Here is a 144179-nt window from a genome sequence, read left to right as displayed (position 1 = left end):
TTCCTTCTTTTGATCCATGAGGTCAAGGATCTTTTGTATGGGGGGGAGTACTATTACATGAAAAAGAGATTTCATATATTAGTTAGTGATGGAAGTAGTTACAGTTAGTTAGTTAGTTAGTTAGGCACAGAAATCGAAATAACAGAGTTAGTTAGAATTGAATCCATTTCAGTTGTATTTCAATTCTATATAAAGTGTAATACAGTTCCATACAAGATATGAAATATACAGTTCATTCTTCTCTCTTATTCTCTCTACTTCTATGCATCTCCATTAATTGTATTCTCGAGTTCTCTCCTGAACAATCTGTCGATCCTTGAATCCTTGAGATTCCTGCAATCGAATCACTATCTAGTAACACAGGAGTCACCCTATTAGCTGCCTTCTTTGCCTATAAAACCCAAAAAAAGACCTACATTATACTTCATAGAACTCGGCGTTCTAGATAATAAATCAAACACAGGAGATTTGTGTTGAGACACAATATAATTAAGTAATTAAAAGTAAGTTATCCTTAACAGTTTAAACTTTTAGATGAGTTGATAACACAATTCAAGAATCCGCCTGAGTTACCAAAGAGTTCAAGAGAAATTTACCTCTTTTTCCCAATTTGTCCGAAGAGTAACTATTAAAAGAAGTAGTGCTTGTGCAAAAAGGGCAAGAGTGATTCCCAACCATAGTCCCTGAAAATCATATCTTCCGAAGATTTTTTCATGGTTCGAAAGACAGAAATGCTAAAAAAATGAGAAGCTTGAAGGAGTACGTACCTTTCCACCTAAATGGTAGACAAAAGCTAATATAACACCAGCAGGTATTCCGAAAAGGTAATAAGCTCCCAAGTTGACAAGTGCCCCAATCTTTTGCCATCCGCACCCTCGCGCAGTACCTGGATTGTGATAGGTGATAAGATCATCTAGTCATTTAATTTTAGTGGCAAATCCAATCATGGGTTTGCGGATTCAGCAGAACTCAGTGTTTCAAGGTCTAATCATATATGTATGTCTGTGAAAAAAACAAGTATAGAATGGGTTCGTGAGCTCGTAGAACTCAGAGTTCCAGGGGAACATATATATGTGTGCGTGTGTGAAAAACAAGTGTAGATAGCGATAGATATACGCTTCAGAACCCACTCTCTCGATTAGCTAATCAAACTGCTGCATTCAGCTATTCCAAATTTGCTTGGACTCTTCAAAAGTGTTGCCAGGTGCGTGTCAGAACCTCCATAAGTAGTACAATTTTGGGGTATCCGACAACATTTTTGGAGAGTACGGGCAACATACCCGTCTAGCCTCCTCAAGCCTTGTTTTAGACAAATCAAGAATTGTAGTCAAGAGTCTTGAAATATAGAAGCAGGAAACTCATATTGTAAAAATTTGGACGAACCTGAAAGTACAGATTGAATGCCATCTAAGAAGTGGGATCCTGCTAGCAAGACTAGCATCTGTGCTACATATGACACTACTTCTTCCTCAGTGCTATAACAGTAGCCCCACAGTTTACGAACGAAAATCAACACTATTGCTGCAATAACTCCTTCTGTAGCCACCAAGAATACTGCAGTACTAGCTGCTAAACGAGCTGCTTGAGGTCGTCCTGCACCTAGTTCATTTGAGACTCTTACACTGAGGAGAAAACCAATTAATTATACAAACTAATGAAGAACCATATAAAGGAAAAATTAACGATGTTGGAAATTCACCTCGTGGCACCACTTAGTCCTAGAGGTATCATATACACCATGGAACATGTATTAAGGCTGAAATAATTCAAAATTAGCAACCCTTTGAAATGTCAACTTGAGATTTGTATTAGTGTGTCTAAGAAGTCCAACCTGATTGAAAGAACCGACGTTTCTAGCTTTGGATTTGGAAGAAGTCCGGACAACAGAACCATCATTTCAAATGACCAAATCTCTAAGCTGTTGTCAAGAAAAGCAAAGATATTTTGTTTCATTCGTTCATTTTGAAAGGGCGATCGAATAAATGGTTCACATAGATTAAGAACACTACCAGAGCATAACAGCAGAAGGAATGGCAAGCCTCATATATGTCCATATATCATGAAATGCCTCTTTCGAAAATCCAGTCCAAGTGCTTTTGCAGGAAGGCGATATTCTAACATATGCCGCTAGCAACAAGAGATTAATCCAGTAGGAAATAGAATTAGCCAGAGCAGCCCCCTTGTTGCCTAGCCCAGATTTAAAGACCAGAATCCAACAAGTGAATATATGCAGTAAAGTAGTGATTCCGGCGCTGAACATCATGGGGATCACATTTTTTTGGGATTGTAGAAATCTAATATGACACTGAAGAAGTGCATAGGCGAAAATAGTTGGAATCATATAGCGCGCATAACTTCCTGCTTCAGCTGCTATTTCTTGATCTTGTCCCAATAATACAAGAATATGTTCTGCATTAGCCCAAATACAGGCAAGAGGAACACTGGCCAGTAGAAGAACAAGCATTGCCCTTTGCATATGGATACCGAGCATATGATACTGCTTTGCTCCATATGATTGCCCACATAAAGTGTCCAATGCACTTGCCAATCCCAGCTGCTCTAGCAAGATGCAGTATGATATTTAGAGATGCTAAAACACCATTTAAGTTGGTACCAATAACTAAAAAGATAAATTTCTATATACTCAGTTATAGGTTATACAATAACCTACAAAATGAACTTGGTTCCACATGTATCAATTAGTGGATGTGAGTAAAATTCTACTAAATGAAACACTCAGTAAACAAGTCCGACATGGTAAAATTCCATTTAGCATTTATCAGTACAACCATTTTAGCTTACTATTGGGAGTAGATTCTGAAAATTTATCTTCAAATATCTGTTTGGCCATAAAATTTGATCAGATTTTGGAATTCCAATCTTCAACTATTATTCAGTTCCCAAAACCGGCTCAGACCAGCATTTGAGACTTCCAGTCACATAACTTCAAATATTTTTCAAGTAAAATGCACGTCCAAACACAACTTCGAATTCCAAAAATCACAACTTTAAACACTCAAACTTTTCTAGGTTTCAAAATGTATGACCAAATAATAGCTTAATAACAAATATTAACATGAGAGCTTGTTGAAAATATTATTAAATAATAAAAATGTGCTCCCCTCCTTCTAATAGCTTAAACTTTTAGATGAGATGGTCACACACTTCAACATGATATCAGAGAGCAGACAAAGGTCCTGAGATTAAATCTCACCGCCACCCAAATAAAAAAGAATTTTCACGTGTTTGGCTCAAGAAAGAAAATCAGGCCCGCACGTGAAGGGGCGTGTTGAAAATATTATTAAATAATAAAAGTGTGTTCCCTCTAATAGCTTAAATTTTTAGATGAGATGGTCACACACTTCAACAGAGTTTTAACTAATGGAACAGACATTTCTTCAAACACCAAGAGCACAATAAGTAAATACTACTGTGATATTGTCCATTTTGGACCAAACCTGCATGTATTTTTTTCTCAAAAGGGCTCAATCTTTTCAGCTATCAATACGAGACTTTTATTTGCACGCCTACCAATAAGTTTAAAAAATAGACTAACCAACAAACTGAGACCAGATACAGAGGCAAATGAAGTAGCCATTGAAGCACCAGAAAGAGATAACTCTCCAAGATGACCAACAAACATTATAGATATAACCTGTAAACAAGAAAGTAAAAAATTAACAGACATTAAAGGCCCTGCTAATACCAATAACCTCTTTACTTCTCCCAAAATCTCATTTTTCTTTGCACTTTCTTCAATCAATGAACACTCAATGTCTTCTCTATCCATTTTTTTTTGTCAATCTTCACTCTACAAACCAATTTTTTTTTTTAACAGAGTATATATAGTAGTCTATGGTCAAAAGACATCAATGGGAAAATTTTAAAAAAGACTTTTGCTTTTGAGGCCAACAACAACCAACAACGTATGGAGCAAGTCTTCCATTTATGCAATCAAATTATTTTTTTTGGGAGTGAGGCGAGCAAGATAGTTAAAAGATGAATAGTGTTTTAAACTGTACAAGTATGAGGCAAGACGTTTTATGCAGCACGAGACGAGACATAAATCTCAATTCACAAGACATCTGACGGGGCATATATTTCATGTATATTCAATATTTGTAAGAAAATAAGTAAAGTAAAACTTTCAATAATTTTGTAAATTTTTTTATATTAATATAAGAAAGGAAGGTTTCAATATGTTAGTTTTTTTATATTTAATCAGGGGCGGGTTAACGTAATTGGAGGTCTAAAGTAAAATTTTAATTAGAGACTTAAAATATTAACAGATTTTATATATATTTATTTAAATTTATTTTTATATATTTTTTTTAGATGCAAATTGTTACTTTTAAATTTTTTTTATAAATGATTTCTTCAAACTTTTTCCTTCGGTTATTAGATTTAGGTAAAATTTTATCAATTTAATGTTGAAAAACATTCTTTTTACTGAGGCAAACATTATATGAATTTTTAACATAATTCTATAAGTAAGACGTTTACAAATTTTAAATAAAGATAAGGGTTAGAACCATAATTTGATTCAAGAAATTGGGTCCACACTTTAATATACTTGTTGTAATGCTAGAAAAATTTAGAAGAAATAAGAAAAGCATTTGCACTTCACTTTGTTCAAATCTTTTTGACTATTAATTCATAATTTTGACAAAGTAATTCTCTAACTTATCAAAAATTTCAAGAAGAAGAAGAAGAGTACAAATGAGCTAAAAAGAATAAAATAATATAAGTATTAACGGAGAAAATATAAAGAGGCAGAACAATATTTACTTGACTTCTTCTCATTGAATGGAGTTAAAGAGAATAAATATATACCTTTTATCTAAATAATCAATTTTTAATTAAAAATTTAACACACAATTTATTTTTGGTAAAAAATTGAGAACCCCAAAATTGGCGGTCTAGGGCATATGCCTTATCTCTTAAAATATTAAGTCGGCGATTCAATGAAAAGTTAAATACTCTTATGCACCTACGTCATTCGGCTCGCGTGACTGCGAGGCCTGCTCTGGGGGCTTAAGAATATAATAATATTTTACGAGATAAGTTTGATTAGTAAGATTGTCTTTTGTGTTTGGCTATTTGGACCAAATCAACAACTTAAGTTTGATTAGTAAGATTGTCTTTTGTGTTTGGCTATTTGGACCATATCAACAACTTCAACGGTTCATGTTTTCCTATAAAATTACATAATATGCCATTGGAAGATATCAATGAATATGATGGGATGAATTGAACTATTGACACATATGTACAGTGGTTGGCTGAGATCTCAAATTTTGCCAATGTTTATTACTTTATTTGTTTGTTTTTATTTGTCATATTTGAATTTAGCATATTTATTAAGAAAAATAATAATTGACATAATTATTTTGTCAAATCATTCTTATTACTTGATGTTTAGTGTTAGATTTTGAAAAATGATTATAATTAATATTAGGATTGTGTCACAACTAATGAAGAGTTTTATGAGCTAAGAACACATCCATCGAATATTCAAATTGAATTTAAGAAAGAAGAATTATACTCGATGAATAATTCTCTTAACTGGAGAGCTTTGCATAAAAAATGAATAAATAAAATAGTATATAATATAAGAATAAGGATCGAACACGTGTTGAAGAAAAATTCAGTTGTTTTTAATAATTAGGATTTAGGATGTCGTTATGAAAATAAGGAGCAAAATCACAAAATAAATAAAAAATAAATTCATATAGTGTAGTTTAACTATAGGTTTCAATGTAGAAGATATTGATAAAATAAGATATTTAACATCAAATTATTTTTTAGAAAAATAATAATGATTTAAAAAAAAAAGATAAATGAATATAATGATAAATTGAACTTTTTTTCAATGAGGGTTTGGGCCTTTACTCTGGGTAGGGAATTAATTAGGGGAACTAAGTAAATATTCCATAAAAGCAAAATAATTATAAACATATACCCCTTTACATCATTAACTAATTTTGTTTAACTAATATTAAATCAGTATCATATATTGTATTGACAATTTCGCTTAATCGATACTAAATCATTATATATATATATATATATATATATATATATATTGTATCAGTATAAGGTTTATGTATTATGCCTATAACTTATACATGTATTAGTTATAGATGTAGGTCTCTAAATTGCAAATCAAATATCATATTAATTTTATACATAGTTTAAACCAACTACCAAACATGATATTATTTATGCAGGATCTAATACATGTACTAACCAACTACCAAATGACCCCTATGCAAGTATTAATATAATATAAGGATTAGCTATGAGGGATTCTGTATATGATTTTATGCATGAATTAGTTATTCATGTAGTTATACGTGTATTAGTTATTCCACCTATATCCACATAAAATAATACATAAATTCTCTCATATATAACTTATGCATGCATTAATTATATTGGGTTTAAATAGCAAACCAAACACAATATTAATTTTATACATGAATAATTTACTTTCTAATTAGCTACCGAACGTGATATTATTTAAGTAGAATTTAATACATGCATAACTCACCTTCAAACCGCGTACCAAATGACCCCTAACTGTTTTGAATCCCTTGTGAACCATTTAATTAAAAAAAACGTTACAAAAAGAAACTATTGGTGGGAAATTAGACGTTTACCCTTTTTATTATTATTATTATTATTTTCAATATATAGGTTTAAATTTTAAGTATGTTGTTAGCACACATGTTGTAAAGCTCCGTCCGCTAACTATTAATTTTTTGCTTAGGCTAAGTTGAAGGGAAAAAAATGACTGACCTAACTTCAATGGATTATATATATCTCCATATATACAATGAATTATATTATGAGTTGTATACCAAATGAAAGTCCTTGTAATTTAAAACCAAGAAAGAAAGGACACATGACCATCGATATTATATGGTGCATGTAAAGACCTTTCTAAGTGGTGCAGGCAAGTCATCCTTGGCTACCAAATAAAACTCCTCTCATCATGCTAGGCCTCTCTACTATTCGAAGGTCGATAAAGTTATGATCGATAAAAATAATAAATCTTTCGAGATCGATGTTCTTACAAAAAAATTAGTGAAAGTCTTGCATGAAAGAAAAGAACATGTCAAGGTAGCCAAGGAGACTGCCTGAAACCAACCATTAAAGGTAGCCATTGTATTAATGGTATGTTAATTAAAAACCTTTTAAGTAATGGAGCAAGCAAGTCATCCTTGGCTACTAAACAAATTATGACTCTTTTCTTCATGTAAGACTATACTTTTCTTTAATTTTTGTTTGTGATGAGTACTATATGGTATGTAAGACATGTATTTACAGTCACAATAAATTATTGAGACGATGTTACTAATTGCCAAGTTATCCATAGCAAAATAGTACTCCAATGGAGAACTAAAGCATCTATGGCAAAGTTACTTTATTGTCTTTGACTTTATTGGTCTTTTGATTTCTCAAATAGGAATAAGTTCTATTCATTTGTAAAGACACTTGCCCTCACCTTATCTTCAAGCAATTCTAATTAGAAGGAATGTATATCAACCACATTGACCATGGAATAATTATATATGTATGGGAAGTTTTTATTTCCATTTCTTAGAAAGTACAAATTACTCAAAAAAAATTTTTTTATAACATTTGGTGTTTCAAATTTTATTGACTCGACTAATTCAGATTTTGTTACATAAGCCTATTGAAGGGGCAATTCTTATCAAGAGTACTATCTTTCTGCATTCTCAAGGCTCAAATTCGAAACTGTTATTCTCTTGGCTCCTTCATTAGTTAATAATTAGTCCGCCACTCCATTCTGTTCCCTTTAGCCTCTAGTTATGACTTATTTGTTCTTACAGAATCTGATAAATTCGAATCAAATCTTTGGAATAGCTAGAAAGAAATCAAAGTCCATGCCACTAAAAAAGGCATGAGTAATGTCACAATTATTTGATGTTTCCTCTATTTTATATATATTCATCTTGAAGGCATGCACATATCATATGATTTTAATCCAAAATTAATTGGGCTCGATTTTATAGTGTACATAAATTGCACGTTTTGTCCTTTAATAGGGTTGATTTTTAATTATTACCCTGTTGATTTTTTTTCTTGTAGTAATTGAACGTATGCTTGCATAAGTTCTTTAGAAATTAAAGTTGTGCCTCAACATAATCTATGAATATTATGGAACGAAAATATAAATTTATACTCTACGAAAAAAGTAACTTATTGTGAGAAGTATATAAATTAAAGAGGAACACAAAATAGGGCAGAAGTGCAAATGACCTTTTAATTTATCAGTAGTATTTAGTATGCTCCATTTAATCATATTTATTCAATGGATATATACTAACCTAATTATAAAAATAAAAAAAGATTAACAAAATTGGTGGAATTACTGGGAATTTATGCACTAGTGAAGGGTACAATAGCTTAATTAATTTTCACCTGTTAAACAATAGCTTAATAGTTTCTTGGAGGTTATTTTAGTTTGTACATTCTCAAAAATGGAAATAGAAGTTTCCTATCTAGGGATGGGATGGTCGTGTCATTTGGATTGGATATGAAAATTTTGATTTGGATATTTGGTTTTATTACAATTTAAATAGAATTCAAATAAACTTTTAAGTTTGATTTGGATAATCAGTTTGAATATTTCGGATTTTCTATTATGACTTTTGTGCCTCTATGTCTGGCGATAACAATTAACAATATCAATTCACTTAATAGTTTGCTCCTTAAAATGTAAAACTTTCTAGTGTTAATAAGGATTTAGACTACCCTATCACGTATGTCGTGTAATTGAATATGGTCATAGGGTACTAATATATTGAATCTTTGATATGAATAAGGTTGTATATAAGATAACAATTTTTTGAATAATCAAAAAATTGTAGTATTTAATCCCATATCCAATCCAAAGTCTATAAAATTTAAAAATAAAATTGTCAAAAATTCGAATTACGATTGGCCCAAACTATGCCCGCCCATATTCCTATCCACATAATTACCCCATGGTCAATTTGCTTGATATACTTTAGATCATTGGGCATATATATGGTGTTGGGAAACAATTAAATATCACAATAATAATATTAAAAATTAAATAAATCTTTCAGTATGGTTCTATGGTATTGGGATGCAATACATTCCCACTAAGGATAAGAACTTATTCCAATGTGGGAAATTAGATAATGTAGCTAAGAAACCAAAAGTCAAAGCAATAAAGGAAAACATAAAGCTACTATATTTTTGAAAAAGATGCTTATTTCTCCATTTTTACTAATTTGTTGTGACTATAAATAGATGACTAACTTGCCTTATAGAAATCATCTCAATATATATATATATATATATATATATATATATATATATGAAAGAAGAGAGATCTTACATGAAGAGGAGAGCCATATTATTGTTTAGTAGCCAAGGATGACTTGCCTGCTTCAATATTTTAACCTTTTTTCATGTATTTTGCATGTATTGATACGTGAGCCACATACAACTTTTTTCTTGAGCGTGTTTTTTTTTGGAATTTAAAGTTATGTTTGCTTGTTTGAGTATATGCTTCATTTTTTTAAAATTTAAAAAAAAAGGAAAATTAAATGATTTGTTGATTAAAATAAGTATATTACTTGACTTAACATGTAGTTTGAGAAAATCATAATGTTATAATGAAATATTGTTATAGCAATATTTGATCATATATTTATAATTTATTCTTCAACTAAAGACTTCTAAGTTGGATCGTTAAAAATTAATTAATTTGGTTTAAAATTTTTCAACACCGCAAATTCATTCTTACAAAAACAAGAAAAGTATGTGATGGGCCGACAATCGATCTTCACATTAGCCAATTATACGACATTGATAATAAGTGATCTTTATTTTTTAGTTTCCGCTTGCTTTACTTGCATACTTTTAAATTCAAAGGAGAAAACTTGTTAGATTTGAAATTTTATATACGAGATAAGCAAGGTAAAAAATTTAAGATCATCCATATCAACCGTTATTCTTATAAATCACCCAATTTTGCATGTATTATTTAAGATGTATTCAATTTTTCTAAAGTATTTAACTTAACTCAATACTAAAAGTTTCTTATAAATCCACCTCAATCGTATTCAATTCAAGATCATCCACCTCAACCGTTAATGATACACACTCGTTGTCTCTCAGTTTGGGACTCATGGGGGACATATATGTCCATGCATTCCTTGCAGTGTGCGATACGACCCTCGATATATAGTATCTTTCTCGGCGCACGATACATCCCTCGAAATATAGTATCCATCGCGGCGCACGATACGTCCCTCAAAATAGTACATCCTATTATCACATAACACTTATCACAATCATGTCTCAGAATCAATGCAAATGACATGTTCACACAAATAATGATGAGATGACCATTTTAATATCAATGCACGATTCACCACAATACAACCGTGATACAACATCAACAATTAAACAATAAGCCTCTCAAACCATTCTCAAACATCACACACCAACAATTAATCATATTACCTTTTTATTACCCTTTTTTCCATCATTAGAATTATTCAACATGGACAAATCAACCCATCACCAATTCTCATTACTCCCAAACATATACCACAAGGATATACATGAATTCCATACACTTAACAAGGGTTTAGAAATCCACTTACCTCAGATAACCGAACAATCACTCCAGGACTTGAGCCTTCACTTTTCGTTGAGCTTCCAAACCAATGCAATCTATTCAAGTACATATTCACAATAAGATTTTGAAACTAACAACACCCATATTACTATAGGTTTAGCCTAGACCCAAAAGATCACTCAAATCTACAATCAAGTTCCTAAGTTTCAAGCTCTGGGTTAAGTTCCAATTTTATCGGATGTCATAATTCGAATGGTATTTATATAATACGATAAATATAATATTTAATTATCTATCTCAATATGTCAAAACTCAACTCATAATGTAATAATAATAGGAAATTAAACCAAATTACCAAGGAAAGAACACCACCTCCAAACCTAAGAATACATATGTCCTCACTGTATCTCCAATTCTAATTCCTAATTGCTAACCACACATATTGTAGCAATCATTACCTATCAATTTTTTCATTAAAGTTAGTCACACAATTTTTCAGGACCCACGTTGAACAACTACCAATTTATGACAAATATTTTGTCTTTTCTCTTTTTCAATATTCAACAATACACATCAAATTATCTATAATCAAATCACCCAACTAGTCACAATTATTCACTGATTACCCACTAACAAACTGATTCCAAAATTATCCTAATTTACAACCAATCACGTGATTTGTTATTTAACTTTAAAGAACCAAATTGGCAATCATTACTTATCATTATACATATATCCAACTACATACTCCATATAATATTGTTATATAAATACATATGTGTGCAGCAATTAAGGAAAGCCTAGAGCAATTAATTCAGGCAGAAATTGAATAAATATAGGCTAAATGGCATAGGAACTTAAATAAATTATCATTTTAGCCCATTAACTATCGATTAAGTCATTTATCTACAAATATCCATTAATTAATTAACTCACGTTAAACGAATAGTTCAAAATTTCCAAAAATGACCTCCCGGGTCATTACATACTAGTTTATGATACACTCTGTTTGGATGGTTGTTACTTATTGTTTCATAATGTATCGTATTGTATTGTACTGTGTTGTATTGTATCATTCTGTATGTTCTAATGAATACAATGTTTGGATAAATTATATCGTTCTCCATCGTTACATAATGTCACATATTCAGATTTTGAATGATAAACCTATAAGAAAAATAGTGTACGGGATAGAATTATTATGAAAAAGGTAAGGTAATGATAAAATAGAAATACTAAATAATAAGTAAAGAAAAAATGAACAGAAAATATTAAGGTAACGACGCGATCACATCAAATCGGTCGTTACATAAAATCAGTCTTTTCATTGTTGTCTAACAATGAATTTTAAACGAAACGATACGATACAATATAATTAAAACACAATCAAAACAAACATTGTATTTAAACTAACAATACAATACTATAGGTAACAACATCCAAACAAGGTGTAAAACAGTGAAAAATTTCATAAAATATTTCGAGAAACATCGTTATTTATTTCATCCCGCCTACAGAACTACCCCTTTGTAGTTTACTTGCCCCAACAAAACGATACTAACAAATACAATACTATGGGTAACAACCCTCTAAACAACTACAGGTAACAACCATCCAAACAAGGTGTAAGACGGTGAAAAATCTCATAAAATATTTCGAGAAACATCCTTATTTATCTCATTCCGCCTACAGTATTACCTCTTTGTATTTTACTTGCCCCAAACCAAGGGCGGTTCACATAATCGGGGGCCTAAAGCGAAGTTTCAATTTGAGGCCTTAAATATAAACAAACTTCGTATACGTATTTATTCAAATTTTACTTTTCTTACACTATTTAGATGAAATTTAATATTGTTTTTTCAGTTATTAGTTTTAGGTAAGATTTTATCACTTCAACATTGAAATACATCATTTTAGTAAGACAATTATTATATGAATTGTTAACATAATTCTATAAGTAATAAGTTGACAAATATTAAATAAAGATAGAGAGTAGAATCATAGAATCTCAAGAAGTTGATGATTTGGTATACCCCATTTTAATATGCTTGTTGTAATGCTTGAAACTAAAATTTAAAAACAAATAAAAAAGAATTCGTAATACACTTTATTCAATACTTTTCACTATTAATTCTTATTTAACAAAGTACAAAAGATGTTAAAGTGGGTGAAATAATATATTTTTTAAAATATTGTACTTTTTATCATAAATAATCAATTTTTTCTATAAAAATTTAACGCATAATTTATTCTTAAAAATAAAATTGAGGCTCCCAAAATTTGGGGGCCTCAATGCATCTCCAACCCTACACTCTATTTTACTCTCCAAATATAGAGTTCTCTATTTTTTCAGACAACCAACTCCAACCCAATTCTCTATTTTACTCTCTAAAAATGAATCTTTTTTTCTCTTCTCAATATTATATTATTATTTCTATTTCATTGTTATTTTCTTATTTCATAGTATAAATCCTTTATTTCTTTTTTCCAATAATTACTTTATATAATTTTCATGTGATATAAAATTTTATTTTTTTATTTAATATAAAATTATATTTTATTCTAAATTTTAAATAACATAAATTGCAAGAAAATATTATATAATATACAAATTAATGGACAAATTCAAATAAAAGTGAAATACAATTATATAAACACTCAATTTTTAAAATTATTACGTTGGTCCCATAAATTCTCTATTAATGCATTACAGAGTTCAAAATGAGCATTTTTGTCCTTAATTTTTTTTATGTCTAGCTAGAAGTTGTTTAAATCGGAGATTTTCATCTACCACCATTTATGTCGTTGGAGTAGGAGCCTCTACGACATCTTGAATTGGTGCATTAAGATCATGTTGATCCTCAATTATCATGTTGTGCAGTATAATGCATGTAGTCATTATATCATGTAGCACTTTCTTTCTCCAAAAACGTGACGGTCCTGTAAAAATTGCAAAACGTGATTGTAAAACTCCGAATGCACGTTTAACATCTTTTCGGCATGATTCTTGTTTCATCGCGAATTAATTATTATGTTATGTATTGTATTTTATCTTGCATTTAAAATTTTATGTTATGTATTGTATTGTTATCTTGTATTTTAAGTATCATATTATGTGTTGTATTTTTAAATTAAATTTTTCATCTTATCATTTTAATTTTGTGTATTCTTTATAGTGAAAATTAATAATAAAATCAAATTATATTATCGATGAAAATAAAACAAAATAAAATACTATTAATTCGGGATGAAAGTAGTTTATATTAAATAATATATTTTTTAAAATATTATATTACATTTAAAAGAAGTATGAATAGTAGATATTTAATTAATGACATTATATGTAAAATAATATGTTAATTAGAAAGTAATAGAAATAATAATAAAATATTTAAAAAGTGAAATAGAGAGTGTGAATAGTAATTCTCCAAATTTGGAGAACTACTATTCACCTCTCTAAATATGAAGAATAGAGGGTAATATAGAGTTGGGTTTGAGTGCCCATTCTCTATTTTACTCTCCAAATATAGAGAATGGAGAGTAAAATAGAGGTGAATTGGAGATTGTCTAAGACATAAGCCTTATTTTACAAAGCGTAAAGCCGCCCCAAAGAAAACGACAAAATTTGTAACCTCCCCCCCCGCCCCAAACCCCCAAACAAAAACCCTCCTATTTTCCCCAAGTTTTCTTTTTTCCTTCTCCAACCCACCCCCCACCCCCTCCAAAAAAAACACCCCACCCCCCCTAATGTGGGGACAGTACACTCAAAGCCAACCCTAACCCAGAAAACTCTCTCCTCATCTCTCTTCCAAATCTTTCAACTTAACTCTTTTCAAAATTGTTTTTGTTTCACTTTAACTCTCTTTCTTGTTTTTCTTTTTCTTGAAAAAAAAGGAAATTTTGGGGTTTTTTTTTTTAGGGGAAATAGAGGTGAAAAGTTTCAGCTCTGAAGTAGCAGCTTTTGGGAAAATAGTGGTGAACTCTGTTCTTGAAGCTGTTGTTGTTGAGACCTTTTTGGTTACTCAGAGATCTGTTGCTTCTCTGCTCATGGTGGTATAAATAAAACACTTTTCCCCTTTTGTTTTCTTGTAAAGTTTTGATTTTTATGTTGTAGGGTTTAGTTTTCTTGCTCTTTTTTTGCTTCTGTTGTGTGTGGTTTTGTATTCGAGTCCAACCCCACTGACGAAAATATGTTCTTGTTATTTGGGGTTAGTTTTTTTTTTGTTCTTTATAGAGTAATTGAGGTTTTATAGTTGATAATTTAGCTGTTTCATTTGAATTTCTAGTTTTATGTGTTTGTTATTGTGTTCTTGAAGTTGTGTATATGGACTGTGTTCTTTTTTTAAGTAACTGTTTACTGGAGAATTCAGTTTGTTTCTTCATTGTTAATGTTTGTTATGCTACTGTGTTATTTTTCATTGTTTTTAGCATGGATTCTTTGTTACTGTATTTGCTTTACTTGTCTTTTTCTGTTGATATGTTTTACATGAAGGGAGGATCTATTACAAATAGTGTCTCTACCTTCACGAGGTAGTAATGATTAGGCTATTACACTGTGGTTTTCAGACCTTTACCTTCTAGAGTTAGTTAATTAGTTTTAGATAACTTTTACTTATACACTTAGTATAATCAGATCTTGTCGAGGGTCTATTGGAGGCCGTCTCTCTACCTCCAAGGTGCAAGGGTAAGGTCTGTGTACAGTTTACCCTTCACAGACCTTACAATGTGGGATTACACTAGGTATGTTGTTGTTGTACTTAATCGTCAGATCTTCTAACCTTTTTGACTCAGTGTTGTGAAAGGCGGTCGCCAATGGTGAGAGGCGAGGCGACCCTTCATCGCCTATTAAGCTTTGTGGCACTGCCATCTTCAAAAGGCGACAAAGGCGTGGCCTTTTGTATTTTCTTAAAAAAAGAATGCGACCAATTTAGGATTTCTAGAGTTAAAAGGGTAATTTTAGGGTTTTCTTTCCAAATTTTCACAATTGCACTTTTAGACTGCGATTGTGACTCCAACTAGTCCACTCGACTAGATTTCTTCAGTGACTCCAAAGTCCAACTAATACACATTTCCTCTTCAGATTTTTTCTTCCTATGTTTCTTTTTCCTTCTTCACACTTCAGAGTTATATCTATCTCTGTTTTTTTTTTCTCACTATTTTGACTTTTGTTATTTTTTTTCTCATTCAAGTTCTAGACTTTTAGTATCTACAATCCATTTTCAGTTGAATTGAAATATTTGCTAATATGTTATTGCTATTGAAATTTTCATTATTTATATATGCAGTTAAATATCTTAATTTTTTGGTTTATTTGGTGATGGCCGCACTTCAAAAAGGCGAGTGCCTTGCCGCTCATCTCGCCTTGTGGTGAGGCAGACCGTCGTCGCCTTTTGCGTCCAAAACATTGGTTCTGACTCTTACTAACAAAAGACCAACCTGTAAAACCATAATTTATTCGAATACATGAATGTTGAAACTGTTTCATTAACAAAGCTGTTACTTGTATTTCATTTAGTAGACTAATAAATGTTTCAAACATAAAGTAACCTATTCCTAAACCAGCATTGAATGTCAATGCCAAATTCAAGTAATTGTAACTACTCTCCCCTCTTGTTATGTGAATCTTCTATATTTAAGCCCCAATGAGAAAAGTTCTCTTCACTAGTTCTATTAGTGAAAATGGTATTGAGATATGCCATGTCCCTCCACGTATTATTCTCCTTCATGATGACATGTATGGTCATGTCACTACAAGGAGAGCTTACGAAAGTTCCATTAAGGCCTTATCTTAGAGGAAATCCAGGGCTATTACCACAAGCAATTTCACATCGTCATGATATTTCAGTGGTCAAAAGAGTAGAGGATTGTGAAGGACAGGTACGTAAAGCTATTAACAAAGGGCTAATCCCATGTTAAATCCTGTAAACCTTGCTTATTGTGAGGCTGTTAATGTTACGAAAACTTCTAACCTTGCTGGCCTACAATGTTTGGAGATGAAAATTTAAACGTGGGTTGTGTTTGATTTGTAATTGACTACTGCCACTGTCCAGTAGCGTCTCTCCCTGTCCCCCATCTGCCTAAACTTTAGTGGGAGTTACCTAGTGGGGAGGATGCAGGTACAATACGTCGAGGTGCAAGTAAGCTGCCCCAAACACTACAGTTATTAAAAAAAAGAAGAGAAAGTCTAGTAGCGTCTTAAAGCTGATTTACATTATTCACATCCTAACCATACAAAGCTTCTTGAGATGAAATCATCTCCTTGTCAACGCAGTATATATAAGTGTTTTGTGTTTTCTTTTTCCTATAATTCAGACGCCTCTGTGTGGTATTCTCTAATAGATGTTCTCTGTTCTACTTCCCTATAATTCATACACCGCTGTTTGTTATGCTCAGATTTAAGGATTATAATTGTAGAAGTTGGTTGAAACAATGGTTTTAACCTACCTTATCAAAAAGAAAGTTGAAGAAACAAGAGTTCTTTAAAGTAAACTATCATGAGTCATGAATTTTAGGAAGATTATGGAAGAAGTAGCATAGAGAATATTTGTGCAATAATTGTTGCTCATATATTTGAAATTATGCACAGATCAGACTAACATTTTGAACATCGATATGTGCTGTCAAATATGGTTTTCTAGTTCAATTTTCTGCTATTTGTGACATTTTTTATTGGATCTTGCTGTTCTACTGGTCATAATTATTCTGGCTTGGTACTATTTCTTTGAACAGAGCTTCATGTTTGATTGTGATGAGTCATCTTCTTTCCATGACATTTGTCACCGCTGTAAATGCTAATGCTAAAGAATTTTTATGTATGTAGGCATTTCGTATGTTTAGTGCCTTCTTGAAGCATATTTGTACTCACAAGCCTTGAAGATTTAATTTACTTTTGGCTTTTACCTTGAATTCTGGTTGTTCTGCCCCGTTAAACATAACAGCATTTGTGTCATTTGATACTGTGAAACTTCATGTTCACTGCTACATGTCATTAAGCTTACGGTGCACTGATTGGGGACTTGATGTTCCTCAAATTTTTGCCTAAATCCCCTTAAGGAAGTTTTTGGATTTCAGGTGGGATGTTTGCTGAAGGATGGTGCTCCATTGCCAGAGTTGGCAACCATTGCTCCATCGTCAGAGTTTGTAAGCATTGCTCCATCGTCGGAGTTTGTAAGCATTGCTCCATTGTCGGAGTTGATAAGCCCCGGCAGAAGGTAATATTTGTCTCACCTGCATTCTTGGTATCACTGAACTGGAAGCTCCATGTTACAAGCTTCAACGAGTCTAATGATGTCAATTCTAGGTTTCCCTTTGAGGCGCTTAGTCAAAAGAACCAAGCATGTACCCAGAACAAAGATGGCAGTGATACAGAGGATGATAATGATGACGACGATGGAGATGCTGAGGATCAGGATGATGACGATGATGCAAACGACGAAGATTTCTCAGGTGAAGAAGGGGAAGATGACGACGACGAAGAAGGAGATCCTGAGGAGGATCATGCAGCTAATGGCAACGAAGGGAGTGATGACGATGATGACGATGGTGATGACGACGATGATGATGGTGATGGTGATGGTGATGAGGAAGAAGACGAGGAGGAAGACGAGGAGGAGGACGAGGATCAACCACCTGCCAAAAAGAGAAAGTGAAGTGTTTGTTAGATGTTTATATTCTGCTTCTCTATCATGGTTGAGGAGAGTATGTAGTGGAAAGAGAAGGGGAGGTTTAGCTTTTCTGTCTCTGACAGTGTAGGAAATTAACCATCCTTGTTCAAAACAAATGAAGTGTTGGATTGTTACTTATGCTACATGTTACATTTAATTGGACTAATATTCTGCATACTTGGTTAAATATCTGTCAGTCTATTGGAAACCACCTCTCTTTCGTACATCTTACCTTTCCCACACCTCACTTGTGGGATTTTTCGAAAACGACATCTCTATCTGACAAAGATAGGGGTAAGATTTGCATATATCTTACCTTTTTTAGATCTTACTTGTGGGATTATATTGGGTATGTTGTTGGTATCGATTATAGTAGGTATGTTGTTGTTGGTAAGGTATCTATCAATCTATCGGAAACAACCTCTCTATGTCACAAAGGTAGAGGTGAGGTTTGCATACATTTTATCCTCCTTTGGATCTCATCTACGGAATGTCTTTTTTAGATCTCACTTGTGGGATTACACTTGGTATGTTATTGTTGTTGGTAAAGTATCTACCAATCTATAGGAAACACACTCTCTATCTCACTAAGATAAGAGATAAGGTTTGTATACACCCTATCTTCCCTCGGATTTTACTTGTAAAATTATACTCAATATGTTATTGTTGGTAAAGTATCATCTATTAGTTGCCTTATATCTAGAAAAGCTATCATACAAGAAAGGTAAAGTTCAAATTTTATGAATCTTTGGAATTGATGCATTGGGATTTGAATACCATTGTTTATACCATTTCTTTGGGAACACTCCACTTTGCTCTTTGTGTCACAACTTCTACTAGCAACTGGCTTCAGGTTCTCCTTGAAGCACCATGTTGAGTAGAGATTTGAATACTTTTCTCTTATATAAATGAGAGTTTTTCTACTTTCAATATGACTGTTTTTTGCCATATTTAGGAAAGCTTAAGGGCAATTTGGTCCAATTTTTAATATTTTTCGAACGAATAATATTGTACTTCACTTTTTTGTAGTTGTACTTATAAAAATTTGGGACATAAAAACCCTTCCACATTTTACTTTTCAGCCGCAAAAAAGATTTGCCTAGTTTCCATGCATGTGGGCCATTCTTTTTCTCCACTTTCCTTCTACTCCCTCCATCCCTATTTACTTGTCCATATTTCCTTTTTTAGTTGTCCCTATTTAGTTGTTCATTTTGACATATCAAGAAAGGACAACAAATTTTTTCCTATTGTACCCTTATTTACACTTCTTGAAAATTGTAAAAGTGTATGTTGTTTCCCTCCAATTTATTTCACTTGAATTCAAATAAGTGGTTGTAATTTTGAAGTGAAAAGTTGTCATAAGGGTAAAATTGTAACTTCACTGTGCTAATCATTGTTGCCTTAATCTGTGTGCCATTTCTAAAGTGGACAACTAAAAAGGGACGGAGGGAGTATTAATTAAGATTAATTAATGCATACTATAATATAGGTCCCACTTCTTATTTCCTTTTCTTTATTTATATCTCATAACTTCTTTCATTTTATTTTTTATGGCAAAATCATTTTTTTAAAATGCTAATTACTTTATTTGTTTACCAAATATGGAAAAATTATGTCTTTTTTTTAGTTTGTTATATATCTAAAAATTGTATAAATATAAATAACACTATAAATCATAATAATTAACAACTTAAATATTTAAAAGTTATATAAAAAAATTTAATTGACTCTCGAAATTCCATTGATATCAATTTATAAATCACAATAATTAACAATTTAAAAAGTATAAAATATATATAAAAAATCACTTGACTTTAAAAAAATCTTATCAGTGCTACATAAATTGGGACAGGAGAAGTAACATAGATGATCTGAAAATTACGTTAAATTTTTAAAAGACATATAAAAAATGATTAATTTTTGAAATTCTATATATGCCACGTAAATTGAAACAAAGAGAGTAATAGATATTATTTTTAAAATTATATAAAAAGTACTAACAACTTAAAATCATATAAAAATTTGGCTAACTTTTCAAGTTCTATGACACTTCCTTCGTCCCATATTAATTGACTATTATTCTAAAAATAGTTGTCTCATATTAGTTGATATCTTACTAAATCAACAAAATATTATTTAAAATTTTCTTATATTACCCTTGCCGTTAATTCCTTTTGAAAGTGTCACATTTGTTTGTAAAATTCTCACAAAGTTTTTTAAGGGTTGAATTAGTAAAGTTATTTTCTTATTTATAATTTCTTCAGTACCGTGCAAAATAAAAAATAATCAATTAATATGAGACGAACAGATTCCAGCACGGGGCCATGTATCTAGTTCAGTTTAGAAGCGGTAGCTTTCTGCCTCCCTTGGGGTGAGTAGTTTCCTTCCCTTTTTAAGAATGTCTTAAGTAATCTGCTTAGCAAATTATGAATCTCTTAATATTTGGAGGTGGAGTGGAGGTACATGGTCCAAATGGAAACTCAATCAATTAAATACCTAAAAAAACTATACTATATATGCAAATGTGATGAAAATAAATTATTTTTTCTCAACATATAAATTATTGAATTCGCTTAAAAGACGAGAAGCTTCTAGTTTCGTGACAAGTGGATTCAATATCCTATTATATATACAAAATAAAATTTTAATCCTAGATCCACTCAGAGGGTATGAAGCTAAAAAAAAAAATGAAAATGCAGACAGTCAAAAATAGTGGAAGTATAGATAGTCCAAATCACTTTGATAGGTAGGTTTAGTCGTTGTAGAAAATAAACTTTATTGAATTTTCTATTATAATAAAAATAAAATGTGTATATTAAAACTATTAATGAAGGATGTAAGTATATATAATCAATGAATTAACTGATCTCAATATCTTCGATATAAAGTATAGTAAGGGGAAACAATTAAAGTTAAAATTTTAAAAACGAAATAAATTTAAATAATAAATTTTTAAATGTTGAACCGATCAAATTTAACGAAAAGATATTGAATTATTAAAAGTTGAATATTTGATGTTTGTTGATCAGGCAAAGTCAAAGCAATTAGTTGTATCATACATTAACCTATAAACTATATATAGCATTGACTTTTAAGTTGCATATTAAATTCCATTTGAGGAATCAATAAAATAAAAGAATATCAAAAGGAAACTTTCTCTACAAGCTCAATTTTACAGCAAAACACAAAAAAAAAAAAAAAAAAAAACAGCTTTAAAATGGCCATTTCAAGTTCCAATATTCTACACTAGATTCAACATAACCAAGAGTCTATCACAAACAGTCTCTCTATACCATGCAGGTAGAGGTAAGACTTGCATACATCCTACCCTCCTCAGACTCCACTCGTGGAATTACACTGCGCGTACAGATACAAAATGTCAAAAAGCAAAAAGAAGATCATAACATTTTCTGCAATTTCTAATGAAGAACTATTGACAGAGATCCTCCTTCATCTCCCTGTAAAATCACTCGTTCGTTGCAAATGCGTATCGCGAAAATGGCTTTGTTTAATAACTAGCCCTCAGTTTACGCGCCTCAGAGTCCCCTGTTTTCGCCCTGCAAGTGGCGTTTTTTTGTACCACTCTTCATTTTTAACCAACCCGTATCACAAGTTTGTGCCATTTAGCCTGGAAAACCCAATTCCAACACCATTACAAAAGTTCCCTTTTCTACAACATGATCATCACAATCCTAAAATCATGATATCGCAATCTTGCAATGGACTTTTGCTCTGTCATACAGTTCATAATCCGTTCACGTTTGATGAAAACTACTACATATTCAACCCGACTACTCAACAATTTGTCACACTTCCTAGACCATTATCAGGGGATGTTATCGGAATGAGTTTAGCCTTTGATCCATGGAAATCATCTCATTACAAAGTTATCTCCCTCCAAATTTCTAAACTTGAACCTGCAAATCACCAGATAGAGATTTACTCATCTGAACATAAGAAATGGAGAGTTTCTGGACAACCTTTTCCTAGACATTACGATATATGTTTCAAAAACAGACTAGTTTACTGGAATGGAGCCATTTATGTGTCATGTATCAAACGTTTCAACGTAGAACAAGAAAAGTTTGAAGAGGTTGCCATACCTGAAGTCCAAGATCATGAAGAGGATGATTACATGATCGTCTACTTTGGGGAGTCTTATGGCCATTTGCACCTCATACAAGTGAATCGCCAGAACTTAGCTTTGTACAATGTCTACGAGATGAAACATGATGGTACAGGGTGGTTCTTGAAGTACGAGGTGAATTTTGAAGACGTTGTGTTGGCATTTCCTCACATAATTCGAGGTTTTCTCGAGACAACAGATTTTCATTACTATGGCATGGCTGTGCTAGATGTTGTAAGGGGAGATAAAGAAGAGGATTCATTCTTGATTTTGCATATTCCTGGAATGGTTATACTACGTTACAACTTGGTGGATAAGTCATTCTACAAGCTCTGGGATTTTGACAATGGAGTTCATGATGCATTTGCTTGGTGTCTGCATTTTGATAGATCAAACACTTACCAGTACATTGAATCTACCTATTGTTGGTAAGTAAGTACACAAGCACCTCACACCGTTGTTGTTGCTCATTCCTTTAACTTCGGGGAATACTAACAACAGATTGTTTCGATGGTTGTTAGTTTAAATATAATGTTTGGTTTGATTGTTACTTAAATTTTATGATATGTTACATCAATAATTTATTTTAAATCTTGTCAAAAAATCTATAGCGTAATGATCAAAGGAACCAGAACTAACAAAGCTAACATTGAAAGATGACGAATCAGCCAACAACATACCCAATATAATCCCACAAGTGGGGTCTAGGGAGGGTAGAGTGTACGAAGACCTTACCTCTACTGCATAGAGATAGAGAGGTTGATAGACCATCGGTTTCAAATAAAGCATTTCCAAACAGATTGAAAAAGAGATAGGTGAGAAACATAAAGTCCAAATTAAGCTTCATACTCCATTTCCACAAATAGAAGTTGATGTTCAAAATAGTACTCCAAAAATAAAATAAGAAACTAATATTCGAGAGGTTTAGTGAAACTCTTATCAGCAGGAGGGTAAGTGATTAGGAAACCACAATATTATTTCATGTCTGTCAAGTCTTCTCAAACATATGCCAGATGGTAAGCCTTAAACTGCAAAAATATTGAGGCAATGAACACTTCAAGCCTTCGAGATATGGTACCATCTAGAAGGTAAACCTGCAGTGTAATAGAAATGTAGCGGGTTATAGTCACCTAAATTGACATCACCACAAGAAATCAAGTGATATGAATTGATGCCCGACATAATGTCGTGGTGTTCAGATTTCACTTTGTTCACAAAACATGGAAAGCGCCAAAAGAAATGCAGGAAATCCAGTACAATTGGAGAAACTAATCATGCTGAACGTTAAAATATCACAACACTTGGTACAATTGCAATTTCCATAGGTTTTTGTAAAACCATTGGCAATTGAGAAGTGCATCGCAAGCCTGTTACTATCATTTTACCATATTGCACAAACAAAACCTCCAAGAGCTCAATCACAAGTAATCGCTAGCACTCTATAATGTTCACTCATGTATCAAAATTTGTCCTTGAACTAATCCAAATTGAGGCATTTTTGAGTCACGACATAACGGAGGGTAATGCTAACCTGTTTCAAATAGATCAGGTATGTTTTTGGCTCTTTTCCCTCTTTTCATTTCAATTCTAATATTGCCACTACACTTGCCCTTATAATTGAGAGGGTATTAAACTAAATTATAGAATGAACTAGGCTTAATCAACTCCACAGTTTTTTAATCATCATGTATTAAACTATTGCAATGATTTTTCAGTTGCATATCAAATTGCATTTAAGGAATCAAATAAAAATCCAACAACCAAAAAAGAGGAAACTTTCTCTGCAAGATCAATCTTTTGCAGAAAAAAAATTGAGCTTTAAAATGGCCATTTCGATTCCAAAATACTACAACAGATACAAAATGCCAAAGAGCAAAAAGAAGATCATAACCTTTTTTGCAAATGTAGTGTTTTCTATTGAAGGACTATTGACAGAGATTCTCCTTCATCTGCCTGTACAATCACTTAGCCAATGCAAATGTATATAAAAAGAAATGGTGTTCATTAATCTCTAACTCTCACTTCACGCGTGTCAGAATTCCCTATTTTAGCCCGGCAAGTAGCATCGTTTTGTAACATTATTCATATTTAACCAACCCTTTTTAGACTTTTTGAGCTCATTACACAGTTGTAATGAAGCTCTCTATGTAAATAGATTGCAGCAGTTTTCTACTCTTTTATATAATAACTTTACCAATGAAATACTTCCTAACACTAATCATAGACAAACTTTACGAATTTCATTCCATCCGCCAATTTATCAAGCATAACATCAGATCATGTGTATCCAAGATTACTTCACACAAATGCACACATACACCATTCAAATACATGTAAATCACAACAGACACATAGAAGATGCAACAATATTGGATAATTAATCAAGTACTACAAGATTCACTTACTAAGGCAACTTTCCGGCCCGGAAAGTAGCAAACTTTGACACTTGTGAATAGCTGTAATCAATGTCATTGTCCTTCAAAAATGCCTCAATCATTGCTTTAACTTTCTCTGGCTCCAAGCTTTCACATTCAATCTCATAACAAGTCCCAAAGTCATACATAGTCTCATCTACCTCCAATTCCACACCACACCACTCAAACACATTCCTCACATTCTTAAACTCACCCAATCCAATAAACCCTTCCTCCCCAACGTGAAATTCCTCTCTTGCCCTTTTCAAAACCCTAGAATCTACCTCCATCAGTTTTCTAGGGTTAGAAACACATTCATATCCAATTTTCGGATCTAATTCCTCTTCATCCTCTTCCACTCGGCTAACACCGTCGATAATTACAGCTTTAGCCTTGAGACACACCATGCATTTCACGTTCTCCGAATTCTCATAGAATCGGAGCCGGAGAACAGCCCGGCTCGAGCTCAACTCCCCGGCAGCGCCATCGAAGAAAGTGTTACGCTGGTGGTGTGTTTTTTTGTGGTACGATGAGAAAAGTGAGACAACCTTCTGATGTGCTGCTGAATCCGGCAATCGGAGCTTCACTTCAACCTCCATTAATTGAGGCCGATGCGGTTGTTTTTGGAGGAGGGATCGACTGTTGAGCGGTCGAAGTGTTGGAGGAGAGAGGAGGCACCGGCTGTGGCAGCGCCGCCGGTAGCGGTGGTGGTACTGGTGGAGGAAGAGGCGGCGATGAGGGCGGCGCGTTTGCGAGCTTCTTCGAGTTCTTCTTTGTCTTCGATTTTGACTTCGATTTTGCTGGGTTTTCTTCTCAGCATTTCTGTTTCGTATATCTCAAGCGAAAGTTCAGTTTTTTTTAATTATTACTACTTATTAGAAGTGAGAGTTGAGGTGTACCAACACTGCACTATTAAATTGTACAAAAGGGATCATGAATTGTACTATATATGTTTGGCCTACTTTATTGTTGAATCAACATGTAGATTGCATGTGTTTTAATATTTTAGATACAAATAATTCCCTACAATTTTCAATGTCTTCACTATTTCAATTCTCTCTTTTTTTTATTTTACTCCTTTTTAGAAATGGGAGTTTGGGAGGACCAACATTGCACTAAAAAGTTGGACTAAAAGCTATAGAAATTGTACATTGAGGCCCACCAAAAAGATGAACTATTCTTTTTTTCTACTTTCCATTCTCCCCTTTTACTCTCTTTAGTTTATCTTTCATCTTAAATTTTTCATACATCTTTAAAATATTTTGAATTATTAATTATTATGAATTATAATGTTTTGATTTTTACGTAGTTTACAAATATATAAATTTCATTTTTTAAAAAATTGAAGATATCATACGCAAATTTATGGTCAAACTTGAATTATTTGATTCTTGAGAAATAAAAAGTGTCACATAAAATGGGACAGACGAAGGATAACTCTCAATTAAATTTATTTCACTTTTTAGTTTCCATTTTTAACATAATTTTTGAAGTTGGATTTGTAGGAATTGTATAGTAGACCCATTTAAATTTTACTTTTTTGTTTTAAATTAGAGAATTTGGCCGCACTTCGCACGATCATTAAAATTAAATATTTTTGATTAATTTTATATTTACTCTGTTGTTTAATCGTAATATTATTATTTGTTTTAATAATATGAAGATTGTGAAAAAAATAAAGCTTCACAAATTTTACATCTATTAAATGAGGAAGAATATATTTTTTATCAAATAAGTTAAAATATATTTGCTAATAACAAATTCTTCCATTGCATGAAGTTGATCCTTTAATATATAATATATATTCCGGTGTATCATTCTCCTTAAATGTCTAAGAAATATCTCATAATGTCAAATAACATTGTAATACTCCCTCTGTCCCTAATTACTTGTCCACTTTTAAATTGACACATTTATTAAGAAATCAATTAATGACATAGTGAGTTTATCATTTTACCCCTATTAATTATGAAGTAGATGAAAAGTTCTGCAATTTTCAAAGTAATTAGTCATTTAATTGAGGGTATAATAGGTAAAAAAATTGTTCTTTCTTGATTTGTCAAAATGGACAAGTAATTCGAGACAACTATAAAAGGAAAAGTGAACAAGTAAGTAGGGATAGAGGGAGTACTAAACAAATGCATCAGCAAATGAAATTTATATTAAAAATATACTGAATGATGACGTAATGATACCTTAATAAAATTTCCTATCCATTTAAAAAAAATAAAAAATTCACCCTTTCAATTTCGTTATATCTTCTTATTTAGTAGAAGAATCATCATTTATTATATTCTACTCCACCTTAATTGTACCATCAGAGTTTTAAGAATAAACATTAAATTTTAAATCGAAATAAAAAATCATTGAAAAATGACAGAAAAAATAATAATAGTATATGAAAATTAAAATAAGGTGCAAGAAAAGCCTTTTCACGATAATTTTTTAAATATATTGATAACAATTAAAATGAAGCTGTTATTTTATCTTTAAAATTAAGTTTGATTGAATTGAATTAGTACAATGAGAAAAAATATTAAACTAATAACTTTTTAATGTTATTAAATGCATTTTCTTTTTAATTGAGTAGTAGATTAAAAGTTTCGAATTAGGATATTAAAATAATATCTTACTCTCTCCTTAATTATTATGGTATTGCAAACATTTATTTTCCTTAAATGCTGATTCATTTTTCATTTACAGTTATATCCAATTAATTTCTAATGTATTGAATGTGGTTATGGGATATTGAAATAATATCTTTATCTTTTCTTAATCATAATAAAATTATAATTTAATATTTTTTTCTGAAATGATAATTTTTTTTTAATCCTAGAACATATTGTTTACTATATTGAATGTAATTATAATAAAACATATTGTATTTAGTATGACAAAAGAACTCAAAAATTAGAGAAATTAGATAAATAGTAATCTTAGCTTCTAAGAAATGTCACATCATCATTTACATATCCAATTTTATATATATAAAAGAGTTAAAAAAGAAAAAATAAGTGATTTAAGAAAATTATATAAATAACATTAGTGATCAGATGAAGATTAAGAAAAAACGTCAAATAAATTAGTAGTATTGATGATGATAAAAGTTAAATAAATCATTTTTTCTATTATTTAAATATTTAACATAAAAATTCCAATCTTTTAAAATTAAAAATTAAAAAAAAATCGAGGCAATAATTATTATAAAGAAAAATATAACCAAAATTGTCAGAAAAAATTGATAAAAATAAATAAGTATCTATTACTAAAAATGGTGTCACTACATTTTCTATTTTAACTTTATTGTTACATATGGATAGAAACTTTTAGAAGAAGAAATGATTCAAAAATTTAAAAATAATGATTCCTTAAATGGTGATTCCTTTTCCATTTACAGATTTTCAATTAATTTTTAATGTATTATATATGGTTATGGATATTGGAATAATAATTTTAGCTTTCCTTAATCATAATAAATTATATTTTAACCTTTGTTTTTGTGAAATGATAATTTTCTTTTCATTCGTACAACATATTCATTAATATATTAAATGTAATTATAATAAAACATGTTGTATTTAGTATGACAAAAGAGTTCAAAATTTTAAAAAATTAAATAAATAATAATCCTAACTTCTAAGAAATGTCACAAATATATATATATATATATATATATCTAAGAAAATGATATAAATTACATTAATGATGAAATGAAGATTAAGAAAAGAAGTAAAACAAATTAATAATAATATTGATGATGATAGGAGTTAAATAAATCATTTTTTATTTTTTGTAAATTTTCAATATAAATTTTTCAGTCTTTTAAAATTAGAAAATGCTAAAAAAAAAACTAAAACTAAAAATCGAGGCAACAATTATTTTAAGGAAAAATAACAAAAAATGTCAGAAACATTGATAAGAATAAATAAGCATCTATTGCTAAGAAGGTGTCATCCCACATTTTCTATTTTAGCTTTATTATTACATATAGATAGAAACTTTAAGATGAAGAATAATCCAAAAAAATTAAAATAACAAATCAATTATGTAAAAATACATGTGTAATTCTTATAAAGTTATAATAACTAATTTCTTCAAATGAATAATTAAATGAAAGAAAAAAAAGTAATTAAGAAAATAATATAAATAACACTAATTATGAGATTAATAGCATTGATGAGGAAAGGAACTAAACTATGATCATCTTTTTAAATTCTTTTTTAAGAAAATATATATAAACTTTAATTAAAGATAAATAAGAAAAAAAAACTTTAAAGATACAAAAAATCAAGACAAAATAAAAGAAGAAAGAAATTAGAAGAATAATGAGGTTGAAAGAAATAATATCTAATTTTCTCTCTTTTCAAATCACAAAATAAATTTTTGCTTGTTCTCCTCCTAATTTGATACGAATTCCATAAATATAATGATTTTTTCTCCAAATAACTTTTCTTACCCTTTGAAACACTAATCAGCCTTCTTATAAATTTGTCAACCACAATAAATTTTCTCTCCTTGTAGGAGGAATAAACATTTTTTCAAAAAGTCTTTTATTTTGAAAAGAACTTTTTGTTACATAATCTCTTTCTTTACATCAATGTCTTCACAAGAATCATGAGATATTCTCTCTTTCTTTTTTGTTAAAAAAGTCACATGACCTAGAAATTTGATGGACATCTTAGCCACAGAAGTTGATACCATATATTGATCATCATCATCGTCAGAAAAAGAAGAGCCAAAGTGAAGAAATTTGTTCTTATTTGTTACAAATGGTCAACTATTTTTTTTATTTTATAGGCTAAATAATTATAAACAGTTATGAAAAATGAATAGTTTTTATCTTTTCATCTTCCATTTTCATTTACTTAAATTTATATTAGTGTATTGGATGTTATAAAGGGCATAATTAATCGGGTATAATATAAATACTTTTTAAAAAAAATACAAATAAGAAATACAAAACAAAGATAAAATGTCAAAAAAAGAGAAAAAAGATGAATAGAAATACTGGTCATAGAGAGATGCCACATCAGATTGTCTATATTCAGCTTTATATATACATATATAGGTTCATGCCCTTATATGTTATTTTATTACTTTAGCTGGCATCGATATTTTTGTAAATCTGATATCTACTTTGGAACATTTTATAATGTGGCATAGGCTGACAATTGAGATCATAAATTTAAAAATAATAAAATTTAATTTAATATAATACTAATATCAATATCATAAAGATATATATATATATATATATATATATATATCATTTAAAAAATATATAAAAATATTATAAATTGTAATAATTAACCGCTTTATTTTTTTAAAATCATATAACTAATTTAATTTACACTCCAAAATTCATAGGTGTCACATAATTTAGACATTAATTCTTCATTACTCAATATATGTAATTATATCAATGACATATAAATGAAATAAAAAAATTACATATTTTATTTGAAAATCACGTAATAGTACTATAAGGTATAATAATTAACAACTTAACATATTTTAAAATTTTAGTTGACTCTCCAAATTTCATATGTCTCATGTAATTGAGACAGAGAAAAACATATATTGGTTTAAAATAAATAAAAATATTATAAATTATAATAATTAACAACTTAATTTATTAAAAAAATCCTTTAAAAAAATTTAGTTGGCTCTACAAATTCAATCGTATTACAATAATTAAAACATAGAAATTAAAATAGATTGGACTCCTGCTAACATTTATGTTTGCTTTTTAAAAAAAATTTCTTTTATACTTTATATAAATAAATTTTTTATGTAAAAAGTATTATAAATTATAATAATTAATAGCTTAAAATATTTGAAAACATATAAAAAGTTTTTGTTAACTTTCAAAATTTCATCTATACTACATAAATTGGGAGAAATATATATATATAGATATTTTAAGTGCTAATGATTGTGAGTTATAGTACGTTTTATGTCATTTTCATATATATTACTCGCTTTGTCCTGATTTATGTGATACAAATGAAATTTCAAAAGTCAATGAATTTTTATAAGTTTTTTTAAAAATTAACTTGTTATTTATTGTGATTTATAATATATTTACGTAAAACATACTCTAAATAAAAATAATTAGCAACTTAAAATATATAAAAACATACTAAAAAATTGATTAACTTCAAAGTTCATATGTACCACATAAATTAAAATAGAAACAGTAACAGTAACATATATTGGCCCCCGTGCTGGCACGGGGTCCCATATCTAGTATGAAGAAAAGTGGAAGTTTTAATTTTCATAATGACACCTTTGGGTATCTTATAATTGTGGAAATACTCCAAATTTTGCTTCGGAGTGACTTTCGTGATGGAAAAAATTTGAGAATGAGGTTGAATTAGTTCGGACAAGTGATGAAAAGATTCACTGATTGGCTAAAGTGGATGTTACGAGTCGTACAAGTATATCAAAGAAGTTTTGTGAAGAGGGGATTAGATTGAACATAGTTCATGTGTAGTTTACTGAAGACATCTTCTTAACACTACAAGATATGGAGATTGAATACAATATTTGTTTTAATTGTTACTTAAATTTTATTGTATCGTATTGTTTAAATTCATTCTTAGGTAATGATGAAAACACTCATTTTATGTAACGGTCGATTTGGTGTGATCACGTCATTACCTTAATATTTTCTTCTCATTTGTCTTTATTTATTATTTTATAAGTATGTTTCATGTTTTACTCTACATTTTCATAGTAGCTCTACCTCATACCTTACTTTTCTTGTAGGTTTATCATTCAAATTGGGCATGTAATGACGAAGAACGATACAATCTATCCAAACATTGTATTCATTAAAACAATACAATACAATATAATATATTATGAAACGATACTGACAGCTATCCAAACTAAGTGTGAGGGATAGGGTAGAAGTTTAGTAGGTGTTCAATCTTGATTGTCACTAGAGTGATAAAATTAGCTTATAAAAACACGACTCATTAAATTTGCACAAGTTAAGATAGGTTATTAACCCGTTTATTTATTCGCTCAATCAATTTTACTTGTTTAATTCAGTCTATTTAATTAAAAATTGAGTGAGTATGTAACTCAAATTCACTAATGATAAACCTTTCAAACTTTTATCAAAAAGATTTTTTTTAAAATTTTATTTACAGGAGTATATAGCCATAATAATTTTAAAAATTAACAAATAAAGAAATTTAAACTTAATAAGAATTATATTGGACAATTTGTGTTATAACCCGGTTTTAGCCCATCTTAGCCAACCAATTACTAATTTTCTATTTCAAGAATCATTTCTTGCTAATTTTATTGCTTTGGATATTATTGTAATATCTTCGTTCATTTTTATTTGTTCATAATATTAAAATAATTTTCTTTTTTACTTGTCTATTGTAACATATTAAGAGAAAAATAATTTTTTTCCTATTTTATTCTCAATATTAACTACTAATTTTCCAAAGTTATATCTCTTTTTTTTTTTAAATTCTAATAGTCATGAAGATTAAAGTAAAATATTCACTTTATTTATTATTTTTAAAGTAAAAGAAAAGTTCATTGTCAATAAGTAAAATTTTTTTTTTTTTCAGAATTCATTGCGGACAAGTAAAAATAAAGAAAGGATATTAATTTGGAGTCTGTTTAATAGGGTAGTATTTCTTTTATTTTCCATTATATTAGGACCTCAATAGTCAAAACCAAACCAAATACAATTTTTTGTGTTTAATAAATATAAACATAATTTATTTATTATATTCTCAAAATTGTAACTTAATTGTAGAACCACAATTAATACCAGTACTGAAACTGTTTTCATTAACAAGGCTGTTAATCTTCTTATTGCATTTAGTAGATATAGTAAATGCTTTACATACATGAACATTGTATAAATCACAAGTCCAAAATTCCAAGCAAATATAACTATAAAAATTCCAAATTTCCAAGCAAAAGTTAATTTTTCATTACACTTTTTGTATAGCAAAATGGTGCAAAAATTCTTCATTTCCCTCCTCATTTTCTTCATAATAACATGTGGAGCAATTTTAGTACGATCCGAACTTACAAGAATTCCGGAAAGACCTTATCTTAGAGGTAATCCTGGACTATTACCACGAGGTGTGACATTTCATAAAGCTATTAGTCCAAGAATTTCTGAAAATTATGTTGTTAGTCATCCCATTAGCAAGAATTATAATACTAATTCGATAGTACCGAAGAGACCTTACCTTAGAGGTAATCATGGACTATCAACACGAGGTGTTACATTTCATACACCTATTAGCCCAAGAGTTTCTGAAAATCATGTTGATAGTCCTCCGGTTAGCAAGAATTCTAATACTAATTCGATTGTACCGAAGAGACCTTACCTTAGAGGTAATCCTGGACTATTACCACGAGGTGTTACATTTCATAAAGCTATTAGCCCAAGATTTTCTGAAAATCATGTTGTTAGTCCTTTCGTTAGCAAGAATTCTAATACTAATTCGGTAGTACCAAAGAGACCTTACCTTAAAGGTAATCCTGGATTATTACCACGAGGTATTACATTTTATAAAGCTATTAGCCCAAGAGTTTCTGAAAATCATGTTGTTAGTCCTTCCGTTAGCAAAAATTTTAATTCTAATTTGATAATACCAAAGAGACCTTACCTTAGAGGTAATCCTGGATTATTACCACAAGGTATTACATTTCATAAAGCTATTAGCCCAAGAGTTTCTAAAAATCATGTTGTTAGTCCTCCAGTTAGCAAGAACTCTAATACTAATTCGATAGTACCGAAGAGACCTTATCTTAGAGGTAATCCTAGACTACTACCACGAGGTATTATATTTCATAAAGCTATTAGCCCAAGAGTTTCTGAAAATCAGGTTGTTAGTCCTCTCATTACTAGAATTTCTAATATTAATTCAATAGTACCAAAAAAAACCTTATCTTAAAAGTAATTATGGACTATTACCATAAAATGTTTCATTTCATAAAGCTATTAGCTCAAAGACTTTCAGAAAATAATCATGATTAACACGTTGTTAGTCCTGCCACTAGCTAGACTTCTAATACTAATTTTGTAGAACAATATGTATCGTGATAGAAAAATGTTAATTCAATAAAACATTCCACTTGAATCTTAGTTCATCGTTTTAAAAAAAAATTATGTTCTCTTCTCTTAATTATTTAGCATACGTTTTTACTATTGTATTTACTTTTCATACTTGTTTATGATATGTGTTACTTAAATCTCTGATTAAAAACAACCACTTTACATTCACAATATATGAATAAGGCTTCGTACACACTACATACTATCCTCCACAAGTCCCCTTAAGTCCCCTTGTGAAATTACGTTATTGGTATGTTGATGTTGTTATTGTTAATTAAACAAAGCAAAAAATGGTGCATATTTTTTCATTTTGTTCTCTTTCAAACGACTTAATAAACAATAATCGCTATCATTTTAATTCTAAAGGTCAATTTTTCTTTTTAAAAAAATAATAAACTATAAATAAATACCTAATTTTAAAATATTGAAAATCTAAATTTGAAAAGCAATAGTATTGGTTAAGCTACTTCTAAATTATCTTCCCAATACCCAAATGGCCAAATGAGTTTGGTGATCGTAGAAATAGTGTTAATTGGCCATTTTTCGATCTTCTTTTTAAAACAGTATTCTTTGTTTTTAATTTGATTGTCTGAATTTTAACTTAATTCGTAAATTAATGAGTTGTCAAAAAAATAAAAGAAATATTTTTTTAAACAGAATAAAAAAATAAAACAAATAAATTAAAATAGAAAAAGAATGTAATTATCGTCATAAATTTTTAATGTAACTATGACGAAAAATTTATATATTTTAAATGTTAATCAAAGCTCAGTAGCTCGAATAATTTAAATCATAAAAGAGGGAAGTGCCACATAAATTATGATATAAAAAGTAATTTAGATTTAATGATAATAAATCCATAAGAGTAAAAATCAATGTAATGTAAGTGTGAATGAGTTTCTATGGTCAAAGGTCACATAAATTTAAATCTTTTTTAAAAAAAATATCACATAAACTATGATAGAAAAAAGTAATTTATATTTAATGATAATTCATATAATTCAATGTAATGCAAGTGTGAATGAGTTTGTTTTGACTATTTGTATTTTAAAATTTGACTGAAATTTGAAAACTATTATCATTAATTAAATGTAATTGTCACAATAATAATCACGTGTCTTGTAAAACTAATCACAACATAAATAATGTGACATGTAAAAACAATTTGACAGTCAATTTATGCTCATCCTTTAGTACCTAAACTTCATAAATAGAATTTATTAGATACTACACCTAAGTTTTATAAATTCCTATTTAAGGAGAATGTTAATCACAACTTCATAATCTAATTCATACATTACCACCCTTTCTTCTCACTAAATTTTCAAGAATCCAATTCACTAGACAATTTCCCTTACACACACACAAAAAAAAATGGTTTCAATATTATCTTCATTTCCATGCCTAATTTTGATTCTGATATTATCTTTTTCGATGTTAATCCAACCGGGGCTTCTATGGCATGCTCCATCTGGTGACTTGTCTGAATTTTACGCGATGCCACAATGTTGGATGGCCATGGAAGAAACAATGGTGTGTGGTTATAAGGTCTCCGCGATTCTTGGAGGAAACTTAGGGGATGGTTCTATGGACCTTGTTGCCATTGGTAATAAGTGTTGCAAGGCTATCAATGATGTTTCAAGTAAATGTACCTTTGAGGGTGTTAATCCACTAAACACGTTTATTCCTCAATTTGTTAAGGATATGTGTGTTGGAATTAATAAGGAAAATCTTTTTAAACTTAATTATCCCTTTGCATATGATCAATTTCGCCGCCCTTTGAAAAACCCTCTACTCAAGAACAACCATGTGTTACATCGCAAGCTTACCTTGCCTATCCGTTCTCGGACTATTTATACCTAGTTACAATCAATTGTCTTAATAGTCTCTTGTGTTTTGGGAGTCTATTTTTCTTCAATTTCAATTATGGGATTGAGATTGACTTATGGTATTGCGAAGAGTGATGGTTTATATAGTCAATCTCAACTTTTTTTAGAATTTAGACTTAGTTGTTGGTATTGTTAGAGTCAAGTTATGTTTGTTTATCTTCATAATATTTTCCGCTTGGTTGTTGTGGGATTTATATGAGGATATGTTATTCCTTAGAGTTGTTGGAGAAATGTATTGTCGATTTTAAGGTGGATCAAATTTTAAATAAGTGAAACTTTTAAATTAGTGTTTTAACTATATTTTCTTAAATTAAACTTGTTAATGTTAGTAGTTTTCATCAGAAATTATAAAATCCGACTAAGATGGCCATTAAATTGAACTAATTTTGGAAGACAAAAAAAAATAGATGATTTTAATGATCAATTATTATGAATTGAATAATATATATTGGACAATCTAACTTAGTATTTTTTTTCCCTGAAATTGTTTTCTTTAGTACAATATTCAAAACATGTCTGAATCAACAATGTGCAATGATGACCTTCCAGTATACTTTCTCAATCGAGCTCATTATACAGTGGTTGTCTAGTACGATTTGTCTCTTCTGTATGATTTGTGAACTATTATATTGAAGCGAGATTTATCATGTGCGTACCTAAAGAGTAGCAGTCTTGGATCTCTTATCCTAAAATTAAAAAAGATACAAAGTGTAAATGTAAAAACTGCTTATGCAATAAACTCTCTTTACTATTAAATTAAATATTTATACTCTGAACATATAGCAAGTTTAATTTGAATGTACGTATTATAAAAATGTTTAATTACATTTAATATCATTACACTAATTATATTAAATATGTTATTATAAAATATTTTGTAGACAAAAATCTCCTGCGTCCATACATATAAATACCAAACTCCCACATCCAAATATATTCCACCAAAGCCCTATTCTAAGAATACGACTAACAAAAACCAGTCCTCATACTTCTCTATATTACAATGGCTAATCTTAAATTTTAATTATCAAGAAATTACATTCCCTCCGCCATTAATTTGAGCCTTCAAAAACTTGTCATATTAGTCAAGTCGATAAATTTTAAATGTTATATATTTAAAATGATGGTAAAAGGTTGCTATATTAACATGATTGTGAAGTGATATGTTTTAATATGAAATATTATTACTGATCCAAAATATTCTTACAATATGTTTTACTAAGTGTCAAAACAATGAAAAAAATTGTTTCTATGCATGTCTTGAACGATCCTCATAGAACTAACTTTTAGATTAAATTTGTCCAAAATATATGTCTCATCATATCAAAGTTGCATGTTGGGAATGGGGTTCAAGTTTATCATGATTAGAACTGTGTCGAGGGATTGTGAATATACTCCAAATTCATGATTGTGCGCTCTCCAGTTCGTATAATAGTGTTTGGGCATTATATCATGGTGTCATGATCAGATACGTTGGATTCGATATTCAATCTCAAACTGTGTCGAGAGATTGTGAATATATTCTCAATTCATGATTGTGTGCGCTCTCCAATCCGTATTTGGGCATGCACTAGGTGATGAAATAAATGTCCACATGAGATCAAGATCACAAGATCTGGACTTCTTATGCAACTTGGACAATAGTCTTAAAGAAATAATACTTAGTTCTTTATTATAAGAATATAGTTAAAAACAATTACTAATTATTATTTTGAATTCCTAAAATAACTCTTTTAAATATCGACATAGCTTATGAAAAACTATACGTACATTATTATCTTTTAATTGAGGTATTTGTAGCATTACTACACCCCATGCTTTTCCTACACGTATCTAATTTTAATTAATAATGGGAGATTTAAATCTTAGACAAAGTTTAGACTTTACAATTAAAAATTGTTGAATAGTTTTTTACTTTTAATGAATACTAGCACATATGTGTTATATGAAATATTAAAAGGAAATGAAAAATTATATTGCTTAGATGTAAATGCATCATTTAGTGAAAACCAATAAATTTCAATTACATATTCAAATTACTATTTATTGGAATTGAACATTTGAACGTATAATAAAGTATTCATATTAATTAGGCACTTCAATTCAAATTATGGGGAAAAAATATTGATATGTATTCTCAAGTGCTCATTACGTAAATAGTCATTTAAAATATGTCACAACATTCTTTAATTACTCGCATTAGCCTTAAAAAAGGGTAAAACATCATGTCTCTTTAGTTGAGGTTGATATATATAATTAAAGGAGATTAACGAGTGTGATTAGTTTATATGAAGGAAAATATTTTCTAGAATAATAAGTGGGTTTCTTACTTATTTTCTTGTGTTCAGTATGTATGCAAAAAATATTATATATCCTGAAATTATTTATATATAATCTAGACATATATTATGAGCGGTAAGAATTAGGTGGTTGGGATGGACGCTACATGGGTGGAGGTAAAGATCGGGTGGGTTGGAGCCTTGGAGGGTAGGGAGGACACAATTAATTGTGGAATGCCATTTGTAAATTTGTTTTTACTACTTCCATTATGGCCCTTGATTATTCAAATAATATATTTCACATTGATTGGAGTAACGGTGAATTGAACAAATTAAATATATGTATGGGTTGTTTCACTTGATTAAATTTATGAAAACAGTTGAAAATATTTGATGTAATTAGAACACTTAATTAAATATGTCATTAACTTTCTTAAATTAAACTGCAATCTTAAAAGCGTTAGGCAAATTAATGAAAGCTAATTGTAACGTTATTTTCACATAATAAAAAGAGAAATTAAACCAAGATCGCTAGAGGCAAAAATAGTCCCAAAAAAATGTCTCTAGTTTTTTCTTTAATAAACATGAAAATAATATTCGTTCTGTGCTTATTAATCGCGATTGAACCTAGACTCCGGCACGTTGTTGGCGTCCAAGGTTTCGGGCCGGGCTTCTTGGGTGGTTTGGGTGTCCAAGGAAATGGGCGGGCCTTCTCATTTGGTTCGAACGGACAAGGTTCCGGACGGGCCTTCTCGTTTGGTTCGGGTACCCCAGGTTCTGGGCCGGGCTTCTCATCTGGGCTGAATAGTGGTGGGCCATTTTTTTGGAGTTTTAATGGGCCTGAGGCTGATAAGTGTCTAGCAACTCTTAGAAATACTCCAAATTGTGTCCAAGAAATATTTGGGTCTTTGTTCAAAATACCATTTCAGTTTATTGGGGCTCCATTTCACTCTATTGGGCCTCAATGTTGCAAAGTTGTTATAGATATTGAAGATAATTGTTGGCCCAAGATTTTTCCGATAAGCCCGCTTTTTCCTCTCACACTCAAAAATCTTTGTAACTCACAAGGTCAGGGTCAAGGTCAGGGTCAGGCTCCAACTGAACAACAACCATCATCTCCTCCGTCTCCACCTCAACCAGATGTGTATCCAAATTCACTTCCATCAACTTCAACTTCATCGCCGCCTCCACCTCAACCATACTCATACTCATTTTCATTTGCAAATAAAGGAGATTAAGAATGGGCTTGTTGGAGAATAGGCCCAAATTTGAGGTTTGGGCCTATCGAACACGAGTCCTTGAAATAAGCTATTGGGCCTTGGATCCATGAAGAATTGAAGATTTCAACAAGGAAGTGTTTTTTCACCATTTATTTCTTATGTAATTAACAAGAAAATAAGATCCTATTGTTGTTAAACAATTCTTCGAGATAATCGATTTTTGTTCCAATTTATGGAATTTTTTTATAGGACATCCAAAAAAGAAAAAGAAAAAAAAAACAATGTTCTCCTTTTTCCTAAATGTTTGACAATTTCTGTCGTAACTAAGTGAATTCTGACTAACATTTCAACGAATTGCATGTTAAGCAGGTATGCGAGCTCAAATGACATATTTATTTAGCCTTGACATATGCAACAACAAAAAAAGATATTAGCATACATACGTATGATAAGATTACACTCAATATGAGTTCAATGACTTTAAAATCCCAAATTCGCTTATGATATAGCCATATAGGAGAATCTTGAAATTACAATAAAGTTATATCTGTGTGACCTACGTATAGGCCACGATTCGAATAGTAGAAGCAATCAATAATACTTGCATTATGGTTAACTGTTCACATGTAATCCAAAGTGTGCAGACCTTCTTCGAAACCCTACTAACATAAGATGTCTTCTGTATTGAACTGTCAACGATACGTGAATTCAAAAATCAAAGTCCTTTTATCTTGGAGAATTCTTTTTTTTTTTATAAAAAAGGATGAATATGTAAGCAAAAGTTAAACAACAAGAAGGACAAAGTAGGTGCAACAAATAAAATAAAATACTATATAATAACAAATGCAAATTGACAATAAAGTCAATAAGCAACCAGCTACGTATCAAATAATATGCCTAATACACCAAAAAAAAAGAAAATCTTCATAATTGAAACACCCAATTTGTCTTTCCTAATGTTTTCTCTCGTGAAGCATTTAAAAAGAGAAAAAAAACCATATTATGGAGACTTTCCACTTGCTCCTTAATCTATCATCGTGTTCAGCTTATATATATTGATAGTATAAAAAAATATCATTACGTTTTTCTAGCACAAATATAACACGTAGAGATCTTTTCAGATAACTTGACAAACTTCTATTTTTAGATCGCTAGTGTATATAAGTTAAATACTTCATCCTTAGTGTATATAAGTCAAACACTTTGCGATAAAATTAGTAAACTTCTTTCTTCCAATTATAACAGACAAATATTTGCATGCACACGCAAACATATATGGAGATAAACAAATAAGAATAAAGTTAATGATATAAGTTCAATTTTGACCAAAAGGATGAAGTCATGGCATCCCCTCAATATTTCCATCTCATCCATTTGAGTTAATTTTTTTAGACGTTATTTCAAAATTAAAGTCGCGTTTTTATTGAAGAAAATTGAAATAAAAAAATGATTTTCAAAGATTATAAGTTTATAACCATCAGTTGAGTGATCATATTTTTGCGAAATCAACCCTTCTTCCCTATAAAAAAATCACTATTTTTTTAATTAAAATTTGCCACTAAGTTTAGTAGTTATTAATTCTCATTGATATTATTTTGATTGAATAAGTGAGAAGAAAAAAGGGACAAAGCACAAGTACCTCCTAGACTATGATCAAAATCTCAGAGACACATCTTAACTAAACTAAGGTCTTATTACCCCTGAATTAATTTTATTGTAATTTTGTACACCTTTTGGCTTACGTGGCACACTCCGTGACTCCACGCGCATGAGAGATATTTGGATGCCACGTAAACCAAAAAAGTGTACAAAATTTAAAAAAAATGGATTTAGGGGGTAATAGAACCTTAATTTAGTTAAGTTGTATGTCTTTGAATTTCGGTCATAGTCTAGAGGGTAATTGTACCTTGTCTCAAAAAAAAGTTTAAAGAAGCTTTACAGTATTTCAATGAGAATCTTTTTTCATTACGTATTATCCAATCAAGCTGGTTCAATAGAAAAAATTATATTTTACCACATAATTTTTTTATTGATTCGTAATAGAAAATACTTACTCCTTTTAATAGTGCATAATTCTAAGATTAAGCCAAGTAAAACAATGTGGCATGTGGGGAGAATTAAAACACGGTTACCCACATCATTATTGGTCATATTTTTAAATCAAAGAAAGGATAAGAGGATAACTAGATTATATTTTAAGTTACTTCAGAAAAAATTTAATGAGACATGTGACATTGGTCAAAAACACAGGCAATTTTCAATGATATTAATTTGACCTAATAAAGTATATATATACAATTGTGGTCCTCAAGGAGTAAAGAACAATGGAGTTGGTTTTTAGTAGTTATTTTTTGGTGAGAATTCAACTACTTTATTATAAATATATCAAGATAGGGTTGTTAAGTTTGCTAAAGAAAAAAAAAACAGAAAAAATTAAATAAGAATATTGCACCTTAGGAGAAAGATATTAATTATACTTTTATATTCTTAATATATCATACTCAATTCATATATTGAGTAAACTCCAAGTGTGAAACATCACTTAATTATTACTCTTTTCGTCCACTTTTATTTGTCATAATTTACTTCTCGAAAGTTAAACTATATGAATTTTGATCAATATTTTAAAATGTATTTTTTATTAGAATAATATGAAGAGGATTGTAGCTTATAATATTTTTCAAACTTTTAAAATTTTATTAAACTAATTTAAATTCAATTGAGTTCGAAAGGTAAAAATGAACAGAGGGATGAGTAATTGGCCTTTAAGTTGCATGCATTAACAATATTGTAAAAAAAATAAAAAAAAATATATATATATATACACACACCATCAGGTCACTTAAAGTTATTTTTTCTGTCTCAATTTATGTAACAATCTTTTTATTTATAAGTTTATCCACAAAAGAATAACATATTTATATATTTAAAATCATTTAGATATATCCTTTTTATTTTATCCTCAATAAAATCATTATTAACCACATAAATTTCTTAGGCTTATTTTAGACTACAAATATCTTTCTTTCCATTAAATTTTGTGTGCGGTCAAACTATGTCACGTAAATTATGACAAAGAGAGTTAATTATATAATTTGTTTCAAATACAACTTTCAAAAAAAAATCTCTCTTTTTTTCCCTTTCTAAATTTTTTTCCAATCAAATATTGCCATGCATATGTATCATATCATATATTATTATAAGTGGGAAGCTCCTAACCTCAAAGTTGGATTATCATTTTACCCTTATCTTACCCCTAAAATAAATTAAATATTAATATCTATTTAATCAATTAAATATTAAATAATAGTTATATTTAAATTCATGCATCAACCAAGATCTTAATGCAATCATATATTCATATACCTCGACTTAATGCAAGATCTTAAATGTGTGGGTGAAGAGTCTAATAACCTTTAATTTTAATTTGTAAGATACGTGAGGGTAATGAAGAGTCTATCAAAGACACTCACACAACATTATTTATATTTCCTTCTTTCATCTGAATTTGTGATCATCTTGCATTCTACAATGGTTAGTCTACAAAATTTGTAAAATTTTCATTATGAATTCTTATTGATTCATATATTTGTATTCTTTAAAATTTCATGCATATTTATTTTCTTTTTGTTACAAGATGAATATTCTTCACTATGAAGTTGTAAGTGAATTTTTATTTTTCATATTTCCATCTTTTTGAGTTTTTAAATATAACTTCGTAATTGATTACAATATTTTATATTCTTCATTTCTTCTATCTTTAGGATATAAATATAATCAAGCTAATCCCAATTTATATTTATAATTAATTGTTTTGAGGATAAGCATGTTAAATCCCGCATAATATTTTCACAACTAGACCCGTAAAAGAGCAAGTCTTTGATAAAGATTTGTAGTTACGTCTTTTTCGTTGTTCGATAATCATTTATCTTTTTAAAACAACATGTTTATACTTTTTCCTTTTTATATGTAATCTCAAATGTTTATAAAATCCATGTACTTAACTATTACAGAGAGGTACAAAAATTAGTGCACAAGTAAAAATAAAATAAAAAATAATGTAAATTAAAAATTAGTACAAATGTTACATTGAATTTTATTGTATTAGAATTCATATTTAATTTTTTATATACAGATCCTTTAATATATATATAGTTCAATAAATAGGATGTATCTGTATTTTTAACATAGTTATGCTTTCTTTTCTGTTTATTTTTTTATGATTTTAGTTTTTTATACATATGAAACATTTTGTCTATAGTAAGTTGACTTCTAATAAAATGTAATTCAATTAATATGACAATATTATTGTCTATATATTTTAATGTGATGTCTTTTATTATGGATGTCACGTCTTTATTTACTTTTCTTTCTTTTCGTTTGAACTTGTAATTTTTTCTATAAATTTAATGTTACACCACCTAGACATTTTGTAATATTTTTCTTTATACGTATCTTCTTATAGCCAATTTCTTTTTTGATTATTAAAATTTACATATAGTAAATAAAATATATTAATTCCTCTTATATAATAATAATAAAAAAATCATGAAGCTTTAAAAATATCAAACCTCCAACATCTGACATAAGATTTTCATACTATATTTTGTGAAGAGTTATATTCTTATGTCAAACTTACATACAAAAGGACTTAGCGATAAATATATGTACGCTCCACTATGATATATTTACTTATATAAATTAATTTTTCTAAAGTCAATTAGAGGACAAATGCGCAACGGCACGTTCTGAGGACTAGTATATGTATCATATAGAGTAAAACTTGAAACTAATCAAATGCAAAGAAAGAAATTTGACTTTCCAATTAAGTAAATAAAAATAAACAAACATGGGAATCAGTGAGAAACAACAATTAAATAGGATCAGAAGTTCACAAAATTTCAAGAAAAGATAATTAGGTTAATTTCCCAGCTACTGTTCTTTGAATTTTTTTCAAAAAATAATCTAGTTAGGTAAAGTATCATAAATGCACAGAGTTATTTTAATTAAGAAAAAGTTATAAGATATGCAATTTGATAACATGGTTCACTACTTTTATTACTATCTCCATTTTAAAATGAGTGGTCTTAACAAAAACAAAAAATATATTTCAAAATGACATAAATCATAATATATAAATATATTTTTTATCTTAGCGTTTACTGATATTTATGTTTTCAATTTTGAACATGCACAAATAGACACTTAAATTTGTATAAAGTTGAACAAGTAGACACACACGTCCTATATGGCATAATATACCTAGAATGACATGTAATGGATGTGAATTGCCTCGTAAACGTCAAGTGGACGCACTACAACAAAAACAGATTTTAGTGGCAAGTGGCAACAAATAGTGTTAAGACTTTTACCAAATTAGTTAATTGTCATCAGATCCAATGTCATTGTAGGCTTTAGCTAGAGACATTTATAAAGAATGCTAATGCCACTAAAAATACATATTTAGCAGCAATTAAACTATTACCGTTAATTAGTTTCCACTAAAGATAATTTTTAATGTAGTGTCTCTACTTATTTAATTCTATATAAGTTTATATGTTTACTTATGCATACCCAAAATTAAAGGGCATAAACATCAACTAAATTCAACCTAAAAACAACATTTATGTATTTATGCCTCTCAAAACTAATATTGCTTTAGAAATTCAAGATAAATAATAATATCAGACAAAGAAATTGAAACAGATAAAATATTAATTATAAGTCAATGGTTAAATAAATGTCCCATTAACTTTAAAATAGGTAGTTTGTTATACCTATTACCTGTTTGAAAATGACCTTTTTGCCCCTCACCAGAAAAATATCACCAACTTTTTTTTCTTTTACTAAATAATCATATAATTCCTGCATTTGCAAGATTTTTATACTATAAGATATTTTTCTCTTTGGTCTAGCCAGGCTTTATTCAGTTCAAAATCAAATGTTCACCAAAACCCTCCACCATTTCCCTTCTTCCCTAGTAGAATTTGGATCTTGCTTCGTTACTACACCAAAAATAATTTTTTTAACGATAATTAATCAATGATAATAGTTTAATTATCGTTAAATATGTATATTTAGAGTCAATTGACGTTCTTTGTAAATGTCTCTAAAGTCTATAGTAACATTAGATACAATGACAATTAACTTATGTCGATAAAGGCTTTAGCATTTTTTGTTACTGTATATATTTATTGCTACTAAAAATCGTTTTTGTTACGTGCGTGAAGAATTTTTATCGAAGGATTCAACATCTACTATATATTACATTAGAATATATATATAGCCTTATAATAGTGTGTGTGTGTGAGAGAGATTTTTTGGCAAAATATGTTTGAGTGATATTCATCTTGTTCTTTAATCATTTGATATTTGTATTGTTCATCGTTGATCTAATTAATTCAGATTCACATTGTATAGACAGTAACACGTTTAAAACATAATCTACATGTTCAATGGAATCTAGTAGCTTTTAATTAAATTTTACAAAAGTACTAAAAATTTATTAAATACTTATAAATACTTTATAATTGCGAGTTCAATTATTATTATATCTTTACTTAAAAATTGAAATTATTATAATAATCTAATAAATTTTAAATTTCGAATATACCTAATTATTTATAATTATAATGAAATGATCTAGGTTGGAATCACAAAGATGATTTTCTTTAATATAATTCAATATAATAAATCCTCAATATATTTAGACCACATACTTTTTTGATATAGTAATTTTCTTTTGGTGATAGCCTAATAGTTGTCTTCATCATGACTCTATCATAAGTACAACCAAATTACTAATCATAGTCATACAATTTTTCAAACATCACATATGCCCAACCCTAAATCTAGTCATCATACCAATTTCTCAAACATCTCATGATGTGTGGCTAGAAAAAGGTTGAACAAATTCATTCATAACTCATTTATCACTTTGAATCGTGTTATTCGATATTCATGTTGATACATAAATAATAACAAGTACTTAATAAATGTTCAAATATATGTAAAATTAATCAGAATACGAGCGTTTAAAAAAAAACATAATTAGAATGTAACCTTCATTACCTACTAATTCTATAGAATCAATACCTTACCACTTTCATAATCATCCTCATTTTATTAAAAAAATAGGCTTCACAACTCTTCCACCTTTCATACAATAACAATAATTATAACAACAATTATTACACATTACGCTTTAATCTTAAACATATTGAAATCGATTATATATTTATTTATACTTTATTTTTAAAATAAGTGGTGTTTCAGATAATTAAGAATTAATAATATTCTTTCAATTTTAGCCTTATGTAAATAAACATAATTTTACATAACCAAAGAAACTACTAAAGAGTTATATCTTTATAAAAATATTAACTTATTTTACGCAGACTATCTACCTATCGTAACTCTAACTTTTTTTGAGTTTGAAATCAATAATGTGAACAAGCTCACCCCACCACCTCCCCCACTAGTTTTTTCTTTTATCATAAAAAGGAAACCTATCTCACAAAAGTTTTAAAGTACACTTTCTCCATAACAAGAAATTACATTACTTATTTTTTAATACAACTATATTATTTTCACCCAATAGACACATTGGTTTGAGAGCAATGGTCCCACAAGACATTACTTATCTTTTTCCTTTGTAGTTGAGCAATCTTTTTTTTTTTTCACTTTCATTAAGCAAAGAATCCCAAAAAAAAAATGGCCCATTGACAACTTGATGTTTACATTATTCTCTTATCCATATTTATAGAATGATTTCTATTATATTGTTAAGATATATATATATATATATTTTTTATTTTTATTTTTTATTTTTATTTTTTTTTATTTTTTTTTAACTACTTATAAAATTATCATGAGGAACCTCCAATTTTCACATATCAATTTTCACTTTGACTACAAAAATGACTTTTTCAAATACTCACTATTTTTAGGGCCAAACGCCCCTTTACTATCCTTACCGAATGTATATCAGAAAAACCTCTCTAATCAATGGCCGAGATAAAAAAAAATTCAAAAGAGTTTAATATATGAAGAAGTAAACACACGAAGAAACTAAATGACATTCGATATCTAGTATATATACATAAAACTTTTTAACCATATATAATTGAAGTTTAGATGAATAAGTTTGATCATACCTCACTCTGCCACTATCTTCAATCCATAAGATTGAAATAAGATTTGCGTATATATTATACTCTTAAGACTACACTAATGCGATTACAATGGAGTTGCTTATGGGTATGTTGTTCCTAAATACAACATTACACACCAAATCTTTAAATTTCTTTTTTCAAACTTTACATTAAAAAATCATTTCTTGATCCAATCTTGAACCATAATGGCTGATTATGAATAAAGCCTACTTTTTTGTCCTGTCACCCTTACTCTTACCTTTATAAACTCTCGTGAACAAGCCTCCAATGGGGAGTTCTACAGCGACCCATTTCATATTTTCTTGTAATCTTGAGCTGCTGCTATGCTAGATCTTGATATTATTTAGCTAAAGTTTTTATCTTTTTTCAATTTTGATAAAAATGGGTTCTTTATTTTTGCAAAAGGGAGTGTTGGTGTGGCTTTTTTTGTTTAGTTTGAGATTTATTTGTGGAACAACAGCTCAAGGTACTGTGTTTATAGATGGGAAAATTGCTATTGGAAGAATAGATAAGCATTTTATTTGTGCTACTTTGGATTGGTGGCCACCTGAGAAGTGTGATTATGGAACTTGTGCTTGGGACCATTCTTCTTTCTTGAATCTGGTAAAATAGTTTTCTTGAATGCATGTTCACTTTTCAGCTAGCTGTTTTTTTTTTTTTTTGCAGTTTTATTGTGTAGAAATGAACTTATGGTGTAGTTTTCTTGTATGTATTTGCCTTTTCTGCTAGCTTGTTTTGAGTTTTATTGTGTAGAAATGAACTATGGTGTTAGTTTTCTTGAATGTATTTGCCTTATCTGTTAGTTTTTTTTTTTTTTTTGAGTTTTGTTGTGTAGAAATGAACTTATAGTGTTCGTTTTCTTGAATGTATTTGCCTTTTCTGTTAGCTTTTTTTTTTGAGTTTTATTGTGTAGAAATGAACTTATAGTGTTAGTTTTCTTGAATGTATTTGCCTTTTCTGTTAGCTTTTTTTTTGAGTTTTATTGTGTAGAAATGAACTTATAATGTTAGTTTGTTTGAATGTATTTGCCTTTTGTTTTTTTGAGTTTATTGTGTGGAAATGGACTTATGGTGTAGTTTTGTTGAATGTAATTTCCCTTTTCTGCTAGTTTTGTTTACACTTTTTTGAGCCGAGGGTCTATCGGAAACAAGCTACATCCTACCCTTCCCACACCCCACATGTGAGATTACATTGAGTATGTTGTTGTTGTTGGATTGTGTAGAAATGCTCTTATGGTATAGTTTTCTTGAATGTATTTCTCTTTTATGCTAGTTTTTCTTTTTTTCAGTTTTATTAGGTAGAAATGGTCTTATTGTGTAAGTTCTGTTAATTTATAATACTATAGTGTTAGTTGTTAATCCTCTGTTTTAAGTACATGGATCGTTAAATGTTGATATCTTTGCTAGAGGCGGAGCTAAGATTTTGAGTTTATGGGTTCTGGATTCTAGAAAAGATAGTTCTGGATAAATTTTTCATACTCAAGTATAGAGTCTAGGCCAATGTTATTGGGTTCTGCCAAACCGGTAGACAGACTTATAGCTCCGCCCCTTCAGTTTTATTGTGTATAAATGCAATTATGATGCTATAGTTGTAGTTGTTAATCCTCTGTTTTAAATACATGGGATTGTTTAATAACGATATCTTTGGTAGGGGCGGAGCTAAGTTTTTAGGTTATGGGTTCTGGATTCTAGAAAAGACAGCTTACCGTGTTCTAGATAAAATTTTAATACATATTAAGTGAATTTTCAAACACACAAACACAGTTTGTTACTAGGCTCTACCGGAACGTAGACAGGCTTGTTGCTCTGCCCCTGCTTTGCCACCCATGAATATATGAATATGAATTTCACCTTTGCATTTCTTCTTGAATTTGTACTAGATAGAGTATAAATGCAATTTGTTGTTGGAGTTAGTTTGTTCTGCTTTCTACTTTTCTACTCTTGTTGTTTGTTTGGTATGATTTCATTTATTAAAAAAAAAGAACCAACTCCTAGAAAGAGCCAAAATAGAAAGGAAAAAGAAAACAAGAATGACTTGATTCACTCTGGGCAACAAGATGTCAAATTAAACATAGAAACAAAAAGGTGGTTAATTTGGTTTTTGCATTTGACATTACTCAAAGTAGTTCTCTTGATTCACAGTGAACATAACTTGACAACTTGTACTACTCTCCATTTCCCATTATTCCGTTGTTGTTACTGCTCTAATTTTTGGATTCCCTTTTTCAAACTACTTGGAAATGCTTTAGTTTAAGCCGAGGGTCTATCAGAAACAACCTCTCTATCTACCCTCCCTAGACCCCACTTGTGGGATTACACTGGGTATGTTGTTGGTAAAGTATCTATCAATTGCCTTAAATCTTGAAAAGCTATCATACAAGAAAGGTCTTGTTATGTGTTACTTGAGCCTAGGGTCTTTTAGTAACAACCTCTATATTTCCATGAGGTAGGAGTAAGGTCTGCATACACTCTACCCTTCACAGACTCCAATTGTGGGGTTGTACTGGGTATGTTGTTGTTGTGATGCCTTACTAAGTAGTTTCCATCTAATCATCTCGTCTATGTGCAGGATCTTAACAACATTATTTTTCTCAATGCAATAAAAGGTATGGTGATATAGCTTAGCTCCTATAACTTAAGAGCTTTCACATATTTGTATGTTTCTGTAACAAACTAGAGGCCCTTAGTGTTCTTTGTTATAATATGTTGCAGCGTTCTCACCATTAAAGATTCGTTTGGGCGGAACTTTGCAAGACAAAGTCATATACCAAACTGAAGATCATAAACAGCCCTGTGTCTCATTTGTTAGAAACACAACAGAGATGTTTAGTTTTACTCCAGGGTGCCTTCCCTTGTCTAGATGGGATGAACTCAATGCATTCTTTAATAAATCTGGGTAAAAATCGCGTCTTTTATTTCCTTTTGTTTGGACTTCTGTCATTTTCTTTATAAGACTGAAAAAAGTTTATCAACAACTTGTGTTTCATTCAGGGCTAGTATAATTTTTGGATTAAATGCTCTTTATGGAAGATCGGTACACCCTGATGGTTTATCTGTCGGAGCTTGGGATCCAAGCAATGCTGAATCGCTTATACGTTATACTGTCAAAAAGGGATATGATATCCATGGTTGGGAACTCGGTAAGGACTATAGTATAAGTTTCATGCAAAAACATGTCTATAAAACCATGCTACTCCCTCTATCCCAATTTATGTGACTCTTTCTTTTTTAGTTAGTCCCAATAGACCACAAGTTTCAAAAATCTTCCTTTTTTATGCTCCTTGCCCATCAAACATCGTCACATAAATTTAGACAGAGGGAGTATAACATATTGTTACAGCTTAAGCAGAACTGTTCAACATATGTTGTCGATTTTCTTTCTAGGGAACGAATTAAGTGGTAGCGGAGTAGGAACCAGAGTTGCAGCAGATCAATATGCATCTGATACTATTGCCTTGGACAAAATAGTGCAAGATGCGTACAAGAATTCTGAAACCAAACCGTTGGTCCTGGCACCGGGAGGTTTCTTTGATGAAGGCTGGTTCAGGGAAGTAGTAAATAAAGCCGGGGCATCATTTGATGTGGCAACTCACCACATATATAATCTTGGTCCAGGTATGTTATAGCAAAACCTGAATATGATCTGGTTCTGTAATTTTAACATCATATCAACGACGTTATATGGGATCTTGCTCTTGTTTCTTAGGAAGAGATGAACACCTTCTTGAAAAAATCCTCGATCCATCTTATCTCGACGGAGAAGCTGATACATTTAACAAACTTCAGAATATCCTCAAGACATCTGATAGTTCAGTGGTTGCGTGGGTTGGTGAGGCTGGAGGGGCTTACAACAGTGGCCGCAACCATGTCACAAATGCCTTTGCTTTTAGCTTCTGGTAATAAAACTCAACTATAATGTCCCACTCTGTTGGTTGTATGGTTGTATATACTTTATCCTGAGTAGTGATGTGTTCGGAATTTGGAAACAATTATAGGTATTTGGACCAGCTTGGTATGTCAGCTGCCTATGATACCAAGACATACTGTCGACAGACATTGATTGGTGGAAACTACGGTTTACTCAATACGACTACCTTTGTACCAAATCCAGATTACTACAGGTAAATCAGTACTCCTCATGTTTCATTTTATATGCCAGCGTTTGACTAGACACAAAGTTAAAAAAAAAGAAAAGAGACTTTTGACACGTACCCAAACTACCCTTAGATTTGTCTTCTTAAACACGCAATGACATTTTATATGGTTATAAGAGCATGTCATTATAGGTAAAATAGAAAGTTTAAAGTTAAAGCATTCCAACTAAAGAAAGGTGTCTTCGTCTTGGAACTCCCGATAGATAAGAGAAAATCGAAAAACCTCTTACCTCATACTACTATCTCCATACAACTCTAATGTTTTGAAAAAGAAAACAATAATCTACCCCTCACTGAAAAGGGGAAAACGTCATATAAAATGGAACAAATGGAGTAACTCTTATTGTTACATGGCATTAGCAGATAAGATTATCTCTTATCATCTTTAGTTATCGTTTAATGAATACAACGTTCCTTACTGCAGTGCTCTTCTTTGGCACCGATTGATGGGAAGAAACGTTTTGGCAACGAGTTTCCCAGGGACAAAGAAAATACGTGCATACACTCATTGTGCAAAACAATCTGTAAGTTGAAACAAGTATATTCTTTATCTGCATAGTGTCACACTAGCTATATTTATTGTACATTTGACCTGTAAAGAACAACTTCCATTTGCAGCAAGGTATCACATTACTGTTGATCAACCTTGATGGCAACACCACCATTCATGCCAGAGTTGATTTTAACGGTACTATGTTACATCGACGAAAACACAGACATCATCATAACCACAGAAAGAGTTCAATCAAACTGCCTAGAAGTAGCAAAATAGCATCAAACACAAGAGAAGAATACCATTTAACAGCAAAAGATGGAAATTTACAAAGCCAGACAATGCTGCTAAATGGAAATGCACTGATTGTAGATTCATCTGGAAATATACCTACATTTGAGCCTATATATGTCAATTCAACAGAGGCGATAACCGTCGCACCATTCTCTATTGTATTTGTACATATACCATATGTACTTTTGCCTGCTTGTAGCTGAGTTTGTGTTATGTGTGGAGCCAAAAAAAAAAGTTCCATTTGATTATTGAACCAATAAGTTACACATAGAATATGTAAAGAGGATACATGTATTATTTTTTTCTCTAAGAGAAAATATAAGCATTTTATTCTTGCTACAGACCATGTATTACTTTCATAACTATTCTGCTTCATTTTCTTCTAAACAAAACAAAAAAAATAGAATAAGTACAATGTAATGTAATTTATTGCATTAATTTTTCTTTTTTTTAGAAAAAATATATCATTGTTAATACTCTAAGGTAACTAAAAAGAATAAAATAAGAAAAATATGTTATCTTCCTTATAGATACTAAAAAAAAAAAAATTAAAAATGTAAATGTTATAGATTATTCTCAAGGTAGATTTTAAAGTAGAATGAATGTAATTATTGTACAATATCTCTAAATATAGTTTAATATTTGCCCTCAAACTTAAGTTATCATGTAATTGTTTCTCTTTTCTTGATGATAATTTTTTGACTTTTTTTTCATCATATATTTCAAGTATTTTTTCAGTAATATTTTTTAAAAAAAACATGACTTCATTTAAATTACAATCCACACTTATTTGCTATTTCGATGCCTGCAGATAACATATTATTGTATCATTGAGGATTTTAAAAATCTCTCGGATTGATAATTGACTTGGTGAAATAGCGATTGTTCCTCAATTATACTATTTTAATATCATGATAATATATGAATATACTATAATAATTCCAATATGGATACCAGACACCGGATGATTTTTTTTTTTAAATGCTAAAAAGTACTCTGAAAAGCTACTGATGAATATATGGATGAAACCACAAGTATTAATGATCTTCAATATACATCTACTGAGTATATAATAACTACAATATGAAAAAGTTACATTATGTAACTTATCAAACAAAAAATACATTACATAATGTAAGGAACTCTTCACTAAAGTTGCAAAAGTCCTATCAGTCCTGACTATTATACATACAAAAAGAGAAAACTTTGGGTTAGAACACAAAATGTTGTGTTGAAAACTGTTGGTATATATGTATGCTAGCTGATTGATTCGACGCTGACTAACAAGGTCAGTCAATCTCCCTCTGAGAAGCTCTGTGGCTTACTGCTCGCGAATGCCAGCCACACGATGGTTCCAGTGAGGTAGAAGAAAATCGATGGTGCAAACAAAGAAATCTGCACAAAAACAAGTTGTAAGAGTTAGTTATGAACTCATTTTCAGGTGCACGAGGCGTATAAGGGCATTATGGAGGAATGTGAGGTAGCTTACACTCCATGAGTGAGTTGAATCAAGAAGATAACCAGTTAGAGGGACGCCTACAATTCCAGGAACTGCTCCAACAGTGTTGGTAATGCCCTGCATGTACAGTTTCTCAAAGCAGGAACCAATATAATCTAGACTTGAATTTGAACGAAAAACATCAGAATAATAGTCATCGCTCAGATTATCAGTCTACGTCTCATGGAAACTAGCTAAGCAACACCTTACTAACAAACTCCAAGCTTCTACACAGAATATTAAGAGATGGATACTTAGCAGCATAGAATTTTTCATGTTGTCTTTTTACTTGTATTGCATCGAAAAACATGAACACCGATGTATAAAACAAATGCTGGTCTTCTATCATACATACCAGAAGAATGCTTGCATATTCAGGTGAGATATCTTGATGGGTGCAATATAGGCCTACAAAAAGGGGGGGAAATGACGAGATTATTTGATAGCAGCAGATGAGGAAGAGTGCATCTTTAAAAATTAGTTCAAAACTATTGAGACCGAAAGCAATTCAACAAGAATACCTGATAAAGCAAAACTTGATAGGGCTAAACCACCGGTGAGGATTGTTACTACTTCCCATGGAGGCAAACCAAAGTCCAACGAAGAAAGAATCATACAGGTAGCCGGTGATAAAAAGGCTATTGTTTGACAAATTTTCCGGACCTGTTAGTTCCGATGAGTAACAGAGAGTGAGTATCCTTCTTGTCAAGTTATCTCAATCTTCATTGTGATATTATAATATTACAAGTTATAAGAAACAATAGCAAGTGAAAGGTGATAAAAAGAATTAAACTTTGAAAGGAGATCAATCTAACAAATTCAGTTCATATACCCTACATAAAAAGGACAGCCCAATGCACGAAGTATCCCATGTTCACACAGGGTCAGGGGAAGGGCCACAGACCAACGGGATGTAATGTAGGCAGCCTACCCTGATGCAAGTATCAGTGGCTGATTCCACAGCTCAAACCCGTGACCTATAGGTCACATGGAACAACTTTACAATTGCTCCAAGGCTCCCATCTAATATTATACCCTCCATCTAAAATATTGTTATACCATTTGAGCACCAGGTTATAAATTTTGGCCAGCAACTCCCATAAGGTAGGTAAGTGATTTGAGCATCTCGAATATTACAAATGAAAGCCATTTGACTTTTGAAGAGTCCTCGTGAAAGTTATCATTACTACTAGCACTAAGAAAATATTGTTGTATTCATCCTAAGGCATGCAGCTTCCTTGAAACAAAAATTAAGAAAAACTACAACAACATACCCAGTGCAATCCCAAAAGTGGGTCTGGGGAGGGTGGATCATCCTATCAACATAAAGAGTGTGACTTCCAATTACAAGGAACGCAATTCGTTCTAGTACAATCAAAAAGATCTCACGTGTTTCAAACATGTTGAACATTATCTACTCTTGTTTGAAGGGTTATTATATAGAAGGTATGATCCAAACAAGTTAATCCTCATGTTTTATATTATGAACGATATAAAGAGACATGAAAAACTAAGGTTAGACCAGAAAAATAACATTCCGGAATAGAGGAAATAAGGAGAAGTCCAAGTACCAGGGATATATCAACCCCTTTGGAAATCAAGCTATCGGCAAATTGTGATGCAATGCTGGTAACAAGAATTGAAGCTAATGGAGGGCCAACTGAGACCTGAAATGTAAGTTAAACAATTGTGAGGATATCCTTAGTTGCATAAACAGTCTTGATAAATCAAGTCTAACATTGATTAGATTTGGCAGGAACTTGCTAAAAGTATATGGAAATTACATAAGATAAGTTATTTCATGTTAAATTTTCGTCTTCTTGATGAAGTAAGTTGTTTCACTAAAAGGGCATCAAGTAGACGTTAAGTTAGCCGAGGCATTGTTACAGGAAACAAAATGACAAAAGAGAGTAGACAGACACGTGAAGATGAGGAGAGCAACTATACATGGGAAGCAAAGATACAGTAGACTTACCCATGCCGCTTCTGTCAGATTAAGGTTCAGCTCCTCACTGCAGGGGATGCAAATGGGAAATTCAAGCTTTACAAAACACAACATTTTCTTTAAAATAAAAATGTAAATGCAGCCGATATATATGTCTCACAATAGGAGACGAGTTAAAGTAATTTAACAATTACAAGTAGGATGTGACACTACCACGGGTCCATGGCTGTGCAGTGGAAAATGGAGCATGTAAACAACGGGTTCGACCAAACCCACTATTTTCGACAGATATAGATATAGATATACATGTAGAAGTTACTAAAACTTCAAGAAAATATTACATGTTGAACCCAGAATTTCAGAAATATTATGGGTTCAGCGGTAAGTGTTTTTCTTGCTAATAACATTTATTCCTATTTTCTCAAACACATCGCAGTTCTAAATGAGGCCCGAATCCAAATTCCACTACAGTACATAACTTTTTCTCTCAACTCAAACAAGAAATATATTGGGTATAATTTATCAACTTACCAAAAAAAAATGGATTGTTGTAAATAGTTGAATTCCTTTTCCTGCTAATTTAACTCTATAAGCTGAGGAAGTTGCTTATCACCATAGCTAATTAGTTACGATAAATCGGAGATATCTACTTGCGCTTTTACTTGAACCAACACTGAGCAGCCTTCATAACAAAATGGAGAAAACATCTTTGAAAAGAAAAATGGTTGAATCCTCTGGATACCTTTCCATGATGCAATCTTACACCGTTGTTGGACTTAGCACCATGTACTATAAAGTCAAGGTTTACTACCCTTACTTTCAACTTTTCTCTTTCGGCTTTGTTCTTTATAAGCTTTCTAAGTAAGTAATTTTAATTGGACTTCGAAGCTGATAGGCGGACCAGTAAAACTGACATCTGCAGACATCCAATTTATAGCACCTAATGAACAATTATTGTCGTACCTTGTCTTTTATCATTTTCATTCAACATGATCACACATTCTCAATATTTGTCATTTATGAACCATGGCATATACGTCACAAACAAGAAAAATGGAACATTACAAAGAAAAGCTTGTAAGACTAAGCTCAATCATGGCAACATTTACCTGAAATAGGTAGGAAGCCAAGATAAGCAAGTATAGTGGCCCCAACTCCCACAGAAATGTGTATATATCATTGCCCATACAGCCTTGCTTCTAAAAAATGCCTTCCATGGCACATCCTACAATTAAGGCTCAATTGGTAAAAGTTTCAATATTAATGCACTAATCCAAAATAAGTTTTTTTTCCCTGGACCAAATGAAGTCATTGCAAAAATTAGAGCCTGACGTTGTTAGACATTGAACACGGAAAAAAATAGCACCACCCAGAGCTTGCGGGGACTCCAGAGTTTCAAAGATTATTCCAGTTCTACTTAGTGTTACATTTAGTTTAACCTCTCTATTATAAATTGTGTTCTGACAGCCAAAAGATATTTAATGAACTCTGTACGCATACCTTTAGAGAGGTGCCCAACTCTCCCAATGATTTATTTCTAGAAAAAGACGGTGGCCCTGTAAATGTGCAAAACATATTGCTTGCGCAATTAGAAACACAGTCCAAAGCAATACAAAAGCAGAAAAAGTTTAAGTTAATACTATCAGTACTCGACTAGATCAGATTTTACCACAATGTCAACAAGGCGGTGGAAACAAGAAACTCTACTCACACGACATGGGTTCTGTGAAAGACCAGGGCCGATCTTCTTTAACCAATTGAAATCCCGAAAACCTGAAATATGCAAAGATAACCATATCAAGTTAGAATTGGTTTAAATGTTCTAATTTGTAAATAACTAAGTTAGGGATAATGAAACTCAAAAGGTAATTTCTTCTCAAGATGAAAACCAACAACACCAGCATACCCAGTGTAATCCCACAAGGTGGGGGGTCTGGGTGGGTAGAATGTACGCAGACCTTACCCTTACCTCGTGGAGGAAGAGAGGTTATTTTTGAAAGATCCTCAACTCAAATAACGCATAGCAAAACAGTTTTAAAAGATGAAATATAGAAGTAAATCAGGCATGACAACTAATATAGAATTCATTACAAAGCATACGCAAAAGTGGAACAGTAACAACAACAAAAATAATGCTCAAGATGGAAACCAGAAACCAAAAAAATCAAAGCATAGTAAAAGGAAGGAAAATTATCTTCAACATCTTTGGAGTTTTGGATTAACAAAAAGAGGAAAGGAAAACTTCAACTAAGAGTAGCAACATTCTGTAAGTGGTGTCGAAAAGATGGGGATGACAACAACAAATAGGTAGCACTTAAAAATAGGTTGTCAACATTTAGGGGGTGTAGAGTGATCTACTTAAAAAAAATTTGTTGGTGAAGGAGGAAGGAGGGAGGTCAACTTACCAAGCTATGCCTAGAAAGCCAAACAGGTAAAACACAGACTCCCAGCCATAGTTCTGGATCAATGGAGGAGCCAACAGAAGTCTGCAAATTCAGAAAATCTTAGACAATCACCAAACTACTTCAACAGAATCTAGTATTGAAGTAAAAATGAGTTTCACATAAACATGACGTTGAATTTATACTGAAAATTTGTTAGATTTAGTGCAGGTTTTATTACAAACTTCAGAATCTAAACAATTGACCAGCTATTTGCTTTAGCACCTTTTCCTTGATGCGTTTTGCACTTTCTGCAGTTATTAAGAACATAAAAAGTAAAAGCAAGACGCCGACCTGCTTAAATAGGGAAATGTTTTACAGCTCATGTGATAAATGAAGAATAATTTATTGCTGCTGAACGTTATCCTCAAAGATAATTAGGTATAGTATCACATTCTCTAATTAGAAGTTAAGCCCTAGGGAGAAACTATTAGAAATCAAGTCAAACTGAAGGCAACGATTTTTGCTAAATAATACAATAGAGGTACGACGTCTTGCAGCTGACTGTCAGAGTCATTATTGATACTGATAAAATCTCACAAATTGGAAGTAAATACCACCTAGATTGGTGAATTGTCTGACATGATAAACCTAGGTTGTCTATGATGTTCTGGTCCGGAGGAAAAATGCAAGCCTTTCCCTGCTAAGCTGAACATTTTACTGGCCTAAACAACGGGAACAAAAAGGTGAAAACGAAAGTGAGTAGATGATACAACTGTGTGTCTGAAGTTAGGTTATCAACCCAGAGTGTTTGAGGCATTATGTTCCATCTTCAATCTCATAGAGTTTCTTAACAACACAACAACAACAACTATGCCTCAATCTCAAACAAGTTAGGGTCTCTATATGAATCCACACTGACCATGTTTCTTTATTTAAATTCATCTCAGGCTAACAGTGTACGAAATAAAAATTATTAGAAGTTCTTTATATTTTCTATTGACATAGAAATCAACTTGATCAATAATAAGTCGTTGCCAATCAAAAGAATCTCTAATATGACTGATAGTGTTTAAAGACTCCTAGAAAGTATAGGACCTAAAATTAACATACTAACATGGCTAGAACACATTCCCTACTAATTGGTATTGCCTACGTTGATTTCTTCCACTGTGCCCCATCTTTCACAGAACAAAAAGAGTTAAGCATAGCCGTCTAAGTTAATGAAGAAAGTAAAGGAAGAATCTACACATGGACATACCAATGAGACAGTGGTTTTAAGTTCTAAAACAAAGGTAGACAAGGAGCTAAGAAAGGTTGCTAAAAAGCATGTCTACATTGATGAAAGGCATCAACTCTTTGGTATATGTTTGACAAGCTAAAGTCTAGAAACTAAGTTCCGCACCTGAATTCTAATATTAATCTTACACGGAACGACATATGCACTTGATAGATAGAAAAAAATATAAGATATTTAAATCTATTGGTGACCGTAACCAATAATTAACTTGACAATTAAATATACCCGGTAACACTTCCAAAACTCAAGCCACCAAAAACAAATGATACTGCCCGAGAACGTTCCTCCAATGGTATTGTCCTGTATACAACATTTAGTGACAAAATAAACATGGTAAATGAAATACATACACTAAAGATACAGATGATGCAAGAAAAGATGACGTTAATAACATAATTGGATAAGCATTCGAGTATTGCCTTTAAAATTTCAGACTCTGAAACACAATCTATAATTTGTATCTCAAATTTTTTTTCACCTTTTAAATATACTATTGTGTAATATATAGCGCTTTACGAAAATGAATTGACATTTGACTAGCATTGTCTCAGCTACACCAACTAATTGAACCCACTGACATACAAACTGGTCATATTTCAAAGTACGATTCAGAGGCACAATATATTTCAAGAAAATAACATTTTATACCTTATATTTGACAAAAAGATACAAGAAGAAACATAGAGAAACTTTTTTGAAGCATTGGCTGAAAGATAACAAACATTTCCTTAGTAAAGGGGTGATTTGGCGCATGCAAAAGCAGGTGAAAGATAATAAACCATCATCCAGATTCATGTGTCTGAGTAATTATTCAGTTCAGACATACCTGGCAATCAGATCAGTGGCAGCTGATGGTGAAACTCCTTCTCCTATCCCAACCTACACTTGGGGAAAACAAAAATATGAAATGATAAGTCTAGGAAGAAGAATGCATTAGTAATTCCCCATGGCTATTAAGAACGAGGTAGCATCAGTTTTTGGGAGCAAGGCAAAATAACCAACAATACTTCTTTGGTGAACATAGATACAAATACAGTGTTTAAGTTCGTAAATATCCTAGGAAAAGTCAAAGACCGAATTACCAAGATCCTTGAAAAGATGAGTGCAGGCATAAACCCTGCAAGATAGGGAACTAACATTGTTGCCAGAGACCAGACTAGTACTCCAACTTCAAGAACTCGACTGCAAACAAAATAAAAATCAAATAAGCATGATGAATGATGAAGTAATACTTGGCATGCTCTATCTCCCCTGTTGTTTTGGAAGATCTTTTGTAAAGTTGATGGCTTCTAAGGAACAAAGTTTCATTTGCTGAATTACGGGATTGTTTCTTCACAAAAAATTGTTTGGTCAGAAATGATGAATTTCAAGATTGAACAGTTAGGATAAGGATTGCACTCCATGTAAACAATCCAATCTATTCTGCATACCATAAACAAAGAGAGGGATCCAGCATTTTAAAGCTAAAAGAAATATAGTGAATCTATGAACTATAGCACCAATTGTAAAAAGGATATATACACTATAGATACATTACTTCTATCCAACAATCAGAAACTAGGATGATTCTTATCTACCGCACAACACCAGAAACATGACAATCCTAAACTTACCTCCCACCAAATATCTTCGAAAGCCACCCGCCTGGCAATTGACTTAATGCATAACCCCAAAAGAAAGATGACTGGACCAATCCAGCTACTGATGAATTCCACCCGAATTGATGCGACATTGGAATAATGGCAACACTCAAATTGACCTATCAGTAAAATAAACATCAGCGCAAATGAAATTATCAAACTTATATTATTGTAAAGAAGAATACTTCGAAAGAAACAAAAGAAGTTATGCTTGTAATGCCAATTTGCATGATTACATTCTACCCTCTGGTCCATGAGAAGTTCCTCCAGAGCCTACAAGAGAAATGCTAAAAGCAACTTCTAACCTTGAATGAAACCTTTTTTTCCTGTTATGTTGTATTTAATTCCAGATACATGGAACGAGCTAACCAGTGCCAATAGAAAACAAGAGCACCAAAAAATAAGCATTTGTTGTTTCAGAATTTCCATATTGCATTTTCTAATGCACGTTGAATAAATGTTGTAACATTAGTGAGATGTATTATACTCTGCATTCCACCACCAACGGGAGGTGTAAGAAGTGCATCGGGCCACCAAATATGCAAAGGAAGGAGGAATTCAACATCTAAGGGAATATAGATAGTGATAACTCAAGTACCAAAGTCATGGTGATCTGCCCTATTTGCTACTTACATCCCTATAATCTGTACTAACTTTACGAGAGCTTTAGTCAAAGATCAGAAGTGATAACTTTGACTTTGCTAATTCGCATGCCGTACATATATGTCATGATACTTCAAGGTTGCACCACAACTTGAGCTACCCCAAAGTTGACTAACACACTGTCAGGCCTCAGGAGATACCCGAAAAAAATATGTTCCGGTATCCATGCACTCCCACAAGAATTTTTGTAATTCAGTTCAGCAAAAGATTCCTTTCTCAATTAATCATCCCAACTGTCGATTAGAAGGCAATTTAAATACCAATTTTCTAGCTCTTAAGACGAAGCTAAACGACAATTAACTTGCACACTGACAACATAATGGAAAGCTCTCAACAAGACCAAATTCTAGAGTCAACTTACCAAAAGAACAACAGCTCATTAATTATGAGTTATAAGTTGATATTACTAATATATAAAAAAGAAGAGCTGAAACAAACTTCTATATCCATAGGGAAGTTAGCTTCCACTCATTCCAAAGGATAAATATAAAAAATGTCACAAAGCAGCAAATATCTCAGTTGCTAACCTTTTAGGGGTCGTTTGGTAGATTATTTGGAGGTGAGTTATATCACGTTTGATAGCTGATTAGGAGATAAGTTATTCATGCATGAAATTAATAGGCTGTTTGGTTTGTAATTTAGAAATCTGCATAACTAATACATGTATAAGTTATGAGACAATCTATGTACAGAAGGTGGAATAACTAAAACCTTGCATAAAAACTACTTGCATAAAATAATTTCTGAGTTACTAATACATGCATAACTTGAACCAATGCATAACTCGAACCAACTATCAAACAACCCTTAAAATCTCACAATATGTTACATGAAAAGAATGTAATTACCTTATCCATGTTACATATAACAAAGGCAAGAGAAGTAGTTCCAATAAGCTTATATCTCTGAGGTAAATTCTTCCATGGTGGCCAACCCCATTCAAAACCAACTTCTTTATCCCCATTTCCAGCTTCTCCCAATTCATCACCAGAAATTGAAATCAATCCCCCATTCTTCCCCACCTCACCATTCAACTTCAACCCTTTAACTATTCTCTGCTTTTCTGCAGCTTCTTCTTTTTGCCTCTCTGTGATGCTACAAGAAACTCTCAACTTCAAAATATGCTTCTGGGCTAAAAGATTCAACCTTTGGGGTCTTAAAGAACTGTTAAAGATTGAAACTTTATGGTTTCCATAGTGAGGAAAATGGTAGAAACTACTGTTTTCTGCTCTTATTGTCAGTTTAGCCATTGTTGGGTTTTTCAAGAATTCTTGAAAAATGAAAAGGAAGTCCAAAAACTATAGCTTATTGCTTTTAAACTCAACATTTCTGAAATATAGATCAATCAATAAAGAGGGGTTTTCTCAATTTCCAATTTAATTGGTTAATTTTGCTTCTACCAATTTTTTACTATTTTTCCACATTTTTTTCTTTTTCTTTTTTCTACTTTTCAATGCTTCTATTTGAGTGAGGACTTGATATTGCCACGGAGTTAAATAATTTGAGGCCCCAAATTAATCAAGAAATCTGATTTGTTGGATCTTCTCAATGCCACGTGGAAGATTCTCATTAGATGAATAATTTGCATAAATTTGACCTATGGTTCAGTTTTTGGAATATTCCCCTTTTAAAAAAAAAAAAAATTTCCTTGATTATCTTTGATTTATTCGGCTAAAAAGAGATTTATATAAATATACGAGTAATCTTACAAGTGAAGTTGGAAAAGGCATTGTAAGGTAGAGAAATTGTTTATGAATAAAGAGATATATATGGTACAATATGAAATATGTGTTTTGTTTAAATTGAATAAATATAAATAAACTTTGATTTTCATTTTTAACTTTGTCTTTCTTTAAAATAAAAGGATCTTATAATTTGCAGTCACATGTCCCTTGCTACTCTCAAATCCCGAGTTTGTCTCTCCCTGAGTCTTTTTGAACTCAAAGATAAGATGAAATGGATAGGATCACATCATTCTCAACTAGAGGTCTCAAATTCCGACAACTCATCTTAAATTAAAATCCTATTCTTTTTGTGACAAGTGTTTTGCTTGCTACAGCTATACTTTGCATAGTTTTGTACCAAGATTGCAACATTTCTAACTTGGGAACTTAGACAACCTCAGGCTGGGACAGCTTCCTGTATCAATCAATCAACCGCGCCTCAATGTTAACTAATTGGAATTTGACTATATGAATTCTCAGTATCCATTCCGCTCCATCAAGGTCAAAATGGTCATTTCAAAACTTATATACCTCCCTCAAATTTCACACCATTTTGCCAGAAGCAGGTATCTTTTGGCTGTAGCACTTGTGATGCACATACTGCCATATTTGGCAGGCTAGCATGTGAACTTCTTCCTGGTCCCTGGATATGGAAATTCATAAATGAGTTGCCACTAGCAATAATGGAAGTGAAGAAACAGCATGTACATGTCAACTTCATGAGATGAGCTCATTAATATAAAACAAGAGGACACAGAATTCTGATAACAATACTAATCCTTATTTATCTGCAGACTCATACTATACAATAACAAAAAACCCAATGTAATCCTCACAAGTGAGGTCTGGGGAAGATAGTGTGTACGCAGACCTTACCCCTACCTTGTGAAGGTAGAGAGGTTGTTTCCAATAGACTCTTGGTCAAGTAAAGCGTAACTAAAATCAGCAGATACGGTTGGACTATCTCCATTTACAACAGATATCAGTTGTACTAGTAGGTAATAGTGCGTTCTCTCGATATCCATCCATACTAGTAGTCATAGAACAAGATTCAACATTACATGAAGCCTAACTACAGAGTACTAGCACCAAAACAAGAAACATCAAATGTAATAAGGAACAACCAATAGTTTCTTCCTGCACTCCAACTAAGTATTTCTTCACAACAATCAGGGAATGGCATTGAGATTGCCAAGGACAGCTTGACAGTGCTTGAGCTCAGTCCCTCTAATGTGAATATGGATAGCAATATTCCTACAAAACCCTGTCAGCATTGTAACCCTCCTTGAAACCTGATTCTGTTTCTGTCCCTCCAGATAGTGGCTACAAGCATAGGAAAGATGCAGCTCAGAATAGCACCAGTTCCAAACTTCTTCTTAGCCCAATAGCTCATCCACTGCACCACCTCAGCCCAGCTACCAGTAGCTCTATGAACACCTACCCATGCCTAATCTTTGCCACAATGATCCAGTGACAGAGCAGGAGAAAAAGAGATTGTCCAGTGTCTCATCAGCCATGTCACGAAACACACAAGAAGCGGGCACCTGTATAGCAAAGTTCAGCAACCTAACAACAGTAGCAAACCTCCTTTGCACTGCCAGCCACACAATGAACAATGTTTCTGCTATAGCCCATGAATGTTTCAGGATTGCAGCTCTGTTCCAGGAGATCAGATGCATGACCTTTAGTCCCCCTGCTGCTTTGGAGAGACAGATTTTCTCCTGGAACACACGGGCTCTTTTAGATAGCACAACATCACTACATACGAAGGTTCTACATATACCATTGATCAGCTTCATGATCCTCTTGGGTAGTACGAAAACCTGGACAACAAGTCTGAACTCCAAACACTACAGCCTTTATGAGTTGAAGTCTGCCTGCATACGAAAGAAGTTTTGCAGACCAACATCTCAGTATCTCAGTGACCTTTTCAACAAGGGGCATGCATTGGGCAACAGCCAGTTTAGGGAGCTAGAAGTAGTAGTTGTAGTATTGCTCCTATAGTTTCTTGTCCTTTGGTTTCAGTTACTATATGTTGTCTCTTATACTTCAATTATCATATTATTTTGTTGTAGTTACTTTTCATAATGTCTTGTTATGCTTTTACTTCCATTAATTTTGAAATCCACATTCTCCACCAAAATATTACCCCAGACAAGGTATACCATTTTTTTCCTTGTTCTTTTCTGTATGATTTAAGAATTAAGAAAACAAAACAAAAAAGCATACCTCAACATGCATTTTGCAGTGACACTGTTCTGGTGAAGATTCCAATCTGGAACATGTGCCAGTTCAAAGTCACATGCAATAGATGCAACAATTTTTCTTACATATTCACTATTTTATAATAATAACTTTAGCTGATGTATACATAATATATTTAGTGAAGTCAAATGAGTGTATCCATTAAGTGATGACATCTAATGGGATCTCTAATAGCTACTCGCCTTTTTTTCTGGAAAAATGGGATTTAGACTCTGTATGAAATGAGATGAATTCTCTTTAGCTGACAAAACAAATATTGACATATCAACTCAGGAACTATAACTATATGCCTAAAGAAAACGCTTAGTAGAGGCTATGTTACTGTAAATGACGAAATAGTAATCAGTATCATGTACTAGATCATAAGATTGCCTCCAACATTTGAAGAAGATAAAAGGTAATCTGGAAGCTTAAAAAGGAAATGAACAATATATGTTACAACAAAAAGATAGACAACTATTTCATTTTATCACCTTCTGATCTTTTTTGTTGAGAAACCAACAAATGAAGAAACAAACCATCATGCAGCAACTACCAGAAGCATGATATCTCAATTGTTTGCAGCCAATATAAATCAAGAATTTTTTTAATTTTTGCATCATTTTTTCAGCTGAGAAGAGAAACCCCTGGGTTCAAGAGTAGATCAGCTTTTCCACTCTGCTCTCATTAGGAAAGAAAGCATATGTTAACTATGTGAGATGCTTGCTGCAAAGTGTACCTTCGAATATAAATAGTTTAGGAACAAATCAACAAACTTTAGTCGAGAAAGATGTCACATGGAGAATGAATGGAATGATTGAAATTGTGTGAGTGTTATGTGTTAATTTTAGAAGTGGTAAGTTCCAAATTTGGACATCATATTTAAGGAATGCAAGTGTATTGTATTTGATACGTATAAATTAGTTGCGGCAGTTGTATGCATCAAGTTTTTTCAATGATAGTGGTGTCTAAAACAGCTTGCACACAGCTCGACTATTCCAAGGATTAGGTAGACGGGAAGAAATAACATAATCCGCCGGAATTAGAGCCTGAACCTCATTTGTACACATCAAATTATGAAGATATTGATACATCTTCTCTTCTCTTTGCTCCCTGAAAGACTAAATCATTTTACTAGCAAGGAGATGAGGATGCAAAATCAGAACTCATTTTTCTTTTCCCTCAATGAGCTTGGACACTAATCACTATAACAATGGTTCATCGTTGTTAACTATTTAGTCCAACATTTTCTCTTGCCTTCACATGGATGTTGAATTGCCAAATAGTGCTCCAGACTAGCGTATACATAAAGTTGACTAGTATGTGCAGAAAACAATGCGATATGGAAACTCATTCGATATAAGAGAACATCATGGTAATCAAGTATCGTACATCAAATGTAAGTTACCTATTTCAAAAAAAAGTATCGTACATCAAATGTATATGACTAGCAGAAACACTTCATGCTTAAAGCATAAGATTTCATGTTCTAACACATAACTCTCCTCTTCAAACATAAATACATTAGATATAGAATAGCTTATCCAGCAACAAATAGATAACTGTTAACTGAATTTCCATCCTAAACTACATTCTTCAACATCTGATATGTAATCACATCAAAAGTCACTCTCCTACCACAAATGTTCCTAAAATATCAAAAGGATGACGTTACAGGTCAAAATATAGTTCTTTTGATGATCTTACAACTCAACACCTAACCCCAACTCTAAGGTTGAACTAGTGCTTCTCTTTAATCTTCTCATTAAACAGCAGGATAAACAACAGGATGCTATTATTGAATTGCCACATTAAAGATTGTGTTAATAATACATCCTTTGAATCCCAAAGCAAGAGGTCACCAACAAAAAATGCAGACATACCAAGATTCAGAATTCCCTCAGTTGTTCTCAGGTTTAACGGCATCCGATGAAGGGGCTGGCAGCGCATAGCCATTCCTCGGCAACTTGGTTAAGACACGCCTATGTCCTGCTTCCTCCGCCTTCCCAAACAATTGCTTCCTCAACAAATCATGTAAATGCCCAAATAACTCCTTCTTCAAAGCCTCAAAAGCCAAGTCAAGTCTTTCCAACTCCTCCATAGCATTTTTGTTGTACATAAACAGCCCATAGTACAAGTCAAAGCTATCACTAGAAGTATTATCCACCAGATTCAACAAAGTCTCATACCCTTTAGTATTAATAGGAGTTGTCTCCAAACCCAACTTCTCCAACACCCTCCCCATTGTATGTGTAATAAACTGTGAACCTGCAGCATGTTTATCATGCTCAGCACATGTCATTGGCACCATCCTACACCCTTCTTTCTCAAATATATCAAGAAACTTGTCAACCCTTGCTGTTCTTGATCTCCCTTCACCAATTCGAACTTTATCAAACATAAAGATCAAATCTTTCCAACTATCCTTACCACTTTCAGGTCCAAACATGGGATGAGTACAAAGAATATCAAAATGGGTAGGTAAAACTTGAAGAAAAATATTCTTTGGAAATTCTTTAACAGATAAAACATCAACAAACAATGTGTTCCTCTTCAGCCTTTGAATTGGTAATGACCTAAGAACAGTTTCAGTTGAGATTATTGAAGTACAAAGAACAATAACATCAGGGTGTTGCTCACAAAGATCATGTGGATCTTGAAAAAAAAGAAACCCCTAAAGAATTAGCAATTTGGGAATAATCTGTTCTTGAATGAGCCATTACAACATGACCTTTAGTAACAAAGGATTTTGCAAGAAACTGACCAAAATTACCAAACCCCACTATGGCAATTTTTAGCCTACCTGACTGAGCATATTGATTTGACACCAATGCTTCATAATCATATGGCTGTGCAGCATCAATAGCTTTGATACTCAGACTACGGCGGCCACGGTGGTGGCTGACTTCTGATGGAGAAGACACAGAGAAATGGCGGCGGCGGCTGGTGCTGCTAGTGGGGTTGGTGAGATTAGAGAAACGATTTGAATTGGAGGTTGGGGTTGGCTTGGATTGAAGTGGGGTGAAAGACAACATGGTATATACAATACAATGTTGTCTATACAGAAAGATTCTTGATTTTTGATCTTTGATCTTTGATTCTTGAAATGTGAAAAAAAATGGAGTTTTTTTTTCAAGATTTGAGAAGAATTGGACAATGGGAGAAGTGGGAAAGGTGAGGTATTTATACAGGAAGAAAAATGGAGGAAGGTGAAGAGCAATTGCACAAGTGGTGGACTTTTTCAACTAAGGACAGAGAGAGAAAAGAGATTGTAATTTGAAAGGCACAAAACTTGGAAAAAAAGAAAATTGAAAATGAGGTTGGGGTTTGGGGGTAGGTGGTTCAAGAATCAAAGTTGCGTAACATCGATTTGGTTCAATTTTGAAGTTTATCGATTTGATTAAGATATGTTAAATCATTGTAGAACGATTAAAATATTGATTTATGGTTACTGATCATTATCGGTTTGATTGTTAAGATTTGACACAAAAAATAAATCATTGAAAATCACTTAGAAACAAGGTGACAAATCAAATAAATCATGTACATGAGTTGACAGATTGCATATTGTTCAAAAGCAAACATTGTTACCATCGTAGAATAATCGAAAATTTGAGATAACTTGAAATAAAGTACGAAACTAATTTTAAGTCAAAGACTTTATATGCCAAATTGTGTAAAATATAATTATTTAATTTAGTATCGGGTTATCAGTTAACCTGATAAGAAAATACTTCAAATCATTAAGAATCGATAATGCAATAAAAAAAATTCAACAACATCACCGAAACATATAAAATTATCGATATAAGATCTTTTATGTTAATTCGTCGAAAGATATCTAAATTAAACATATAGAAAGTATGTTACTTTCAACCTTTGAATGTGAAATTCTTTTGCTACTACCTTATGTATAGCTTCATCTCTAATCTCATCTATTGCGAGTATACCTACACATTTATTTGAGCATTCCATTTTTGCTACTTTCAATCTTTGAATGTGAAGTTTTTTACTGGCCAACATTTTATTTCATACAACATAGTTTGTCTATCTATCACTCTTTAAAACTTGTCTTTGAACATTTATTACAACTTGTTTTATCACATCAGACTCTGATGTGCGCCTCCATTTCATCCATCTGGTTGCTCTATTGATTTTTCGGATTCAAATTATTTGAAACTTCATTTCTTATGAATAACGTATGTATCAAGTCTCGCCTCCACATTAATGTCATGTGTTACTTCACTGAATTTTAAATTAAATTTCATTTTTTTTATTTTGTACAAAAATATCACAAAAAATGGTGATTGTCTTTATTTTTGTCTGATGAAAATGACCATCAGAATGATGAACAAAATAACAATGGCGAAAGCTTTGTTAACGCTAGAATGATTTGGTGAGTCACTCAATTCTTGAATGATTTGGTGATATTTATATTACTCGAATTCTTTAGAAATATCAATGCGTTAAATCCTCTAAAATAAGTATATATTTAAAGAATTTAATACAAACATCAAAGAACACATGTACAATTAGAGTCCGTTTAGATTGACTTAAAAAAAGTAACTTTTTAAAGTGCTGGAACTTATTTTTAAAATAAGTAGTTATGTGTTTGGATAAAAGTGTTGCAGTTGAAAAAAAAGTTGTTGATGTGTTTGGCAAATAAGTGTTAGTAAACACTTTTTTTTATCAAAATGTCTGAAATACCCTTTAAGTTGTTAACATGATGAAAAGTTGATTAATTTAAAGTTTTTATACTTTAAAAAAAATTAAAACAAAATTAATTTATATTTTACATCCATAAGTAATAATATTTTCCTATCATTCACATATTCCTTTACCACCACAAATTATTTATAAGAGGAATAATAATAATAATAATAATAATAATGATAATAATAAAATAATAATAATAATAATATAATAATAATAATAATAATAATAATAATGATAATATTAAAATAATAATAATAATAAAGTAATAATAATAATAATAAAATAATAATAATAATAATTCAATATGGGCAATTTGGAAATTGTATAAAAGAATTAAGGGCAAAAAGGTAATATACTTGGTCAACATAAAAGGGCTTTTAAGTTTTAAAAAAAAAAGCTCCCCTCGCCTAGCTTTTAGCTTTTGGCTTAAAATAAATCATTTTTGACTTAAAATAAGTCACTTTGATAATTGTCAAACACTTTAATAAATCAAAAACTGGCTTATAAGCCAGTTTGACCAGCTTAAAAGCCCATCCAAACAGGCTCTTAGTTCTATACGTCATTTTATGATCTGTTTGTTCAATTAAAATATTATTTTGGAACCTGTTTGTTCATAAACGTTTTTCCTTAACAATTGAAAAGTTATTTTAAATAATATATTCTCCGTTCTAAATTAAGGATCATCTTAAAAGTTTAAGACAAAAATTATATATATTTTTCAAATGTAGTATCTATTTACTTGATTATTCAATTTTCAAGAGACGCTTATCAAATAGTATTAATTTAGTAAAGTACATATTATATTTATTGATTTTTTAATGAACATAATTTTTACTAAGATAAGAATATTTTGAAATGGAAAAAGTACAGTTTAAATTTTGATGAATAGAGTTATCATGTGATCGAAGATAGCAAAAATCATGAAATTAATAATGTCTATCGAGATTCGATTTTATGTTCAATTAATTACAATGATATTGCCATTTATTTCTCTGTTAATTATGTTTTAGAAAAAAAAAAACAGTTTCCTTTTGATTTGAAAAAAGGAGGTCTATTTTTTCCATCCTTATTCATTTGACAAATATCAAGTGTATGTGACACATTAAGTGAATTTTATGTTAAATTCAGAGATGAAATTTGGATAGTAAAAGAAAATATATTAAAATACATTCTGCCAAAGATAAAAGATAATTTTATTATTTTTATTTAGATGGATAAATTTCAAAAATAAAATAAAATAAGACAAGACAATGCACGTTTAAAAAATGGCAGTGTACCAACTCCCAAATTAATTTTTAAAAAAAACAACAAGAAGAAAATTTAATGGAAGGTCCTATCAACAACTTTCTTCAATGGTCACGAACACAATTGTGATGAAATGAAAAGAATTTTTTCAGGATCCTATTAACAACTTTCTTTAATGGTCACGAAGATTGTTTGTGATGGGATGAATATAATATTTTTATGATCTTTATTTTTTAATTAAATATTTTGGATTCAAGTTTCATATACAATTTCTTTTATTAGGGAGTGATTTCCTTTTAGAAGGGTTATACACCTGAGAATCCAGATTGATTGGGTCTAAATATAAATATCGAACATCGGATGAAAAATCAATTTCGAAAAAACATTTTTTCAATGGTCAAAACATATCTTTAGTGGCAATCTTTTATAATCACACAAATATAATATATTCACTTTTATTTGTCCATTATTACAAAAATAGATTTTCATTTTTACTCGACATCATTTTTATTAACATATAAGAAAAGATCATTAATATTTTTTTATTTTACCCTTAACATTAATTACTTATTCTCCAAACAATTTTACAAAACTTAAAATAGATATTAATTATGATAGGTATTTTAATGAAATACTCATCATTATTTCTTAAAAAACATTTTAAAATTTCAAAATGAACGGAAGAAATATTTAATTAAGATCACAATCAACTTTTAAATATCTTTCTTTCTTAAATTTCATATATATATATATATATATATATATATATATATATATATATATATATAGTATAATTGAGGTGTAAGAAGACAAGAAGTTATACTATTTAAGATTCATTTTATTTTATTCAATTTATAAATTATAGTAAAATACATTTCCTAGAACCTTTGGTAACTAGGAAGTATCCTATATTATATTAGCAAGATTCCTGGAAAAAAAAAAGTTGCACATAAGTAATATTGTATTATCTCTAGTTTCTCGTGCTGTAGATTATTAATTATAATTTATAAGTAGTATTATTCCTTAGGAGTAATTTTTACTCTTCCAAAACTTTTTTATTAAGTTATTTAAGGAAAAATATTTTGACTAGATCTTCTATTATCTTTTGAATTTCGATATTTTAAATAAAATTTTCTTTTATTATATTTTTAAAAATATTTCTGTTGTCAATCTTGTAGCTTGTAGCATTTTTTATGTAGTTTTCAAATATGTAAATTTTATTTTAAAAATAATAAAAGTCTAAGTCTGAATTCACGATCAAAATTAAATTTGATTTGGCTGTGTCGAAATTCGAATTGTAAATTTCGGACAGATAAAATGCTTATTTTAGTGAGATGACATACTTGACCAAATATTTAGAGGTGGTTGGGGGGGGGGGGGGGTAGTGCTTTTGAATAGTAGTGGAAGCTATTTTGTATTTCGAAAAACATTTCTTTTCCCTTCGAAATAAGCATTTTTTGAAATATTGGCCAAATAAGCTATTCATTTTTAAAGATGTTTGTGTGTCTGTGTTTGTTGAGAAAATAATTGGCAAAATTGCATTGTTTATATTTTTGGTTAATTATGTGATAATCAGGTTGCAAATTCTTTATATTTTTGGTTAATTATTTCTAAGTTGCTTCTAAATCTTCCTAACTAAAAAGTAAAAATGTTAATATTTCATTGTAAGCATTGACCCCCCCCCCCCCCCCCTCCCTCTCTAGTTGCTTCCTCCAAGTTTATTTTATATAAAATTTTAGAGATTCATATTAAAAGTTGGAGGTATGTATAAATGCTAAAAACTCATTCATTATAAATGTTAAGGAAAAGGCTTGAATATGTCAATGAACTTTGAGAAAATGCTCATTTATATTATTCGTTAAAAATTTGGTTCATCTATGTCATTTTCATTTGAGAAAAAGTTCATTCATCTCATTATTTGTTAACTGAAATGGTATAGATGAATCAAATTTTTAACGGATGACATAAATGAGCCTTTTCTAAAAGCTCTATGACATATTTGAGCCATTTTTCTTTAAAACTATAATTTATTTAATGATGTGGCCGAATCATAATTGACCACGTGTAAAAAATAATTTTGTAAAATCGAATTGTTTACCGTTAATCAATAATGGCATGGATGCGCCTTTTTCTCATAAGAAAATGACATAGACGAGCCAAAGATAACATAAATAAGTCTTTTCTCAAAGTTCAATGACATATTTAAGTTTTTTCCTAAATGTTATGTTAGTTGTACAATCATTTCACTCAGAGATCAATAATAAAATATAACATATGAGATACTATATGATCAATTTATTTTATTTAAATTATAACACATCACAAGGAAATTATTCCTTGGCAATCAACTTTCCACACAATCAACCTTTTCATAGTGTAGCTAAGACACACCATTTATATAATATGGTTTGTGCGTGTGTTTAATTTCACCATTTTTTTCTCTCTAAATTCTTCTTGAACTAGAATTTAACAAATTGAACGGTGCTTTGTTGACTTTTACTACAAGAAAATAAGAAATTAAATTTCGTAGCTAATTAGTAAAAAATAGCGACATATTATATGAAATATAATTGCATACGAGTTATTTAGTGATGAATTAGGGGTAAAATTGATGACACGTAGATGCGGAGGTAGGTAAAAGCGAAGGAGTTTTATCCGAATCTTCTTAGATGGAAAATTACATTATTATTTATATATAGTTATAATAATTATTATATATATATATATATATATATATATATATAATACATATGTTGAATCTCCTTCGATTTTCATTTTTTTTTTATGTTTACTTCTTCATATTTTGATTCCTTGATACAAAGCTTGGCTCCACCATCAAATTGGCACGTGTCACGATTTCAATGGTGCATGAAATAACATATATTTTGAAAATAAACTATGTTTCTACTACATAATTAAAAGGTTATGGTGGTATCCTACATTGATCTCAGTCTCTTAACTAATTCAGCAAAATTCATTAATTTTTTATTAAAATTTTATATTTATTTAAAAAAATCTGTTAGAATATGTATAATTATTATATATAATATTTTTTTCTTACATATACCAAACATACAAAAATATAAGAAACTTTCCTTCCTCCGTTCACACCCTTAGTGAACCCTTTGCCAAACTTTTGAGAAATACTATTTTTCAAACTTTATTAATTACAATCTTGTAGTAGTTTTTAGCTTGTTTAGTGCACGTGTTAGCATTTAATTAATTACATGTAAATCTATCTTTAGTGGGTTGATCAAGTTTTGACTTTATATAAGTATGAAATGAAAAATAAAAAATTGAAGAAAGAGATAAGTAGTTTGAAAAGTCAATATTGGTTGGTGTGAATATTAAATTTCATTATGAAATTTTTGGTCTTTATAAGATGAATGTAGGCATGATATCATAATCAGTTGGGTGATAAATTTTTATTTTTTTTAAAAAATAAATATTCTCATTCGGTATTGGATAGGTGGATTGAAGTCAAATTAATTTGAATCTACTGATTATAGGATTCATTTTTGAAAGTAATGCTTTCAAAAGAATTTTTTTTCCATTTTCAAGATATAAATTTGAAATATTTAATAAAAGAGAGAAAAATCTAGTTATGCTATTATAATCTATATTGATATGAACTAAAAAGAAGGTTAGAATGAATTTAAGTTATATGCATTAACAGTGTAAAAAATGTACATGATCAAGTCACATAGTCTTAGTTAATTACAAGAAATTTGTTTAATAAATATAAATTGATATTTAATATTATTTTTTTAAAAAAAAAATCTTTCCTATTATCACAAAATGATATTTGCAGATAATTTAGTTTGTTCTAAATGACATGTTACGTTTTTTTCTATTATTTGCTATGACTAAGTTGATATGTCATATTTATTATTGTATTCTTGTTTCAAATTGTTGTGTTATGTGTTATTTGAGATAGGGATCTTTTTAAACTAATTTATATATATATATATATATTATTTTTTTAAACCCCAAATATTAGGTATGTTATGGTTCGTTATTGTAATATTTACTGATACATTTTTTTATTTAAAAAAAACTGCATTATTAATGTCTATAACTTGACATCAAATTTATGTCTTAATTTAATTAAGAGGGAATAGGGATATTAGAGATAGGGTAGGCTATATGTTATGTCAAAAATGAAAGAGATGATAAAAGTGTTCTTATTAGACATTTTTGATTTACAATTTTAGAAAAAACGTTTGTGGGCGTTCTCTAGCATCTATTAGGTAGTTAAGTTAATATAATAAAATATATGTGAGGTTTTACTATTTATTGAGGTCAATATATATATAATTAAAAGAGGTGACATATTTTAAGTGATTAATGTATCTGTATAATAGGCACAAAATAATACACACAAAAATTCTTATAAAAATTGAGCCAAAAATATCTAATAAAGACACTTTATCACGTGTTTAATTAAAACTAGTAAAACATTGAATGTATAAATAAAATTCACCTATCGATTTAAGAGATAGTCCATGTATTGAAACTTTTTTTTTCCTATCAAAACGGTGGCCTTCTTATTCATACAATAAAAAACACCACAAAATAGAGGCATTTACTAAAGTCTCAACAAAACTAGCTAAAACTGTTTAAAATAATGGTTAGAAATGGTAAAAAAATGTTGTGATCAATTTAGACTAATCTGACTAGATGGTTGAAACTCCTCCGTCTTAATCACAGTTCTCGAGTTTGAATTCTGAATATTTTAAAAAATCATGTTGGTAGCACCGTCTACAAAATAGACCCTGCAATATGTGGATCCAAAGGCGTATCTAGAGGGGGTTCAATCGGTTCACGTGAACCAATATTTCCCTCTCTAGATTATATATAGTAGTGTTAATATTTAAAAAATATATATATTTAAATATAGAGGTGTGAACCCATGTTAAAAGTAGCATATAATAATATGATGATGATTGGGTGCACCTCTCTAAACAAAGATAGAAATTTAAATCTTATATATATCTTATTTTTGTTAGTAACACCCCTCCAAGTGGTTATCGGCAACACTTTTGGCATTTCAATCAAGTTTTCTTTTGTTTTTTTGCTTTAATCTTTCAAAATTTTCAAGTGTAACATTGGAAATTCCTAAAAAAAAATTAGCCCCTAAATCAAATGTGTATATTAAAATTATAACTAGTAGTATTATTTATGTTGGATTTGTAATTTTTAAAAGTTAACATTTCAGTGTTAAGAACGTAAAGGTCAAAACCAATCAAATTTATATCTTAGATGCATCTTTTCGTGATAGTGCACACATTCTTTTGAAATTCTGAATACACCTCTGTGTGGATACAGAGTAATTAAGCTCTAATGCGGATACCCCTGCAATAAATGGATCCGGAGTAACTAAACTCTAATGCAGATACTAAACAACTAATAAGAAACCAATTTTTTTTAAAAAAAACTACAATTGCTCCCCACACTACACAGGTTCCTTCTAGTCAAGTCCATTAAAAAGTCATTGATAACTCGAATTCCCAAAATTATAATTTGTTTCTAATTGGGCTGGACAGAGTGGACTGCCACTATTTGATAAGTTGATCTCTATTTCTTTAGCTTTTTTTCAGAAATAATAGGATTTTTTTTTTTCAATTGAGTGAAAATAAATTTAAAATAATGGAGAACATGTTTGTATTAAATATGAACCAGAATCACTCTTATCATATATCAGAATCTGAACTTTGCTTGGATCGATTATACATAGCAGTATCTTTAATTATGACCTAATTTTCGAAAGATAGACAGGTGCACAGATCAATTAATCGTATTCTTGAATTTAAAATGAAAAGAGGAGTAATGTATAGATAATAATGGAGAAAGAAAAGACAAATGCACATAAAGCTTAGCAAGTCTTCAAAAATGGAACACCCAAAAAGGACAATAACAAGAAGGTATTAAGAGAAAAAAAAAAACTGATACAATTACTCTAGGAAAGAACATTTGATGTTTCTTCTGAACTCTGCAAAATCACTTCACCCTTACCATCATCACAACGCGCATTCTCGTGAATAATCTCCCTCCACAGCCTAACACCATATGCTAATCCCCATATTCTAGATACTAAAAACACGAAAAATTGCTTGAAAGGAAGTTTGAATGTGAAATACGGGGGAAGAGAATAGAGGAACAATAGATTCATGATACAGTCATGAGTGCATCAGATCCCTTGGGGACAAGAGTCCTTGCATGTTCTGAGGCTCCAGCCTATCATTCATAAACAACACATATTATTAGAGTTGAAAGTGAAAGGTCCAAAAGAAATACCTTACCTCGATTTACTTCTTAGCGTTGTCCCAGGCACCACTGGCATTGGATGCAGAAATGGCAATCTACGGAAACAAAGTTCATCCAGGATTAGAGATTCAGACCATTTGAAGTTATTTAAAAACACATTCACAATCTTCTATATGTTTTCTTACCTGTACACCAGAGATGAGAGATACTCCAAGAACACCAGAAAGTGTTTCGATGCCAAACAAGATCCCAACAATCAATGGAGTGAGCATGACAAGAGCACCAGGTGGAATCATCTCCTTGATTGATGCATCTGTGGAGATCTTGACACAGGTGGCATAGTCAGGCTTGGCAGTTCCTTCCATGAGACCAGAGATGGTGTTGAATTGCCTGTGCACGTCCTCAACCATCTTAAGAGCAGCGCCTCCAACACTCTTCATTGTCATGGCGGAGAACCAATAAGGAAGCATTGCACCGACTAGCAAACCAATAAAGACTTTAGGTGTCAAGACATCTACAGTGGAAATTGCTGCGCGGCTGACAAACGGCCCAAAGAGGGCCAGAGACACAAGTGCGGCAGAACCAATAGCAAATCCCTGTCATCGTTACAGGTACAAAAGAAGTTTGTCAATCATAAGGTAATATAGTGACTTCCAACTAAACCTCTCATTGCTTAGTGTAGGGTAGAAGTGAATTTAATTTACCTTTCCAATAGCAGCAGTGGTGTTTCCTGCAGCATCAAGTGCATCAGTTCTCTCTCTGATTCTGTGGCTCATTCCAGCCATCTCAGCAATACCTCCTGCATTATCACTAATGGGACCATATGCATTAATTACCAAACCAGTGGCTATAGTGCTCAGCATTCCAAGGGCAGCAACTATAATGCCGTACATTGCAGCAAAGCTGAAGCTAACAAACATACTGATTCTAATGTCAAAACTGGGAATGATGACGGATTTGTAACCCAAGGCAAGGCCAAAGATGACATTGGTGGCAGCACCAGTGCGGCATGAATCAGCAACAGCTTGGACGGGGCTGGGAAAAGGAAAAAAGTAGAACAAAACTTAAATTTCTGATACACAATTTGTTGATACTCACCAAAAACACTCCCAGACACAGTTCCCAATGCTCTTTCTCTCTCATACTTCTTAGGAGAGAGGAACCCATCTTTTCCAGCATCCTCCACTGGAATCAGCCTTTTTTTTAATAGCCAACAATAATCACCCACTGTGATTATTGATAAATCACCCACTAGTAGGATGGAGGAAAATCGAATCTATTTCATGCTGGTTTCAAGTCTTTTGATATCACCAGATGGGAAACTGAGAAAGCTGAATGGTACGAATGGGTAGAGAGAAGCAGAAGGATGATGCACAGATCGTCCATGAGTAGAAAGGTGTTGGAATGGATCTGTCTCTGTCTAAGAGAAGAATCCAAAGAGAAAAAGAAGGAGACAAGGAGGTGGAAATTAGCTGAGAAAGAGGCAGTGCATTTTTGCACGAGAAAACATAATATACATGGGAGGTTCATAAGCATCATAACAATATATAGAGGGGGAAGGTCAGGCTTAATTATTCCTAAGTTGGCATCGAATGCGGGGTGGTTGGATGTTGCATTGAAGATTGATAGATTCATTAAATGCAAGAAGGGAAAGGAGAAAATACCCAGTACAAGGGTGGTTGCTGATTATCCATATGCTAATGCTATACGATATAGTAAATGGCAATCCAGGAACCTACGCAGTGCAGAGGTCAAAAGCATTATGGGTAAGGTGGAAGTTCTAGACAAAATAAGTACCCAGGAGGGTGATCTGTTATCTAGATGCTTAGTTGGGTATTGCAGTGAGAAGCCCAAGGAGAGGACAACTTTAGCAGACATAAGAAGATGGTCATCAACTAATTGGAAGAAAGCCTTTGGAATCAACATTTACGAACTGAATGATGACAAGTTTTTGTTTGAGTTCCCAAACAGAAACATGGCAGAACAAACCATTAATGAGCAGTGGCGTTGGAAGTCTTGTAATTTTAATATGGAATGGTGGAAACCAACAACAGGTTGTACTCCTAAATATGCACTTGTTAAAGAAACATGGTGATACAATGCGTAGATGAGCGTAGATGATTAGGAATATTAAAAAGTAGTTACTACTGTTTATTAGTCACAAAAACAGTTATCACTGTTCATTGTTTGTTAGAGTTGTTAGAAGCAGTTATTTCAGTAGATTGTAGCTTTAGCTTTCAATTCAACTCTATAAATACAGATGTAATACAATTGTTAAGGCAGGAAATGATATATGATAATTCTTCTTCTCTCTCTTTTACTCTGTTCTTCTTAGCTTCTATCTCGGAATTGCTCTGATATAGTTATCTTCTTCTTCGAGGTTCAGCCTCCTAGTTGATATTATCCTTTCGATTACTGTTAATTGGATCAATTGGTATCAGAGCAGCTGGTCCTCGGCTAAAAATCATGGTTGCTCGGGAAAAAAATCAATACAAATCTTCAGAGGAAATGGAGGGCAAATTGTCTCGGATACAGGAACAATTGCAGAAGTTTATGGAAGGTATGGTGAATATCAATAATAGAAATGTACAGACAGATAAGGAATTAATGGAGATAAGCAAGCCCTAGGAAATGCGAAACAGAAGGACAAGGAGATGGATCAGAATAGAGCTGAATCATCTGTGGGTGGAGACAGAGAACAGGGGTTTTGCAATGCAGCTGGGAATTTCCAAAATTCTAATGGTAAATTTCTTACCCGATGTTCTAAACTTGATTTTCCTAGATTTTTGGGGTCGGATTTGAGGGCATGGTTATATAAGGTGGATCAGTTTTTTGCCATGGATGAAGTTCCATATGATCAGAGGGTGAGAGTAGCTTCTATCCATTTGGATGGTGAAGCTATTGCTTGGCATAGATCATACTTGAAGTCTAGGAACTCAGTTATAGACCCTTCTTGGTCTGAGTATGTGTTGGCTGTTAATGAAAGATTTGGGGAAGAATTTGAAGATTCCATGGAAGCACTTAAAAATCTACAACAAACTGAGGATGTTAGAACATATCAGGCTGAGTTTGATAGGTTATTGAATGGGGTTAATTTGTCAAACGAAAATGCTATCAGTTGTTTTCTGGGAGGGTTAAAAACTGAGCTCAACAAGGTTGTTAGAATGCAAGCACCCAAAACCTTAATGCAAGCCTACAAGTTAGCTAAGTTGCAGGAAGAGGTTTTTGATGCTCAGGCTAAGTCTTGGGGAATTAGAAATAACAGGAATCAGAATGGTCTTCTCCCTACTCCATCTAGGTTTCAGAGTGTACAAAAACCTACTTTCTCTAGCACAGCTGTCAAGAAACCTTATGAACCTAATGCTAACAGGTTCAGTAATGGTAATACTGGTAGAAGATTATTGACTGCTGCTGAGATGGATGAGAAAAGGGCTAAAAGACTGTGCTTCTTGTGTGACGAGAAGTATATGCCGGGCATGTTTGTAAATCCAAGAAACAGTTATATTTGGTTGAAGTTCTGGAGGATGGGGAGGTAATCATGGAGGAAGAAGTGTTAGAAGTGGATGAGTGCATGACAATTTCCTTACAAGCATTTACTGGAGGTACAGGGTATCAAACAATTAGAGTAACTGGATACCATGAAAAACAACCCTTACATGTGCTTATTGATACAGGTAGTACTTATAATTTCATTGATGAGTCAATGGCAAGGAAGTTAGGTTGTAAAGCTTTGCCTATACATGAGCAATCAGTTAGTGTGGCTGATGGTAGGAAGGTTCAAACTGTTGTAGTGTGTAAAAATCTGAAGTGGTTACTGCAGGGTACAACTTTTTCTTTTGATTTCCTACTACTACCATTAGGGAATGTTGACATAGTGTTGGGTGTGCAATGGTTAAATACTTTGGGTAGGATTTTGTTTGATTTCAGAAATAGAACTACTGAGTTTGTGCATCTGGGGAGGAAACATGTTTTAAGGGGAGCCAGTAGCCAGATCAAGACCACCAAGGCCCAATCCTTAGATAAAAAGAGTGTTGATTTAGTTCAGGTCTTTATGCTAACCTTGGTGACAGATGCAACCTCTGATAGGCAATGCAACAGTATACAAGTAACTCAAGGTACTGATATTCATCCTACATTAACTGTTTTAATGGAACAATGCAAGTGCCTCTTTGATATGCCTAGTTCATTGCCTCCTCATAGAGGCATCTTTGATCACAAAATACCACTCATTGGCTCAGCTACTCCTGTTAACAAAAGGCCTTATAGATATCCTGGAATGAAGAAAGATATTATTGAGAAGCTAGTACAGGAAATGTTAGATCAAGGTGTGATACAACCTAGTTCTAGTCCCTATGCCTCACCTGTAATCCTTGTTGGGAAGAAAGACGGGAGTTGGAGGCTTTGTGTAGACTATAGAGATCTCAACAAACTGACAATAAAGGACAAGTTTCCTATTTCTATCATTGAGGATTTGTTAGATGAACTAGGAGGAGCTGAAACGTTCTCTAAGATTGATCTTAGAGCTGGTTACCACCAATTAAGGATGAAGGAAACAGATATCTATAAAACAACTTTTAAAACTCATGAAGGACATTATGAATTTCTGGTTATGCCATTTGGTCTTACAAATGCACGTTCTTCATTTCAGAGTCTTATGAATGCTGTATTTAAACCACTCCTAAGGAGGTCAGTACTGGTTTTTTTTATGATACATTGGTGTACAGCATGGATATGTCAGCCCATGTGAACCATTTACAAGCTGTTTGCCAAAGGTTCTAAGTGTGCTTTTGGGGTACCTGAGGTAGAGTACCTAGGTCATTTCATCAGTGCTAAAGGGGTAGCCACTGATCCTAAGAAGATTTCTGCAGTACAGGCTTGGTCTGTCCCTACAAATATCAAACAACTGAGAGGGTTTCTTGGTTTAACAGGATATTATAAGAGGTTCATTCTGAATTTTGGATCCATTGCTAAACCTCTCACTGAATTATTAAAGAAGGATAAGTTTGTGTGGAATGAGGGTGCTACTACAGCTTTTCATGTTCTCAAAAATGCACTAGTGACTGCACCTGTCTTAGCATTACCAGACTATGATAAACCATTCATAATTGAGACTGATGCAAGTGGTTCAGAAATTGGTGTTGTCTTGATGCAGCAAGGGGATCCAATTGCCTATATCAGTAAGTCATTGGCACCTCGACATCAGGCTATGTGTGTGTATGATAGAGAGCTATTAGCCATCATATTTGCAGTTACTAAGTGGTCTCATTACCTATTAGGACGACATTTCATTGTGAAAACTGATCAAAAGACACTAAAACATCTCCTGGAACAAAGTATTCATACTGATTTTCAAGTTGCTGGTATTTCTAAATTGATGGCCTTTGATTTTACTATTGAGTTCAAGAAAGGGACTGACAATAAGGCTGCTGATGCCTTGTCAAGAAATCAAAGTGCTGAGTTGTTGGCTGTTTCACTCTTGACTCCTAATGATACACTTTTGGAGAGAATTAGCCTAACATGGACATCTGATGCTGAGTTGCAAGCTGCTATTCTTAAGTTACAAGCAAAGCCTTATAAATTCTATACCTGGATTGGTTCTCAACTAAGGTGGAAAGGCAGGCTAGTAGTAGGGTCTAATTTGCAGTTAAGACAAACCATAATTCAGTTGTGGCATTCAACACCACAAGGTGGTCATGCAGGTATGGATGCAACTATTAAGAGGCTACAATCCCTCTTCTACTGGAAGTCATTGGCAGCTGACATTCAGAATTTTATTCAGAAATGTGATATTTGTCAAAGGCACAAGTATGATACATCAGCTTACCCTGGACTAATTCAACCATTACCTGTTCCTGATGGTGTATGGGTTGATATCAGTCTCGATTTCATTGAAGGTCTTCCTAAGTCCAAAGGGAAGGATGTCATTTTAGTAGTGGTGGACAGATTCAGTAAGTCTGGTCACTTCATTGCTATTGCACATCCTTATACTGCTGAATCTGTAGCTCAGTGTTTTTTGGACAATGTTTTCAGATTGCAAGGTATGCCAGCTTCTATAGTAAGTGACAGGGATCCCATTTTCTTGAGTTCTTTTTGGCAAGAGTTATTTCCATTACAGGGGTCTTACTACATAAATCGACAGCATACCATCCCCAAACTAATGGTCAAACAGAGGTTCTTAACAGAACCTTGGAGACATATTTGAGATGTTTTTGCTCTGATAGTCCTCATACTTGGGCTACGCAACTACCAATTGCTGAATGGTGGTACAACACTACATACTACTCTACTTTGAAATGTACACCTTTTGAAGTTTTGTATGGTCAAAAACCACCAATACACTTGCCTTACTTAGCTGGTGGTCTTCTAATGACATGGTTGATAGATCCCTGGAGGCTAAAGAGGCTGTGATAGCCCTGCTCAAGTTCCATTTAGCTAGAGCACAACAAAGCATGAGAGATAAAGCTAACAAACACAGGTCTAATAGGCAATTTATGGAAGGAGATTGGGTTTACTTGAAGTTGCAACCTTACAGACAGATTTCAGTGGCTTCTAGGCCTTTCAACAAGCTTGCTGCAAAGTATTTTGGTCCTTACTTGGTACTTTCTAGAGTTGGCGCAGTAGCTTACAAGTTGCTTTTACCTGCTGATGTCCTTATTCATCCTGTGTTTCATGTTTCTCAGCTTAAAAAGTGTTATGAGGTACCTACAATCATTAATCATCCCCCTATTTTACATCTTTCAAGTCCTTATTGTCCCAATCCTGAGTCGATATTAGAGAGACAGATGGTCAAAAAGGGTAATAAGGCTGTGTGTCAAGTCTTGGTTTAATGTTCTGGTTTGGATGCTTCTCAGGCTACTTGGGAGTTCTTGTATGAGCTGCAGCACAGGTTTCCTGCATTTCACCCTTGAGGACAAGGGTGGTTTCCATTGGGGGGTATTGATACAATGCGTAGATGATTAGGAATATTAAAAAGTAGTTACTACTATTCATTAGTCACAAAAACAGTTATCACTGTTCATTGTTTGTTAGAGTTGTTAGAAGCAGTTATTTCAGTAGATTGTAGCTTTAGCTTTCAATTCAACTCTATAAATACAAATGTAATACAATTGTTAAGGCAGGAAATGATATATGATAATTCGTCTTCTCTCTATTTTACTCTGTTTTTCTTAGCTTCTATCTCGGAATTGCCCTAATATAGTTATCTTCTTCTTCGAGGTTCAGCCTCCTAATTGATATTATCCTTTCGATTACTGTTAATTGGATCACATAGATTAGGGTTGTGGGGATCCCCCTACATCTTTGGTCAAAGAAGGTTTTCCAAGAGATAGGAGAAATCTGTGGAAGCTGGTTGGCTACAGAAGAGGAAACAGAGCTAAAAAATCATATGAAGTGGAGCTAAAAAATCATATGAAGTGGGCTAGGATCCTGGTAGCTAACGACGGTAGCAGTATCCCAAGAGAGGTGGAGGTGTCACGCAACGGCACTAAATTTCACCTTCCAATCTGGCCGGAATGCTTGCCAAGATTTGAATCATCGCCGGAAAATGATAAGGGGGAAGATGAAACCTATTATCCAGTTCAGAAGTCTACCCAAGGGATTTTAGAGGAGGTCGTAGGTGATGATGCAAGGAGATCCCATCAAACTAGGGATTTGCTACTCTCTCAGCACGTGACAACGTCAGAGAAAGTTAAATCTAAAGCATGTGAGGGGCACGTGAGTCTTTTAAATGAGACTCTGGAGGTGGATCACCAAGTTGGGCCTAATTCCAAGTTACAGATTGAAGGCCCAGATGTGGCAGGCCTAGTAATTGCTAATAATTTTCAAGAGGACATAACGGTAGTCCAGAGCACCTTTGACTTTATCGAAGACATAATAGCTCAAGTGGCCATGAACGACAATTCTCAGTTACCCGAGAAGAGAAGTTCGCACGCGACGGTAGCGGAGAAATCAATTGAGTTAATGGGGAAAAGGAGTCGCAGATAGTGGGAGAGGAGGCTGATAGTCAGCTGGAAAGGAATTTTGACGTGGGTGGGGATGATCGAATCAAAAGTGGGGTTACTACTTGAAATTCTGAAACAGAGTTAGTCAACTGGGAGGTTGATGATGTAGAGCCTCTAATGGTGCAGCAACAACTCATAACTCAGGGCAAGGAAAAAGAAGCATCCAATTAGGTGCAGCAAAATCTCATTAAATTGGGGAAAAATTTTGGGATTGATTTCCAAGGTCATGAAGAGGAAGCCACAGAACTTCTGATGCAAATAGACAGTTGCAGACACGCAAGAAAACTGGAACCGTGCAGTGAAATTAAAAAAACTAAGACTAAAGGTGTACAAGAATTAAAAAACTTGGTATGTTTTGATGTCAAATTTAAAAGTACAGGGAACAGAGGAAAGGGGAGGAGTGCAAGTGCTAGTACTTGATGAATTTTAAACTAGTATCTTGGAATGTTAGGGGACTTAATAATTTAGAGAAGAGGAGGCTAGTAAATAGCATGATATGGGGGTGGAAGGCGGACATCATATGCCTTCAAGAAACAAAACTGGAAGGCAATGTCGTAGATTTAGCCAAGCAGGTCTGGGGAGGAAGGTGGATCAGACAAGCATATCTGGAATCCAGTGGGACAAGAGGGGGGGATCTTGATGATGTGGGATGAGAGAGCCTGGAAGGGGGAAATCTTAGAAATAGGGGCATACTCCATCACATGTAAATTTGAATCTCAACTCCAAGATTTTAAATGCCACATCACAGGAGTGTATGCCCCAAACTGTTACAAGGAAAGAAGAATAGTGTGGGAAGAGGTGAGTGCAGTCAAAGGACTAATGGAAGGACCATGGGCTATTTGTGGTGATTTTAATGTAACAAGATACATATCTGAGAAGAAGAATTGTACAATAAGAACAAGGGGTATGAAGGAATTCTCTGATTTTATTGAAGACATGAAACTAGTTGACTTGCAACTTGAGGATGTCACGTATACTTGGTTCAAAGGGGACCAACAGGAAGCAACCTCCAGGATTGACAGGATACTAATTTCAGAGGAATGGGATGACAAGTTCCAAAATTTGAAACAGATTCCACTTCAAAGGTTGATTTCAGATCATATTCCTATAGCCTTACTAGGGGGGTCTTGGGAAAGGAACAAAAGTTACTTCAAATTTGAAAATTGGTGGTTAGAATCTGAGGGCTTCATTGACAGAGTCAGAGAATGGTGGTCTTCTTTCAACTTCATACGGAAACCTGATTATAGATTGGCTTGCAAACTAAAAGCTCTGAAGACTAAACTTAAAGAATGGAGGAATGGGGAAGAAGGAAATTTGGGTATACAGAGGAAGAAATTGCTTGAACAGTTGGCTGATCTAGAAGCTGAGAGGGAAGACAGAATCCTTACTAATGAGGAGTCTGCCAAAAAATCTGAATTGATGTTGAATTATGAAGAGTTGATAAAAAAGGAGGAGATCTCCTGGAGACAAAAATCAAGGGCTCTATGGCTGAAGGAAGGTGATAAGAATACTAAATTCTTTCACAAGATAGCAAATGCACATAGGAGATACAACAACATTGATCAGCTTATGATACATGAAGAACTGAATCAAGAGCCAAGCAGAATTAAAGGGGAAATTGTTGAATATTATAAAAGGTTGTATAAGGAATCATCTCAGTGGAGACCTGAGTACATAAATGTGCAATGTCCTGTCCTAACAGAAGAAGATAATCAAGCTCTACAAAGCAACTTTGAGGAAAGTGAAGTGTTGAGATGTCTGAAGTTATGTGTTGTTGACAAAGCAGCAGATCCAGATGGTTTTACTATGGGTTTTTTTTATTAAATGTTGGGATGTGGTAAAGCAAGGCATCATGGACACCTTTCAAAACTTCTATGAACATGAAGTTTTTGAGAAGAGTTTCAATGCAACTTTTATAGCTCTTATACCCAAAAAGAAAGATGCCAAGGAGTTGCGGGACTTCAGGCCAATTAGTCTAATTGGTAGCATTTACAAACTTATCTCCAAAGTTCTTACTGAGAAGCTGAAAAGGGTGGTGGACAAGTTGGTAGACTCACAACAAATGGCTTTTGTTAAAGGGAGACAGATAATGGATGCAGTTTTGATTGCAAATGAAGCAGTTGACTCCAAAAATAACCAAAAGAAGCCAGGTGTCCTTTGTAAGTTGGATATAGGAAAGCTTATGACCATGTTAGCTGGAAATACTTAATGAAGATGTTGAACCTGATAGGTTTTGGGCAGAAATGGTTGAACTGGATAAAGTTTTGCATATCAACTGTAAGATTCTCAGTACTCATCAATGGTAACCCTACAGGTTTCTTTCAAACCCAAAGGAGTCTCGGACAAGGGGATCACTTGTCACCTTTTTTATTCCTGATCACTATGGAGGGTTTAAACAACATGATAAAAGCTGCTAACTTGAGAGGCTAGATAAGGGGTTTTGATGTGGCCAGAGAAGGTACTGAGAGACTAGAAGTCACACGCTTGCAATATGCAGATGATACCTTGATATTCTGTGATGCTGAGGAAGAACAACTGAAGTATCTAAGGGTGATTCTGGTCTTATTTGAAGGTATTTTTGGTTTGCATATCAATTGGAGGAAGAGTATGATGTATCCTATAAATCAAGTAAACAACATAAGTTGTTTAGCATCAATTCTGGGTGGTGAAATAGGAGTTCTGCCTACTATATACTTGGGAATGCCTTTGGGGGTCAAATCCAAGTCCATAGACATGGAATAGTGTGATTGAGAAGTGTGAGAAGAAATTGGCCAAGTGGAAGTCTCAGTACTTATCAAAGGGGGGTAGACTGACCCTTATTAACTCAGTACTTGATGCTTTGCCAACCTATACGATGTCCCTGTTTCCTATCTCACCAGGGGTCATTAAGAGGTTGGATCGTATCAGGAGGAATTTCTTGTGGCAAGGCAACAAAGAAAAGAAAAGTTTTCATTTGGTTAAATGGGAAGAAGTCATGACAAGCAAGGAAAATGGAGGTCTAGGAATAAAGAATTTGAAATTGCAAAGCAAGGCTCTTAGTATGAAGTAGTTTTGGAAGGACATGGGGCATCAAAGCTTGCCCAACCTAGTAAAGGGGCTTGGGGATAGAGGGTTTTCTTTTGGCATGAGAAAGGCAACATGGAAGATCTCTTTCCAGACATCTACAACCTAATCATGTTTCAACAAAGCACTATAGCAGATCTTTGATCACCACAAGGATGGAATTTCATTTTCAGCTGAATTTTTAAACACTGTGAACACTTTCACTGGACTACAACCAGGAGAAGATAAATTGTGGTGGACAGGAGATGACAAGGGAGTGCTCAAAGTCAACAAATCCTACAAGTTGATGGATCAGACAGATCAACAGTGTTCAAGTTGGCCTTGGAAGCAAATATGGAAGAGCAGAATCCCTCACAAAGTCTCCTTTTTTGTCTGGTCAATGGCTAAGGAAGCAGTCCTTACACAGGACAATGTTATGAAGAGGGGGAGAACTTTGTGTTCCAGGTGCTTCCTATGTGGTGAAACATCTGAGATTGTTAACCATCTATTTTTACATTGCAAGTACACCCATCATCTGTGGAGAATATTCCTAAGCCTCAAAGGCATCTCCTGGACAATGCCCAGGAAGGTGGTTGAGGCATTACTATGCTGGGAGGAAGCAGGTGTACATGCTAAGGACAGAGGTAGATAGAGAATTATCCCAGGGGCTATCTGGTGGGATGTTTGGAAAGAAAGGAATTCAAGATGTTTTGAGAGCATAGAGAACAATGTGCAGAAAGTTAAACTAAACTGCATTTTACTTTTAGTCTTTTGGTATAATCAGTTATACTCTAATGACACTGTCTCTATTATTGATGTGTTAGACTCAATTTAGACGTAGAGAAGTGAAATCAGGAGTACACTTGTATATAAGGTTACAGTACATGGTTTTGTGATATAATACAAAGTTACCAAGTTCAAAAAAAAAAAAAAGCCAAGGATGTCACTACAAAAAATAGGTGCCCACCTGTAAGCATTGCTGGTATAGTACTTAGTGACAAACCCAATAATGAGTCCAGCCCACAAACCAACTCCAACACACAAGAACAATTGCCTGCAATTCAAATCAAATGCGGAAACCTGTTAGCCTCAGTATTAGATATTTTAAAAGACAAGGAAAGGAAGTTCAAATTTCAGCTTTGTCATCTATTCAAGTACAAATTCCATTTTTCCAATACAGTCTTGTATCTTCAACTTCATTTCATGCCTACATAACTTCAACTTTTTCATTTTACATAAACAGCCCATAGTACAAGTCAAAGCTATCACTAGAAGTATTATCCACCAGATTCAACAAAGTCTCATACCCCTTCGTATTAATACGAGTTGTCTCCAAACCCAACTTCTCCCACACCCTCCCCATTGTATGCGTAATAAACAGCGAACCGGCAGTATGCTTATCGTGCTCAGCACATGTCATTGGCACCATCCTACACCCTTCTTTCTCAAATATATCAAGAAACTTGTCAACCCTTGCTGTTCTTGATCTCCCTCTACCAATTCGAACTTTATCAAACATAAAGATCAAATCTTTCCAACTATCCTTACCACTTTCAGGTCCAAACATGGGATGAGTACAAAGAATATCAAAATGGGTAGGCAAAACTTGAAGAAAAATATTCTTTGGAAATTCTTTAACAGATAAAACATCAACAAACAATGTGTTCCTCTTCAGCCTTCGAATTGGTAATGACCTAAGAACAGTTTCAGTTGAAATTATTGAAGTACAAAGAACAATAACATCAGGGTGTTCCTCACAAAGATCATGTGGATCTTGGAAAAAAGAAACCCCTAAAGAATTAGCAATTTGGGAATAATCTGCTCTTGAATAACCCAACACAATATGACCTTTAGTAACAAAGGACTTTGCAAGAAATTGACCAAAATTACCAAACCCCACTATAGCAATTTTTAGCCTACCAAACTGAGCATATTGATTTGACACCGATTCTTCATAATCACAAGGCTGTTCAGCATCAATAGCTTTGATACTCAGACGACAGCGGCTATGGTGGTGGCTGACTTGTGACGGAGAAGACACAGAGAAATGGCGGCGGTGGCTGGTGCTGCTAGTGGGGTTGGTGAGATTAGAGAAGCGATTTGAATTGGAGGTTGGGGTTGGCTTGGATTGAAGTGGGGTGAAAGACAACATGGCATATTGATTTGACACCGATGCTTCATAATCACAAGGCTGTGCAGCATCAATAGCTTTGATACTCAGACGACAGTGGCTATGGTGGTGGCTGACTTGTGACGGAGAAGACACAGAGAAATGGCGGCGGTGGCTGGTGCTGCTAGTGGGGTTGGTGAGATTAGAGAAGCGATTTGAATTGGAGGTTGGGGTTGGCTTGGATTGAAATTGGGTGAAATTCAACATGGTATATACAATACAATGTTGTCTGTACAGAAAGATTCTTGATTTTTGACCTTTGATTCTTGGACAATGGGAGAAGGGGGAAAGGTGAGGTATTTATACAGGAAGAAAAATGGAGGAAGCTGAAGAGCAATTGCACAGTGGTGGACTTTTTCGACAAAGGACATAGAGAGAAACGAGATTGTAATTTGAAAGGCACAAAACTTGAAAAAAAGAAAATTGAAAATGTGGTTGGGGTTTGGGGGTAGGTGGTTCAAGAATCAAAGTTGTGTATCGATCGATTTGGTTCAATTTTGAAGTTTATCGATTTGATTTAGACATGTTAAATCATTGTAGAACGATTAAAATATTAATTTATGGTTACTGATCATTATCGGTTTGATTGTTAAGATTTGACACAAAAAATAAATTATTGAAAATCACTTAGAAACAAGGTGACAAATCAAATAAATCATGTACATGAGTTGACAGATTGCATATTGTTCAAAAGCAAACATTGTTACCATCGTAGAATAATCGGAAATTTGAGATAACTTGAAATAAAGTACGAAACTAATTTTAAGTCAAAGACTTTATATGCCAAATTGTGTAAAATATAATTATTTAATTTAATATCGGGTTATCATTTAACCTGATAAGAAAATACTTCAAATCATTAAGAATCGATAATGCAATAATAAAAAAAATCAAAACATCACCGAAACATATAAAATTATCGATATAAGATCTTTTATGTTAATTCGTCGAAAGATATCTAAATTAAACATATAGAAAGTATGTTACTTTCAACCTTTGATTGTGAAATTCTTTTGCTACTACCTTATGTATATCTTCATCTCTAATCTCATCTCTGCGAGTATACGAGTATACCTACACATTTATTTGAGCATTCCATTTTTGCTACTTTCAATCTTTGAATGTGAAGTTTTTTACTGGCCAACATTTTATCTCATACAACATAGTTTGTCTATCTATCACTCTTTAAAACTTGTCTTTGAACTTTTATTACAACTTGTTTTATCACATCAGACTCTGATGTGCGCCTCCATTTCATCCATCTGGTTGCTCTATTGATTTTTCGGATTCAAATTATTTGAAACTTCATTTCTTATGGATAACGTATGTAGCAAGTCTCGTCTCCACATTAATATCATGTGTTACTTCACTGAATTTTAAATTAAATTTCATTTTTTTTATTTTGTACAAAAACATCACAAAAAATGGTGATTGTCTTTATTTTTGTCTGATGAAAATGACCATCAGAATGATGAACAAAATAACAATGGTGAAAGCTTTGTTAACGCTAGAATGATTTGGTGAGTCACTCAATTCTTGAATGATTTGGTGATATTTATATTACTCGAATTCTTTAGAAATATCAATGTGTTAAATCCTCTAAAATAAGTATATATTTAAAGAATTTAATACAAACATCAAAGAACACATGTACAATTAGTTCTATACGTCATTTTATGATCTGTTTGTTCAATTAAAATATTATTTTGGAACCTGTTTGTTCATAAATGTTTTTCCTTAACAATTGAAAAGTTATTTTAAATAATATATTCTCCGTTCTAAATAAAGTATCATCTTAAAAGTTTAAGACAAAAATTAATATATATTTTTCAAATGTAGTATCTATTTACTTGATTATTCAATTTTCAAGAGACGCTTATCAAATAGTATTAATTTAGTAAAGTACACATTATATTTATTAATTTTTTAATGAACATAATTTTTACTAAGATAAGAATATTTTGAAATGGAAAAAGTACGGTTTAAATTTTGATGAATAGAGTTATCATGTGATCGAAGATAGCAAAAATCGTGAAATTAATAATGTCTATCGAGATTCAATTTTATGTTCAATTAATTACAATGATATTGCCATTTATTTCTCTGTTAATTATGTTTTAGAAAAAAACAGTTTCCTTTTGATTTGAAAAAAGGAGGTCTATTTTTTCCATCCTTATTCATTTGACAAATATGAAGTGTGTGTGACACATTAAGTGAATTTTACGTTAAATTGAGAGATGATATTTGGATAGTAAAAGAAAATATATTAAAATACATTCTGCCAAAGATAAAAGATATTTTTATTATTATTATTTAGATGGATAAATTTCAAAAATAAAATAAAATAAGACAAGACAATGCATGTTTAAAAAATGGCAGTGTACCAACTCCCAAATTAATTTTTTTTTTAAAAAAACAAGAAGAAAATTTAATGGAAGGATCCTATCAATAATTTTCTTCAATGGTCACGAAGATTGTTTGTTATGAGATGTATAGAATTTTTTCGGGATTCTATTAACAACTTTCTTCAATGATCACGAACACAATTGTGATGAAATGAAAAGAATCTTTTCAGGATCCTATTAACAACTTTCTTCAATGGTCACAAAGACTGTTTATGATTGGATTAATATAATCTTTTTATGATCTTTATTTTATAATTAAACATTTTGGATCCAAGTTTCATATACAATTTCTTTTATTAGGGAGTGATTTCCTTTTAGAAGGGTCATACACCTGAGAATCCAGATTGATTGGGTCTAAATATAAATATCGAACATCGGATGAAAAATTAATTTCTAAAAGACATTTTTTCAATGGTCAAAACATATCTTTAGTGGCAATCTTTTATAATCACACAAGTATAATATATTCACTTTTATTTATCCATTATTACAAAAATAGATTTTCATTTTTACTCGACATCATTTTTATTAACATATAAGAAAAGATCATTAATATTTTTTATTTTACCCTTAACATTAATTACTTATTCCCCAAACAATTTTACAAAACTTGACATAAATATTAATTATGATAGGTATTGTAATGAAATACTCATCATTATTTCTTAAAAAACATTTAAAAAATTCAAAATGAACGGAAGAAATATTTAAGATCACAATCAACTTTTAAATATCTTTCTTTCTTAAATTTCATATATATATATATATATATATATATATATATATATAATTGGGGTGTAAGAAGACAAGAAGTTATACTATTTAAGATTCATTTTATTTTATTCAATTTATAAATTATAGTAAAATACATTTCCTAGAACCTTTGGTAACTAGGAAGTATCCTATATTAAATTAGCAAGATTCCTGGGGAAAAAAAAGTAACACATATGTAATATTATATTATCTCTAGTTTCTCGTGCTGTTAATTATTAATTATAATTTATAAGTAGTATTATTCCTTAGGAGTAATTTTCACTCTTCCAAAACTTTTTTATTAAGTTATTTAAGGAAAAATATTTTGACTAGATCTTCTATTATCTTTTGAATTTCGATATTTTAAATAAATTTTTCTTTTATTATATTTTTAATTATATTTTTAAAAATATTTTTGTTGTCAATCTTGTAACTTGTAGGATTTTTTATGTAGTTTTCAAATATGTAAATTTTATTTTAAAAATATTAAAAGTCTAAGTTTGAATTCATGATCAAAATTAAATTTGATTTGACTGTCGAAATTCGAATTGTAAATTTCGGACAGGTAAAATGCTTATTTTAGTGAGATGACATACTTGACCAAATATTTAGAGGTGGGGGTGGGGGGGGGGGGGGCTAGTGCTTTTGAATAGTAGTGGAAGCTATTTTGTATTTCGAAAAACATTTTCTTCCCTTCGAAATAAGCATTTTTTGAAATATTGGCCAAATAAGCTAATTCATTTTTAAAGATGTTTGTGTGTCTGTGTTTGTTAAGAAAATAATTGGCAAAATTGCATTGTTTATATTTTTGGTTAATTATGTGATAATCAGGTTGCAAATTCTTTATATTTTTGGTTAATTATTTCTAAGTTGCTTCTAAATCTTCCTAACTAAAAAGTAAAAATGTTAATATTTCATTGTAAGTATTGACCCCCCTCCCTCTCTACTTGCTTCCTCCAAGTTTATTTTATATAAAATTTTAGAGATTCATATTAAAAGTTGGAGGTATGTATAAATGCTAAAAACTCATTCATTATAATGTTAAGGAAAAGGCTTGAATATGTCAGTGAACTTTGAGAAAATGCTCATTTATAGTATTCGTTGAAAATTTGGTTCATCTATGTCATTTTCATTTGAGAAAAAGTTCATTCATCTCATTATTTGTTAACTGAAATGGTATAGATGAATCAATTTTTTAACGGATGACATAAATGAGCTTTTCTAAAAGTTCAATGACATATTCAATTTTTTCCGATTTTAAACCCCTTTATTAAAAATCTTGACTCCGCCTGATCCGGAGTAATTGCTCCCCACACTACACATGTTCCTTCTAGTCAAGTCCATTAAAAAGTCATTGATAATTCAATTTCCCAAAATTATAATTTGTTTCTAATTGGGCTGGACAGAGTGGTCTGCCATTATTTGATAAGTTGATCTCTATTTCTTTAGCCTTTTTTTCAGATTTAAAACGATTTTTTTTCAATTGATTAAAATAAATTAAAAACAACGGAGAACATGTTTGTATTAAATATGAACCAGATTGGATGGATTATACATAACAGTATCTTTAAGTATGACCTAATTTCAGAAGATAGAGAGGCGCACATACCAATTAATCATATTCTTGAATTTGAAATGAAAAGAGGAGTAATATTTTTTAGTACGGGACAAAGAATAAGACCACTTAGATTAGGTTAGCATTCACAGAAATGTTCTAATATAGAGTAGAATGGAACATGGAAGAGATTCATTGGCAACAATAAAAAGATAGGTGCCTAATTCCTTGCAATAGCCATAGGGGTCTGAACACCGTGATTGATGAATGGGTACGTGGATTAGGTCCACCTCTCACCCAACGGGGAGTAATGAGGCTAACTAACATTCTAAAACTGAGGCATAAATTTTATAGGAACAAAGTTATATTTCGTAACTTGTGCTATATAATAATACAAAAAATATAAACTTTTGCTAGAAATTTAAATTAAAGACCACCCTATGCGAATGGTTGCCTCTCCCAGTCTACGTTATGTTACTTGTATGTATGTATGTATAGATAATAATGGAGAAAGAAAAGGCAAATGCACATAAAGCTTAGTAAGTCTTCAAAAATTGAACACCCAAAAAGGGCAAAGACAAGAAGGTATTAAGAGAGAAAAAAAAACTGATACAATTACTCTAGGAAAGAACATTTGATGTTTCTGAACTCTGCAAAATCACTTCACCCTTACCATCATCACAACGCGCATTCTCGTGAATAATCTCCCTCCAAAGCCTAACACCATATGCTAATCCCCACATTCTAGCTACTAAAAACACGAAAAATGCTTGAAAGGAAGTTTGAATGTGAAATACGGGGGAAGAGAAAAGAGGAACAATAGATTCATGATACAGTCATGTGACATAGGAGTTGGTTGCATTTGCTTTTTAAAACAACTTGAAGAGAAGACCACCGTGGGTGGCGAAGAAGGGAGCAAACACAAGGGACTCCACAGCCATCAGCTTGATAAGAATGTTCAATGATGGTCCAGATGTGTCCTTGAGAGGGTCACCAACAGTGTCACCAATTACAGCAGCTTTGTGTGCATCAGATCCCTTGGGGCCAAGAGTCCTTGCATGTTCTGAGGCTCCAGCCTATCATTCATAACCAACACATATTATTAGAGTTGAAACGTCTAAGTGAAAAGTCCAAAAGAAATACTTTACCTCGATGTACTTCTTAGCGTTGTCCCAGGCACCACCGGTGTTGGATGCAGAAATGGCAATCTACGGAAACAAAGTTCATCCAGGATTAGAGATTCAGACCATTTGAAGTTATTTAAAAACACATTCACAATCTTCTATATGTTTTCTTACCTGTACACCAGAGACGAGAGATCCTGCAAGAACACCAGAAAGTGTTTCGACGCCAAACAAGATCCCAACAATCAATGGAGTGAGCATGACAAGAGCACCAGGTGGAATCATCTCCTTGATTGATGCATCTGTGGAGATCTTGACACAGGTGGCATAGTCAGGCTTGGCAGTTCCTTCCATGAGACCAGGGATGGTGTTGAATTGCCTGCGCACTTCCTCAACCATCTTAAGAGCAGCGCTTCCAACACTCTTCATTGTCATGGCGGAGAACCAGTAAGGAAGCATTGCACCGACTAGCAAACCAATGAAGACTTTTGGTGTCAAGACATCTACAGTGGAAATTGCTGCTCGGCTGACAAACGCACCAAAGAGGGCAAGAGACACGAGTGCAGCAGAACCAATAGCAAATCCCTGTCATCGTTATAGGTACAAAAGAAGTTTGTCATCATAAGGTAATATAGTGACTTCCAACTAAACCTCTCATTGCTTAGTGTAGGGTAGAAGTGAATTTAATTTACCTTTCCAATAGCAGCAGTGGTGTTTCCTGCAGCATCAAGTGCATCAGTTCTCTCTCTGATTCTGTGGCTCATTCCAGCCATCTCAGCAATACCTCCTGCATTATCACTAATGGGACCATATGCATCAATTGCCAAACCAGTGGCAATAGTGCTCAGCATTCCAAGGGCAGCAACTGCAATGCCGTACATTGCAGCAAAGCTGAAGCTAACAAATATACTGATTGCAATGGCAAAAATGGGAATGATGACGGATTTGTAACCCAAGGCAAGGCCAAAGATGACATTGGTGGCAGCACCAGTGCGGCATGAATCAGCAACATCTTGGACGGGGCTGGGAAAAGGAAAAAAGTAGAACAAAACTTCAATTTCTGATATACAAGAGCCAAAGAAGCCAAGGAAATGACTACAAAAAATAGGTGCCCACCTGTAAGCATTGCTGGTATAGTACTCAGTGACAAACCCAATAATGAGTCCAGCCCACAAACCAACTCCAACACACAAGAACAATTGCCTGCAGTTTAAATCAGATTCGGAAATCTGTTAGCCTCAGTATTAGATATTTTAAAGACAGGGAAAGGAAGATCAAAATTGCAGCTTTGTCAACCATTCAAGTGGAAAATGCATTTGTCGAATCTTCTGTAACGGATTCTTGTATCTTAAACTTCACTCCATGCTTACACAACTTCCAGTCTTTCACAACCAAATCCCAAATAATGCAAACCAATATATAAACAGTGCACAAGTGCCACAAGTCCAAGTTATAAAAGTAATAGCAAGATTAAGACTTACCAGTTCTTTACTTCTTTCTGAACTCCGAAATTGAATATTGTGAAGGTTGATGGAAGGGCAATCCAACTAACAAAAGCAATCCCAATAGTCATGAGAGCAGTTGAGATAATGAGTTGCTTCTTCAATGCTGGCTCAATTTCCTTAACAGCCTTGACTTCAAAGAAATCAGTTGCAAATAAGGTGGTAAGCAAACAGACAAGGATGCCGACAGAGCTGATGAGAAGGGGATATAGCATGGCAGTAAGCTCATGATTGACACCGAAGGAGGAGATTGAAGCAACAACAAGAGCCGCACAGGATGACTCTGCATAAGATCCAAACAGATCTGATCCCATACCAGCAATATCTCCGACATTGTCTCCAACATTGTCAGCAATCACCTGAGAGACTATTTATACTTGAGAACCAACTAGAAAAGAAGTTTCTTAACAAGGCTAACTAGAAATAAGTTTTAAGTAGATCTCTACATTCTAATAGATAAATAACCATACCGCTGGGTTTCTAGGATCATCTTCAGGGATGTTCCTCTCCACCTTGCCCACAAGATCAGCTCCAACATCTGCTGCTTTGGTGTAAATCCCTCCACCAACTCTACCAAAGAGGGCCATTGAAGATCCACCAAGACCATAACCAGTTATAGCCTCAAATAGACCTTCCCAGTCATCACCGTAGTACATCTTAAATAGAAGGATTGTTATGAATAAAACCAAAAGACCGTTTGCAGCAAGAAGGAAACCCATCACAGCGCCAGATCTGAATGCAACAATAAAAGCCTTCCCGACACCTTTTCTAGCCTCCAAGGTAGTTCTGGCATTTGCATATGTGGCGATTTTCATTCCAAGGAACCCGGACACCACAGAGGTAACAGCACCAAGCAGAAACGATATGGTGCTGAAGCCAGCAGTTGCAAGAGCTGGCTTGCAAGTTTTGGTGCGGTCATATGTGCAAGGCTGGTCCTTTGTGCTGAATCCATCAACAGAGCCGAGGAAAACGAAGATTAAAATTGCAAAAGCAACCATGAAAACGCCAACATACTGGTACATTGTAAAGAGAAATGAGGTTGCTCCTGTGGTACAAAATATATTCAAAAGTTAAGATCATGAGAATCCATTGCAAAAGTTAATAGTCAGGTAAGTGTTCCTGGCCTATGCTAACTGAACTGGAAGAAATAACTAACCAAGAAGTAGCTAGCTTTGCATTTCCCATCAAATATAGTCCAAATAAATGGTCAGGAAAACAAATTAGCAAAGTAAAAGCAAATAGAACTTAATCAAACTAGCAATTGAAACAAGTAATTGATCAACTTTTGTACACACTATATTATTTTTATCAAATTCTTTATTTGTCATCCAGTTAAAGTAGACTGCATTCCTTTTTCTCTTTCCACCTTAATGAAGGGCTATCCACAGAAATGGGTCGGCGAAAGAAATGCAGACTCATTGGCTGAGTGTAAAATGTTTAGATATCCACAGAAATGAGTTGGCGAAAGAAATGCAGTCTTGTTGACAGAGTGTAAAGTGTTCAGATCTCCCTGATTTGATACATTAAACCCCATCTAGTTTCTTTTCTTAATTGATTGAACATTCTGAATGGCCATCTAGGATGCTCAACCTCATTACAAAAATTAACACTGTAGCAATCAGACTGAACACAATATTTTGCCTTTTTCCTATAAAGTAATTAGTTAATGTTCAGATCTAATACTTAAATCCATAAGATAATAAAAAAAAATTACTTCTTTTTAATCTTAATCATTAATTAGCAAAAAAGGCTTTATATAAGTATCTCAAATCAGCAGACTTGACACCTATATTGCTCAAACTCTTCGAAAATGTCACACGAGTGCATGTCAATGTCCATGAGTGCATATCAGATCCTTCAAAAGTAGTGCATTTTTTAAGGATGCGACACAGCATAACTCGACATGTGATAGTGATGATAGCTAATTACCAACCTAACACGGCATCTTAGATCTGTAACTGTTATGTATAAAAGGTTGCTTGGAAAAAAGTAAACTAATCGGCAATTGATTATTCCCAATAATTAAAGGCTAAAATTAAAGTCTAAGTCTACAAAAAACGTGTAAGAAAAGCAAGAAAGAATTACATAATTTAATAATGATAACAACACGAATGAATATAGAAGCTAGATCTTAATCTATCAGCAAAGAAAACTCAACTAATTTACAACATAAATCAGCATATTCCATTAGAAATTAACATAGTAAACACAACCAGATTACGAAATCAACAAAATTATACAAAAAATTCACTTAAAATAACCTGCAATAGCACAAAAACAGTGCTTAGATTTACTCATGCGTGTAATGGACTCAAAGGCAAAATATACAGAATATACATAAATGAGTTAAATAACAGTAAGAGCAAAGGTCGCCTTTGATACCTTCAGAAATAGCGTTTTGAATTTCAGCGCATTTTTGAACAACGTTATGGTCATTGATGCCTTCTTCTTCTTCAATGAGAGATTCAGTATATCCATTCTTATCGTCGCCGGAGGAATGAGGCTTATCAGTACCGACCGTAACTTTGGAGACGAGATACCACTGGAAGAGCGAGAAAGCGATGCCGATAACGGCACATATCGGAATCAAAATCTCCATTCCGAGATCTGTTAAAATAGTCACTCCCATCTTCGCCGACAAAAATAAACTCCGACCGGCAGACTACCGGAGCTCCGGTCAATAAAAATAAAGAAAAAATAGAGAGAAGGTTAAATGAAAAATTTGTGAGGTTTCACAGTGATGAAGATAGATATGTTTTCTATATTTATAGTGAAAAACTGCACCAGTCAGATATTAAAGATAAAAATAATTTTCCTTTTTTTTATAAAAATAATTAATAATATTTATTTTTGTTAGATTTTGAAAATCAAAACTATGGATTTTTCACTTTTTTTTTTTTTTTTGGTTCTATATTTACGACTCTAATTTATTGTTAAGGAAAAATAGGTGGGGAAAGTTTTTATTTTTATTTTAAGGTGGGGGCATGGGTGATTCAGATTGAATATGAAAATTTCAATTTGGTAGGTTTTTGAATTAATAAAATTTAGATTCATTTTTTTAGGTTTGATTTTGAATTGATCCGTTTGGATATTTTATAATTTTGACTTTTGAGCCTTTAAGATAGGTTATAACAATTAACGACCTCAATTATCTAATAATTTGTTCTTCACAAGGTTTGCAATTAATTAGGATTAAGATCACTTTGTTGTTCATACACTGTAATTTTATATTAAACTTAATGAATATGGTCGTAGGGACTATTCTATTGAAAAATTAAATTTGTGAGCATTGGACATATATGATTTGTGCTTGGGTGGATATAAGGCAAAGTTTCAGATATTCAGTATCAAATTGATAAATTTTAAAAATAAAATTCAAAATTCAAACTAAATATCCAAATAGTTCAAATTTTGTGTTTGCTCAAACTACGTTCACCCTGAGTTTTCCCTCACTTTTTAAGTTCTTTTCTTAAGAAAAATGTTTTCAAAATTTTCAAATTATTGCTTTACAAACTTGATTTTTTTTTTAAAAATAATTGTTTGATAGATATTAATAACTAATATATAGTCTTACCTACTTAATTGATAGTTGAGAATCTGGTTAATATATACTTAGATTAGAGAAAGTTAAGGATCTAACTTGATAGAGTTGAACTATAGAGGATTAATTTAGTGTGAAAAGTTTTATCCAATTATCTTTTTATTTTTACATGAAAAAAGAAGTCTAAGAATAGTAAATGAGTGAACAATTGATTAGTTTTATTAATTTTATGAGTTTAATTTTTTTTCTACAATAACTTTATATTTAGATTTTAATTAATTTTTTTGATATTAAGGTCTTTTCATTAGGTCACTTTTAATTAAATCTTGTGCATAAAAAGGGTAAAAAGAAAAGGAGAGGTTGAAAAGAAGATATTCCCCTAATTTTATCTTATAAATTCCACTTATTGTTTAAATAATTAAGGATTTTTTTCTTAATTTAATTTTTCTTAAATATTCTATTACCTTGTTTGGCCAAGCATTTAAGAAGTTAAAAGTTTCTTTTACTAAAAAAATGTTTATTTTAGATGGTTAAGATATTTAGTTGAATTTGGTCCCTTCGTAGATATTCGATAAAAAGATAAGTTAGTCAAGTTTTTAAAAAATAAATATTTTTAAATAGTAGTGGACATTACTTTTCTAAACTGAAAAATGTAGTTGGTTTAACATTGATAATAATATTTTTTTCAGATAAATTAATAAAACACAAATCATTACAAAATGGATTGGCTAAACATATTCAAAAAGTCCATTTAATTTAGCTCTCAAAAAGTCGAACATAACTAATAAAAATGAACGAATATAGCTAATTCTAATTCTCTAAAAGTAACTTTTATAAATTGAAAAATTATATATATATACATCTTGTTTAGAATATAATATAAAAAAGGGAAAATACATTTAAAGAAACCTCTGAACTTGGCACGAAAACTTACTTTAATACTTCAACTACACGGGTGTTTATATACCCCCCTAATCTCATTTAAAGTGAATAAATACCCCCCTTAATGCTGACGTGGCATAAAGAAAATAGTTAAGCGAGTCTTTCTTTTTTATTAAAAAATTGATCCCACTAATATATGTATTATATAATTAAAAAAAGAAAAAAAAATCATCCACCCGGCCTCCCCTACTTTCATCTTCTCCAACCCCACCCACCCCCAATCCCCTTTTTCTTCTTCTGCAACCCCCCCCCCCCCCCCCCCCCAGCCCTTTTTACTTATTTTGAACCCCCTTATCTCGCCCTTTCTCCTTCTTCGAACACCCCCATTGTACCCTACCTCACTTGCATCTTAATCTTCATCTTTTTTTGTCTTGTTTTCAGATCTACTAAAGAGAGAAAAATCATTAAACTTCGTTCCGATCAAACTTAAGATTTCTGTCAAACTAAAGAAAATTTCATTAACACATTTTTATGATTTCAAAAATTATGATTGTTGTATGTCATGAAAAAATAAGGGTTTTCGAAGATGGAATATTGGAAAGAATTGTTTTTTTTATTTATTAAAGGGTCGAATTCATCTACATTTTCAGTTGATTTATTTGTCCTCAAATACCAAAGAGAGCAATAAATCGGTAAAAAATTCAATGTAGGTCCATATTTGTTGCAATCTCACATCAATGGATATTGATAGAAAATGTATGAGAATTTTCTCAAAAGAAACTAGTGAAATTGTTAGAAGATATTGAGGTTGAAAATAGAGAAGTCATTAGTGAAAATTAATGATAATCGAGCAAGAAATGAGAAAACACTAATGGAGGTGGAAGGTAGTGCATCCATTGAAGAGAGAAGGGAAAAAAAATTAAATTTTAAAAATTGATTTCCAACACGATTCTGACGTGGCAATGATGTGGCATTGATATGGCAATGACTTGGCGCATGTGTAATATACTTGCCACTGTGAGACTGATTTTGTATTCTTAGGGGGTATTTATTCACTTTAAATGAGATTAGGGATATATAAACACCCGTGTAGTTGAAGTACTAAAGTAAGTTTTCGTGCCAAGTTCAGGGGGATTTTTATGTATTTTTCCTATAAAAAAAAACAAAAACCAATAACTATATTATCCAATCAATGAAGAATCTTACTAATTCAATTCGTTAATTACTCGAGCTTTCACCTTCTCAATCATGATTCAATTTCTCATCCTATAATTCCTCTCCCATTTTCTCTTCTCAAATAGTAACAAAATTATTTTTATTTTTCTAAATTCAAACAATTAATTTTTATTTTATTTTTTGTTTTAAGTAAGATGGAAGGTACCTAAAAAAAGGTAAGAAAATTAATTGTTAGTTAGTGTGAATAAGACGCAAAGTAATAGATGAGGCATCCACGTCAGAGCTGAGAAAGATAAACAGATTAGCTTCAATATATATAGATAAATAAAACGTCTTAACCACTCTATGAAAATATCTCTCCATATAAATAATCGTCCATCAAAATATATTATTATTAAAATTTATATATATTTGATTAATAAATATAATTATTATTAATTAATTAGTTAAATATATAATTTATTTGAATTAATTTGTGTGCATCTCAGTGAAATATTTTTCATCATATGAGTTTACCTGCACTTTAACTAATTCCTTGAGATACTTGTCACGTCTAATCATCAATAAATATAAAAAAATATGTCCATCAATTTTAGAATAGATGAGAAAAAATCATATTGAAGAATTTGATACACATCCTTAATATTTTTAAAAAGTCCGAATAAACATAGATTATACAAGTGGCATTAATGCATTATAGACAAATTGGAGTATTTCCTACTTACCATAGAGAAAGAAAAAGAAACATTTTTGTCCTTCTAACAGAATTTGAATCCTTTTTATACTACTTTTTCCTGTTCTCTTTTTCCCTTTTATTATTCTCTTTTTTGCTTTTTTAAGGATATGAATTCAATTATAATATTTTTGGAGGGAATTAAAAGAAAAGAAAAAAAAGAAGATAAATTCTGGGATCTGGTTCTTATTCTCATATAACTTTATATATATTTATAATAAGTTAGAAAAAGCACAAATTATTGCAAAGTTTTTGATAAATGTGGGATAATGAGACATATCAAGCAAAATTTTATCTTCTTTTCTCTCTAAAAGAATTATGAAATTTTGTTCGCGTTAATAGAGAGATTTGATTTTGTAGTCGATTATAAATATTAGTTTAACTATATAATCTTTTACGTAAGAGATTAGAAAATAAACATAAACATATGAGATTTGTAGAATTATGTAGTATTGTTCATGACGGAGCGCAAATTAATAAGGATGAGTTTAAGAAAAGGAGTTACATATTTCTAGGTTGTCAAGATTTATAAAGAATGAATATACATAGTAACATCTTAGGTGAATTCAACACAAGTTCATACAAGATTTATATTTTTGAACTCGTTACCTAAAAGAGTGTGAAATAAATTCAAAATTTATCAGATCAAATTTGACAATACGTGTCATGGATTTAGTTATGATATAATCAAAGGATATAAGTCCCAATTGGGCAATGCATATCTCATATTAACTTACTAAATAGCAAAAAGAATGTGGCCATGAGGCCTAGAGATAATAAAGTTAATAAACAATTTCTTCCAAATATAAAAAAATTAGTGAATAAAATTATTTGATATCCATATTGGTTAGAAAATAAGAGGTACTTAGTAGATTAGTCAACGTATACATAAATTAATTTAAATTTCACCATCATAAAAATAAAAATATAAACATGGTTGGTTGTGTGATTATTATTGAATTGTGAAATTGAGAAAAAAAACTAACAAAATTACATATTTGTTAGATTAAAGTCTCATCATATCAATAAATCAAATCTTTCTCTAAATTAACGTTGCTTATCCCTTTAAAATTTCTGCCTCATAATTGTCTTTTTTATTTTTTTGGTTGGGTTCAATTAATCAAGACGTTGCATCGATGGATTCAGAATTTCTAAAAGGCGGAATGACTTGAGAGACCCTTGTAGTTGGCTCCATTTGTCAGTTGAACCCTCCTACTCACCACTTTGCCAATTGAACACTTAAACTCAACGGAACTGTACTTTTTAAACCTTTTTCTCATCTGTTCAGTATGCGTGTGATACAATTGCCTACGCTTGAAATTCCACGTCATTTTATATTGACACATAAGAAGTTATATATATATATAAACATAAAATAGCAGCGGAAAAAACCCTATCCACTCCACCGCCCCTCTGTTCTTTGTCTCTCCCATCCCATTTTCTTCTCTTCTTCCTCCCCCATCCACCTCTCTCACCTCCTCCACAACCATAAACTTCCCCGATCAAGCAAAATATGTATTCTTATCTCCCGTTTCTTTAATTTCAAATAAAATGGAGTAGAGTTTATAAACTAAAAATTCAGAAAAAACATCAAGTAATTACGCTAGTGGACCAAATTGGAGGAATTTAAATAAATTCTTATCTTTGTGTTCCTCTTAAAAAATATATCTTTACGTGTGTATTTCTGATTTCATGAAGAAAATGCAAGTAACAAAGATAGTTAAATAGGCGATGAAGAGGGATTTTAGGTGTCGTTAGTGTCCTTATAGTTTTTTAGCGACATTTGTTCTATTTTTATTACTGAGAATAGATGGGAAAATAGGAGAAATTGAGAAAAAAAAATATTGATAGAGATAATGGTGGAAATGACAGATAAAGGTGGAAATGGCAGAGATTGAGGCCATAGACGAGGGGAAGACAAAAGGTTTTTTATGTTTTCCCTTTGATTTTTTTCATCTTTCTCTCCTTTTTTTTAAGTTTTCTTTGATCTTAGTTATAATTAAATTAAAAATTATATGTCCACGCGCTTAATAAACGTGCAATCACGCACTTTGTCCACCTAAGGCATTTTGATGCCACATCAGGTCAGAGGGGTTTAAAATGTAGAGTTTCCTCGAGTTTGAGTGTTTATTTGACAAAATGGTGAGTAGAAAGGTCCAACTAACAAACGAAGCCAACTACAGGGGTCTCTCAGACTATTGCCTTTCTAAAATACAAGTGTATTATTAAAGAAGAGTGTTTTCTAAGTGGGAATTGATTCTTATATATATATATAAATAAATAAACAATTCACCATTCAATTTGCAAGTACACTATTTGATCGTTTTATATTATGGGGTCCTGCAAACATGGCATCAAAATTATTAATAATTATCGTATTGTTGATATGATGAGTTGTTGTATATTTGTTATATTCCAGGTAATACTCAACAGAATGTATAATTAATACAATATATTAGTTATAAATACATTGTAAATATCAAGCAAACTATTAAATAATATCATAGCTAATTCATGTATTATTTTTTTTGATACATCTTACCAAATGGTTTCCTAGAGTTAAATAAATCAAGTTATGTTTGATTATACATTTTATAAAGAAGAAATCAAAGAACAGATCATTTTATTTAAAATTTATAAAGATGAAACCGAAAATTGGATTTGAAGTACTTTTGGACTTTGAAATTCATCTCCAAATTAAATTTTGAAATTTTATAATCAAGCAGTGATTTTTAAATAAATCAAAAATTAATATAAAAATAAATAAATAATTCTCACGGCTAAAAAATAGCTATTTATATTTTTTTATTAAAATAATTGTTTGATTCCATAAAATTGTGCCATCTATTTTGAGATAGGATAAGTAAATTTAATGGGATTATGGTTGGTAGTGCTATATTTAATGAAATATTGTGCGGTTCAAGAGAAAAAGTTTACATCAGCCAAATGAACATGTTTCGGGTTCCGTATCTGAATACACGATAAAATATTTTTATATTATATACATTTAATTCATATTTCAAAAAAAAATTATGATGTGTGTTTATAAGTATTTATCGTGTAAATAAGTTAATTACATAAAATATATTAAAATATGTATGAAATTTTACGGCTTATTAAGATTAATGTGTATAGCAAGACTTTGAAGGGCTCTTACTTAGCTTTTGTTTAAAGGACCGATCTTAAAATGAGGTGTAAAAATAGTCGGATTTAAACGGATTAATCACTAAGCACCTCTGATTTACAAAGAAAAGTGAGATATTCATGATGTGTATATGACGGATGAACTAACCTCTTTTCTTTGATTGTATTGATACTTTGAAAGACCTAATGAATTGATATTTTCCTATTGATTCATATCATTTCAAGAGATTCAACGTAAATATTACGACGTGTAGATAATTTTTAATATAAATTTGTAATTAATCAATGAGTCCCACTACTAAACATTATAGAAAAGCATAATTCACATAGACCGTCCAATTTAATTGTGAACAAAAGATAATTTAATCCACTTAATTGACGGATATTATTCTTGTGTTCCCATTTACGTACCAATTTTGTTTATTATGTCATTTTCTTGATAATCGATTTTCTATCCCCCCCCCCCCCCCAAATGGAAGGACTAATTAATTAGGGCATGTTTGGAAGGACACTCTGGTAATTGAATTTGGTGTAATTGGTGTAATTACATTGTCTTGTCTTGTTTGGAAGGACAGGTAATTACTTGGTCAGCAGGTAATTGGAGTAATTGGCAGGGGGTAATTACACTCTACAATTCACAGGCAAAGGCTGTGAATTGTTGGTAATTACATGGTGTAATTACCACCTGATTACTTTTTAATTTCTTTTTTTTATTTCTATTTTTATTTTTTTGTTTTAATTTTTTTTACTTCTATTATTTTAAGTTCTTTTTTTATTTTTATTATTCTAAAAATTTGCAAAAGTTTATTTTTTATTTTTTATTATTATATTTCATTTTCTTCTTGTTCTCAACCTTACTTTACGTGATTTTATGTAATTTTCTTGTATTATCTATTTCTTTATGCGATGCTTATTTTCTCATTAGCATAATTTTATTAGTATTCTAATTTTTAAATTAAAAAATAAAATTTATTGTTAAGTAAGGTTATAGACTTACGTTTTCTTTATTAAGAAAAAATAAAAATAAATCATATTTATTGCTATGTTGAAATTTGTTATAAGAGTATTATGTTAAATTTTTTATTTTGAATTTATAACCTATGTTATATTTTCAGTTTCATTTGTTTTAGTAATATTGAATTTACATTGCACGTGATTTTTAATTAGACTTGATAAATTATATTTTTGTCAAACATTTAATAATTTATGACATTTTATTTATATATTATTCTTTTTATCAAACATGCATTTCACGATGTTCGTAGAAACTTCACACTTTAAGTTGTTACGATCAATTCAATTGAAATATATTAATTTGAAAAAATACAAATCAATTATTTTTTTCATAATATTAGTTACAGAAAATATGTTTATTAATTAATATATTTTTAAAAAAGAATATATATCTTAAATATTTAATTTAATGTCATTTATAAAGTTTCTTATTTGTCTAGTATAAATTTTAAATAATTAATTTTTATTTTTAAAATTTATTATAATTTTATGATTGCAATTGTGCATCTAAACAGAACATGTGTAATTACATTGTGACATCCAAATAAGACATGTGTAATTACTGTGTAATTACATTGTGGCAATCAAACATGTCAGTAATTACTAGACAGTGTAATTACTAAGCTGATAATTACTATCCTAGTAATTACATCAATTCCAATTACCAAGTGGCTTTCCAAACAGACCATTAGTGTCAACATTAATTAATTATGCACTTTGACTTTTGGGTAACGTGTCACCAAAGACCTGTCCCATGTTTAAATACTTAATTTTTTGTAAATTAATTTATCTTTTTTTATACTCCATTTACATTTGACTATAAGTAGAAAAGAAAAAAAAGCCTTTCATTTTCTTTTTGTAACAAATACTTTTCCATATGGCTATGTATGAACATCATCAGTTTTTACATTAATTCATCATCTAGAGAAATTAAAATGAACATTAGTTTTCACATTAATTCTTTTTTCTCTCTTTAAAGTTTACACTTAATTTGACAAGTGTGTAGGAAAGCTAAGTTCCACATGATTCATCACCTTGTGAACTTATCTGAAGATCAAATGTGTGACACACTTATTATTTGAATATTTATGATCGTCAAATTTCATTGACTCTCCACATTATGTATGTGTTTCTAAAGCTATGGACAAATGTAGTAAACTCGCGAGAAAACAAGCAAATGCACTAAACGAGGCCCCACATGATCGATCCGCATCTCCATATTCTCCGTATCGAATTATTGGTTCTAATATCAGATGCTAGGCTAAAATAATTCAAAATACTCTTAACATGATGTGATACTTATTTTTTAGATCAAATTTTTAATGTATATTTTCCAAAAGGCCTCATGATATTAAAGGTAGCTTTACACGATTACAATTTATATATAGTTTTTTTTTCTTTTCAACTATCAATATGAGACTTTATTTGCATTCAAAATACGAGACCTGAAATGTCCTCTATCAAAAAAAAAATTCATTTTCAAGACTCAAAACTTGAAACTTATAATTAAGTATCAGGAATATCAATTATCCCATCAAGTACACCCATTAGTCCATCCACTATACTGACAAAAAAAATCACTATTTTCCATTGAAATTTTCCACCAAAAAATGTTACAAAAGAAAAAAAATGTTTAGTAACTTTTCTCAACATTTCAACGAGAATCTGTTTTCCATGCGCTCTCCTATTCTATTGATTCACAAAGAAAAAACTTTTGTTTCTAGCCGCGATCATCCATTATTTTATTTTTAACATGTAAATTCTTTTAATTTTAGTGGCCTGTAAATTGGTATCCTATGTACTTGGAGCAAAAAAAACAAATATGTTTAAATGCACAAGTACTGACAGCAGGTGACAACTATTTTAGGAATCAAGCATATTCTTCATTTATTCACAACTAAATATGCACTCTATATATGTTATAATTATATATACCCAAATTTTTTATTTATTTACTCTCTTTTTTCATAGCTTTAAAGATTCTCACTTTTTTTATTAGTCAAAATATTTTTGTAAGTAATTTGATGAAAAAAAATGTTTTTTTTCCTATTTTGACAACTCTTTAATTATAATTTTTCACGTGACATATTCAAGATTACAATACTAAGAGATATTCTAGTAAATAATATATATTTTTAGTTTAAAATTATAATATTCAAAAAACTTTTCTACTTTATTAAATTTCATATAAAATCAAAATAAGATAAATAAATTAAAACAGACGGAGTACTAGGTTCACTACAAACAAAACAAAAAAAAAACTTTCAATAAATAAGAAAAGACTAATTTTTAGGAGGGGGGGGGGGGGGAAGGGGGAGGATGTCAAAGAGATAAATTGTTAATTTTGAGAGGCTGCTGACATTTGATGTATCCAACTGGAGGTGTGCAAACCTCCTAATTGGATAATAGTCTTATTAAAATTTTTTTTTTTTCTTTATAATAACGGGGATCGTATCAATTTACATGTATCTGCTTTTATCAACACAATCATAGTAATGCAAAATTAATATTTTTACTAAGAGAGTTTAGAATATGAAGAAGCAAACATATGAAAAAGTCAAGTGTGATTCAAAATCTATTATATATACATAAAAAATAATTTTAATCATATATGAAGAGTGTAATTTTCATCAACGGAATTCAAATGAACCTCCTCAATCTTATCTAACTCCGCCCTCGAGTCATAGTAACTAAGCCAAAAATCTCGTTAACATTTGAACCTAATCTCACATAATTTTCACACACCGTTGACTGTTTCTCCACAATATCTTTTTCATGCACCCAAAGACGTTAGTGGCCTAATGACCAATGCAATGGATTGAGATTCATAAAATCTCATGTTCAAGATCTATCAAAGACAAAAAAAAATGATCTTTCTCCAACTATCTGACCCTTAATGAACATAGTTTCTCAATATTTACACAGATAAAAATAACAAATATCTTTAAAAATTAATCGAAATATACACCAATATCAACCGAACACCATAATTATATATATATATATATGTAAGTTTCTTTCTCATCACTTAATTTTCTAAATTTGTACAACCATTGTTGTTGTATAAGAATTTTGTATGTCATAGTATGGTTTTGTTGTCACATTCATATATTGTAATGAAAGGACATTAGACTAGTTGGTTTGGCATGTGGTCATCAATTGGATGGTCACTAGTCATAGTAGTAGCTAGTTGCTAGGGTCCCATATGCACATCTGTTCATGATCTGGATATTTTTGTTTAAATATTTTTAAAAAAAAATTCACGTTTGATATTCATAATAAGATTAATTAAATTTAAATTTACATAAAAAAAAATACTCCCTCCGTCCACAATTGTTTGTCAGGGTAAGGTCATGCACATCCCTCAAGGAAAATTTAATACAAGGTGTAATTTGACTAATATAACCCTACAATACCAAGAATATCAAAAGTCCACATAACTTTTCAATTGAACTACACTATCATTAAGGGCAGAATTGGAAAAAAATGACTAATTATTTCTTGATTATTTAAATTGACAATTAATCTTGGACATCTATTTTTAATATACCTGCCAAATAATTGTGAACGGAGGGAGTATATGTTTAGAGTAAATAGCTTTCTAACAAAGACAGTTATATATTCAGCATGATTTGAAAATGATATTTTTTAATTAAAAGTGAAAGAATATTTAACGGTTCATTATAACTTTTGATTGATCCATAACTCTTATCTACTCTTATCTCTAGATCTCACTAACCTCTTTAGTTTTGCTGTTGGTGTATGATTGGTAGACAAGGGGACAACACCTTTTTTTCTTTTTCTTTTTTACTAAGATTTGCCCATTTGGTGAATCTTTATATTTTTATTTTTAATAAATTGGAGATTTGGGTTTGGTGAATGTCTTGGCGGTTGGTGTGTGGTTTTAATTTGTTCATATAGTATCATGATATCCTAAAATTCTCAATGATACTATAATAGTCATTCAGGAAAAAATTATCGAATGATACCATCACAATCTATATATTATGATGATATCACAAATATTGAATGACATCATATATATATATATATAGTGATGGTATCAATCAAACTAAAGGCGCATTAGGCCTAGTATCAAGGATTTAGAGTCTTCCGCCCCTATCCTAATGCAAAATTTGACTAGCAAAGTGGTGGAACGTCACACTAGGCTATGAAGGGGGCACGCAGAGTAATTTGTCTAGACGAAAAGAACATAAAAAGAGTTAATTAAGGATGAGCTATGAACAGATAATTAATTTTTTTTTTGTATCCAATAAATGTAGTTTTCCCTTTAATTTAAGGCTTATTCACCCGAAGGGCATTATTTCGAGATGGTGTTTAGTTTTTGCCTTTTAAATTTGTAGTTTTTAGATTTTATTCTCCAACACTTTAAGTAATAAAAAGAGTGATAAAAAATATCTCTGAAGTCAAAAAAAATATGTTTGACGTAATTTTTTTTTTTTATATAATGTATTAAAAAGATGCCTACAGAGCATAACAAGTTTTATTGCTTAATTCCTATAAAATTTAACAAAACATAACTTAATTCATGCAGAATGAGATAAGTGTATTATTCATTAACGTATTTTAAAAATGTGATAGATGTTTTAAAAAATCCGCTTAGGCGCTTATAAATATAACCATCAAACCATCTTTATTTATGAAATTACCTTTGGATGATAAAATAATTTTTTTTATTAAATACTAGTAGAATAAAAATAGAAATAGAGTTACCGTCCAACATTTAGTGATGGTGAAATGAATTTCAATGTCCAATTGAGTGTAGACAAATCTTATATCCTTGGAATGATTGGTGGGACCTATTTTTTATTAATAGCATAAATTATTTTTTTCTAAAACAAAATACTTTTGAAACATTAATCAAGTACAACAACAGATCTAATATAAACGAAACATTTTAAAAACTAATTAATTAGACATACATTGAGACTATTATTTTTTAGAAGTAACAAACACAACAGATTAATTTTCTACCCCTTGTTTATGGATTTTCTAGTCATTGTCAATATGTTCACATAAAATCTAGATTTATGTGGTTATGTATTCTTAGATACCATTTCCATTTATGTTAGCTTAATTTATATCCATCAATTATGCCATTTATCACGTAGGGATTCTAGAAGCTCAGAATTATGTTTTGCCATTAAAAGTATGATGTAGTAATCAATAAAATAAGTTCACTACAAAAAAAAAGGAGTTATTGCAACAGTTTTTTATGCATATTACGGTGATTTTCAACCGTCACAATGCACTATAAAGAATTTTAAGATTTTAAATTTAAATTTGAGTAGAGAAAAAAATAGTATTAGATAATATCTTTTCGTGATTTCTTAAAGTCTTTGCACGCATAGTTATTTGAATCATGTGTTGGTGGGAGCTTTTAAGATTTTTTATAAATTAATTGAAGTGAGTAAAACTGATGACACTGCAATTTGAAAGAAAAAAAAAATTTACCTTTTGCTATGAAATGATGGACATTTTATGTCAATTGATGAAAGAATTGATTCATACAGCAATTTTTTTTTATATTTTTATAAATATTCAATATTCACTTTAGAATTTAGTTAAATTTAAAGTTATATATTGTAAAATTTATTTCGGAGATAATGCTTTCAACATATTATTTTTTTCTCAAAAGATCAAATCTGAAATCTCTTAATTGAGATTTAGGAGATTCCAAATTATTCTACCACGATTCATATTCAAACATATAGTGTTGTTGCTGTGATTCACATAATAGTATGTATTAATTTTGGATAGACTTGTAATCTATCTTTTTCTTGATATTTCATTTCATGTACAAATACCTTGAATCATAGTAATATATGTTCTATTACCATGGGCTACCTTTTAAAACCATATTCCAAAATTTTCAAATCATCTAGAAGATACAATTAGATAAACCAAGTGATCAATGATGTAACTATAGATTTTTTTTGACAATAAGCATTAATTAAAAATAAATTAATATTATAATTTAATATCCTATCATTAGTTAAACCACACTAATAGCAAACAAAATAGGCATAATACATAATGGGAAGCGGGCTAGCCCCCGAAAATGCCCCGCCTGTAAGTTCCTATGTCGTTGGGGAGTTTTAAAAAGCTACATTTTTTTTTACTTACTTTTCTTGTTGCATAATTCAGATAGATAGAAGGAATAACGTGTCTTTTAACTTGATTTATTTTCACATTTATGCCCTCCAACTCTGAGTGCACAAGTAGACACTTAAATTTGTATAAAGTTGAACAAGTAGACACATGAGTTTTATGTGCATAATACAAGTAGATAATCACGTAGGACACAAATTGACATATAGGATGTCACATATGACACAAATTTCTCGTTATCTTACCTTTCTTTGTTTTGGTTTCAAAATCAAATATTCGACATCTACATTGAAGTTTGATTGAATTTTGATTTAGCACATTCCAAGGTTTATCGTTGGGGGTAACGCTCCCAATAAGATTTTTTTCCCCCTCAAACTGAAGAATTCTAGTTAGAGAGAAAAAAATCTCAAACATCCCAACACAATTCATGTTGATTTTATTATCTTACCAAATTAGAGAGGGAGAAAATAAAATCTTGACAAGGAAAAATATATCAAATCAATAAATATAATCACTATGTGAAAAAGAGAAACAAAGAGAGTAAAATTTTGAGCAATTATTTAATGTAATAAAATATTATTCTTATCACATATGAAATACACTTGATTTGATCGGGGGATGGTCATAATTGGTTTCCCCAACTTTTAGGAAAAAAATGAAAAATGTCCTATTGCAATGACAACAAAGTGATAATCCAAGAAAGGGAATAATAACATAAAATATGAAAGTGACCATAAAAGAATCTTTTTTTTTTATTAATTAAAAACACATATAATTATAAAATAAAAATAAAAACAACGGTCCAACCCAAACATTCCATGTTGTCTTGTGTTTATGCCAAAACACAAATTAAAAACATGTATTATGAGATTAAGCCAGAATTTGGTACAAGTTAATACAAATTAAAATAAAATCTACTTGGCTTCAATAGCCTTTTTATATTTGGTAGTAAATTTCATCTGGACATTTAAAATTATGATTTATTTTAATTAAGTACTTAAATAATGATAAAATGTTCCTATTAGAAATCGTTAGTTCATGTCATCTTATTTATGTATTAATCATAATCGACCATCCGATAAATTTAAAGAATTGTTTGTATAGATCAATTGATCGATCTTGTGAGAATTATGTTTTATATATCAATAATTGAATCATGTGCACTATTATGGAGATGGATGCTGCCATCATACAAATTTTAGTATTCTTTATGAGTTTAAACTAAGAGAAATCTTTTGATTCTATGTGTGATCACGCTCCCCCCAGCCACCACCTCCCTACCCCCCCCCCCCCCCCGCAACAAAATAAAAATAAAAATAAAATAATAATATTAATAATAATAAATAAAACAACAATAATAATAAAGAATTACAATAATTAAGGAACCAGATTCAAGATTGAAGATTCAATGATGCAACTTGTCAGAATTTTTTTAATCTTTTTTTTTGTTTTCTCATTTCATATTATTTAGGAAATTATTTAATAATTCGATTTTTTTATTTTTCTATAATATTTTATGATTAAGATGATTGGTTGAATTTCATAAAACTATTTCATAAAAAATTATTGATATATTTTGTTTATAAAATAAAATCAACTTTGATTCTGTTTTTATTCACATTACTTTTGTTTTTATTGAAATAAGATTCTCCTATCAATAACAATTCCTCAATATTTTATTTTAATTATTTGGTATTCAAAATCTAATCTTGATCCAATCCGATTAATTTATAGTGTTGCATACGGGTTGTATAAAGGGGAGATATTTCTTAGTAGGAATTTATTTATACTTGAATTTAAAATCTTTAATTAAAAATAAATAAATTTTAGCTAAAATAAAAATAAAATAAATTTATCCGATTATTTGAATAAAGATCCCGAATTACAAAAGCTTTGCAGAATGCAATTCAAAATCAAAACAAAGTACACACAATTGATCTAATCTATATTGGGCATGAATTTATTGAAGAGAACGAAAAAAAAGAGCAAGTTACATATTTGGCAGTCGATAAAAATAATTATATTTGCTAGTTGAATATATAAAAATATATACTGTTTTATAATAAAAGATGTATATTTTATGCATCTTATACAATAATATATAAGAAATATATTTGTTTTAATTATTATTTTGGTGAGTAGTTATACATAACAAGTTTTTCAAAGCAGTGACAAATATTCAGACTTTATTTAAGTTACTTAGCTATAGTTTCATAAATTATTGAAATGTAGCTATATTTTGGATTTTGTAGCGAATATACAATACACACACGCTGATATAATATGTGTTGATACAACTCTTTTAGTTGATACAATTGATACCTGTCAATTGAATACAACTCTTAAAATGATACAATTGATATCCATCTAATAAAATAATCATAACTATGTTTCGTAAATACGCAAAAAACTATAACCATGTTTTGTAATTATGCCATAAACTATAGCTATTTATAAAAGGGAAAATTTTCAAAACAACAATATTTTAGCTTTTAGTGGGACTCCTTAGCAACAGTTTCATTATTTATTAAAAATGTCATTATTTTAGTTTGTTAAGGGATTAGTTATGTATTTATTTTATTTTGATTGATTTGAAAGAATACAAATAATTAATAACAGAACAGAGAAAATCATGGAACAAAAAAATTCAAAAAAGGTAAAAACGATTTTAAATACAAATCAATTACGTTTTGAAAAGAGCATAAATAGTCATCTTTCCGTCGAGCGTTTTTTTGCTTTCTTCTTAAGAACATCAAAAAAAAAAAAATGAAAATAATTTAGTTTGTCTTCCGAATCATTCATCTGATAACTTTCAAAACTTCTTCAAGTTGAATACATCATATTTTCGAAATATAATTTTTCAAAATTGACAATTATAAATTTGTCGCATCGAGTGAACAATCGAAAAACAATCAGGTATTTTTTTTGATTTTTTTATTTGTTTGGATGAGATATTCGTATATGTCAAGTACAAGAGTGTTGTTTTTTTTCCTGATTGAATCGGTGAAATCTTTGTATGCATTGGGATTTATAGCTTTTTTTGGATGTTTTGTATCCAAATTATGATGTATAACGAATGAAATTATTTTATTTATTTAGTTTAGTAGCTGTTTTTTCTGTTTGAATGCATACAATAATTTGTATCCCATTAAGTTAATGTAACTAATCGATTATGAACTATATGTTGAATACAACAATATATGAATACAAAAGTGAGATGAAAATACAAAGTTATAAATACAAAGTGAGATTGAATATAAAGTTGTTAATACAAAAGAAATTAAATACTCTCTTCATTTGAAATACAAAGTGACTTTAAAAGGTAAAGTAGGCACACTAAACACAAAACTTGTTGGTATACAATTAGGCTGAATACAAAACAAAAGAGAAATACAAACTTGTTCACATATAAATTGAGATTGAAATACAGAATGAATACTCAATAAAATACAAAATTGTTAGCATACAGTTAGGATGAATACAAATTAAGAAGGAAATACAAACATGTTGGTATACTAATTGAGATTGAAATACAATGCAACCCTTGGATAATACACAAATCAAATGAGGGAATATCCCTAAATTTTTGAATATTATTTGGTATACCTCTAGTAATTCTGATTGAATCAGTCATTATAGACAATCAGATGCTTTTCCCAAAATCTAAAACCCTAAAAGCAAATTTCGATATTATCAAATTTTAAAATGTATTAAATATCAAACAAAATAAACATATATATGAATTTCTAGAATCTACAAAATCTGAAAAATTAAAAGAAAATCACAAAAAGAAATGAAAAAAATTGAAAATAATAAATATAAGATGAATATTTAAACAAAATCACATAAAAATTAGAAAATTCGACTGGAAATCCATAATGTATAGAATCGATGATTTAAACATCAAATAAAAAAAAATTGATAATGGAAATTACCTTGTCAACCGAGAAATCTGTTTGAATTAATAAAGAGATTTTTTTTAACAATAAAGAAAATTTCTTGATGAACAACAATTTAGCACTTTGAAGAAAGATAAACTTGAAACGTGAAAGGTGGGGAAGAAACGTGAAAGTTGGGGAAGAAACTGAATGGTGATGAAAAATGGTTAATGGTTTAATTTATTTTTTTCACTTTAAACGGTTATTGATATATAATTTGGTCTAATATAGGACTCTTTCTAGAAATAAAATTAATTTAAAATACTAAAATCTGAATACATATTATTTTATAAAATTATTGTCATTCTGCCATTTTAAATAAATATTTTAAAGTGTTGTTATTTTGACTAATTATGTTAAGTATTATGACTTAATTGCTAATTTTCCCTTTATGGGGATTATAAAACTTTCTCAAAAAAATAAATAAATGGAAGCCCACTTTCCCAAAATGAATGGGCTTCGTGTGGCGTTGTATAAAGCCCAAAACGAAGCATTAAGACACTGGGTTGGTCGGCCCAATTCAATTATCTGTTAGACGAAACAAGAGATGTTGGCCCAATCATCAAAACAAACTTTTCCAATATATTTAAGAAAAATTACCTAAATACACATCTTATTTTATCATAATCTCTAAAATTCTCTACCATTTAAAAGAATTTCAAAAATCCCCTCTCGAATACATCACTCCCCTCTAGCTGATACATCCATATCCCTTCTCGGATACATTCCTCTCATGTGTATATCCGAGTGTCTTATCCCCTCTCTGATACATCCCTATCCCCTCTATGATATATCCCTCTATCTCAGATACATCCCTCTCCTATGTATCCGGATGTGCTATCCCCTCTCTGATACATCCATATCCCCTCTATGATACATTCCTCCCCTCTCGAATTCATCCCTTTCCTATATATTCATATGTCTGCTGAAAGTCCAGTGATGTATTTGATATTCATAAATTTGAAGGGATTTTTGTAATTTGTAATGTAATTAGCTCTTAACATTATATAATTTATGTAAATTATACTAATATTTACATTACCCCAAAGTTTCTATGTCGCTCAAATTGTTCCAAATCACCTAACACAATGTCTCTATCCCATCAAAAGTTTATGAAAGTATGCTTGCCATCTTTATCTAATGTACGTCTCTTCTACCAACATCTTGCCTTCTACATTTACCCTTCACTTGATCTATGCTTTTATTCCATAGTTCAACATACAAACACTTGAATGCTATCGCCTTTACCATCATAAACGTTAACTTAGCCTCATTTTTCTTCGCCATATTCTTTAACACTATATATATATTTTTTAAAAGTCCAAAATGTAAAAATGCTCTTTATTTTATTCTTTTTACAAAAAAACATAAAAATGAGAGGTAAAAAAAAAGTTATCCGGAATGACTTAATTGGTTTGGAGCGTGGTCATCCACACAGATGACCATAAATCCATCACCTTTCAATACCTTCTAAGTCGAGCCTACCAAGAAGCTGTGACAGAGGTTATAATAACAACGGATTATCTTGATATTTTTTTAAAAAAAGAAAGTAAAAAAAGATAAAAAGTAAGGAAAACTTAACAGCCGTTTCTTTAGACACGTTTCATTTTTATTTTTATTTTTCATCATTAAAAAAAAAAGTTAGTGCAGAAACACAAAGTGGTGACACATTTTCTAATTTTCTCTGAAAATTTTCTTGATCGTCCCACTAATCCCAATCTTCAAGGCCATTCGCAACCCCAAAACCCCGTAAATTTTGTTGGTTTTTTTTATTTTTCACCATTGATTTTATTTTTCCATAAAAAATTGCTAATCTTTTTTTTTTGTGTGTACATTTTTCTTTGTGACAGATTTATTTATTTTTTTGTATAAAGTTGGTATGGGAAAGAGAAAGAGAAGAGCTGACCTCAACAAGACTCCTCCTCCTGCAGGTATTATATGGGGTTCATGATTTTAATTTTATGTTTTTTTTTTAATTTAAAAAATTGGGTTTTTTTTTTGGCATTTGATTGTTTATGACCTTTACATGTTTGTTATAAAGAAATAATTTTTTTGATCTTATAAGAGGAGGGGATGCATAAATAGTTAGAATTCATTAATTGAGAAATGGGATGTTAGTGGTTATCATTTTGTTGTAGTTTTTGTGTATGTTGCTTTGACTCTTTAAAAATGTTAACGGGTGTGTGTCTGATACTTTAAAAGTAATGCATTTTGGAGAATCGGACATGGTGTGGCAATAAAGATAGTTTTTTGTTGATTTGACTCTTCAAAAATGTTGACGGGTGTGTGTTGGATACTTTAAAAGTAGTGCATTTTGGAGAATCAAACACCGGTGTGGCAATAAAGATAGGTTTGTTGCTTTTTGCTTCTTTTTTGGGGGGTGGGGGTGCTAGAAGTGTTTGGGGAATGTTGTGCACCAAAGTTTGATGGTAGATGGTTTGGTGGCAAATGGAGATTTTTTTTGTTTTTGTTAGGAAAAAGATTATTGCTTTTCTTTTATTTTTGCAAATTTTATAACCGTATTGCTACCAGACAGAGGCGGAGCTATAAGTTTTAGTTTATAGGTTCTGAATTCTAAAATAGGCAACTTACTGGGTTGTGGATAATTTATTTGTACATATTGTGAGTGAATTTCTTAACACAAATAAAAGGTTTTGACCCGAACCCGTAGCTTTGTCTCTAGCTCAGTCCTGCTTATGGAAAATATCTTGGTTCAGTCTTTTGAATGACCTTTTTCGTTGAAGGTTTAAATTTGATCAAACTTCAGTGTCCCGAGTTTGGTGGATGAAATGTTAGTAGAAGGTTCTGTTTCGGAAAGTTCGAGTAGTTGGTTTGTGATGATTTTTAATAACGGTGGTGTTCCAGGCTCTTGATGATTATATTGGACCGAGCGTGTGAAAGTTGATAAACATTGTTGAGAGATACGATTTAAATGTAAAGTTATTTAGGAAAAAAGATGTCAAAATTCATTCTTTAAAGCCCAAAAGACGTCTGATCCTTGGAAGTTATTGCTATTTCAGAGTTACTCACTGCTAAGATTCATTGGTTGCCTGCATTGTGTTGTATGGTCATGACCTTTTGGTGCCAAATTAATGTAGATCACAAAATTATTTTCTTCTTTAATCGTTATTTAAGGTTATACGTAGCCATGTTTGAGATCCTCTTTTGTTTCTGTTGAAAATCGAGATACTTTATACTGCTTTATGATAATATGTATTTTTTTTCATTTCTATATTTAGTTTTTCTAACAATTGTGTCCTAATTAGAAATCCAGCAATTAGGAAAGCCTCTTTACTTCATCTGCCTTTATCATCCTCATGTCCGGATCAACTTGTGTACACCATGACTCGTATATGGAGTAGTTTGCTATAGCCTACAAGCACAGGCCTAGTAAATCTGCATTTCAAAGCTAAAGTTGATGGGCTCACACTGAGTGTTGTAGCAGGGTTTTGAACCCGGGATCTCAAATTTGGAAATTGCTATGCCTTAAACATTAGATCATCTATTTAGGAACTCCTATAAATGGAGCTCTCTATGTATTATTCACAACTCAATTCAGTAAAGGATTTCACGCTTCTTTTATCTTTTCACAATTTCTAACTGTCCATGGCTCCCAATTTCACAACTTTGATGTTTTACGGGCATCATGTATATAGCTTCTTCTGTACCTTTCCCCGAAAAACTTCTGTTCTTTGGTGATTTGGTCTTTAGCTTGTCATATTACATGCATTCAAGTCTAAAGTTGTCTTCTTACTTGCTCTTCGATTTGTAGCGGATTTAACTAATAGTAGCTTATTGACATTACAATGGGGGTGCTTCTTTTCGCAAGATAATAGCATGACATAAAAATTATCAGGGTGATTTTTGTTCTCTCTGTGTTGTATTGTTCCCTTTATTCTTCGCTAGAAGCTAAGAACAACTAAGTGAATCTTGTATGGCTCAACCCCCTTCCATCCTGAAAAACGAACTCAGTTTTCTTTGTGCTAATTTTCTTGGAGAAAAGACAAATGAATCATGATTCCAATTTACAAAATTATTGCAGACCTGATGCCACCCTCACCCGGAATGGATGCATTGTCGAAACAGGTTCTCTTTGCCTTTTAATCTCATAATGGAATTCAATAACTTTCTCAGTTTTCCTTTATTGATTAATACATACCTCCTTGTGCTTTGTCTTTGTTTCATTCTTTGGAATGCATTAACCACGAAGAGAAGGTAAATGCTATTTTTCTTTAACAGCTGATACCCGTACATTCAGTGGTGGAGCCACCTTACAATGAGGGGGTCATCTGAACCCCCTCCGGTGGAAAATTATATTATTTATACATGGTTAAAATATTTTTTTAGCTATATATAGTAAATGTCGAACCCCCTTCGGCTACTTCATGTGTCTATTTTTTCAGATTTTGAACCCTCTTATTGAAAATTCTGGCTCCGCCACTGCGTACATTATAGAGGTTCTTGATGTAGGATTAGAAAGTTTGCTTGTTTTTGAGGTTTTGAAGTTTCATCCTGAATAATTCTTAAGTGAAATCTTCATGCACAACTAGATTGGAAGGTGATATAATGTTGTAGATACTTCAAGCGTAATGAGCTTGAAGTACTACACTATTTGAGTGTTTTGTGCTCGTCTTCTTTGTAAGAGATCTCATTTTGCATTATGAGCAGAAGTTCTCTCATCAAGTCGACAGCAGTGGAATAAAGTCTTTTTTAACCATTGCGGGGGATATCATGGATGGTCCTGTGAAGGTAACACAAGGCCAACAATCATCTATTGTTCACCGTCGAAATATTGACCTTCTAAAGTCTCTGAGGCATCCGCGTCACTATGGCCGTCATTATTCTCGACGAAGGTCTGCTAGTAATGCTGAGGCATCAGCTTCCCATGGTGGTTATACGCCTTCTTGTGGTGAGAAGTGGTCTTTAAAGATGGCAAGCAAATGCTCTACAGATTCTGGACATGACACAGGTGCACCTTATGTCCTTTACTTAAACCTCATACGTAATCACCTGAAAATCCCTTGGGCGCTTGGTATGAACCTTCTTCTTATAACTGAAACCTCATATAAAACTAAGTAGTTTCACATGGACCTTTGTGCCTCGGAAGCCAAGTCGTTCTCATGATAGAAGACAAAACAGTAATTTTGATAGTAGCTCAGTGTTACATCACAGTGAGAATTTCTCTTTTCCTTTTAGTATTTATCTAAGCACGATTCTCATGTTTCTGTTGAATCTACTTGAAAAACTAGAGCTTGAAACATGTCTCACTTCATTTTCTTTGCATTTCTGGTCAGATAATAGGCAAAAAACAGTTCACAGAACAGAAGGTGTTCCGTCCAGTTCATTGGCAACGAGGATGATATCATCCGATGCAGGGAAACTCTTTTGTGTATTATGCAACAAGTTTTTGAAGAAGGAACCTTACATCGTCCTTGAAAACAGTTTGCCTATAGGTGAGACGTCTATAGTGGCAGTCTTAGCTTGTGGTCATCTTTACCATGCTGATTGTTTGGAACAGAGGACGAACCGTGAAGATAGACAGGATCCGCCCTGTCCAATTTGTCTCGGCTTGGTTTCTCACGTCGATGCATCAGTAGAACTGGATTGAGTAGTAGGTCAGCTTCTTTACCTGGATACTGATCATCTTTTTGGAGATTAGAATCATCTAGGGAGATACAATCTTGTACATGATTTTGAACTTTTTTTTTTTTTGTATCTTCAAATATTGTATAGTAAGAAGTTGAAAAATGATAAATGGGGATCATGTATGGTAACTTTTTAAATGTTGTATGATACTGTGGTTAGTTCATGCCTCTATTAGGTCTATTTGATTATGCATGCAAATTACTATCTTTGGTTTGGTGGTAAGAGTGCAACACATGATGTGTAGTTAAGACATACGTTACGTGTATGAACTTCTGCTGAGAACAAAAGGCCGATATTTAAGTGGTGAAGCATACAAGGACAAACCTATTCGACTATTTCTCTTTTTCTGCATTAAAACTGGGGTGGAGCCAGTTAGAGGCAAGGGGTTTCAGGATTCAGATAAACCTCTTTCGGTGGAAAATTATATTGAATAAATTTGATTATGCTTGTAAATTAGTAATTACTATGTTTCTAAGCACCCAAGGCATTGGTTTGTTGGTAAGAGCGCAATATAGGATGTGTGGTTAAATCTATTCACGTGTTCAAACTTTGTTGAGAATAAAAGCTCGGTACTTAAATGGTGAACAAGGACAAACCTATTAATAAGCACCCAAAGGCTTTGGTTCGACTGTAAGAGCGTAACACATGATGTGTGGTTAAGATCTACGTTACGTGTTCAAACTTTGCTGAGTACAAAAGCTCGGTACTTAAGTGGTGAAGGTTGCAAGGTCAAACCTATTAAAAAAAGTACTAGTATTTGAAAATTGAAATTGTGTTTGGACATGAAAATTTATGATTAATTTGGAGTGAAATTGTAAAAATGACATATACAAATATGTGTATTAAAATGGATCAATTGGGAAATTAGTTGAATGGAGGGAGGATTATAGAGTATGTATATAGTTTATATATACATACTGGGAATATTAAATTTATTTAAATCCCTATACAATATAAGTTTGGAAAAATTAATTAATATAGTTAGGGGCACATTATATGTGATTGGTTGATAAATTAGGTGACCTTTAATTATTAATTTAGTCAAGTGAATGGCCAAATCCACAATTTATATTTTAGCAACAACACGTGAAAAGTAACAAAATATCTTAACAATTATTTTTAAAGGATTGCAAATAGAAACCCAAGAAATAGGGGTTACTTAATATAATATTAATACAAATTAAACCTTGATTATGATCTCGATTTTAATACATGTATAAGTTATGTTTTTTTACTAGCTATTGAATGACTCTTTAATTCATACTCGATCACTTGGCAAGACGATTTGTATTGATGAAGTGTGATGATCACGATTTTTGAATCGACTATCATGAATTTTTTCATCAAAGTAATAGAAAAGTAGTCACATTTTAATGTGAAAATGAAATTTGATAATTCTTAGCTAAAACATAAAACAACTTATGTTTAAAATTTTTCTAGAATTTCAAACATTTAATGGAGTTTAAAATTTTATCAATTTAAATTTCAGCAATTCATGGAATTCAAAAGTGTTAAAATTTCTTGGAGTTTTTTGAACTTTATGAACGATTCATAAAGTCCAAAACTTGTATCACTTTAAACTTTAAGAACAATTCTTGGAGTTAAAACTGATAAATGCTCAAATTTAAGTAAAGTTTTCTTGACCTTTTTAATTGTTCTAATTAGGGATCCATATTTTTATTAAAATTTTATTTCCTTATTTAAAATGGCTAAATATATTTATAATTAGTGGTACAAAAAGGGCTATTTGCCAATTTCTTTCTTGTGTGAATGTCATATGATATATCTGGCCTACTTAACTTCCACCAACTAGCTTAGTTTTATTTCCCAAATAGTCGATCACTAGTCACAATTAAATATGAGGGGTCTCATGTCCCCCCCATAGTTAAATATTCAAACAAAATGGACTCTTTTTGAAAAATTGTACTAATATGTTAAGGTCAATTGAATGTGGATATTTGAATTACTTAAGAATTGAATTAAATAATTAATATCAATTCTAAAAAAGAATTTATATGTGTCTTTTGCAAGTTCTTGTGTGAATACTCCTATTTTTAAATTAATACTTTTGCAAGTTTATGGAAATAATTTTAGACATACGAGATTAAAGTTAAAAATTCGTGTTTAATTTTAGATATCATTATCCGAATTGTATCTCTTGTAAAGCGCAAGCATCAAAATATTTTTGTTTGAAGTTTGGTATGACCAACTAAGATCAATTTCAGACATTTTTGGTTGATGTTATGAATATGACAAGATCAAAATTTGGACATTTTTGACGGAAGTAAATGTAAAAATGATAAATATCATTTATATGTGTTTGAATTTTTCATGTATCATGATGTACGTATGATTGAAGTGCATATAAAATTGACTAAAATGTTAGTCATGAATGTTCAAAATTTTTTGGCCAATTTTTTTTTTCTTCGAATTTAAAAAATTTCACACACGATTAATATCAAAATTTATTCCAGAGGCTAATATTACAGAAAAATTAAAATTAAAACAAAAAAATTAATTTTATGAAGCGATACCTAAAAAAGATCTTTAAAATTATCCCAAAATATATTCCCAAAATTGTCTAATTAATGAAAAGCTAATCACGACCCATGAAAGCTATGTATGAGAAAAACTAAAAATATTTTTAGGGTAATTAATAAATGGAAGGCCACAATTATATAGCAAGGTGATGCCAACACTTGTAGGCTTAACACAACTGTAATGGACAATGACAAAAAATGATGAAAAGTATAACTTCAAAAACAGTTAACAATAATTTGAAAGTTTTCCATCAAAGTAACAGGGCCAAAAAGACAAAAATCTCCAAATTTTATTAAATTGTCGTTATTATTTGACTTGACATAAAATTAATCAAAGAAAGTGTGAATTTTCTAAACTTTTGATAATAAGTATTCTATATATGTAATGATTTTAAAACTTTGAAATGTATGACTTCAAATTGACGTATCATTTGTTGTAATAAGTACAAGAAAATATAAAAATATATCATTTTGTTTTGACGAATTGATAAGGAAATAATGTCAAACAATATTAAATCGAGAAACATCATTTTAGTTACAATTTTTTTTATGACACACATTCATGCCCTTAAATGATATTTTGTTTTATCATCCAAAAATAATTAAAATTAAAATTTTTATATTTATTTTAATGGCATGCTTTTATAGCAAGAGTGTTGTTTATAACATATTTAAGATTTTTTTTTATATATATAAAATTGTATACAATCAAATAAAGTAATCATTTCACTAATAACACAAATTACCATCAAAATGATACTTTTGAAAAAGGTTGAATTTGCACATCCAAATGTTCCACAACAACAATAGTTTTTATAACAATAATAATAACAACAATAATAATATGCCCAGTAATGTTAGTATGGTCCGAGAAGGGTAAATTTTACACATTTTTTGTGATAGGCCCTCGACTCAAGAAAATTTCATAATGCAAAAATAAGAAGTTATGATAAGGATATTGAAGAAAAGAAAGTATTGACAATAAAATAGTAAAATAACAAAATAAAAGAAATTATGATAAAATCAAAGAATAAGATAATGTTAACATAATAATAACGATAATACTGGTAAAGGAACAAAAACAACGTTCCAGACTAGAACTCCCATCTAGTCATTTAACACTTGGAAGAGACAAAACACTCGACTACTTATTAACTCTTCGTATCCTAATCATCGACCTTCATGTTCTCCTATTTAGGATCATGTTGATTTTCTGTGAGTTAAAGATGTGTCATGTCTAATAACTTCTTTCCAATTCTTCATTTGTCTAACTCTACCTCTCCTCAAACTATCAAGTGAGTCTCTCACACCTTTTCATTAGACCATCTCTGAATCATCTCAACCTCGTTTTTCATATCTTGTCCATCAAATAAGCTACTCCAATCTTGTCTATAAAACTTAACTTTTAAGTCTCGATGACACCTTCTTACATCACATAGAAAACCAACTCTTCATTGTTATCCACCTCTCCATCCGCCTCCTATAATGCAACATTTGACTTGCACTCCATATACTCTATTTTAATCCTACTCTACATGAAACCTTTAAACTCTAGAGCTTATCTCCAAATCTCCAATCTATCGTTCCAAATCTCCGATTTATTGTTAATTAATCTCCAGCCTTAAGCTGTTATAATATGTTTAGATTAAATAACTTATAACATTAGCTCACTAAAAAAATACCACTAATCAGGGGAGGACCCACCTTATGTCATGGTGTGTCGATCGACACTGCTTCGTTGAAAATTTGTAGTATTATATATATATATTAAAAAATCTGAAAAATAGAAATATTCCTATTGATAATGTTAATGACACTTCTTGAACAACTGAGCTTCTTGGCTCGTTGGTTTGCAGAGCGAATGTAATGGTCATTCGCCGTTGAGGAAAGTTTAGTAGTTTACTTGACTTACGTTTTAAATAGTTTTTATTTATATAATGTTATTATATTAATTATTTATTATTTATTAATTTTTAAATATTGACATCGCTTATTAAAAATCTTGCGTACACCACTACCACTAATTATCACTATTAAACTAATACTAATTGTTAAAACTAATTACCACTATTAAACTAATATTAATTCTTAAAAAAGATTCAAATCTGTCCATTCGAATATTCGAAGTTTCTTACCAGGCGTGGCTTGATTCGAGCCTCGATGATGTCGAGTTTGGCTTTTATTTTTGAAACATTTTTTCCGAGAAAAGTTTAATTTTATAGGGATTCGAACCTCCAACTTCCTATTTATAATCAAATTAGGCCTAATTAAATCAATTGCACTAAAATATTTAGTACTATCTCCATTCTCCAATGAGGCTATCAATACATTTCAAATATGAAAAATCGTCGAGGAAAGTTTAGTAGTTTACTTGACTTAGGTTTTATTAGTACGTTTTAAATAATTTTTATTTATATAATGTAGTTATATTAATTATTTATTATTTATTATTTATTAATTTTTAAATATTTACACCGCTTACTAAAAATTCGGTGTATGCCACTAATTACCACTATTAAACTAATACTACTTAAAAAAGATTCCAAGAACATTCGAAGTTTCCTACCCCAATATGCGAATCATTCCAAATTTCTCTAAGCAGAATGAATCCGACGGCTATAAATCCATGAAAAACTCCGCCATTATTGTGTTTTCCCTGTAAAGCATCATTCTTTTTATTTTGAACTGAAAAAAGGCATCATTCCAGTATCTTAAACAGCACCTTCCCTTCTCCTCTTATTATAATTGCACTGAAAAAAACCACCCCATTTCCTCCATAATTGTACTGTCTTAGCTCCAATTTCTGAAGAAGAAGAAAAAGGGTCTTTAATGGTGTTCAAATCTAGAATTGTTATATAAAGTTCCGTTTTCTGAAAAAGGGTATCCAAATCTTGAATTTTTCTTTGAATTTGTTGAGCTAGTACCCTTTTTTCATCCTTACTTGTACTGTCTAGGTCCATTTTCTTAAGAAGAAGAAAAAGGGCCTTAAAATGGTGTCCAAAATTTGATCTTTCTTCCATACTTGTGTTGTCTAGCTCTGTAATCTCCATTTTTCTGAAAAAGGGTGTCCAAAATTTGATCTTTCTCTTCATTTCCTTCATACTTGTGTTGTCTAGCTCTGTAATCTCCATTTTTCTGAAAAAGGGTGTCCAAAATTTGATCTTTCCCTTCATTTCCTTCATACTCGTGTTGTCTAGCTCTGAAAAAGGGTGTTCAAATCTTGAATTTTTCTTAAAATTTGTTGAACCAGTACCCTATTTTCTTCTTACTTGTGTTGTCTAGCTCTGTAAGTCCAAAGTTTTGATTTTTCTTAAAATTTGTTACTAAAACTTGTTATTGTTTTAACTTTACTCAACTTCTTTTGATGTTTTACCGGATATAGAAAGTTAACAACCCATTTATTCTCTAGATATCTACCATTCATCTTCTTGAAAAAGGGTGTCCATATCTTGGATTTTCTTAAGCCTTTTTTGTGTTCTTGTGATCTTTGCCAGAAAACCCAATTTCAGGTAAAAGGGTGGTTGAAAGTTACTTTTTTTTTTCCTTCTCTCTGTCCTTTTACTGGTTGGTATTTGACACTTTGTGTACATTTTTCAGGTAACTTATTGTTAGGATTGGTGAAAAAAAGAGGTTAGAATATGGTGAGTAATGTGACTACCCCTAGGAAATCTATACACAGAGTGTTGGAGAGAGTTGGGGTTTATGGGTTTGTTGGTGGTAGCAGCCAGAAGAGATTAAAGTGTGATTTTCAAGATGAAGAATATGACACCATGGAAATGGTGCAGATTGGTGCTGAAAGGACTAGAAATGTGCTTATTTTGATGAGTGATACTGGTGGTGGACATAGGGCTTCAGCTGAGGCAATTCGAGATGCTTTCAAGTTAGAATTTGGGGATGAATATAGAGTAAGTTTAAGTTTTTGTTCCTTTTAATTGATTACACATCTTCGATCTTTTATTTCTCATTTAGTTTCTTGTCCTCCTATTTCTGTTACTATCTACTATCTCTTGTACTCCAATTATCTGTGTTTTTTTCCAGAACTCTTTGTCATGTTTTCCTTAATATCTGCTTTGATATGCTTTTCCTTTAGCCGAGTGTCTATCGGAGACAACCTCTCTAGCTTTCGAGGTAGAGGTAAGGTGCGCGTACACTCGACCCTCTCTGGACCCTGCTTATGGGATTACTAGTTTGAAGTTGTTGTATCTTTGATGTTTTTCTGATTTTGTTTAACTAGATTGGTTTTTGGCTCTTGGAATTTTTGGAGCTTCTGTGATTTGCTTGCTTAGTTGTTAAGTACATGTCAATGGCGTGTGGTCCCATGGGGTCCATCTAATGAGGTCAAATTTTTTATTTTAAAATTGAGTAAACCTTGTTTCAGATATTCAGATTGCGTGTTTGATGTTTAATAATGACGTTACAAGCTATGGTTTAAGCAAAACCATATTTTAGACTCTCTTCCTCTCCTATTTTTGTAACCTCAAAACTATATTCTTTTATGGCATATTGATTTACAACAACAACAACATATTCAGTGTGGTCACAAGTGTAGTCCGGGGAGGGGGTAGAGTGTAGGCCGACCTTACACTGAGCTTGTTTCATATGGACCCTCGGCTCAAGGAAAAGCATTTCAGAGCAGATGAAGAAAAGAATTAACGGGAGAGAAGAAGCTATGGCAAAATAAAATGTCATTTAGCTTCTTTAGCATCTTGCCAAACTCTTGTCTTATTATTACTTTGATATGATTCTCATAGTCTAGGGAGATACAAAAGTCTTTGGTGCATTGGACCTACCATGATTTCAAATAGATCTTGCCTAATGTGGACTATACATGCAGATTTTTGTGAAGGATGTCTGGAAGGAATACACTGGCTGGCCATTGAACAACATGGAGCAACAATACAAGTTCATGGTTAAACATGTTGGCCTTTGGAGTGTTGCATTTCATGGCACGTCGCCTCGTTGGATACACTCTGTCTATCTTGCTGCTATTGCCGCCTTCTATGCTAAGTAGGTTGCTGTCTTCTCTGTTTTTAACTTTTTGTGCCTTGTCTTAAGTTAGAGATATTTTTTGTTGTTATATGTACAATGCTCTTTCTAGGGGAATGCTCAATGAGTTTTATTTTTTTCTTGATTCTGTATGTACTGTACTCTTTCTATGATTTTCCCTTTGTTAATGACCACTTGTGCCTCGTTAAATTGTTACTAGGATGTTAAAAACGATTTACTGTCATGGTTGCGTAGGAAATTGATCTTTTTCGAAGATATGGATCATTTGGTACTTCATTCAAAAGAAAATTGGAGATGAATGTTCTTTAAGTAATGTGTTGAACTTTTTAGCGTCCAACTTCTGTAGGGGTTTCTAATTTCTGTTTGCATTGTTGAATTTATAGAGAGGTAGAAGCTGGCCTGATGGAGTACAAGCCAGACATAATCATTAGTGTTCATCCTCTCATGCAACACATTCCTCTATGGGTTCTTAAATGGCAAGGCCTACAGAAAAAAGTTATTTTCGTAACCGTCATTACGGATCTCAACACTTGCCACCGGACATGGTAAATAGCTAACGAATTCTAGAGTCTTAATGCATTCATATCGTATAACAATCTGACGTATGAAAACATTCTATTTCAGGTTTCATCCAGGAGTCAATCGTTTGTACTGCCCCTCTGAGGAGGTAGCAAAGAGGGCATCACTAGATCGCTTGGAAGGATCTCAAATACGTGTTTTTGGGTTGCCCATCCGGCCTTCGTTTTGCCGGGCAGTTCTTTCCAAGGTGAATGTCTGGAAAAAGGCTCCATTTCTCTTTCTTTCCACTTCAAGACATTTTTTCCCTTTTCATTTGTGAGAAGAAAATTTAATTTGTAATCTTCTTTTTTATTTTCCTCCTCAATGCTTTCGGTAGGATGACCTTAGAGTAGAACTTGAGATGGATCCCACATTGCCAGCGGTTTTGCTGATGGGTGGTGGTGAAGGGATGGGTCCTGTGAAGAAAACTGCAAAGGCTCTTGGAGAAGCACTCTTCGATAAGGAACTTGGCAAACCTATCGGTCAAATGATTGTCATATGTGGACGCAATGAAGCCTTAGCATCCACATTACGATCACTTGAATGGAACATCCCCGTTCAGGTAAATGGAACGACAACCTTTAAGGATGGATGGCTTACAAAACATAATATGAAAGTTTCCCAAAGAAAATTAGACAGTTGTAGTAAAATGTTATTATAGAGGGTGACTATTATAGAGAGGTCTGACTGTATCTTATATTCGTTAATGTTCAGATCAAGGGATTTCAGAAACAGATGGAAAAGTGGATGGGCGCTTGTGATTGTATTATCACAAAGGTATGTCAATCTGTCACTTAATTTTACAACAAACTATCTCGCCTGTTTCACGCAACTGCTAAAATTCTGTTTCTGCACCTTATAGGCTGGACCTGGTACAATTGCAGAAGCATTAATCAGAGGTCTTCCCATTATTCTGAACGACTACATCCCCGGACAAGTTAGTGAATTATAGAAGTTGACTAGTTGAGTCTTGGTGGCTTATTTGAACTTGTTATTGATTCATCCCTTTTTGTGTATCTTCAGGAGAAGGGAAATGTTCCGTTTGTAGTTGACAATGGAGCTGGCGTTTTCACACGACGCCCCAAGGAAACAGCTCGGATTGTTGCAGAATGGTTTACCACCAAAAGCGACGAACTTAAAAGGAAGTCAGAGAACGCGCTGAAACTTGCACAACCTAATGCTGTCTTTGATATTGTGAAGGACATACATGAACTTGCATGCCAGAGAGGTCCTCTTGCCAACATTCCTTACATATTGACATCTTCATTTTCAAGCCTAATTTAGCATAATAGATTGAAGTTGGTTTGTTGTTAGTTGCATATTATGTAGACAAGAATAGGTTTCAATTGATCAGTCTCATTCTTTGGCCACAAAGGCTTTGGTGCTATTCTTTTAGCTAGTCAAGTTGTGATCCTTTGTTAAAAATATAAGAAAAAGTGAAGGTGCATTTTCCTTGGAGTTTAGTGTGGAAATAGAGTAGTATGATTATGGTTTTTGACTCTATTCTCATGTTATTTTTTTTGTATATATTCTTTTAATATGACTCGATTCTATTATTACATGTTGTTTCATTTGCTTTGGATATCGTATTATTGATTGTGGCTACTATACTTTTTTCTACATGGCTTCTTCACTAAAAAAACTTATCTATGGTCTGCTTATTTCCAAGTCCGTATCATCCGCTGCTTTATCCGCCGTCTCTGCTGCCGTCAAAAACCTACCCTCTCTTAGATATTGAGTGGGTTGATCGGGGAAGAGATCCAGACAGACCTTCCAACAAGCAGAATATAAGTTGACCACAAGGTAATCTCTCTGTGGGAGGCTGCTACCCATAAGACCATCTTGGGTATGGAAAAGAAAGACTTTTTATTGATTTTGATATGTTTTATTTGAGCGGAGGGTTCAATCGAAAATAACATACATACCTTCACAAGGTAGAGGTAAGGCTCTGTACACACCAGACGCCACTCATTGGATTACACTGGATATGTTGTATGCGTGGCTTTCCTAGTTTCTTGCCACTGTTGTCAGTGTCATTGCCACAATAGAGGTTGCTTGTCTTAAAAGGATCTCTATGAAGAAGTTGTTTCCTATACTGATTTTTTTTTTTTTCATTTGTCCACCAACTCCCAACTAGACTCTTGATATATTTTTTTTTTCACTTACATAGTAGAATATGTTAAGTTTTTGTGACTCTCTCTTTTTGTTTTTTGGTTGGACATTCACTACTTGCAATCTACTAGCTTGATTTATCAAGATTTGCCTTGTGTGGGGTCCACTAAACGGAGAAATGCTCAATATCACAATTTTTTTCATTTGAAGACTCGAATTTGAGACATTTGATCCAAAGAGAAGTTTAATAATATTATATTGAATTGTGTGTCCATCTCATTTAAAAAGCTCAATCACACAATTCAACACAAGTGGAGGTCTGAATATGAATGGAGGAGTTTCCTTTGACACTTGAAAATAATATTTCCTTGCTCACGCATTTCAAGCTTTACACGGATCACGTCTAAATTAATCGAGTCTTCAATATAAATATTGAATATGTCTGAACAACAACTTTTGAAATTTCCTTTTGGTACTTGGAAAGGAATTTTCCTTGCTCACTCAAATACAATTTTTTGAAGTTTCCTTAGTGACATTGCAATAACTTTGAAGTTTTATTTTTTGGGGTGCTGTGGGGATTAAGTTTTGTTGGTGGGACTCTACTAATTTTATACATGTTTATTATTTAATTCATTTTTTTTGTAAGATACTCTACAAAGGAAGATCTATTACATCATTATATAAAACAAGTTACATATTAATTAATAGTAGTTTTTTTGACTTAAGATAAAATTCAAATTGAAAACTACTCCAATTTAAATGACAATTAAATAATATAATAATAATAATTTAGTAGTTATGTGAGAAAATCTTTACATGTGTCTAGTTGTGTCAAGTATTATGTCCTTGTCTGGCACATGTGGTGGTGCCACGTGGAGGGACCAAGGTAGCTTATGTTATCAAATAAGTAAGTTGGACTTTGTTTAACTAATGAGTCATTTTCAATTCTTTTAATATATTTATGCAAAATTAATGACGAAATTGAGATTTAAGTTTGAACTTTAAAATGAGAAAGATTTTAGTAGAAAAACCATTTTCTCCTTCAATAAATTTTATTTAACGTGAATTCAAATTAATCGAAATTAAAATAAAAATCTAATATGGACTAGAAAATAAAAGAAAATTAGTGGTTATTTTTATTGTTGGGTGATTAACAAACCATAAAAACAATAAATAAGATAAAAAAAATTGTTGGCTTTGTGGACCACTAGTGATTGAATCTAATACCTGAGATATTTTCAAAAAATGGATTTCACTATCAATAAATAAAAAATTATATTAGATTTCTTAGCTAATTATGTTGATTTTGACCTAAAGTTTTTTTTTTAATACACAGCTAGCTCACACTAATTTGTAAAAATTACAATGTTTAATCAGTTAATGTCATAGTCAAGATAGATTTATACCATTACATTCACGAATAAAATTTTAATTTGAACTTAACTAAAAACTTGTTCCAAAAACCTCGTATATTTGACTTACTAGTTTTATTTTCATTCATATAACTTCGGCGCAAAGACTAGCATAGGTCTTTTTCGCCACCACCCCACTTTGAAATATTGAATTTTGTTAGAAAAAGAAAAATGTTAAATTTGTTGGAATATATCAATATTTCGATTAAAAATCAACCAAGTGATTAGAAAAAAGCTAAGCCCCAAATTCATTGCAAGTTGAACTGATTGAAGACAGAATTTTCTGATTGATTATTCTTAAGAGTTAAGACAATGAGGACCACAAATTAAAATAGGAAAAGGTAGAGAAATATTTTTTTCAAAATAATGTCATTATCAAAAGTTTTCATAGAATAGCATTATTCCTGGAATTATTCTCCTTTTAGAAATTAGGTTATCATCATTATTGGTGAATTATAAAGTAGGGTATTTCAATTAGTCTATTATTAATTCTAGCCATGTTAAAAATCATATTTACTTTACGAAAAAGGGGTTAATTTTGTGATTTAGAATGAATATATCTCTTAATAAAAAAATGATGCATATATACTCACGCCATTTAACAAATGATACCTATATACCCGTAACATACAATAAACACGTCTCACAACATACGAGTATATGTTAAAAATAGATTATCAACTAAAAAGCATGAGGAAAGAAATGTTAGGCAAGTTTGACAAAAAAGTGGTGGTTAAACCTACTATATTGTATGAGATAGAGTGTTGATTAGTCAAGAACTTTCACGTTCAAATTATGAAAGCTACGGAGATGAGATGTTGCGAAGAATGTGTGGGCATACTAAAGAGACATGATTAGAAATGAGGATATTTGGGGACAAAGTGCATGAGAGTGACTTTGATGAATGACAAGATGCGGAAAGCAACACTAATATGGTTTATGCATGTAAAGAGGAGCTGCATGAATGTCCCAATATGAAGGTATGAGAGGTTGACAATGGACGGTCTCAGAAAAGGTTGAGGTAGGTCGAAGAAGTATTTGGGGGCGAGGTAATTAGACAGAACATGACACATTTTCAACTTACCAAGGACATGACCTTAGATATAAGGTTATGAAGGGCACGTATCAGGCTAAGGAAGTTAGGCAGTAGTGTGTGTTGTCTTGCTATCCGTCCACGCTATTAGTCCTAGTATTACTCATATAGTTTCTCATCCTTTAATTTCTTTTATCGCTTGTTATTTCTTATACTTCAATTATCGTATTATTTTACTAAACTTCAAATTGGTTAAGAAAAGGCCCATAAACATTGAGTCCAATTAATTTCCGAAAGCCCAATAATAGTTGATCGTTAAGCCCATCTTCAACTACCGTCACCGTTAATACCCAATTCCCTCTTCACTTCTTCTCTGATCTTCGCCGGAAAATATCACCCATCCCTGTCGATCTCAAAATCTCTCGCCGGTGAAATTACCTATCTCTTCTCGCAAATCCAGTAAGTAAAATTTACGATCTGTTGCATATTTTTTCATATCTACTCTTATGATCATAATTTAACTAATTGCGTTTTTGTTGTTGAAATTGTTGCCGTAATTGTTACTTCTGTGATTATAATTGCTTTTTCCAAAATGCTTTAAACTGTTTAATTGATATCATAATTCATTTAATTTAATTCGCTTGGGAATTAGGGGAAATAGCTAGTTCGGAGCTCTTGCTTATGGAATTTGGACTGGAAAAAACTCAAAATTGGAAATGAGATGCTACATTAGTGTTTTTATGGCGATAGAGGGAACTTTTTGATGTGTAACAAAACACGGAAAGAACTGGCATTACGATTGATGTTGTGGGAAATGTAAGTTAGGCAACTTACATGATTTGCTAAACCATGTTTAATCGAGGCTGAGCTAGGATTTTGAGTTTATGGATTCTAGAAAACGGTTTTTACTAGGTTATTGATAACTTATTTATGCATATTAAGTGGATTTTTAAACACAAATACAAGATTTGAGCCAAACCTACTGGTTATGGCCGAAGCTGTAGCTATGCCCGTGTTTAATGGATAATTCTCTAGTAGCGGAAATGAAAAAGATACGAATAGAATGGTTGGGAATGAAAGGGCACAGACGATTTGGAAACTTGAAAAAATAAAAAAGGAACAAGGGGAGAGAGGACGGAAGATGTTGGACTAGATGCAAGATTATCTGAATATTAATTAGATGCATAGCTAGTTATCTGATGTAGGTGAAGTAATAGTAAATTTTGATGCACTTCCTCTAATATTGGAGTCATGTTAGTTGTATTTCAATTACTCTTAGTTATCTGATACTTGATGAGTGCATCTGCAGATTGGTGTTTTTGCCTCTTTGGTTGGGAATTGTACATTACCTTCTGGTGCTAAGAAACAAAATTTTCAGCAAGGAAAATGGTAAAGAAAGCATTTTTTGCTTACATATTTTCATTACTTTGGTGACAATTATCTCTCTGAGTTGATAGTGTGATAACTTCCACACATGATGAAAACCATGCTGTTTCTTTTCCTTTGGTGATTGAACTTGGCCCTTTTCGTGGTTTGGTGCACTAAATGAGCTACATGGCTTACATTTCATAACTTCATTCCACTATTTTCGAGTTATACTTTGGTTTCTTCAAAGAGAAATAAATAAAGGACAAATGGTATATTTTGTTTCCAACACATCTTGGCAATGAGGATCTGTTATTGACAATATGGGATGGATTGCGGTCTTTTCTTTGATTTGTACTCACTTCAAAAGTCTATAGTCTAATGGTGATAAACAACACAGTAACTGATTTAGAGACAGGGGACTTAGATATGATTTGGATACATGCAAGCAGTACAATATCTGATAAACTGATTAATGGAAATAACACGACAGAAATTCCAACCGAAATTGAAGAACAGGCAAGAAAGAACCAAAAATATTAAGATTTAAAATTAAAAAGAATTACCACCGAGGTTCAAGCTTGAAAGTAATTTTGAAATTCAGTTCAAACAAAGACTGTTCGAACCTCGGAAAGATATCAATCACAAAATATGTTAAAACCTCTCTAAAAAACGAGTCCAACCTTATATGTAGATAATACCTATGTTTGTGAAAAGACAAAATTGCACAAAACTGGAAAGCCTCCAATTTGTCAGACCAGTCTGTCATGCTTGACTCAATTCCTCAAGTTCAGCACGCTCGCACTGAGTCGTAATTTCCAGCCCACTTAACTTTTTGTGTTTGTGTCGGTGCAAAGCGCCAGCCTTAGCTCCTCCGGTCGACACCCAATGCCTTCACCATGTGCTGGACTGTACTTTCCAGCAACTTTTTTTTTTCAGCCTCTTCCAAGCACTCCTTGAACTCTCAAACATGATATTCTTTGCTCAAATCTTCGATGTGCTCTCCAAGCATCTTCTGACTATCTTTTAGAGATCGTGTAACTCCTTGATGTCTAATCCATGGATGCTCTTGGTCTTGGAACGTGCAGATGGTCCTTATGATAGTTCGTAATCTTCCTTAATGTGCATCGTGCTATCTGGGGTTGTATTAGGACTCTATTTGTCTTGACGATGAATTTTCTGTATTCAACTCTAATGAATTTCTCCTTTCTATTTTATTCACTCTATTCTTTTTGTTTTACAGGGTGTCTAAACCCAAAAATAATTTGCCCCATTGAGTGCTGAAACCTGATTTTGATTCAATTGCAGGTTTATCATTCCAGTTTTGTTGATGAGGAAGGAATTAGTAAAGCTTGTGGATGCCCTTTATTACCTCTGAAAAGCCATATAAGGGGCCCTGCTCCAGTTTCAGAACAAGGTTATCTTGCAAATCTTTTCCTTCTTAAGATGTATCCACATTACTATGGTGATGCTAATCTTATTTTTTGAGCAGATACAACTGATATTGTTGATGAAGCAATCACATTCTTCCGAGCAAATGTCTTCTTCAAAAACTTTGATATTAAAAGCTCATCTGACAAGCTACTTATCTATTTGACATTGTATATCAATATCGCTTTAAAGAGGCTTGAAGGCTGCCGAACTTTAGCTGAAGGAACCAAGGCTATCATCAACCTAGGTCTGGAAAATGTTCCTGTACCTGGAGAGGCAGGTTTCCCATTCCCAGGCTTATTTTCTCCAGCCCAATCTCAAAAAGAAGCAGGTAAATTGTTATTTGAACCAAGCAACCTTCTTTTTCTATGTGTACAAACCACCAATAAATGATTTTGGTTGATTTTGAGTTCGCTAGTTTGCTTGCATTTTTTTCTTTGAGATTCTAAAATGAAAACAAACAAGTTCACAGCTCATAATTATTCAAATGATGACATCCTAGTCTAATTGTCCCAATTAATTCTTCTGGTATTTTCACATACAATACATTTGTATGGCTTGAAATCTCTTTGACATGTTATAACATTGCATTTGGTTCTAACTTCTAAGTGGAGAAAAACTATATGAGCTCGAAGACTTTATTAATAGGGTAAAAGAGATTGGGATCAACAATCTCTTTCTTAAAGATTGGGATGAGTCAATGTGGGTTGATGGTGTGAAAACTTCCTGATGCCATTTTCCAAAAAATGGAAAGGGCAAAAAAGAAGACTTTTGTGAACTCCATTATTTTTGACTGAATTTGATGTGCTTTATCACTTTTGCCTAGTAATGGATATCCAGACCCTGTCAAAACTGTAATTTATTTTATTCGATTGTACTCTTTTTCCTAAATTGTGCAGCCTCGGATCGAAAAACACTCAGCAATACCTTGTGTTTTTCTCCACTGTCAATCTTCTCCTAAACCATTTACCATGTTAAATCCCTCTCATCTGAACTCCCTAAATCTCACAGAAGGTTCCATTTTCTGATGGATGAAGGGTTTGTTAGTCTTTGTACAGCCACTATTTGAGAGTTATGACCTTGTATGGACGTCTCTATTCTTCATGGTAGGATGGTCAGTAGAAGTTGGATTAAAAGATTGAAATATGATGGGTTTTTGGTACACTTTTGTATATAGCTCGAGTCCCCTTTGGGTGTTGTCTAATAAAATTGTATTCTGTTATAAAAGTAATATTGGATTATCATTACACAAACTTTGTAATAGTGTTGGTCCAAAGCTTGTTGACTGTGGCATTTTGAAAGTACTTCAGCGAAATCAGGAAAATCTAAGTATGTTTGTTAGTGTCAACTCTGAGCCCCTCAATGACTTCTTTTTGAAGAAAGAAGGAACACCTGATCAAAATAAACTTGCCATTAACCATTGTATTCCGAGGAAACAGATAGTAGTTGTCATCTTATGAGCTGATCATTAGCAGTCTGATAGAAAATTGCAGCTAACAATTTTGAGATCCCCTGGGTTGTTCCATGCATCTGTGTCCAATCTTCTCAATCACCTCCTATGACCTCAAATTGTCCCAAAATAATATGAAGAAGTGTTATTTTGGAGGAATCTGATGGGAGGAAAGAGTTGTTGTGTGTTGGTCTAGAAAATGAATTCCAGCTTAGGGTGTCTGAAGTTGACAGAGTGATCAGAGTTAGAGAGTGAAATAACTTCGTCTATTTCTCAGATATCTCTTTTTCCTTTCCTCCTCTTTTCACGTAAATATAACTGTAATATTTTTGTCCGAAGTGATATGCTATATTGCCCTTTTATGCTTTCACGTCCATTTTGAAATATAGTTTGATTATATTTTGATATTTTTTAGCACAATATATTGAAATGGTGTGGTACTTCTTTGTTTGTGACACCTTTGCAGTATTTTGTAACCGACTTCCAAAAGGATACTTATTCTTATATGGACTGTGCCATAATGTCTCTTACTTTTGTTTCTCTTTTGCTTTAATAGACATCAAGATGCCATTTTGCATTTATTCTATCTCGTCAGAAAACTGTATACCTCAAATATTAGACAAATTTTACTCTCCTTTTGTTATCTTGTTCTTTTTCTTCTTTTCTGTTTTCTCTTTCGTAGATGTGTGGCTCTCAGACTAATGGATAGGAATCTTTTTGTTCTGGCTGTCACATTTGAACTCAGAACTTTTCAGGAATTATCTGAAGCAAATAAGGGAGGAAACTAGCGGGAGATTATTAAGCGTTGCTTATCGGCCTAACGGAACACCTAACAAGTGGTGGTCAGCATTTTCCAAGAGAAAGTTTATGAACATGGTTCTTCCTTGAATACTGATCTTGTAATGCTAGAGTTTCAACTTCTGCAGAGGATGCATTTGCTGCTATTGAGTTGTTTGGCAGGTCAAGTTGCTTTTGCCTCATTACATGTGTTATAAACGAACAATCGAACTGTGAACACACAAGATTACCTACTTTCTGCACTTTGTAAATTACTCACTCTACTTGTAATTGCTCAAGTACAAGTAGTGGGAATTCGTACAGCTGATCCATACTTGCTTGGGATCGAGGCATAGTAGTTGTTGTTGTTGTTGTACCTGTAATTGCTCAAGCTACATATATTATTAGTGTAAATGTGTGAAAGAAGTGTGTGCCCAAGTGACCCAATTTGCAGTTTCTAGTTGTTTTTTAACCGTGATGTTCGGGTCATTTTGTGTGCATCTCCCTTAATTTCACGAGGTGTTTGGTACTTTTCACCAACACAAATATCGAGTAACTCTGTTCAACAAGTAAAATGTGAGTTCTTTTACTATTCAAGTCATTTTAAAAAAATGAATATGGTGTTTTATGATGATGCAGTTTCTTTCAAAGATCTGAAAATGATATTTTGTAATGACTTTTCACATGATATTATATTTAAAACTTTGGCAGTTAGATCTACTCTTTTCATTTCAATAATAATATTAAATGAAAGACCATGAGAATAAAATTGACATTATTTCTTTTTAAGTGTCTTAAAAGTGGTTACTTTTTTTATATAGTTAAAAGTTATTTAGGTTGAGCTAAGAATCTATCGGAAATAATCTCTCTATCTTTGAAGCAATTGTGAAACTACACTGAATATATTGTTATTGTTATTACATAGGCCATGAAATGCAAGAACCAATAGAAAATCATAAAAAGTACAGAAATAGTAAAGTAAGAGGAATAGCTTTTGTGAACATTGTACAAGTTGTTGAAGACCTTTTCATCATTATAGTGGAACCTTGTGATAAGGATTCAATTGAAAGGACCATCTCTACTTCATTCATTTCCTTGGAATTGGTAGGTCCTTCTTTGGTCCCCAATTTTTTATTTTTTATTTTATTCGGTGTTCGAAATTTATTTTGAAGCTCAACTATGATTAATTTGAATTCGCCTTGAGAAACCTCACTTTGGGGAGTAAAATGCTTTTTACAAAACTGTCTTTATATCGAAAGCTCGAACCCAACATTTCTAATTACAAATGAAAGAATATTTATCACTCCATGATAAATTTTAATGATCTATAAAATTTGCTATGATTTAATCAAAGCCCCTAATTCAAATTATTTGTGTTGTACTTGTGTCCATAGATTATAGACTTTTATACCCATTTTTTAATAGTACCATAAAATAATTTTGCCTACAAATGATAGCAATCTCTAAAATCTTCATCCTAATCTACACTAACAAATTCAATAACATAAATTAGAAGAGCCTTTAAAGTTACCACATATTTTTATTTAAATACCTCAATCAATCTTAGATATATTCAAAATGTTCGTGTTGAACCACTCATGTAATTTTCTTTCTTTCATTTCTAGCCAAATACATAAACAACCTCCTGAAATTGCTT

General features: G+C 31.7%; 14 protein-coding genes across 19 annotated transcripts; 7 read left to right on the top strand and 7 right to left on the bottom strand.

Annotated features, from left to right (window-relative positions):
• Window positions 1-564: 564 nt before the first annotated feature.
• On the bottom strand, window positions 565-3790 carry LOC125824367 (protein DETOXIFICATION 16-like). Its single transcript, XM_049503737.1, has 7 exons — window positions 3557-3790; window positions 2010-2554; window positions 1832-1918; window positions 1700-1756; window positions 1384-1622; window positions 768-886; window positions 565-683 (listed from the first exon to the last, which is right to left on the bottom strand). The coding sequence occupies exons 1-7, from the start codon at window positions 3788-3790 to the stop codon at window positions 582-584; spliced, it is 1383 nt and encodes a 460-aa protein (XP_049359694.1). The 3' UTR covers window positions 565-581.
• A 10603-nt stretch (window positions 3791-14393) lies between these two features.
• On the top strand, window positions 14394-18437 carry LOC125824580 (uncharacterized). Of its 4 annotated transcripts, none has more exons than XM_049503984.1 (4): window positions 14394-14698; window positions 17720-17788; window positions 17822-17859; window positions 17949-18437. In XM_049503984.1, exons 1-4 carry the CDS (start codon window positions 14696-14698, stop codon window positions 18295-18297), a joined length of 459 nt encoding a protein of 152 aa, XP_049359941.1. In that variant the 5' UTR covers window positions 14394-14695; the 3' UTR covers window positions 18298-18437. The 4 variants fall into 4 exon arrangements, with proteins under 4 accessions (XP_049359941.1, XP_049359939.1, XP_049359940.1 ...); XM_049503983.1 differs by having other exon boundaries at window positions 14398-14701; XM_049503982.1 differs by having other exon boundaries at window positions 14395-14698; window positions 17720-17859.
• A 3251-nt stretch (window positions 18438-21688) lies between these two features.
• On the top strand, window positions 21689-22870 carry LOC125824629 (F-box protein At5g07610-like). The gene has a single exon (XM_049504027.1). The coding sequence runs from the start codon at window positions 21689-21691 to the stop codon at window positions 22868-22870; it is 1182 nt and encodes a 393-aa protein (XP_049359984.1).
• Window positions 22871-23250: 380 nt separating this feature from the next.
• Window positions 23251-25692, bottom strand: LOC125824448 (triphosphate tunnel metalloenzyme 3-like). 2 transcript variants are annotated; one of them, XM_049503826.1, is made up of 2 exons: window positions 24844-25692; window positions 23251-23532 (listed from the first exon to the last, which is right to left on the bottom strand). In XM_049503826.1, coding segments are annotated over exons 1-2 (609 nt in total). In that variant the 5' UTR covers window positions 25452-25692; the 3' UTR covers window positions 23251-23531. The 2 variants fall into 2 exon arrangements, with proteins under 2 accessions (XP_049359783.1, XP_049359784.1); XM_049503827.1 differs by lacking the exon at window positions 23251-23532 and having other exon boundaries at window positions 24660-25692.
• A 12988-nt stretch (window positions 25693-38680) lies between these two features.
• LOC125824450 (uncharacterized) lies at window positions 38681-39361 on the top strand. The gene has a single exon (XM_049503828.1). The coding sequence runs from the start codon at window positions 38681-38683 to the stop codon at window positions 39359-39361; it is 681 nt and encodes a 226-aa protein (XP_049359785.1).
• Window positions 39362-47620: 8259 nt separating this feature from the next.
• Window positions 47621-52796, top strand: LOC125824432 (heparanase-like protein 3). The gene is made up of 9 exons (XM_049503806.1): window positions 47621-48120; window positions 50086-50122; window positions 50229-50412; window positions 50508-50656; window positions 50901-51131; window positions 51223-51412; window positions 51512-51637; window positions 52095-52194; window positions 52289-52796. The coding sequence occupies exons 1-9, from the start codon at window positions 47899-47901 to the stop codon at window positions 52658-52660; spliced, it is 1611 nt and encodes a 536-aa protein (XP_049359763.1). The 5' UTR covers window positions 47621-47898; the 3' UTR covers window positions 52661-52796.
• Window positions 52797-53572: 776 nt separating this feature from the next.
• On the bottom strand, window positions 53573-63200 carry LOC125824353 (probable anion transporter 6, chloroplastic). The gene is made up of 15 exons (XM_049503719.1): window positions 62733-63200; window positions 61195-61340; window positions 60664-60763; window positions 60408-60460; window positions 59807-59881; window positions 58306-58386; window positions 57612-57673; window positions 57401-57456; window positions 57010-57125; window positions 55931-55967; window positions 55527-55622; window positions 54477-54618; window positions 54311-54363; window positions 53947-54033; window positions 53573-53852 (listed from the first exon to the last, which is right to left on the bottom strand). Exons 1-15 carry the CDS (start codon window positions 63132-63134, stop codon window positions 53751-53753), a joined length of 1608 nt encoding a protein of 535 aa, XP_049359676.1. The 5' UTR covers window positions 63135-63200; the 3' UTR covers window positions 53573-53750.
• Window positions 63201-67587: 4387 nt separating this feature from the next.
• LOC125824358 (arogenate dehydrogenase 2, chloroplastic-like) lies at window positions 67588-68973 on the bottom strand. The gene is given in 2 exon segments (XM_049503726.1): window positions 67588-68517; window positions 68519-68973. Coding segments are annotated over 2 exon segments (1134 nt in total). The 5' UTR covers window positions 68888-68973; the 3' UTR covers window positions 67588-67752.
• An 8767-nt stretch (window positions 68974-77740) lies between these two features.
• LOC125824349 (pyrophosphate-energized vacuolar membrane proton pump-like) lies at window positions 77741-101365 on the bottom strand. 2 transcript variants are annotated; one of them, XR_007442765.1, is made up of 10 exons: window positions 101014-101365; window positions 99102-99676; window positions 98611-98990; window positions 98246-98332; window positions 97822-98152; window positions 97304-97714; window positions 97154-97213; window positions 96816-97081; window positions 96723-96785; window positions 77741-77872 (listed from the first exon to the last, which is right to left on the bottom strand). XR_007442765.1 is itself a non-coding variant. In XM_049503715.1 (8 exons), the coding sequence occupies exons 1-8, from the start codon at window positions 101258-101260 to the stop codon at window positions 96875-96877; spliced, it is 2298 nt and encodes a 765-aa protein (XP_049359672.1). In that variant the 5' UTR covers window positions 101261-101365; the 3' UTR covers window positions 96532-96874. The 2 variants fall into 2 exon arrangements, 1 of the variants encoding a protein (XP_049359672.1); XM_049503715.1 differs by lacking the exon at window positions 77741-77872 and having other exon boundaries at window positions 96532-97081.
• On the bottom strand, window positions 78122-79247 carry LOC125824628 (pyrophosphate-energized vacuolar membrane proton pump-like). Its single transcript, XM_049504026.1, has 4 exons — window positions 79198-79247; window positions 78785-79115; window positions 78266-78676; window positions 78122-78175 (listed from the first exon to the last, which is right to left on the bottom strand). Exons 1-4 carry the CDS (start codon window positions 79245-79247, stop codon window positions 78122-78124), a joined length of 846 nt encoding a protein of 281 aa, XP_049359983.1.
• LOC125824626 (arogenate dehydrogenase 2, chloroplastic-like) lies at window positions 90354-91499 on the bottom strand. The gene has a single exon (XM_049504024.1). It carries the CDS (start codon window positions 91497-91499, stop codon window positions 90354-90356), a length of 1146 nt encoding a protein of 381 aa, XP_049359981.1.
• A 19441-nt stretch (window positions 101366-120806) lies between the features above and the next one.
• On the top strand, window positions 120807-124984 carry LOC125824360 (uncharacterized). Its single transcript, XM_049503727.1, has 4 exons — window positions 120807-121122; window positions 123234-123277; window positions 123860-124160; window positions 124486-124984. The coding sequence occupies exons 1-4, from the start codon at window positions 121071-121073 to the stop codon at window positions 124797-124799; spliced, it is 711 nt and encodes a 236-aa protein (XP_049359684.1). The 5' UTR covers window positions 120807-121070; the 3' UTR covers window positions 124800-124984.
• Window positions 124985-130612: 5628 nt separating this feature from the next.
• Window positions 130613-134445, top strand: LOC125824355 (monogalactosyldiacylglycerol synthase 2, chloroplastic-like). Its single transcript, XM_049503723.1, has 9 exons — window positions 130613-130886; window positions 130975-131282; window positions 132212-132384; window positions 132768-132929; window positions 133009-133150; window positions 133280-133504; window positions 133657-133719; window positions 133805-133879; window positions 133966-134445. The coding sequence occupies exons 2-9, from the start codon at window positions 131016-131018 to the stop codon at window positions 134224-134226; spliced, it is 1368 nt and encodes a 455-aa protein (XP_049359680.1). The 5' UTR covers window positions 130613-130886; window positions 130975-131015; the 3' UTR covers window positions 134227-134445.
• Window positions 134446-137890: 3445 nt separating this feature from the next.
• LOC125824361 (actin-related protein 2/3 complex subunit 3) lies at window positions 137891-142942 on the top strand. The gene is made up of 5 exons (XM_049503728.1): window positions 137891-137958; window positions 138809-138888; window positions 140173-140281; window positions 140357-140626; window positions 142491-142942. The coding sequence occupies exons 2-5, from the start codon at window positions 138886-138888 to the stop codon at window positions 142631-142633; spliced, it is 525 nt and encodes a 174-aa protein (XP_049359685.1). The 5' UTR covers window positions 137891-137958; window positions 138809-138885; the 3' UTR covers window positions 142634-142942.
• Window positions 142943-144179: the final 1237 nt, after the last annotated feature.

This window comes from Solanum verrucosum, unplaced genomic scaffold (genome assembly GCF_900185275.1).
Source record: "Solanum verrucosum unplaced genomic scaffold, falcon-dt-bn FXZP01000022.1, whole genome shotgun sequence".
Lineage (NCBI taxonomy): Eukaryota > Viridiplantae > Streptophyta > Magnoliopsida > Solanales > Solanaceae > Solanum > Solanum verrucosum.
This window is presented reverse-complemented; position numbering and strand designations above follow the sequence as displayed.

Excerpts from the sequence above, each read along its gene's own strand:
- LOC125824580 (XM_049503981.1), top strand. Across the intron at positions 17,860-17,948 it reads TTGATAAGCCCCGGCAGAAG|GTTTCCCTTTGAGGCGCTTA; the intron begins GTAATATTTGTC and ends TGTCAATTCTAG.
- LOC125824353 (XM_049503719.1), bottom strand. The coding sequence starts at position 63,134 with ATGGCTAAACTGACAATAAGAGCAGAAAACAGTAGTTTCTACCATTTT. Across the intron at positions 57,126-57,400 it reads AGTTGGGCACCTCTCTAAAG|GATGTGCCATGGAAGGCATT; the intron begins GTATGCGTACAG and ends CCTTAATTGTAG. Across the intron at positions 54,619-55,526 it reads AAGGGGTTGATATATCCCTG|GTCCGGAAAATTTGTCAAAC; the intron begins GTACTTGGACTT and ends CGGAACTAACAG.
- LOC125824361 (XM_049503728.1), top strand. Across the intron at positions 140,282-140,356 it reads TGCTCCAGTTTCAGAACAAG|ATACAACTGATATTGTTGAT; the intron begins GTTATCTTGCAA and ends TTTTTTGAGCAG. Across the intron at positions 140,627-142,490 it reads CCAATCTCAAAAAGAAGCAG|AACTTTTCAGGAATTATCTG; the intron begins GTAAATTGTTAT and ends ATTTGAACTCAG.
- LOC125824355 (XM_049503723.1), top strand. The coding sequence starts at position 131,016 with ATGGTGAGTAATGTGACTACCCCTAGGAAATCTATACACAGAGTGTTG. Across the intron at positions 132,385-132,767 it reads ATTGCCGCCTTCTATGCTAA|AGAGGTAGAAGCTGGCCTGA; the intron begins GTAGGTTGCTGT and ends TTGAATTTATAG. Across the intron at positions 133,880-133,965 it reads ACGACTACATCCCCGGACAA|GAGAAGGGAAATGTTCCGTT; the intron begins GTTAGTGAATTA and ends GTGTATCTTCAG.
- LOC125824349 (XM_049503715.1), bottom strand. The coding sequence starts at position 101,260 with ATGGGAGTGACTATTTTAACAGATCTCGGAATGGAGATTTTGATTCCG. Across the intron at positions 97,715-97,821 it reads CCACTGCTGCTATTGGAAAG|GGATTTGCTATTGGTTCTGC; the intron begins GTAAATTAAATT and ends TAACGATGACAG. Across the intron at positions 97,214-97,303 it reads CTCTCGTCTCTGGTGTACAG|ATTGCCATTTCTGCATCCAA; the intron begins GTAAGAAAACAT and ends TTGTTTCCGTAG.
- LOC125824450 (XM_049503828.1), top strand. The coding sequence starts at position 38,681 with ATGTCTCTAGTTTTTTCTTTAATAAACATGAAAATAATATTCGTTCTG.
- LOC125824626 (XM_049504024.1), bottom strand. The coding sequence starts at position 91,499 with ATGTTGAATTTCACCCAATTTCAATCCAAGCCAACCCCAACCTCCAAT.
- LOC125824367 (XM_049503737.1), bottom strand. The coding sequence starts at position 3,790 with ATGGATAGAGAAGACATTGAGTGTTCATTGATTGAAGAAAGTGCAAAG. Across the intron at positions 1,919-2,009 it reads CCTTCTGCTGTTATGCTCTG|CTTAGAGATTTGGTCATTTG; the intron begins GTAGTGTTCTTA and ends TCTTGACAACAG. Across the intron at positions 684-767 it reads TCTACCATTTAGGTGGAAAG|GGACTATGGTTGGGAATCAC; the intron begins GTACGTACTCCT and ends TATGATTTTCAG.
- LOC125824448 (XM_049503826.1), bottom strand. The coding sequence starts at position 25,451 with ATGGAGGTTGAAGTGAAGCTCCGATTGCCGGATTCAGCAGCACATCAG.
- LOC125824629 (XM_049504027.1), top strand. The coding sequence starts at position 21,689 with ATGTCAAAAAGCAAAAAGAAGATCATAACATTTTCTGCAATTTCTAAT.
- LOC125824432 (XM_049503806.1), top strand. The coding sequence starts at position 47,899 with ATGGGTTCTTTATTTTTGCAAAAGGGAGTGTTGGTGTGGCTTTTTTTG. Across the intron at positions 50,413-50,507 it reads GCATTCTTTAATAAATCTGG|GGCTAGTATAATTTTTGGAT; the intron begins GTAAAAATCGCG and ends TGTTTCATTCAG. Across the intron at positions 51,638-52,094 it reads CCAAATCCAGATTACTACAG|TGCTCTTCTTTGGCACCGAT; the intron begins GTAAATCAGTAC and ends TCCTTACTGCAG.
- LOC125824360 (XM_049503727.1), top strand. The coding sequence starts at position 121,071 with ATGGGAAAGAGAAAGAGAAGAGCTGACCTCAACAAGACTCCTCCTCCT. Across the intron at positions 121,123-123,233 it reads CAAGACTCCTCCTCCTGCAG|ACCTGATGCCACCCTCACCC; the intron begins GTATTATATGGG and ends AAATTATTGCAG. Across the intron at positions 123,278-123,859 it reads TGGATGCATTGTCGAAACAG|AAGTTCTCTCATCAAGTCGA; the intron begins GTTCTCTTTGCC and ends CATTATGAGCAG.
- LOC125824628 (XM_049504026.1), bottom strand. The coding sequence starts at position 79,247 with ATGGGTTCCTCTCTCCTAAGAAGTATGAGAGAGAAAGAGCATTGGGAA. Across the intron at positions 79,116-79,197 it reads GAGAAAGAGCATTGGGAACT|CCCCGTCCAAGCTGTTGCTG; the intron begins GTGTCTGGGAGT and ends TCCTTTTCCCAG. Across the intron at positions 78,677-78,784 it reads CCACTGCTGCTATTGGAAAG|GGATTTGCTATTGGTTCTGC; the intron begins GTAAATTAAATT and ends TAACGATGACAG.